Genomic DNA, 144,179 nt, shown 5'->3' on the forward strand with positions numbered 1-144,179 from the left:
CTATTCGCTATTTTCCTGTAGAACAATTTTGAATTAAACTTCCTTGGATAGCCTTCAGGTTTCTTCTTCATGGGAGGGTATTTTCAAACTGAAATCACGTACTTTTTGAAAGATTCAATTTTTAATGGATCTTTTTGACAAGCCAAAAATCTAGCATAAAATTTGTTACAGGAATCTCCAAGGCTGGATCTCAGTTGGAGAAGATGTCTCTAAATGGCTTTCCTACATGACCACTAATTCATGTTCAGAAGGAGTCAATGATATTACAGCTGGTTGCAACTGTAGATATTCTGACAAAGTGGTATACTTGCTTCTTTATTTACTAGTAATTGGACTAGGTGCTGAAATTTCAAAAACAAGCTCTCTTTCTTAGTCTTTGCCAGAGTCTATTCAGTGAAATAATTTTTATCATCAGATTTTTGTGAATTGATGAGTGGAGATACCATTATAGCAGTTCTTGTTTGGGAGATGGTTGTAAAGTTTGATACTCTGGCATGTATATAATTTTTGCTTTCCTAATTCACTTTCATTCCTTGCCTTTTTATAGAACCTAAAGGTATCCCTGAAATGCAATTAAATTGAAAGGTAGTGATGCTAACGGGTGAAACATTTACAAGATATTTCTGTCTTTGAAAAAAAAAAGAACCAGGCACTAGTATATTTGATGACTTCATAATTTATAACACATGCACTGCATAAGACAGATTAGCTCAGAGGCACACAATAATAGAGAAATAAGTGGAGGGAAAGAGGAGTCCTGTATTGCTTTTGTATGTGTATTGAGGTGAAATATTGATAGTTTCTGTGTTGAAGCTGTTTTTAATTGTATAATTGTGGTTGGGAAAAACCATAGGGGATGATTAGTCATGCATTTCAGCTTGATTAATTTTCATTTGCACCCTTAATAGCAAATTTAATTGCTTCCTTAATGTGTTTAATGTTGAATTTTTTGGTGCCTCTTTAATGATAATATTAACTTTTTACTTGTACATTGATGTTTAATGATAAAAACCCTATAACAAGAGTACTTTTGAAAGGTTACAGGGTTTTTAGCATTTTATATTAAGACTTCTTGAACCTACATGCTTTTCTAACATCATGAGTGCTTAACTGTAATGTTTTAGGCACCTCCTCTTGTAGTGACAGTTTACTTTTTAAAGATGTTAACATAATTAATTTTGAAAATTTTGATTTGGTTACTTTGTATTTAGGATACCAAGTTGGGGAGTCCTTCCAAATGTGATTCTGAAACTTCTAAGGATTATTTGTTATTTTAGAAGTGGATAATACATGTTCCTCTCAGAAGGATATTGATAAATGCTGCATTTTGTATAAGGTTGTTAAAAACAGTATCCTTCAGTGGTTATTTAAGTGATATCTAGAGGCTACAACTCCCTCTATGTTGTAATGAGTGTGACAGTCACATGGGTAACTCTGTTTGCCTTGTGTAAATGTGAGATTTCTTACATGCCAGGAATGTTACATTTGTCAGTGTGGAAAAGTGTAAGAAAAAAAAGTTAAAAGTGTCCAATCAAAGTCAGTCTATTAGTTTTATTCAAGCAAATACACCTTGCATTTGTGTTAAGGTCTCAACATTGTTCATTGTGTGGTTTGTTCATTCTCGTTATTCCATTTTACATTAATTAAATTAGTAAAATATTTAGTATTACTCCACAATGTATATCTTGAGCAAATTCCTTTTTATCTAATGGCATTAAATATAGCACCAATTTTAATTTAACTTTCATACACCACAGATTATATAGGTACTAGAAAACTTTGGCAGTATGATTACAATATATTGTTATTGCAGTTTTATATCTGCTAAATTGTATAACTTCGTTTACTTGCCCTATTGTTCAGTAAGTGTAAAAGGCTTCTTTGTTAAATAAAATGGCCTTTTCTACAACTAGAAGAATGTTTTAACAAGAGGGAGAATTAGTCATCAAGGGAAAATCATTGTTCAAAAAAAAGTTGTTGGCTTTAGGAGAAGTCTTCTGGATGTAGAATTTTTTACAATGCTGCAAAGGTCCATTCTATATATGTAAAAATGGCTGGTATGGGTAGAGAAAATTTGTATAGAGGAGCGAACAACGTTTTGACCTTCTTTGGTCATCATCAGGTTCACAAAGAAAGAAAGAGACATTAAGGTACGTAATTTGTTTTATAAGGTGTCAAAGTGTCGAAACAAAATTTACAACTTGTATATTCATCCACTCGTCCTCCATACATTATGAGAAACAGTCATAACTCACCATATTACATAGGCTCTGCAGTAACAACCAAGATTATAACAGCAAATCTAGCAGCATGTTCCACTTTTTGAAAATGTGGCTATCATACTTATCTTCTTCCTTACACTAAAGATAATCCACATGTTAAAACACCCAAATTCAGCTTTTCAGAGTTTATTTACTTTAAATTGTATCAGTAATTATAAAACCAATATCCTGAACAGTTTAAAACTACACATGCCTAACCTCACTTCAACAAACACACTTTTATTTCCATCAGTTAACAACACATTTCCCTTACACTTATGTTTCACCCATTCAACATGCAAATAATATACACATTATTGGACAACTTTCACATAATAATACAGGATGATATCATCAGTCACGTATTCCCCCCAAAAAACTTGTAGTTTCTTATAAACAAGAAACTAAAGTTAGGTAAGTGTGCAAAGTCAACTTCTGAACAACATACAATTATCATTTCATTTTTCAGTTGGTGCATACAACTGTCAGAAGAGCAGATGCAACACTTGACCTTATACTGATCATTGAACATCTGTTAGAGATCCTAAATCAGCATATTTTGTGAATAGTCATTTCAACTGTGAATCTAAGTGTTTAATTCATTGTATTATTTGTAACAAGTGTGACCAAATCTATGAAGGAGAAACCAGTCATGTTCATTGAATGAATGTGAGAGCAATTTGGTTAAATATCAAGATAAACACAGCTAATAATTTCCTTGAGTGCTTTAAAGTACTTGTCTTACAACATGCTCTTTCAAACACCAAAGAACCAAAATAAAAAAAAATAATTTCATATTGGGTTATTCGAGTCCTTTGGTTATTAAGAAATGGTTCAGCTTTTTATAAAATTTTTAAATAACCTTCATATATTACCTTAAAATGTTTAAGTTATTTCTTTCATTGCTACATAGTTATCTTTAATAATAATAATTTTAATACTCAACTTTATTACATTGTTTAATTTTCATAATTCTGTCTCAATTTGCACTCTGTTTTCGCCTAGTGCTTCACTTTAAAATGTTCTTGTTTCTGGTTTGAAAAAAAGAGATTTTGCTTGAAACGTCACCAAGGAAATAAATTACAGCAATAGTTTTTTAAGGTGATTTATTTTCAAAAGTCTAATGATCATATAGCAACCTAAGCATTTTGGACCTTACACGGAGAATAAAATCCCTAAATTGCTGATTTCCTCACTTTGACCATTGAAAGCTTAATGTTTGAATAGAATCTCAGCTTGCACCATTATACCTTTCATATAATTCATTTTAGAATACTACTTTTATGAATATTTTACAAAAAGTTAAACTTTTATAGCATTGACTAGCATAGTTAACAATGGTAAACTCATTTTAGTAATGACATTGGAAATATAATTTGGAAACATTAATTAGTTATGTTAGTTTAATTCAAGTTATTCTATGAATTTATTGTAACAGAGAATTTGTGAAAAGTACATTGGAAGCGTTTCAGTATTTTGAATCTTAATGTCAATGTCACATTCTTTACTTTAACTGTAAACTTCCTTGAGTTAGTACTTGCACACTCCACTCATTATTGAAATCCTCACTTAATATAAATAAATTGTAACTGGTCGTAATAGTAAAACTCCTGGTCTGCTTGTTACACTAGGTTATATAATGTATTCTAAATCTTTATAAATTTTGCATAGAATAAGGATAAAATTGATAGATAATTTGAGATCATGAAGCCTATTTTGCTTTATCATCTAATGATAAAATTATAGTTACTGCTAGAACTAGGTAGGCATTAGGCCTACTCGTTGGTTTTCAACATGGAATGCTCTGGGTAGCTGAAAAATAGCATATCCACTGGGAAGAGAAAGTTCATGTGATGTAACTCTTCACACATACAGAGGAAAACATTTAGAAGATTTTGTGTCACTTTAATACAGAAGTTTATGCCATCTCTCCATACTGAGAGTTAGCAAACTCTCTGATAATATGTAAAGATTATCATCATCAAAAGAAACCATAAAAAAAAATTAATAGTTGTGGCTTGTTCCTTTGTCTTCTAAACTTCACACAAGAATCCTTTGCTCTCTACTGTGAGAAGGTTCATAAGTCACTTTTTGAGACATACATTAATTTTGGGCACACTTGAAAACTCTAACACTCAGCATAAGTGCACCTTGTTTCCAAAGCTAACTTTTGTGATTATTGACCTACAAAGTTCAACATTGACTCAGCAGGTTTAATGACTCAAAGGGGCTTTGACATTTAAAAATGCAGTATGGTAGCCTCTATGAGGGACGTGATACTTTGACTAGATAAGTTACAATTTACTGTAAATGTGCATGCAGTAATCTTTTCCTTTTAACTTATAATTGCTGTAAAAAACACAACATTTAAATTGAAACAAATTTATTTTATCCAGTGTTGTTTCTAAACACCATTTTTTTCATCAAGCTTAGGCCTGAAAAAAAATGGTCTCTTAAAAGTCATTAAGCAAAATAATTTTGTTTCTATTTTGAATTTGTGTTTTTGCAGATATTTCATTTTATTGCATTTATATTCCAACATTGTATGAATTCCAGTTATTTTAAAAACGTTTCTTCTGCTTGACACCCATTTTGGAAATGGAAACAAAGTGTTCAAAAGAATGCTGAGAGCAGTGTAAATGTTGAGAGTACTGTCTGTCACTTTATATTCAGAAAAAACTTTAATACATCTTAAGGTGTAAAACGTTTTGATAGTTGCTGTGCATGAATCTCCATTATCAATAGCTTTGGAATTTTTATGTTGAAAAGCTGACTTCAGTTTCACACAGTGTTTCATCACCTGTTTTGACCTCTTATCTTGTAATCTGTGAATATTGTACAGGAAACAAAACATGGAGTTAAGTGATGCGTTTGCTAAACTCTTCTTCAACTGAGTGTATTTCAGTGGCAGGGAATGAAAAGTAGAAACTTACTTGAAATTGGGTCCTAAAATAACTCATCTTATGTCTCGTATGTAAACTGCTTCTTCTTTCTTTAAATGCTTAATAGCTTGGGTTTAATGTTTGTTGGCATCTCTAACACTTCAACGAGTTTACAATCATTTATCAGTGCCTCTTTCAACTCTTTGTAATTCCTGCAGTTCCAAGACACTTCTTGGTTTGTTGTTGGTGTTTGGTAGCAGAATGTATGTCTCAGTCCTTTGCCTGAAGTTATTTACTAGTGAGGTTGATCTCGGGAAAAGCTATTATACCACAAAGTGAAACAAGTTTGATTTTACAAAAGCCATTTCCAAGAAATTTTGTATTGGTATTTGCAGTATTGCCAAATTCACCTATGAAGGTATCGTTAAAAATTTCAATTAGTGCATCATAGTTATTGCCAAGCTTATAGTGAAGAGGTTTCAAAGCACAAGTTTAACTTTGCCATGTTATTTAATGCAATGGATTTTACAGTTAGAATAGGCACGTGGCAGTTAAGAACTTCCTAAGAGCATGTTGAACCAGAAAAATATACATAAATGCATTACACATACTTGGGTAATGTGCTCACCACTAACAAGAGACTAATGGAGTTACACTGAAGAGGATTCAAACTAAGAAGTGCCTAATCTAGTCAATGATGTCCTGGTCTGTGGTTGCATGTTGCATGAGAATCTGAAAATGCTATTGAAATTTGCATTCATGTTCAGTTATATTGTGAGTAAAGAAAGAATCTCCATGGGTTCTACTGAAATAGCAACTGTGTGAAATGGGGCTGAACCTGTTTTGAAACATAAGTCTGCAGTTTCCTTGGGTTTGCATTATATTACCAGTGGTTTGTGGCTAAGTTCTCCAAGACTGTCTTACCATTATCTGCTCTTACTAAGGTAAAGGTACACTTGGAGTGAGGAATGTGTAAGCAAAAATTTCAATACCTGAAATGTGCTTTTGTACAAGTTCTGGTGTTGGTATATTCAAGAAAAGATTGGGAAATTTGTGTTAGACACCAGTACCAGTGATACTTGAAAAGGAGCAATGTAATTTCATATTTGTAAGACAAAGCAGAACATGTAATCACGTTTTAATCATATGCTCATGAATTGTAAATAAAATTTAACACACCTTTAGTGCTAGTTGTGTGGTAGAAAGTCCTTGTTACAGTGGATAATGCATTGCAGATATGATTATTGGTTTTTAAAAAACATAAAGGGATAGCAGCTTGCTGAATAATGGTGTGGTAAACACAATCTTCCATGTCCATAACAAGAAAACATAGAATTGCCTCTTTAGATGATATGACTCTGTCCATGCACTGAATTTCAATATCCTGAACACAGCGTGGGTGTTAAAATAATTTCTATTATAACAATGACAAGCTATGTAGTAAGAGGTTCCAATAATGAAATGGTTAATACTTTGGGAGGTCTAGGAAAAGTAAATGAAAGATCTGAATCAATAATGGATAATGCTTGCCTGGCTCATACAGAGGAATGCAGCATGGATGCTATTAACCTACAACATCTGTACAAGTAGTTGCAAATGCAAGAAGGTAGGCTATATGATTTTTATCAACCACCAAGCAGTGGCTCTCAGCTTGTTACAGTTAGCAGTTCCCAAAGCTTGGAAGCACATGATTCTCTGGACTTTTCATAATACAAGTTACACAGTTGTGCTAGATATAAGAAATGTACATTTTCTTTAATATTAAACTGCACAATTATGCTAGAATAATGAACTATACAATTGTATTACTACATGAACTACAAAGCTATGATGAAAACACAACTGCCCACTTGTGTTAAAAGAAGCACATATAGAAACGTATTAGATGAAAGACACATAGATCTGAAAAGGTAAAACTACTAAAAGACGGACCTATACCATTGTGGTAGAAGACAGAATACTTAAACTGTTGTGCTGGATGACATAATTACAAATTTATTCTAAAAGAAAGACTAAAAGAGTTGTGCGACAAGAAAGGACTACATACTTATGCTAAAAACATTATACAGTTATGGTAAGAAACATTACACATTTGTGCTTCAAGATTGAATGAAATCTAGCAGAACTTTGCAGTCCTGTGTCTTCTACCACAGTTGTATAATTCAGTCTTCTTGTATAATTGTGCATTATATTTTTCAGGGAAACTACACATTTCTGCTGTATAGTAGAACTGTAAACTCCTGTTTTCTACTTAACATTTGTCTTGTTGTAGCACATCTGTCTTTTAGTATCTTATACAGCTTCTAGGAGAAATATATGCTATTTCTTCTACCAGAATTGTGCAACTCAGTCTTATAGCACAACTCTGCACTTCAGCCTTTTAATACAACTGTATATTTCAGTCATGCAATAAAACTATAGCTTTTTTTTTTTTTACCAGTTATGTTTTCTAGGATAAATGTAAAGTTCAATCTCTTAGGGAACAAAATATGCACTCCTGTCACTACCACATCTGGGTATTACTGTGTAGTTCTGTCTTACAGAATAAACGTATAGTTCACGCTTTATACAAAAATATGTAGTTCTGTATTCCAGGAAAACTGTGCTGTTCTTTTAGTAGCACAACTCTAGAGTTACATCTTTTAGCACAAACATGTAATTTGATAATTTTCCAGGACTGTATAGTTTCATGTTCCAGCACACCACATTGTCTACAAGAACAACTGGGTACACAATATATTTACCAACACAACTGTGTAGTTTTATCTTGTAGCCTGACAGCGTATTCTCTTGTCTACCTTAAATGTATGTCTAATGCCATTTTTTAGCACAAATGTGTACATCTCTCTTCTATTACAACTGGGTTGATCTGTTTTCCACTAAAACAGAGTAGTTTTATATAACAACATAAAAGTGTAATTCAGGTCTTTGATTCATCTCTTATATCACAGTTGTACAGTTCAGCTTTCTGGCACTAATGTGCAGTTTAGTCTTCAAGGAAAAATATATGATAATTTCTTCTGGCAAATCTGTGTAGTTTTTAAATGGTGCAGTTTGACTTCTATCACAATTTTCTAGTCTTCCAACGAAAATGCAGAGTTAAGTCTTCTCTGATGGTTTTGAAGAAAAGTTAGACAAAACTGTTTGATGCAATAAATTTTTTGACTATTGTGTGTAACCAACCATTAACGTCTTCCATACCACTATATAGTAATATAATCTTAACATGTATGACTATCACAAAACACAGAAGTTTAAACTTATAACTATATGATGGCTAATTATTACAACACTGACATTCATAAAACACAAAGTTTTAATGTTTAACCACAAATTATCTTGATATTTTCAGGAACAGTGAGTAACAATACTGGAATTTAGAATAAAAAGATTAAAAAAATCTATTATAATCTTTCTTTTTTTTATTTTTAAATATAAATATATAATGAATAATGTTATTATCATACTGAATAATTTTCTCATCATATTATGTTTGCAGGATATATGTAAGTTTTACATAGAAACATATGTCAGTTAATTCTTAGTTACCTTGCTGAAATACCTTCATACTAGACCATATAATCATTAACATATTTATACTGCTACAGATTAGTATACCTTTTATAACTTCAAAAACAGTGCACGTGTAATTTTGGTTTATGCAGTTACGATAACAAATATTACAAATTTATTTTTCAATTAACTAATACAATGGGAAGTGGATTACATGAGAAAAGAAATATTTTATTTTACATCAGATTTTTGGTTTTATAAAAAATTGTAGGCATTAAGCATGAATATACCAAAGAATACAAAAATGCCACTGTGGTGTAGGATATGTTGATCTAGAAGTCAGATACAATGTACATACTAGATTCCTAGGTGTTATACATTATGCTACTTTTAGGAAGTCAATATAAGCAACAAGATTTTTTTCCTTTTATCTTTTTCCTTTAAAAAAAGGAAACTCAAATGAGCTTGTATATGTCGGTAAATAATCTCTTAGCCAAAACATGTACAAATTATGGAAGTTTCAGTATTTACCATCATTTCAAAGTTACTGAAGTTTCTATTTATTAAATGTTAAACTATATAACCTGTAAAATATTTAAGGTTTTTCTTCCAATTACATGCAAGTCAATATTCACAATACTTGCTGTTGCAAGTTCTAACATTTTTCTGACTGTGCCACTCAATACAGATCATGCATTTTGTTTTATAAAATGGGTCAGTAATGAAACTGTGTTCAGAAGAAGACAAATGTAGATGTATTTGATCACAAGGATGCAGGAACATCAATCACTGGTTGTGTGCAGTACCTCACTCCATTGAGCTGTGATAAAAAACAAAGAAATGTAGCCGAATATATATTTATATACACATATTTAAAGAGAATCTTAATATTGAAGAGTTAAGTAAAATAACACAAAATCAAAAGGAAGGACTGCATAAGAATTGATAATCCAAACCTCTGACTCATGTTAGTTTGTTGTAACCAAAAACCAAAATGAAACTAAAATGAAAAATATTGCACCAATTGAAATGATCCCAAGATACATACTATAATGTGTAATATAAGTTTAATATACCCTAGGTTTTGGAGGTTACTGCAGAAGTAGACCCCACATTGCGGTGGGGATACACTGTCTACCAGTTTTAATCTCCATTTGTCAGTCTCAGATAAAGAAATAAAATAAAATAATAGAAATAGAAATTAGGAGAGCGAGACATGGGTGTTCAAGCCCACAACGTCCCACATGCATTTCATATGTATATATATCTATATAGAACATTATTAAAACTACTGAAAAGTAACTCTAGAACACTAATCTGAGTGAAAATGTGCATTTAATAGGCCATTACATGTAATTCAACAGTACATACTTTTATGAACATTATAAGGCACAATATACAAATATATACTGAAAGTAAACACACATAGTATCTGAAGTTACTAATTAGTGAGTTCAAATTTTAATAAATTACATAATGAAAATGTCTGAGGCAAGCACCTTTTTTAACCTGAACATACACCAAAGGTGTCCATTTTAGGAGATTAAAAACAAAGTGTTCCATCCAGCCAAATGGTCTTCCCTTGAAAACAAAGTTGGAAATTTTTAGCTAAGAATTATTTTACACATGATTAAGAATGGCATAAAAACCTTTTTTAAACATCACACATATATGTGAAACAGATTTGTTTCTTGTATATTTGATATATATATATATCATGGAATAAACAGTCTCAGCACTATCATTTCCTTAATTGTTAATAAGTGTGACATCATTTCTGTAAAACAATAAAGTTGTTTTTTGAATTAAGCACAAAGCTACACAATGGGCTATCTGTGCTCTGCCCACCACAGGTATCGAAACCCTGATTTTAGCGTTGTAAGCCTGCAGACATACCTCTGAGCCACTGGGGGACAAAACAATAAAGAACTTACATGATATAAGCATTAAGAAGAATTCAGTAAAGAATTCATTATCAATCCTATAAAGTTATAACAGATAATGTATACATTAATAGCTACAAAATGTGTTGACGAAGTCCCATCTACCAAACAAAGTCCAAATGCTGATGTTAAACTGGTTAGCAAGCATGAAAACTCAATCTGCAGTCAGTTCTCATAATTCCTAAAGTAGAAATGAAATCACCTTAATATTTATACCATATACAAATCCCAACTTCCATGGAATTGGCTGTAGACAGTGAAAATTGATTTTCTATGATTTATCTATTTAATATCTATATCCATTTAATTTTTCACATATTTATGAATAAAAACACCACATACGTAATTTAAAGTTACTTAAAAATCCTTATAATTACTGAATAATTGAAACCAAAGACAAATTTCAGAATTATTTTTATGGATTGTTTTCAACTGACAAATAACAGACCTGTTGAGAAATTAGAAGTTGATAATTTGTTGAACAGATAAAAAGAAAAACAATTATACATTTATTGTTTTGCTTAGATTAGAAGAAACAAATCCTACTTCTTTCCACGTACTAGAAATAATTATAATTTTAAACCAACAGAAAACCTACATGAATTAAACAGCTAAGCCTATCTTTTTTAACATTTTGCCAATGTGGTACATTCAAAAAAATTGATTTTTTAGAGCAACAAGATTGGTCCATGGAATAACATAATCATTAAGTAACATATTTATTACAGAGCAATACTAAATTGTATGAGTCTAATTGAGACTATATGAAATAGAGGCTCAATACAAATGTACAGAAATACAGTAAACTTTACTGAACTACTAACAGTATGTGCATTTGTTTCAGCATGAAAGATAGTCACTGCTACGAGAGAACTAGATCTCAGCTGTCAACTTTTTTTCTAAGCTGTACTTACTGAACTCTTAATGCTTGAATTTTATTCCAGATTCTTAAAACATCACATTATATAGTTAAAGCACTAATTTTATGCTTTCCAAGAACAACTTTCTCCAGCCACATAAATGATCTTTTCAATTAGAAAACAGATGTTGTAACCTTAAGATATCACTTGACCTACCAATGGAGAAAATTGCTGTCTAATAAAATAAAGGGTAACTTTAAAGCTTTTTTATCCATAGCAGATTAGGTATTATCTTGAAGGAATGATACAGAACAACAACTAGCTAGAGTGACGGAAACTTTCTTGACCATGTGTTATGTAAAAATTACACATACACCTGAATAAATGACAGATTTTGAAAAAAAATCTGTTTTAATAAAAGAAGGTAGAAAATACATGGTATGCCTACATACACTTTTATTTCTCCCTTTCAGGATTGTATTCAAGCCAAAGTTAATTGTAAATTTTATAACTAAATTCATTTAAAAAATTCACACTGGCAAAGAATGATGCAACTTTCTCTCACTCCTGTAAATACTTATATACAACACAGTTCATTAACGAAGAATAAATTGCATAATTAAAACCCTATAACAACAATACTTGTAATTACTTCATACACAGGATTACAAGATAAAATGACAAAACATAATTTAACATTAAAATAAATAAATAAAGAAACCCTTTACATTAGTAATCAATAATTGTACATAGCCATCCTTCAATACAAAATAAGAACAAAGCCATTCATTAATTCTCGGACAAAGTGTGCATGTCATAAGGTTTTACAGTTATATTCAAAACTTAACTAAACAACTTTATTATCATCAATGTCTGTTAATGAAGTTATATAATATAAAACTATGCACTTTTGGAAAGTTTTTAATTCCAAAATGAAATATTTAACAAATTTTCAATCTAAATTTCTGTGTCATATATGACATTTTACTTTCTAATTTCCCTTTTTTGTTTTCTTTACTCTCTTTTACTTGTTTCAGGGTAAGTGTCCAATCAATTGGAAATACAGGCTGTAAATATTAGCAGACTAAGATATTGAAACAGATTTGTTACATCCATCAGTGATGTTCCTTTCACTTTATCATAGTTTTCAAAATATGTATCTATATCACAAACCCTAAATATAATGTTTATAACTAATAGTGATTTTCCAACCAATAGAATCTTATGATTATTTTTTTACATTGGATAGATCTAGGAAATACACCTCAGATGAGTTATGTGTAATTGTAATTGCTAAATTCCAAACACTTAACAGAATTTTCTAATCCTATTTAATGTCAGAAAACCAGTTAAATTGCAATAGTTTGAGAACCTTTTATTATAATGTCAAATATATTTTCTATGTTATAAAATCTATATTTGAAAGCTATATGAATTTGCAACTGAAGAAGTAATTCAGTGAAAAAACAGGAAGGTCAAACACAGTTACATTTTGCCCTTAAAAAGATTGTGCAGGTCATGCACTTAGCTTGGAGTGTTTACAATACTTGCCAACAAACTACCACTGCGAGTTATTACTGTTTGACAGGAAGGTTACTACAAATCAATACCAAGTCACTAATCACAGAATACAGATGAAGAAAAATTATAATTTCATGTACTGGAAGTGTATTTTTGATACGAACTTCCTCTTCTCACAAGATTAGTTTTATTGTTCATTGCTGCCCTCTATATGCAAACTTTTTTATTACACAAGCCACAAGCTTTCTGCACCCCCATATTGGAATCAAATGATTTTAATGTGTTCCACATGCAAATCATCATGTGTCACTTCTCCATTAAAAGGAGTACAGCACACTCTAGTGATGCATGTGACTCCCTCTATGCACATTTACTGAACTATCAATTCTAAGTTTGGCAGATAACGGGAAGCACCAGAAGTGAGTGGGGAGGGAGGTACCAATTGGAAATAAATTTTCAGTGTAGGAAAATTATGGCTTCCAATATGGTACATCTCTCCACTCACAATACTAGCTAAAATCCCACATTAATGAGGAGGAGGGACTAGTGCAAGGGAAGAACAGATGTACTTCCTGAAAGATACTTCTATAGTTGAAAGAGTCAGATCTGAAAAGGGGAACTGCACTGCTTCTGATCTCAGTATACTCTTTGACCATTTGTGGAATGTGTAAGAACACCACAGTCCTACTCTTGACTGAAGGGTTATAGTCCACTATTTTAGTAGTAACCATTCAGGAAGAAACCTCCATGATCTATCACCCCAAATGGCTTGAAAATGGAGAGTGGTAAGGACATCCATACTCCAGTTATAAGAAAGGGTTAAAAATGCATAGGAATGTCCAAAGCAACATCATCATTTGAGACAGTGCATCGTGAAGCCCTACTTTGAAAAGCAGACCATCCCAACTTATTCAATCAAACTGTGATAGGGATGGGCAGATGTCCCCTTTTGCTTTACCCACCAAGTTCATGGGTAGCATGGTCTGGGGGCAAGCTTATGGAGCAACATTATGAGGAAAGCTTCACAGTAAGAGAAACTCAATCTTCTTACTAAGAAGTGGTCAACAGCCAGGCGTGAAGATGGAGGATGTAAACCTGTAGCATGTAGAACCGGTGACTGGGATTGACAAAGAAGGGTGGGGGATAAGGGAAGAGGTACAGGAGGGAATAACTGGAATTGTTGTAAACAAAAAAATTTTGATAAGCCTCCTGTCGAGTTACCTGCACCTGTGTTTAAAATAAAGTGCCTGTTAAAGTTGAGACATCCCACATTATGACATTCATAGAATTCATGCTTTAAGAGTTGACAAAAAGGCAAATGTACAAGAAAAAAAGGGTACTATAATGAGGTAGTACTAAGATAATTCAAAACAAAATTGGGTAATTTATAACCACTTTACAAAGAAATTGCATCTCAAACTGAAATCAGGTCAAAAAAGAAACACATCCAAGCACAACACTGTCAAATGGGAAATGACAGTTCATTAGAAGCACACAGAAGGAGTCACAGACATCATGTTTAGGTACTGTGCCAATGAATAGGTAACACATGATGATTTAGATGAGAGACATGTTGGAATCACTTGATTACAATAGGGAGGAACAGAAGGCTTGTAATATGCATTAAAAAAGTTTGCATATAGGTGGCAGAATGAACAATAGTTAATTTTCTGAGAAGAAAGAAGTACCATATCACAACTACACACTTGTCTAGAATCAAAATGTACAACTTAGAAATACACAGATTACTCTATTTAAATGTTCCCCAAAGAACCTATTTTAGCTGACTTAACAGAATAAACAGAAAATGACTTTTTTCACTATATAAACATACACAGAAAAAAAAACAACAACAAATAGAAAAGAAACAGTGACTAAATTAATGGACTGACTAGTTAATGTAAATGTTGCCAGCCAAAAGAAAGAAATGTGAACGCTAAAAATTATAATAACAAATAAGTGGTTCGTAAATATAAAGTGTTTGAGACACAAGCATAAAGGTTTGCCGTTAAATAGAACATTAACAAAAATTGACACATTATGGAAAAAATAAAACACCAGTGAAATACAAGTTTCATAGGTGTATTTACATAAGTGATTCAGAAGTAAATGAAAAAAATTCTTTGTTATGAAAAGGGAAATAAAAGACAGAATGGTTAAATAGTATCTGAGAAGAATGTCAAGGATGTCTTACCAATTGTGTTCATAACTAAAGTCAGTTTTATTAGCAGTGCCATCCTTTCTATTTTTTAAAAAGTATTTAAAAACAGCTTTAAAGGAGTATTGATATTCTCTGGGCTTTTCCAAGTGCCTCTACTAAACAAATGTAGAAATAACAAGAAAGTTCTTGTCTTACATGCAAAATGTATTAAAAATAATTGGAAAAATATTCTGAAAACTTTAGGCAAAAGCAATAAACCTTACTTTTATATGACAAACAGGAATAACTAACAACTGATTAGGGGCATTCCTAATAAATATTGTTTTAGTTACAGAATGTTTGCTTTGTTTTATAAATTCCCAAAGAGTTTTAGAGGGAGATATAGTTTATAATTACATTCATAGTTTTGAAAAAATAACTCCTACCTTATAATCATATTCTATGATAGCTTCAGGGATATCCAACTGATCAGGTGAGATTAGGTTGTACAAAAACTCAATACCACGTAATGAATGAACCTTGTTCTTGACTGTAGAAGCAGCAAATGTTGTAAACCACCATGTCATCATCTTTAATAAGAACCCAGAGAAAAACCCCAATAAGACTAATCAAATGCTATAAACAGTTAAGAAATAGAATAAATGAAATGTGCTAAACCATAAAATTTTATTTTAAATGCCAAAATTAGTATTACATAAGTTATGGAAAACCTTTTGGGAAATCTGATAAAAAATGCTTTGCAAAGTCATTTGACAAAGTAGAGAATTTTGTTTGATAGTCAATATGGTTCCACTAAGGGAAAATCTTGCCTTAAAAATACTTTGACATTCTTTGTAAAGGTTACTTCTTATGTAGATGAGGGTAAGGCTGTAGATTTGGAGTATCTGGATTTTCAGAAAGCATGTAAGATAAAAGTCTTGCAAAGAAATTTATCTTTGTAGGTGTTAGGGATAAATTAACTAAACTGATAGAAGAGTAGCTTTATGGAAGAAAGCTGAGAGTTATTATAAATGGAATACCACAAGTATAATACCTCAGGGCTCAGTTTAGGGCATTTGTTCTATTTGATTTACATCAGTGATGTAAATGAAGGAATGGTCAATAAACTACTTAAACTTGCAGATGGTATTAAGTTCCTGGATATTGCTAGCTCTGAAGAGGATGCTGCTGCTTTACTAAAGGATTTGAATAACTTACTGAGTTAGGCAAATCAATGTATGGAGTTTATTATAATTTTAATTATAAGTACAATTTAGATGGAAATAATCTTATAGTGTCATGAAAGAAAAAGAAGGTGTAATGGTTGATCAGTCTCTTAAGGCATTCAAATCTAGTAACAGGCCAAATAAAATTTTAGGTTGTATCTACAGAAATACTGAATGTATATGTCTCTGGTTAGGCCAAATTTGGAGTATTGTGTTCACAGAAGGGCTACCAGAATGGTGCCCAAGGGGGAGAGGTTGTCATATGGGGAAAGGTTATGATCTTTGAAATTGTTTTCTCTTGAAAGAAAAGGGAGCTAGAGATGATCTGATTGAGGTGTTTGACATTGTAAAAAGAACTGATAGTGTACATGCATCATTTTTTTTCATACTTAATAGTGAAGTATGAATCATCTTCAGCTAAGACAGTTTTATTTTTCTAAAAGGGTGGTTCAGCCTCTGGAATGGGTTAACTTCAGATGTTGTACAGGTAATAAATTCATGTCAGTTCAAGAGAATGCTTGATAACTATATAAACAATATAAGCTGGTTTTAAGATTTCTTGTTAAAATTTATCTATTTAATGGTGTGGAGGAAGGGATGGTTGATGTGAACAACATTTTATTTTATGTTCTCACACATAATTATATACAGTATGATCTATAGCTAAACTCTAAAAGAAAATTTTGGGTAGCACAGCAAACTATTACAAAAACTTAATGTTAAACCAGTCTATTATAATATATAATTATATAAAGTGTGGTCTATAGTAAAATCACAACAGATGAAATGAAAACAAATGTTACAACAAAATTTCATGATTACATTACAAAGTGTTGATACACATTTTCCTACAAAGGTCTGGGTAATTCAGAGTTTTCTATGGTACAACAATTAATAATATCATATTACATCACATTATTTTACTAACATTACATGGAGTGTACTGTATATGTTATACTTCTATAGTTGTAAGACAATACAATAAACTTTATGTTATTGGAGTGTACTGTATATGTTATACTTCTATAGTTGTAACACAATACAATAAGCTTTATTTTATTGGAGTGTACTGTATATGTTTATACTTCTATAGTAGTAAGACAATACAATAAACTTTATGTTATTGTATTCAAACTGCATAAAGACTCAGAGGCTCTCACATAACTTTGTTCAAGAAATGTTTTGACAGCAATAGAAGAATTACTGGTATGAAAAATTTAAATTTAAAGAAAGGTAAAAATCACAAGTAGGTGAAATTTTACCCTTTTATCATACTTACCCTACTTCGAATAGTTGGGTGGATAATATAGAAAGCTCTAAGGTGTTTTTTGTATGTCTGGTCAAGTAAATCATATGCTTCCTTAAGAAGTGAAAAGGGCAGATGATGTTCTTTTGTCGTCAAGGAATTGAAATACAAAACAATGTAGTTCTGCTGTACCACTGAGTCTAGTTTGTTAATTAGGTATAGTAGTGCCTTAAAAAAAAAAGGTATATAGGTCAATTTGGTCAAAAAATCATGATATACTAGGATACTTTAAATTCAGTGTGAAAAGTTCTTGTGGAGCTACTTTTAACATAGTATACAAGTTACTGATATAACAAGGTATTTTGCACGTTTTACAAATGTAGTAGAAAAGTAGAGAACAATGATAAAGAACATTCTATAACCAGTTACTCAGACATACACATATACTTCTGTTCCCAATTATTGGTACTGTTATACTGTCAGCAATGCAAAGAACTAAAATAAACATGTAAATGAAATAAATGAATATATTTTCTGAACCCAAAAAATCTGAATACTTAATCCTTTCACTGTATTGTGCTATAGGGTCAATCACATGATATTTATTCATATTTGTGTTCTGATGTAGAACCTATGACACCTACTGACTAACCTTCTTTCCCAACATTCTATAAATCTTCAGTGGAAGTCTTAGGATAAGTCCAAATGCTTCTCTGACATTAACTTCTTAATCTCTATAGTTATGCACTGCTGTTAAGTCAAGATAAACTTAAGAAAACATGAAAAGAATCAACTATGATTTTACTTGTACTTTCAGTTATAGAAGAGATTTCCATCCCTGTCATTAAAAAAAATAATAAAATATATATATAAATAAATAAATCAAAGCAGGCCAGGAGTTCTCAAATAAAGTTGAGAATCAGACATTTGCATAGAAAGCGTGTTATAAAGTATTCAAAAGTTATTTATAGTACTCTGTTATCACTGTATATAAATAAACTTGGTATCATAATGTTGTTGAATAAAATCTTAATATAAGTGTTATATTCTTAATATTATAAGGAAATATTTTAAAATACCACCAATCTCCCCTAATACAAGAATTGTTATATTTGTTTTCTTTGTCTTCCTTTTTCTTTAATTTATTTACAACTCCTCTGACTACAGTTTATACAACGTTATTTATAACCAATGTAAAGCCAAAGTTTTAATATATCAAATGACACATTTTATTATATTGTTTTTTTGTACAGAGAATTGTGTATTTTGCTCCCTTTTCAAAAACTTTATTCTTATGGGAAATACACCAACCACCATATGTCTTTTTAACAGCTCTCATCATAAAGTATGAAAAAACAAAAATTATGTTAGTTATTGAACAATGTTTGCTTTTGGCTTGTTATTATACTGTGTTATTAGGTACATTATTTAACTAAATAAAAAGCAAGCTTAAGTTTCATCAATATTTGACAGGATGAAATGGATCAGGTGAGACATAGTTTTCTTGTTTTTCGTGTGTATTTTTTATTTATCTTTATAAAAGTAACTGAAATATAAAATTAGAAACTTATTAGATTAAATAAGGTTATATAATATAACAAAAAACAATAACTGTAATAAAAATCCTTCATGAAGTATGCTTTGTAAGCAGCTCATGTATTATGTTATTTAATAGTGTAATATAAGCTGCACATTTGCCATGTGATTTACAACTTGTGTACTGGGATATTTAGCTAGACATGTTTCAAAAAGTAACAAAACAATAAAACTAACTATTAATAGATGTATACAGTTACAAGCTTTAAGCTATTTATGATAAATAATTGTGGTTTCTTATTACAGCTTGCAGTCATTCTTAAAAGAAGACCAGCTTTACAGGTGGTTATGATAATTAATTTGCAACCTGAAGGTCACGGGTTTGAATATTCATCCCACTGAACATATTTGCTCTTTCAGCTATGGAGGCATTATAAGTTGACAGTCAATTCCACTATTCATTGGTAGAACAGTAGTCCAAGAGTTGGCAGTGGGTGGTGATGACTAGCTGCCTTCCCTCTAGTCTTTCACTGCTAAATTTGTGACGGCTACTGCAGATAACCCTCACGTAGTTTTGCACAAAATTTAACACAAACGAAATCAATCCAGAAAGGAGAAAAGGGTAACATAGATTTCTTTCCTAATTTTTGATAGTGTTTACGAAGTTGACCAAATCATCTGACCACATAAACAGTTATAGTATAGAGAATAACAGATAAAATATACAATTCTACTGAGAAAAAAAGCCTGACAATTATTTTTGAAGGTTTTAAGAATTATGCAACTAAAATTAAAAAATTTTCAGATAAAGAAAGGATTTTTTAATCTTAGCATGAAACTATGAATTCAAAGTATTCAACCTTACAACACCACATAGAAAGTTTTAGTAAATATATTTAATTAAGAATCCTGATGTTTTTGTCTACAAAAGGTTTCAATATATTTACTAGAAGCTTGTAAAACATCTGGAAGATATATTAAGTACTTTTAATATTTATTGAAAACTTGCAAGACTTCTGGAAGAAACATAAGACCTTTGCAAAAAAGTTATTAATCAAAGATAGAGCTGGAAAAACCATATTTTAAGCAAATATCCAGAAATGCTGCTAAAAGTTATGATATGCACAACATATTGCAACTAAATACTTTTTAACATAAAATCTAGTACTTTTTGTTTTCTGTATCTAATAAAAAATGGGATTAGAAATGACAAAAAATTAATCCAAAATAATTTTCTTTATAAATGCTTTTACATCAATAAATAACATAAAGCAAGATGTAAGTGAAAACAAGAATATACTATCACTTACCTTATCAAAATTTATTTCAGACAATTTAAATCGATGACCAATAAATGTTATTACTAGACGGCCAAACCTATCTTTTCCACTATGATAAAGACAGCGTATATTTTCTATTGACCTTAGGTCTTCTGTTTTGGACCGTCGAAGCATCCTTTCATATCTAAGCAAAAAAACAACAACAAACAGACAAAAGACTTAGTTTAATTATAAGGATCTTTTAAAAGACATTTCAAACCCAATAATACAGAGATATTAAAGTCTACAGAATTTTTTATATGGTGCTTAAAATTCAAATGTTAGCAAAGTTCTGATGTAAGAAAATTTTATAAGATAAATAATATGTGATTACTGATGCTTAATATGTAAGCTAGTTGTGAAGTACCAATAAGAAACTTCCTGTAACTGTTTCCAAAACAAACAACATACTTGTTTATTCTCTGGACTTCTGCAATCAGAACGTTAGAATATTCACTGCCTTTCTGAGAAGTTTTTCTTTCTTTATCTAAATCTCCACGCATTTTAGCAAAAGATGTCTTTCCAACATTTACAGAAGACTCCAACTGTTCTGCTGAGTCATAATTTTTCTCTAAATCTGGAACAAGACATAATTGTATATCAAAACATGTTTAAGAGGTATAAGAAAAAGGAGGAAAATTAATATTGCATTTGATGCTGTACGATAAAAGTGACACAGATACAACTAAGTAAATATATAAAATATGGAAATAAATGTTGACAATATGTAGTAACTTTACAAAATTAGATTATTAAATTGTTGCATATTATTCATATCATTAGCAAAACTACAAAATGAAAGCAATGCTTCCTCACTAACTGTAACAATGGCTAATTCTTTCCAATTTTTCAGGCCTGCAAATTTTGTATATACTTTCTCCCACATTCCTACCTAGTTAACACTGCATTTTGTTCTAAAGATGAATGAACACTTCAGAACATACTTACTTCAAACTGTATAGTACAGAAAAAGATGTTTAAACAACAACACTGTAACTTGGTTATATATGCCCAGCATGACCAGGAGGTTAGGGTGCGTGACTCATAGTCTGTGGATTGTGGATTTAAATCTCCATCTTATGAACATACTCATTCTTTCAGCCATGGGGGCATTATAATGTGACGATAAATCCTACTATTTATTGATACAAGAGTAGCTCAAGAGTTGGAGGTGAATGCTGATGACTGGCTGCTTAATTTAGCAGTGAAAGACTAGAGAGAAGGCAGCTAGCAGGTAGCACTTGTGTAACTTTTCACAAAGATCATGACAAACAATTAATTAATTAGAGAATACTATAAATAAAGACCCCTATGGTTTAGCCATTCCTGTGTTTGTGTTAAATTTTAAAAATCTCCATACCTACATTATTATTGAAAATTATATGCAAAAAGTGTAAGGTATTAAACAACACACAATGTTTTATATTTATTAATGATAACAATAATGTAAATATATGGATTTTTAATTAACAGCCAACTTTCAAACACAGAATAAAAGAAGGCAACCAGTCCTAAAATGCACTTATAGCTGAATATGCTAAGCATGTTGTTTGGTAGTACCACATTTCAAACCCTAGACCCTTAAAACCCCCCAATTTGATATACTAATCATCATGAATGCACAAATATTTATATAAAAAGGTTTTGATCTCTTTCTTGTTTGTGCAGTTTTATAATATAAATAGTGTCTCAACCACTACTGTTTGTGCTGTATCACAGTTGACTCAACAAATCATAGTGCTGGACAAAAGGATTTGTCAACACTGGATATAGATGTAGTGTGGTTGACACATTGTTACACATTATTCTTTACTTTCAGTCCTAAGTTATTTGAATTATACCATTAAATATAATAAGTTAGATATTACCACCATAAAAAATAACATAGACTGACAAAACATGATTATGTTAAAATTTACCAATAACTACTATAGGTATTGAGTTTTGGAGTGAAAAACACAGTTATCGTACATGGCACAAATAATGTTTAGCATAACAAAAATAAAGCAGCATCAACATTTATATTTTAAAATAAACTGTAAATTAAAACAGATATTTTGGGATGAACAATAAATTGACTTAAATAAATGTAAAATTAATTTCCAGTTGTATTTCAAGTTTGTGCCATTTAAAACTCCCATTCCTTGAATGATATTAAAAAGTCCAAATGCAGTGTAGATGAACAGCTGAGCCTCCAACTTGCCTTGTACATACTCTTTTGGTGATTTTTATAAATAACTGGACAAAGTCTACCCAGGAATACCTGGTTTCTTTGTACAGAAATGCTATTATAGAAACAAACTTTACTAAAAGTTAAAACTTATTGTTTTATAAAACAAGATCAGTAAGTGTTTCTTCATCCATCTGCTTTGCTATAAGAAAAATTACAAACTCACAAGACCTATCCATCTTTCCTACACATGTTCCAAATTCAATTACTCTCCAACCATTACCCTCCATTAGATAATTTTTCTTTGTACAGCAGAATACCAATTTATTTTTATGTAAAACATATTCAAATATTTCTAACTCCAAAATATTTTCTGTACACAGTTTTTGACAACTTTTAATTAACTTCTGTAATTCTGACTTGACAACACACTTTGTTCAACTCATGATGACATTTGTTTCTGTTATATGCAGAATAAACATTTATTCATCTAAAGGATTCTATAATGCAGTTACACAAACACTTTTGACAATTCTGAATTTTTATAACAAATGAGTTGAATTGGTTTGGTTTTTGAATCTCGTGCAAAGCTACAAGAGGGCTATCTATGCTAGCTGTCCCTAATTTAGCACTGTAAGATGAGAGGGAAGGTAGCTAGTCATAACCATCAACTGCCAACTCTTGAGTTACTCTTTTACCAATGAATAGTGGGACTGACCATCACATTATAATGCCCCAATGGTTTAAAGGACGAGCATGTTTGGGGTGATAAGGATTTGAACCTGTGACCCTCAGATTACGAGTCAAACACCCTAACCACCTGGCTCTGCCAGGCCAAATGACTGGAAGTTAATTCTGGGTATATATATATAACACATATAACAAAAATTACCAGCAAAAAGTTTTGATAAAGGTAACATTAGATTTTCATTTTTAGCATATTCTTTGTAAGTGACTGAATTGGCCAAAAAAAATGTCTATCATCTAAAAATACACAAGAAGATATAAATAATAAAATTTAAGATTTTCCTAAACTGAAATATATTTCCAATAATACTTACCTCTGGTAACAATATAGTTATTTCTCAATCTCCAGAGTTTCCACTCTTTGCTCATCTAAGCATTGAACATGCTTTTTCAGGTCTTTTATTCCCCACTTGAATGCTCTTGGCAAATTCTCTGCCAACATCAATGCACCCTCTATCTAGATATTGTAATCATTTTTTCTTGACAAAGGATTTGGCATGGGTTTCTATACACAGCAGTGTTGTGATTATTCATTGTTTGAATGTGGTTGGCACTTCTTTTGTTACATTTTTGTTTATATGTATAAATTAATTTAAAATAAACTTATAGACAGGTACAAATTCTTGAGTTAATGATTCTGCTATAGAGGCTAACTGGAATTCTTTTCCACCTCTGCTATCTGGTGTCTATAAACAGCCAGGAAATGGGTCATTCTCAGTTGAAGCTGTCCACAATACAATCCTTTGCAAGATAAAGATATATATGTGGACTGAGAGTGTTTCTCCTTTATGTTCTGTGATGACTCTTGCAAAGGATCCAAGACTGGTTGGAGAGTATTTAGCCTTGCTTTTTCTAGCTGTTTCTTTTAGTTGGTCAGCCTTAACAAAGATACTTTTTATCAGTCACCTTCAGCTCCTTTTCTACAGTTGATTCTACTCCATCCTCAATGGCAGAAAGGACAACAAGTAATTACTTGGTTCTTTCTCTTTGTGTTGTTGTTCATGCTGAGAGATTTGCTCTCAGTTATGTGATGGGATGGCTATACCTTGCCTTCCTTATTTATTGGAACAACAAGCTTTGGCTTATCATCACCAGGTGGATATATATTTAAATTCCCAACAGATGGAACCCCTTTTGGACTTGTGGGGTTTTAGACTGGAACCTGTGATCACTTTAAACAGATCACAGTTTTCTCGAATTTATCTTACTGTTACAACTGTCTTGAGGTATTTAATTTCTAACCATCTTTTTTCTGAAGCCTCTATTGTCAATGAAGATACATATGTTTTGAAATACACATTTCTAGCAGTACATACAGTAAAGTCAGTTCTGAGTTCCTTTAATAATGGAACAAAGTTTGTACTTATTCTTAGTAGGTCAGGAACTACTGCATCATCTTTTATAAGTAGGCATATGAGTTTAAATAGCCAAATAATATTACATTGAAATGGCATATTAGTTCAGATTCCTGAAGAGCTAAGAGTAAAGAACTGTACTACAATAAGATAAAACTTTAAAAAAACCCTAAAAACTACCTTTCATGTCAGAAAATGGCTTATCAACAATACGAATCTGTCTCTCAGGAAAGACAGGTTCTCCATTTTCTCCACCAACATCAACAGGTAAATAATACATAGCATACTCTTCTTCTACTTTAGAGCGTGGATAGTAGAGAGGCATCAATAGTTCATATATTCTTATGTCTACATTCTCTACAGCAAATACTATTACTTCGAGGTCTTTTCCAAACTTCTCCAAAAATCTTCGCACAGTTCCTATGAAATTAAAAATAACTGTTACATAAAACTATTCTCAACTGAAGGATTCTTCTTTTGCTTTTGAAATACATACAAAACAAAAGGGATGACATTATGCCATATAATGAGCTGGCATACAAATATAGCTCATTCATATATAACTATATCAAACATTAGAACTAATAGAAAGCACACTTTACCTTCTATGTGTTCATTAAACTTATTTCAAAATTACATAATGCTACTTAGAAAAATACAATTTATAAAAAACTGTTTCCACATGAATTTATGTAACTGGTAGCAACAGCCCCAGAGCAGAGTGATAAATGCCTGTTTGATACATTAAACTCCAGGTTATAGCTGTAGGTGGTTGAAATATATTTTTGATGGAACTAAACATTGTGATTTAAATATGTGCATGCCATATCCTACAAAAAACTACTTCTATATGTGTATTGTACTAAACTATGACATAACTGTAATAATGTTTGCAGCCCTCCACCAAAACGAAGGCAAAACCATCTCCATGTACGGTAATTCTTGTCAGCACTAACTCTTGTTCATAGGCTAATTAAGCAATTAGGGAAACAAGATGGACTAGAAGTGGGGAAGAAATGTTGGAAAATCATACAGAAAAACAAATATTTATCTGAAATATGTTTTCAAGTAAGGATAAAAGCTAGAATCCCACACTGAAAATGCAGCTCTTGTTTTGAAAAAGTGACAAAAAGCCCATGGGGTATGACTTCCAGGAGACCAAAGGTTGCCTAGTTGAGTAGTACCTGGAGAGAGACTGCATTCTTTCTTCTAAAGCATGTAATATTCTTTTCCCAGTATGTTGGTAATCATCCACTACTATATTCCACTTACATTACACAGAGATTTACAGAAATATACATCAGGTAAATTCAGTGCTAATGATAAAATGTTACAAAAGTGGGTAGAATATTAGAGTGTTAAGTGTGACTTGGGAAATCAGCCATATCCCTCTTGATGAAACCCACAAGATACATATTTTAATGATAGATGGAGAAAGGAGGATCACTTACTTACATCCTGAGGCAAGTACAAGTCCTATCCATTTTGACAAATCCACCAAGAACTGCTTTGGAAATACTGTACTGGAGTGTCCTTTACTACACTTCCAGAATATGAGAGACAGAAGAGCTGGCAAACCTAATAAATTAAAGTGGAAAGGGGCAATGTCTTGAGAGTAAGAGGTCTGCCATTGTGAAAATGGGCGATGGCAGTTTGCATGAAAAGATGCAGTCTTGATAAATGGGATTGGAATTATTGTACAATGAAGAAACACTGCCCTTCTGAGCAGCCCAGTTCTTTGGAAGAGTGTGTGTTTTGTTATAGCGAAGCCACAATGGACTATCTGCTGTGTTGATTGAGGAGAATCAAACCTCTGATTTTAATGCTGTAAATCCAAAGATTGGGAACTCTTTGGAAGAAAGAAGAAATTTGAAATAACATCAAGTTGTTTGTTTGTTTTTAATTTCGCATAAAGCCACACAAGAGCTATCTGAACTAGCCATTCCGAATTTGGCAGTGTAAGACTACAGAGAAGACAACTAGTTGTCACTACCCATTGTTTACTCTTGGGCTACTCTTTTACCAACAAATAGTGGAATTGAACATCACATTATAATGCCCCCATGGCTGAAAGGACAAAAACGTTTGGTGTGAAGGGAATTCAAACTCGTGACCCTCAAATTAACATCAAGTTGTCCCTAGATAAAGAATACTACAGGTATTCAATGTGTGAATGTCTCATTAATGATAACATAAGCAAGGAAAAGAAGAAAATATGAATTAAGAGAAAATGATACAAGAACAGAGGCCAATGACCTAATGCAGCATATAACAACCAAAAGAACTACACACTGGTTATGATAGAAAAAAGAAAACCTCAGCAATACTGACACAGGTCATATGTCAGAGGTCATGTCATCACAGTTATTGACCCACATTGAAAATGTTATCGAACTACTATTTTATGAATGTATGTTAATAAGTCTGGCATCAAATTGTAAATCATATCTAAAAGTTTGGTTATATACATTCATTCATTTTTTAATTTAAAAGTAGATATTAGAAAAAAAATCTTAAATATCAATTTTTGTGCATCATATAGTATACTGACTGCAGCAGCAATCTCGTATGTTTATGTCCAAATACAAAGTCTACAGTTTCTAATTTTCTTTTTATTGGTTTCTAGCTTTCTAAGAATGTATCTTGTAGGGAATATTTCATGAAGATTACATCATGTTAGATCAGAAGAAGATTAACAAATCCATTTTTCTTTTTGGTGAGTTATATGTAGCAATTTCTTTGCTGCATCAATATATAAAGTAATGTTGTGTTCATAATTTGATTATTTATCATTTGATACAGACCAAACTATACTGATATATACGATTATATTGATACTTAACTATTCATAATATGTATTTATTAATATATTGGTATTATTCTGCAAAATTATTTTGTTACATTGTACACCTTGCAAACATTTGAAATATTTAAAAAATAATCTTTAGTAAGTTGTTTGATATCCCGATCATCAGACAAAGCAAATACAAGTTAACTGTTTAGAATATGTTAAAAAGATTATAACCACTAAAACCACTAAACATGGAAATGTGTGGGACATTCCAAACCTTCCTCAATTCTACTAGGTGCAACTTGAAATATGACAACTTTTCACATATTTTTTGTACTACTGTTTTCAGGTAGCATACATGTATTAAATACATAAGGTTTACATTAAACATGTCATTTCCACATATTATAGCAATATTTAGATTGCATAGATTTGAATGATGAACATGCAAATTCATTATAAAATAAACATAAAAAAAAAAACAGTCAATATTCCTCAACCATCAGAAATTCCCCTCTCTAGCTTTGACAACACAAAAAATTTTAACCAGTTTCGTGGACCACTAGAGAATAAACGGTTACATTTGAAGTTACTACCTATAATACAAAAATGTCCTGTCATCATGTATAGAGTGTTTATTCTAAATCAACAAATTATTCAATGGTTAAGACTAGTTCAGGGGTTAACCCCTGTGATTAATTAGGTGTGATAGGTGCAATTATTGGGAACTCTGGACTACTATGCACTTTTAAGGTAGTAGTGAAAATTTTCAATTTATATGTAGAGTTTGCAAGTTGGAGACTATCCTAACTAAAGTTGAGGAAATAGATAAAAAAAAATTATAAACTGTGGGAAATGACAGCAGGACTTCAAGAGGAGCTTAAGGTTTTACATGCAAGAGAAGTGTCAGTTAAGATTAACAATGACATTCAGGAAGTTAGAAGAGGTAGTAATAGGGTTTAAAGTTGTGAACTTAATTTTAAAGATCCTATTCTATTAAGTAACAGATTTCAGCCATTGGCTTATGTAGATGAGGAACTACTGGAGGGAGGGAAAGCTAAAGGAATAGAACAAGATATGGATAATAAACTTAAAGAGGTTAAAGGTGATTCCTTGACATGGCACATGGATAGAATAGTCTGAGGGGTAAATAGGGAGAAAAAAGTTTTATTATGTTACCCTGGGGCATAGGTAGAAGACATAACTGACAGAACAAAAGATATAATGATGTAGTGATTGTTGTGCATGCAGGGGCTAACAATATAGGGAAGAACAAATTAGAGGAGTTAATTAATGAGTACAAGGGATTGATAAAAGCATCTGAAAATAAAGGTTATAAAATTCATTACGTAAGAGATACTCAAAATAATTAATTGTGGAAATGAAATCTTGCATATGTCACTAGGGCTAAATGCGAAGCTGAAATGAATTGTAAGGATAAGCAATTGTGGGATTAGTTCAGTAGAAGGAGGGAACTCTAGGTTTGGAATGGACGATTTACACGTAAGTAGGAAAGTGTCTAGGATGTTTGCAAGGGCTGTTAGCTCAGCTGTAAGAGAAGTTTTAAACTAGGACTAAATTAGTGGTTAGGGCACAGATAAACTCAATAAAAAAAACTGAGGAAATCAGTGTAAAAGTACTTGTAAGAATAGGCTTAATTTTTACTACTGTAATGATAGAAGTACAAGAAATAGATGATTTTAGGGCTCTGGTAGGAACAGAAGATTTTGATATAATGGGAATAATTGAACCATGTTCAAACATAGATGATTTTGGTGACATAAATTTATTTGAAGTACACATTTATAAGTTATTTAATAAGAACAGAGTAATAAAGAGAGGAAAAGAAGTGGCCCTACATTTCAAGAGTCAGTTACATCCTGTTGAAGTTGAAAATATTACGAATAATAGCAAGGAGATTAAATCCATTTAAGTTTCTGTTAGTGGATATCAAAGGAAAAAGCTCTTAGTAGGAATTTGTTACAGACAACCAGATGAAAACTGATGAAATTAGAAAGAAATTTTACAATGAGATTAACGTTTCAGATGTTAATGAAGTCATAATTATAGGTGATTTTAATTTCAGATATATTGATTGGGAAATGTTAGACTCAAACAATAACAGAGAAAGGTTTCTAGAAATTGTTCAAGATGGATTTACTCCTGATGGCAAGTGGCACTTTGTACCAGTGGTGTAGTGCTTAAAAAAGAGAAATGTCAGAACACAAAATCTACTACATTACCATGTAATGTGAGATTCATTCAAAATGATAGCAGTACAATTTTCAGGCTAAAAAAAGTACAGGTATGCCTTGCCCACAAGTTCCTATCCCTCTACACCTCTATTTTGCATGCTACAGTTGTTTTGTAAAAAAGTACACATAATATAAAGGCCAGTGTAAGATAAATCTTCAAGCAGTGTTCCAGACACTATTAAAGCATTGAAACCCTGTCATATGCAAAAAGCTACAAAACCACAAAGTCCTGTTTATGAAACACAGGAGAGTAATAAGAATTATTTATCACAAATCTTCAAACATCTGAACTTCATAATGTCACATAGTTAATGGCTAGGTGTAGAAAGTACCACATGACTGAAGAGCACACAGAAGTCAGTGTTAAAAAGCTTCAAAGCATCCCTTTATGGTTGGATTACAGCTCTATGATATCTGAAGTAAAACTTGCCAGTACAAAAACCTACTCTCATCACTGCTCCATTGCATAAACAGAGCAAACTCTGTTTCATACGCAAACAAGCACAGAATAATTATGCTGTTGTTCGTAACCCTAGAAAAAAACTGTTACTACCTTAGATATACAACTGTATGAGAAGGAAAAGCAGCTTGAAATGTCAAGGGACGATTATAAAAACAACTGAATTGTTAGAGCTTGAGAACTGTATACATTTACAGCAAGGTTTAAGTGCACTGGGTACTTCGTTAACTCAATTGGTACTGATTACAACTAGGTTGAAGTAGACATCTGTGGGCTTAAGGTAAATTTAGAAGGCAGACATATTATAAGAGGTGTGATTATCCATATGTTTACTCTTCATATACTATAATGAGAAGTTGACCATACATATTTGGAGGATAACTTGTGAAGAAGATCTGTGATGCAATGAACAGCGATGATTTTAGCAAATGTGATTGATTTGTGTACAAAAATAAAGTCAGAAGAATTGTTGGAAAAGTTAAGTACAGACTGTACTTGATGTATAGCTTATATAAGACAATGGTTTTGTGTGTGCTGTTGTTTAGTAGAACCACAAGGGATGCTTCATAGAACCTTTATTTTGCAAGTTTGAAACATATGTGCAAGCACATTTTCTTTCCCACAACAAGTTCTACAACTTAATAATGGTTACCCTTTGTTTTACAGAAATAAAGAGCCTGAAAAGAACTAATACTATCATTATTAAGGAATTTAATGAAGGGAAAGTCATTGTGAACAAACCAAATGTTACATTCTATACTATAAGAGCAGACCATAGAATTTAATATTTAAACAGATGTATGAAAATTCTTGGTGGCCACCTGTGGCATTACATTGAATCCTGAAGCCTGTACAAGGTTTGTTTTTACTGCTCCAGTACTGACTCATTTTTCAGAAGACATCCTTGAATTTGTTGGAATTCCTGTGCAAGAGAAAATATCATGAAATGTTGTCATCTATTGTGAAAAGGCAAAAAAGGCTAGTATTACAAAGTTGAAAAATGTTATCTGACATCACAACAACCCATTTTAGAGGAACAAGTCTGTGATGAATGTCATCATGAAAACAGTGAAGATGGATGATGTTACTGTGAATCTTCTCAGGAGAGATGAAGCTGGACAGAAGAATAGCTGTTGCTTGTTTCTGAATGAATTACATCAAATCTTGTAAATGTTTGGCCTCCTATTAAAAACTTCAATGTCTGGAAAAATGGTAAGAAAGCAGTAAAAACAAATAAAATCACAAGTCATAAGTCTGAAGGAGAAACATGGATTACTTCTTAGATTCATACTTGCTATGAGATCTCATCCAGGTGTTGACTTCAACAGAACTACTGGGACCTATGAATCCTCTTCCCTTTCATGTTTTATGTTTGCTGTTGATGATAATTTTTGCCCAGCCTAGACAAGAGCAAATTATTTCAGGAATTGAAAGCTTTGGCCTCCCAGACAATTAACATATGTTTTTACAATCACACGTAGTAATCTCAACAGAGAAAAGATGTGCTGATTAATGGCATGGTACTGGTAGAAAAAATAGGAAAGTCAAGTACAGTAAAAACTTGTTCTGAATTTACTGATTACTTCTTGTCAAGATTGGACAGTCAAATGCAAGGTTTTTATAAGAGTTTACACTACATTTGATCATTACTATGTAGACATGTCTCTCAAAAGTGTGACCAGGAAAAGAACAGAGAAGCATGAACAAGTAGCTTATGTTGTGGACAACAGATTAAACATGTTTCAACACCAAGATTTTTGTTTTATACATTAACAAAAGATAGACAAATTCTACACTTGGATACAAAAGATATCCTTCATTTTGAGAAGTCAGTGACGAATGTTCCTGAGATCTTCAGAGATGTTATATCAAATCACCCACAGTTCTAGCTTCTCAGTACCAGCAATTTGAGTTCCTCATTCACATGAAACTATGGAATTAGTATACTGACATTATAAACATCTCAGCAACAAAGAGGAAAACATTTTACCTTGTCCAAATGTTTAAAATGATATGTATTCCTGTTTTCACCATAAAATTCTCAAAGAAGCTTGTATATGCATAACTAACCCTGGAACACATGTATTATAGAATTAAACTAACCATTATCAAACATATTTTTTACATATGTAACACTATAAAGGAAGTTTAATGACAATCATTAAATAAACTGTATACATTTCTAAAATTTAAAATGAAAATTAGTTTATATATACATAAAAACAATGTATAAAACTTACATTAACACTTTCTCGACAGGCTCTGTATAATATACGAGTATATAACAAGTATATATAATTTATAAGTTTTAATTCAGTATTTGTATCTTAGTAAAGATTGCAAGTCTTAAGTAAACAGGAAATAAGATTTTTTAACTAAGCATTTGTTTGTGAAAAAACCAAGTATATATAAAACCTCTTAAGTACCTTTTAAATGTTTGTTTGGGTAAAACCTTATATATTGACTGTTATTTTCTCTACCCCAACTATATGGGGTCTGACAATTCTACTGATCTCATAATCAACATAAAAAAATTAGGAAATAAATAGAAATTATGCTTTTTTTCATTCCAGAATTATTACAATTTATAACATGAAAACATAAATGTTTAGTCAAAATAGCTGAAATTTCATAACATTATACATTTGTATAATATATTTTATTTTTATTATATTGGCCTTTCAGTTATATCTGGCTAACATTACAGAAGATGCACTTATGTTATTATATTCAATAATATAAAACTAACCTTTGGTCTTTACAAAGTGACCTGTCTTGGTTGTGCTTTTTGGAGTAGTATTTGGTAAAATACAGTCACATTTCAATTATTATACATTATTAGTATTCACAAATACATTCTTAAACTTATTTTTCTTAAAATATAGAACAATAAATGAATAAGTGTAGCAAACAATTATACCTTCTAATTAAGACATACTGTTGCACTCATTTACTGTTTGCTATAGTTGCTTAGCCTTTTCAAATTTCACACGTGAAGGATGTGAAACAACATATTTTTAGGTTTTATGTATATAGTTGAAACAACCAAAAAATACTAAATAACTATATTGATACCACAGAATTCCACTACAATTTATCATGTTTATTAACTAAGCTGTATTTTATTTTAAAAAATATGTAATTTCAAGCAGACTAAAGACACAGGCTACCTGGTTGAAATTTTGGTTTAAAAGAATAAGATGAATTCCTAGCATTTAAAATGGCTGATAAAGTGACTAGAAGGGCATTCTGAGCTTCTGATTGGTTATTCACATGACATACGTTGAAGTAATTGTATATAACTGACTGTTTCCAAAAGTTGAAAGCGGTGAGCAGGGCAACTGTGTTTGATTCAGAACATAAGCCATATCTCAACAAAGAGAAAAGCTATGACTTTTGTATATTATGTTCTAGCTTTTCAGTACCAGTAATTTGAATTCCTTATTCATGTGAAACTATGGAATTAGTATATTGACATTACAAACATGTCATCTGAACCAGTGCTGCATTCAACATGCAATGTAACACACAAAAATCAATATTTAGGTGTGTTCTTTTAATATGTATTCTTAAATTAAGAAATTAACAAAAATATAATACTAAAATTTAAATTATGATCTACAGTTTGATATCAAACTTACTGACATAATTTCAATAAAAGTATGAATGCCAGTCAACAAATACAATGGCATGGTCTTTGACCAACGACCCACCGTAATAAGATTAAATAAAAGTTGGTTTAAAATTGACTGCTATGGAATTTGATGCTGGACTTATTCTGATACATGATGCTGGTCTGATATTTATACTGTTGTCAGGTCAACAATGGGCTTACATTGGTGTTTTATTTGGGAATTATACAACAACTGAAATGAAGGATAGTATTTCAAACATCTACCCTGGTTAAACACAGCCTGGGCCTAATGCAGACTGGCAAAATAACCCAACTGGATTTGAAGAATGAGTGTGTTTTTCAAAAACAATTCAGTGACAGGAAGTTAAATTTATGGCTGCATAGGGATGACAGAAAGTTGGGAATAAAAGTCAAGTGTGGTGGGAGGCAATTACCCCAGCACCAAGTGCCAGCAAAGAGGACACCATTTCCTGAAGATAATGAAGTAGTAGAGAACAGGGAAAGAGGGCAGTGAGAAAGAAGAGGTGGAGCATGAAAGAGGAGAGAAAAGCAAAGAAAAAGGACATGCAAAATCCCATGGTACCTGGAGGAAGAGGAAGACAGAAGTGTAAAGTAGGAGAGAAGGGCACAAAGAAGCCCAGGATCAGCTCCAGAGAAGAGTCACCTTCCAAGAGATGTGATGTACAGAAAGGGAATAATGAACAGAAGCAATAAAAAATAAAAAGAGAGAGAAAGAGAAGAAGGGACCCCTAGTCACATCTTGGATTAATAACAGGCAAAGGACCAATAAGTCAGAAAAGAAAGGAAACAATAGAAGATTAAGGGTAAGCAGCCTAAACTCTGGATTCTAAGGTGTTAAGAACATTCCCAAAGACCAGATCTGTAAGTTTAAGGGCAAGACAAAGATCTCAGATACAAGAAGGAATGCAGACACCTGACTGAAGAAATCCCAAAAACAAAGAAACTAGGAGAAGAAGAAATGGAAACCATTGGTGTCCTCACCAGAGCTATTGGGTTTATAAAGAGCTTCAGGGCAGAGAAGTAAAGTAGTAGTATAATACTAGACAAAAATGAACAGATAACTGGAAAAGAAAGACAATGAAAGAGAAAAAGGAGAACCTCAAACAAAAAAGAAATGATATGTGAATGAAGAAATAGAGAAGGATGAAGACCTCACAACAAAAGAGTTATAAAGGTGAGTAGGACAAGAAAGATGTGGGACATAAGGAACACACAAAGTAAACCAACTGATGGGACACCGTGATATACTAGTAAAAAAGAAGATATTATCTACCTTAATTATGAACACAGCAAACAGAAAAAGAGGAAATATCTGTTCCTTACCAGGAAGTAAATAGCTAAAAACAATACCAGAGGAGGAACAGCTGGCTAAAATCATCCATAAGTAAGAAATACTACACAGAAGATAAAGAAACAGAACAACTAGAAAATTAAACTGAAAAGGAATAAACATAAGGGAACCAGTCACTTGACACATGAAAGTGGCAATTTCATCAGTGAATGTTTTGGTACATTATGGTCCATCACAACCCCCAAAAATTGTAGAAGTTAAGCTTTCCATGATGTGGAATATACTTCTCCACAGAGTGAAATTCAAGACTTGTTGCATGTAAAAGTATACTTTACTGAGTAAGCTAAAGGGAAAACAACAGAATGTTAGGTCCATAAACAGATAAATTGCCTTCAGTCACCACTGAGTCACTTCATGTCTGAAACAAAATGTTTCCCTCTACTTATTTTTTTTTTTTACATGGCATACATTATTGAAAGAAACCAAAGCTAGAAAAAATGAAGCTGCAATTAAATGGATGGAATGAAGTGGAACAAGAACAAAAACTATGAAGCACAAAAGAAAAAGAAATCAGACAATTAGGCTGACAATAAACAAAAAACATAGGAAGGAATGAGCTAATGATAATGTGCTACTAATAACAGGGACTACTGCACATGGAAGTTGTGTCACCTTCGTATTGGTTTAGGTCTACAGAATTATGAAAATTTGTCACAAGCTGGCACAATACATGTAGACACGTGTATATGTCAGAATTGTTCAAGGCTTGTGGCACATACAAGATATTCTATAACAGTTGCACATGAAGTAATAGCTATTAAAGAAAGTGTTATGATATCTCATAGATAAACACATTACTTGGAAAGAAAAGTAAATGATTCAATGGATATGAATATTGATAATTTTTTCCAAACTTATGGCAATTCCTTTTAATAGTAACTGCTTACAATTTGTAATGTATTAAAGTATCAACCAAATCAAATATATGCTTGCATGTCTACAGTTTACTAGAGCATATAGGGATACGAAAGCTGGTGAGCTGGTTCTTTAACTTGTTATAATTTATATTATAAACTTGCAATTTCAAAAATGGTTAAATTATTACCACATATTTTAATAGTTTTGCATCAAGCAGGTTTTAAATGCAGTCTAAACAGCAATCAAGTATTAAAAAACCAAAATAAAACATAAAAATGCTAAATATAGGAAGGTGGCAAATTTACATTAAAAACTACAGGTTTATTCTTTAATGCATTCTTTGTTACAAAGGAGCAAACATCCTTTGCCAGTATATACAGGACACAAGTTATTAACAACTGTACATTAAAATGTTCCTCAGAATGGGGCTCCTTGGTATTTTAACACCAATAGCTCAGTATTTTTAAGAGAAATGGTTCATAGAACATTCAGGTTACCAAACATGGCAAGTGCTACAGCATGCTGCCTCATGAATTAATTCTGAACCAAACATGAATGTGCAGATGGTTCCTTTCCACATGTATTGTACACACTGACACAAATATTTTTTAAAAGTTATCATATAATTTAACTAAGTGCTGTGTAAATAATGTTATTTACTAAGAGCTTTTACTGTTACATTTACACAAAAAGAGCAATAATAAAGACTTGGAAACACCTCTAATAGAGAGGTCACCCAACTGATGCCCTATGGAAACATTATGAAAAAATCCTTTCTGTAATTCATATTACTCATAATAAGGCAAGTATAAAACAAGGTTCATCAAATCTAGGAGTTTATATAAACAATATTCATGAAACATACAATCTGTCAATATATACCACTCCTACATTTCTTAAATGATACTGGTAGTTTCTTTACAAACTTAAATGGATACAACAAACAATTAACACAACTAAACATGCTATAGAAAATATAACTCTTAATCTAAGAATACAAGTAGAAGAGATACTAACTTAATGCAATGTGTGCACCTTCATATGGAGGATAACCTCTTCTGATACAGTTGATAACACACATTCCCACTGATGTCAGAGAATACTCCCTAAAAAATTAAATATATATTTACGTATTTACATTTATATTATAACCATAATTTTTTAAGCCAAAACAAAACACATTAAAATTAAACAAAATGCACTGCATTATTAAAAAAAGATCCTAGGGTATAAGCTACAATGTGGGATTATAAAAATAACCTAGGTATTAGAGGTGACTGAAGAAGTAGGACCCACATTGCAGTGGGGATACACCGTTTATCAGTCTTAACCTACAATTCACGAGTCTCAATATATATGTATTTATACATACACACACACACACACATGTACACAAACATATCAATACAAATGTGAAAAACAAGCATCATAGGAATTAGTTTCATTTAGATTTAGTTTATGGAGTTTAAATACAAGTGTGGAAAATAAGAACCAGAAGAACAAATTTGATTTAGATTAAACTACAAGGAAGTTTAAATATAAGTACAGAAATCAAGAAGAACAAGAAATAATTTGATTTAGATTTAGTTACTATGTAAGGTAGTTTAAATACAAGGGAAGAGAACAAGAACCACTGAAATATAGTTAAAATGTGTTATTGCTGAATATTACTTGATACTATTATTGACTTTGTAGTTGTTTAAGTACAGAATATTATTATTTTGAAATTAGGTTTTATCTTCTGGTTCTTTTTCCTGATTTCTTTATCAATTCCCGACCAGGCACATATTTATTAACCGTTTTTTTTTGTAAGTGATAAGCTTTGTACTCTAATTTTTGAAAGTTTCACTTTGGATTTATGTGTTTTATAAAGTTTGTGTATGATTTCTGAACTAAATAAATAAAAAACAAAATATTTCTGTTAAACTAACATAAAGACAAAGAATCCTACAGTCAAGAAAGGTGCTGAAACATAAAAGAAACACCGAAGTTATAAGCTCTAGTAGTAAACCTGACTTAGCATAGCAAACACAGGCTACTTACCTCTAGCCATATTAGTTCAAAATGTGAATTAAGACACAAGGCAGCACATTGTGTGGCCAAAACAAGATAATACAGTGTGTTGTGAACAGGAATGACAGTTTAAATATTTTTTATCTTTTGTATCTGGGACTGTGGTAACCCAAACTATCACATATTATCAGTGGATTTGCTCTTACTTCCCATATCAAATTTCAAGGCAATCGATTAATAAATACCTGAGGTATAACAACTCCAATTTTGATTGAGTTCATTCCTCCTTTCTTTGAACCAAAAGTACAGAAATTTTATTTGATAGAAAAATTTAGGTAGCTTTCATGTTCTTTATTCAAATTTGGTACACTGATAGATCTTTTCAACCTACAATTAGGAGTTTCATTTGGTGTAAATATAAGCCATACATGCAACGTTATTTCTCAAATTTGATGAAAATTTTTAAGCACATCTATGGAAAAAGCCACTAATAATAACACTTGTAGCTTGAATATTTACTTTTCTGAGAATAGAACAGATACTGACTATTGTTTTTAGGCTTACAAGATAAGGCAAGGAAAGTAATGCTGTGATTATTTTAAAGTTAATATGTTTTCCTTACAGTAAAAGTGGGCTGTTTTTAGTTTTTGTCATTTGGATTAAAGAAAACTGAATTAGAGTAATAAAACAAAAAGATAAAAGGAAATGCAGATACATAAGTATTGGTTAGACCTACCAAACTAGATTAGCAGTTTCTAACTCAAGTTTTTAAAAGAATCATACTGACTGTCAACTTTTCTACATAAACTGTATTAAATTATATTAACAAAAGAGTGTTTCGCATCATGTGATATAAGCCTAAAGCTTAAGCAATTAGCATAAATAATGATGCTTGATATAGGGGTAACGACAAGAAACTGTTAATCTAAATTCCATGGCATTACTATAAAGAAAGATACTAATATTGCTTTAGGGAGGAAAACATTACTACCACGTTTTAAAAAAGTCTGGTTAGATCTGTAAAGTAAAGGTCTGGGTTTCTCATAATTATGAAAATAAAGGTCTGTTCCAAATAACAAGGTTGTGATCCTAAAGCTAATGTGGGTTACTAATAATGCCACTTTCTTACTTGCTGTGGTTTGTTAATGTGTATTGACAAAAAAAATAACGATATGTAATCAAAAACACCTTAGTTTGAAGAAAAAAAAATTGAGCATGCAACTTCAAGGAATGAAATTAAAATAGGCAGCCAAACTGGTAGCTGTTGAACAAAAAATGTAGCCTGGGTAAGTAATGAATGGATTCTTATTAATACTGTAGCTGAAGCTGCTAGTTTGGCCATCAAGTTTTATTTAATTCTGCTAAATTACATACTCAATCCTTTTTAGCTCCACTTTTTTTCTACACTCAAGGTGTTTTTGATTATACAGAGCACAGCAGGAGTGAAAAGAAGACTGTTCTACACAGAGTTTAGTTGAGTCGAAGTGAGTGAGTGACTTTTGATCTAAAAAGCAGGTACACAGACTTACAGCTTGAACATTTACTTTCCTGAGAATAGAATAGATACTGACCATTGTGTTTAGGGTCAGCAGATAAGGCTAGAAAAGTAATGCTCTGATTATTTTAAAGTTAATAATCCTGGATTCATTGCCAACTACATGCTGCATATTGTACTAAATACAAGTCTGTTTGGGTATCAAATAAACCTGTGGTTTTCTTCAGTGATGTCGAGAAAACCCACTTGTAGAGAAATATATATGTAAAAACAGCTCGTTTGGGTTGATAAAATATTTTACGATGAGGAGCGAACAACGTTTCGACCTTCTTTGGTCATCGTGAACCTGACGATGGTTGTGGCACTTAGGTTCATCGTGAACCTGACGATGACCAAAGAAGGTCGAAACGTTGTTCGCTCCTCATTGTAAAATATTTCATCAACCAAAACGAGCTGTTTTTACATATATATTTCTGTGGTTTTCTTGTTAAACCACCATTGAAGTATCTTAACTATTTATGAAGCCTCTAATTCAAGAGTTATAACTTGTAAATTATATAGAACTTACTTTACAAGTTGTAAAACTTTGAAGTAACATGAAAACAATGCACTTTCTGCAGCAGTCTGGTATTTAACATTAAACTTTGGACCAACAGTATGGATTACATATCGAGCAGGAAGGTTGTATCCCTTAGTCAACTTGGCATCTCCTGTCCTACAGCCTAAATGACAAAAAATAAAGACAGCAATGGAATGTGCTAGTCAATATATATGGTCAAATACAGCAAACACTGAAAATTAACATATTCCTCATTTAAAAATTTATCCATTGGAAACACATTTCATTTTCAAGAAGGGAAATTTTAGCTTCCAAGATGATCCCTCATCTTCACACAGAGAATGACTAGAATATCACAGTGCAATGGTGGTGGGACCAGTGCAAATATTAAACCTTGAGGAACGTCTTTCAAACAGTCCCCAAAGGGGCACACCCATGGGAGACCTCATCTCGTCTCGACCAGGGTACCCAGCTAACGCATGATGTTTCTACAATACTGCTGAATAGCTGTGCATTAGTAAAACCCACAATGTATTGCATTATATATGGTGACAATGTTGTGGCACTGTTAGACATTAATGGTGAATATATATATAAAACAAGCAATTTATAAAAAATCAAACAGCAGTTTACATGTTTTGAAATATTGAACATTATTTGAAGTATCTTTTTGCATGGTTTATGCTTTTGAAAATTTATAAAGTAGGAAAATGTTTTTACAATGTTGTATGCACAACTTTTATTGAAAAACAAATTGTAGTCTAAATAATATGTTTACATTTTCTACTATGAAAGCATTTGTTATTTCAAGTATTTTATGAATAAAATACATAATTTATTTTTGATTTAACTGTTAATAATTATAATTATATTTAGATATGAGATGTTACTGGGTTGTCAACCTGTCAGTGTTCTTGGCATAAAAATGACCAGAATTGTGCATATATTATCTTAACAAATACATAACACCACCTTACAGCAAAACTACAGACATAGAAAGATATCAAATGTTTTATATGCTAATTAAAATATAAAATTTGATCATTAAATTTTATGGTTACATTGATGACAGTTTTTCCTAAACTTAAATGATATAAACTATGAAACCAAATGTTATAAAAAGCACCAGTTCTATCAGCTGAAAGTGATACTCAAAACTTCAATGGCCTCACTTCTAACTGCTTAACGGTACTTGTACAGACAAATGAAGGCATTTCACTTGATATATTACAAAAAAGAATTTAACAAAAATACTTGTATTACAGTTGTTTTTATATTTCTTAATTTTTCACAGTTTCAATTCCTAACTTTAAAGTTTTACTCAATTACTCACTGTTTTTCAGATTGTTCTCCTCCAACCTTTGTTGTAAATTTAAAACATCAGCTCAGTTTAAATAAGAGGGTATATTCATAAATTTTCTCATCTTAAGGTTACTGATATATATTTTTGAAAACAGTAATTTTACATGCATAGACCTACAAAATTATTTTGTGGTGTTTTGATTTGGGAGTATTTGTGGAATTTTCAAATCAATTTACTTAATTTTGTGCATGGTATTATACTAGTACTATAACTTATAGATATACTCACAGAGTATAATACAAACAGTGTAAAGTAAAACATTTGAATAAAGTTTTTAAGTGACTTCTAAATTCTATATAATCACTGAATCATATATTGTGATTAAATATGAAACAAATAGGATGAAACTGGTAAATTATCATGACAGCACTGCCAACATGTGTTTTAACAATACATTTCATATGAAGATAATATATTGACTGTAATCTGTAAAAAAAAAGCACAACTTCCCTTGCACCCCACAGACAGGCTTTGATCTCAGCCCACCAACAATCACAGTCCATAATTCAGTAAGCATTCATTTCACAAGCAGTAATTACATTTAAAATTTTATATTTCTGTCAACAGTGTGAAGGTTTAATACTTTCAAATATTATTTAACAAATTATCAAATACATATTTTCATGAACAGACTTTCATATCTGTGTGCTGATGATGTCAGAGCACATCCTGGATGATCAACAGCAACAGATAGCCTTGCTTTTCCAAATGGCAAGTGAAGGAAGAAATGGAGGTGATGGCAACTGTATGCTAGAGGATGTGCTTCAAAAGCCATTTAATTCAGTACATAAGCCATATCTGAGCTTCATTAATTTCCATCTTTATTTTATAAGGTTCATAAGAATTGATTTAACTACTGACCATAACTTTCACCGTTAAAAGAAGTTGTTAACTGTTACATATTTTGTATTATAAAGCAAGCATTTATTCTCACCTTTAATATTTGTATACAAATCTTGTTTAAGTTGGGGACCAGCTCTTTGTAATATTCTCTCACTTAAAGGATTTTTATCAGTGAATGTCTCGTTTGTTGAATTCACAATAGCCTGAACATTTAGACATGATAAATCTCCTTCCCTAAAAGACAGCAAATACAGCATACATGGGTAAGGATAAAGAAATACATGAATCAAATAAGTGTTTAATGAAAAAAATTTAAAAACTGTATACAGTGTGTTACATACATATTTGTGCAGTAGGTGTATATACAGAAGTTTATAACGTTGCTCACATACACATATAACACGTGTATACGCATCCCTTGATACACATTTATAAAAATATTTTCAAGCTATAGTTGTTACTGGCCTATCATCAGTCCATTGTTAGCTTTCCTCACAAGTCACAATTCTTCAAAAGAATACACACACATACACAGCAGGAGAAGGACAATATTCACATTTCACACATAAAACCTCTTTTTAGTTGTAGGTTTTTTATTTGAATGCATAAATTTCATAAAATACAAAGACAGTGCTGTGTATATAAAGTACTTAAAACAGTGACCAACCCAGACTACTTATGTATGAAGTCAGGTATATAAAGTTTTGAGTGGATCTGATGGCCATATACAGGGTGTCTCAAAGTTAAACTTGCTCCACAACCCATGATAACTAACAAATACCCACAATATAAAAGACACTCAGGTGGATGGTTTGATCAAAAATGACACACTAATTGATTTATTTAGTGACATTTTCAAAACTTGGGTGTCAATGGCAAGTACTGAAACTCTTTAAGGCTGTTTCCAAGTCCCCACTCAACAGGGTAATAAAATTAACACTTTAAGTGCTTATAAACAAATGTTAATATTCATACAAAACTATAACAAAACAATTCTGAGATGGGTTCTGAGAGATGAAAGATCCATTCCCCAAATACTTTTTTTTCAAATAGTGAGGTCATCCACACTTCCTTACTTCTAGTTTCATTTTTTCATAGTTTAATGAAGTTTAAAAAGTTTCACATGCATGAAACACATACTATTTTTGTCATAGATACATATGGCTTATTTCATTAAAATGGAGGTACAAAAGATGATTTTGAATTGCAGCATTCCCTTTAGTGTCATACCCATTTTAAAAGCAAACTATCTAACCTCACTAAACACTACGAGTGGTGGAGAGCTCCATATTAGCACTAAATGCAATCTAACTGAAATGGTGAATATTTACATCCTGCAGTCATAAAAAAAAATATTGTAATTTTCATGTACATTTATCAGCAGATAGGATAAAACACTGTGATAATTAGGTGTGTGTGTGTGTATATATATCTTACCTCAGTGCTTCCATTCATGTCAGTACAAATTTGTAACACCTCTAACAAAATTCCTTATAATTGTTTTTATAACTACATTAATAACTTTTTTCTTCAGTTAAACTTGCAAAGACATTTCAACAAAAGTTATCATAATTACAATTAAGATTTTTGAAATCAATTATTTTGATAATAATTAATTAATTGTTTATGGATGTTAAATACTCATGAGCCACACATAATGCATAAGGACCTTTCAGAAACTATTCTATTTATCCTTTTCATTTGCAGATAGGAAGAAAAATTATTCAGTTTCTAGCCAATGATGAAGAATGTAAAAGAAAACAGCACATAAAAGCAAATACCATAAATGAGAAATAAAGTAACAAGCAGAGAGGTCCAGAATCAGTAAAGTTATGGAGAAAAAAGAAACAATCTAGAAACAGTGCAATCAGTATCACTATGAAGCTCATTATCAGAACCTAAACCAGCATCCTTCCATTCACCATATTACAGTCTGGTTAAAACCAGCATCCTTCCATTCACCATCTGCCACATTACAGTCTGGATAAAGCTAGCATCCTTCCATTCACCATTTTCCACATCACAATCTGGACAAAACCAGTATCCTTCTATTTATCATCTGCCACATCACAATCTGGATAAAACCAGCATCATTCCATTCATCCTCTGCCACATCACAGTCTGGGTAAAAGCAGCATCCATCCATTCATCATCTGCCACACCACAATCTAGCAGTAAAAAACACATTTTTTTCTTATAGCCCAAATAATATGTTGTTGCTATTCAGCTAGCCTGGTCACTTGGTTTGCCATTCATGGTGAGAACCCAACAAGAATAAAAGCCTCAAGACAGTGCCTTGCTAAAAGTCATGAAGAAGGTCATTGCCTACTACAATTGGGGTATATATCATGACATGCTCCAGAAAAGACAGACTTGATGAAAAAAAAAAAACACGCACAGAAATGTAAGAAGGTGAAGCATATTATATTCTGGCCAAAAAGAAGCACCTTTGAAACTATCATAATTTGACTACCTAAGGCTAAAGCACATACTCTTAAATGAATGAAATTTCACATTCCATCTGTTTATGTATGTACCATGAGAATACAAAGTTGTTCACAAACATGACAAAACAAATTCAACCTATAAAGATTTCATAAAATCATGTCATTTTAGTGTAGAAAATGAAAACTATACATTGAATAAATGTTAACCCTGTAGCAATGGTAAACTAAAGAAGATATTTTCTTTGAATGACAGGGAAACAGTGGTGCAAGAAGGACACACTGTTGACAAAGAAAAAATAAAATTGGTCAAACATGGTTTAGATTTTTACAATATAAATGTAAAGAATATTGGCACATTCATTCATCATCATTTTTCAAGAGGAACCAAGATTCCATGTTTAAAGAAGATAAACCTGAATGGTAACAAAACTGTCATTCAGAAAACTCAATCTTAATAACTTTCTTGTTACCAGGTTAGTGGTAAGATGAAATTCAAAGAACCGACTATCACCACATACACGAGTGTTTAACCCTTTTGCTACAACTATTCCTTTGGTCAGGAGTAAAATGGCACATCATCACGTTTATAAATTTACATTCAAAATTTTATTGATCTATTTTATGAATGTATGCCAATAAATTTGACATCACATAATACATAGATTATAATTCAAATTTCAGTATTATAAATTAGCTGATTTCTTAATTTAAAAGTAATTATTAAAACAAAACTCCTAAATGTAAATTTTTGTGTCACATAGTATATTAAATGCATCCTTGTTTCAAATTAGATGTTTGTGATGTCCAAGTACAAAGTCTATAGCTTCTTATGAATTAGAAACTCAAAGTGCTAATATTGATTTAGCACTAATGAAAGTCACAAGATTAGGATAACCAACAAAATAGAATCAAGGGTCTGTTCATTATTCATGTGATATATAACACTGAGTAGAAGTCCTAAACTCATGTCAACTGAAGCTGCCTCAGATAGCTTATTCTCTTACTTCAGGTTCTAAATGCTTTTTTTTTAACAGTTTATTCAGCAACATTTAGAAATTTGTTCTGATATCATTGATATTGAGAGAATATGTTCACACCCAAAATAAAATTTCATTATGCTTAAAAAGTGTTATTTGCCAATTTATTATAATAACAGTAAGTTCTCATGTATCCTCTGATGCGAGACCACATTATAAACAATAAAAAGGTAGCAGTGATAGATGTACAATAAGAATGTAAACATGCAACCTGAATTCTACTCATAAAGTCTATTTAATATTCATATTTACAGTCACTGATAACTAACCCTTATCAAAACTAAAAAGCCTCTAACCCCCTCACTACAGTCAAGTCAAAGTATGTATATCACAACCATTTAAGTTATCCTCAAAATTTAATTACTTTATTATCATCATACACAAATAAACTTTGCAATAAAACACAGTTAACAAGCCAGATTTTAATGCAAGTTTTAAGTTCTTAATTTTATAAGGAAATATCTGAAAAAATGCTCCAATCTACTCTTGTACAAGAATTGTGATATTTACTCTCTAGGTTTTCCTCCAAGAAGTCCATACATAATTATAGTATATACATTTATGGAGCCATTAGCTTGAAATTCACACCAACTTGCCACACCCACACATCACATCCTCTCTTTCACAAATTACCAATATTTCTGACATATTATGTTGTTTTTTGTATGGAGCATTGTCTATTTTGCCTACAGTTTAAAACTTTCTCTCATGGTATTCACTTCACGAAGTTTAGCTGAAGCTTTAAAGGCTCTTATTGCACAGTTAAAAAACTAAGTAAATTAATGACAATCAAAGAAAATAATTTGCTTTGTGCATGTTATTATTCTATATTCTCAGGTGCATTATTTAATTTAATAAAAAAATTATTTTGTGTAGTATTATCATTAGTATAAAAAATTAGGATAAATTTCATAACCAGTCAACCAACAAGCAAAAGATCAGAACCAGTATATTTCTTATTTTTTACTTCGTCATGTGTATCCTTTATTATTATAAAAGTAACTAAAATATATAAATCTGAAATTTAGTTTGTTACATAAGGTTAGATTAGGTAACATTTTCATGATGTATTCTCATCAGAATCTCACAAGAAGCCCATGCCTTGTGTAATTTGACAAGGTAATGTGAGATACACATCCTCCAAGTGATTAATAACTTGTTTGGCAGCCCTGTCAGTTACACATGGTTCAAAGGATAATAAAACAATAAAAGTTAAGTAAAATAGATGTCCACTGTGACAAGAGTTAAGCTGTTTGGGATAAAGAAATGTTATATCCTGTTACAATTCAAAGCCATTCTAGAGTGAAAACAATGGTAATTTTGATTTATTTCGTATTTTGTTTCTAGTCATACTGGCCTAGCATTAGGATAGTAGAAATAAGAGATGAAAGTTTTATTGAAAAAATTTATTTAGGAGATTTCACAGGTTACAAAAGAGAAATATGACAATCTTCAGATGAAGAAAAGTACTTCTGACTCAAATATGAAAAAATCCCTTTGTATTTGAGCCAATCAATGCTTTGACTCCATGCATTCGTGAAGAAATTTTGAAAATACTTCATTAAAAATGTTGATTTTTTGTCAAAAGATTTGAAATGCTTACTGAAATACCTTGCAAAATTTCATGCAGATACAAAGAACATATCAGAAATTATAGTATTAAAACTATAAAGGTCAATTTAGAGTCATGAACTTGGCCAATTCGATTGAGCTCAGAGCTAGAGTTAAATACATTCTAAAGGACAATAAAATTAAGTATAAACAGATGTATAATGTTATTAACCTTGTTATATAGAATAAATAATTACAATTTCATGTTTCAATTTGCAGTCATAGAAAGAAAAATGGGCAATTTCATTTCATTTTTTGTGTACGATGGTTATGAGGTTAATCAAGTTGACCAAATGGGTATAAAGTTAGGGCAGAGAAAATAACAGATAGAATACACAGTTTTACAGAAAACAATACCTTACATTTATTAAGGCTTCTGAGGTTATTTGAATGAAATTTGAAAATTTTCAGTGGAAGAAAAGTGTGTTTAAACTTAACACAAAAACAACTTTGTACTCAGAGCAGTCAACACTTTGATTTCATACATTCATGAATAAATTTTTAATAAAAAATACTTGATTTAAAAAAATCAAATATTTTGCATACAAAAGACTTGTAATATTTACCAAAAGCTTGCCAAACTTCATGAAGATACACAAAACATATTAAAAGTTACAGTAAAGAACCTCTGATGGTCGCCTTGGGGTCATGAACTTCATTGGGTTGGATTAGCCAGTAGAAATAATTTTAAAAATAGCAAGATAACAAGCAGTTGGATTAGTTTTAATAACATATTTGTTTATGTTTTATTTACATATTCAAAAATGACCGATAATCCTCCTTCTATTTCTGTATCTAAATAAAAGGTAACCCAATAAACATTTTACTTATTTACACTTATTCACTATGTTTAGGTGATTTTTATCACAGCCATGTGTGATACCTCTTCCATGGAATTCTACTGTAACTACTGCTACAGCAAAGAAACTATACTGGTAGTACTTTGTCACTATATGTTTATGAATACACTGGCAACCACCACTTTTGAAACTTTTTTTTTTTAAAGTATATATACAACTTATTTTGTCAATAGATAATGAAAGAATGAAAAACAAACCTATTGGTAAAAGGTAATGTTTTACTGATATAATAATATAATACAAACTTCTCAGAACAGCATAGCAATATATTTGCAAGTGATTATAGAAATACAGCTAACAACTATAGAGCCTTCGATACATTCAGTGGTAGCACTTAAATAACAAGTAACAAAAATATATGATGAAAGTAATAATAACAAATGAGTTAATAAGCTCGTATGAAGTAGTACATCTTTAATATTAGAAGACATTTTGTCCCTTATTAGTTGTTCAATTTTATTATTGTTTTGTTACCTAACTTTAGTAGCATCAATTTCTTGAAACTGTTATCCATTAAACATCTCTTTATGACTTTAAAATAACTTTCCTTGTTTAAAAAAGCACTCTACAAGTGCTCTAGATGGAATGGGCATATTAAAGTAAATTAAGAATTTTAAAAGCTGGTGATAGGAACATGCATGATTGTATATCTTTAGAAGGAGACAGTTCTGCACTTAGAAAACATAGTTGATGATTGCTAATTTGGGACAAATTACTTGCAGATTTTGCCTGTTATTTAAAGCACACAACAAACTCTTCTTCTTAGTCTCCTCTGATGCTCAAAAATGAAGAAAAATCACTTACTGAACCTTCATCACCACTGCTTTCCATCTTCTCTGAAATATTTTAATCATAATTTTTTTATATTTTCTTTCCTATCATTCAGGTTAATCCAAATCAGTTTAATAAATGGGTGAAAATCAGCTGTGAGAATGTGATCCTCGTTGGCAAAGGCAGCTTCAAAAGCACTTCTTAATTCCTGAAATTAAAGCATTAACATGTGGCTTGCAAGTCTGAAGTGGTTTACCATAAGGATCTTTAACTTTGGTCAAATATACAACGTCTGTAATAGTCTCATACAGACCTTAGTTTCACTTTAAAGTAAATCAAATGTGGGCTACAGGTGGTATATGATGATTATGTATTCTTTGATTAACTTTCTATAGGCTAGTGAAGGATGTGTTTCTTCCAATGCTGCCCTTAACTGGTCAAGTTGCCAACAATATTTATCAGTGTTAATAGTCTGATTGTCTGACAATCCTACTGCACAGATATTACCTTATTTGAGCACAAGCTAGCTTTGGAAATGCATAGTGGTAAATTGCCTTGTCTTGTCCAATGCCTTCTTTACTGAACATTGTTATTAACAATTCACTTTTCATCACCTGTTACTAACCTCTTTTTTAAAAAAAGAAAAGGTTCAATCTCATTATGTGTCAATAAGTGATCGCAGGCCCAACTTCTACCGAGTAAATTTTTTCAGTCAGTTTGTGTGGTATCCAAATATTGTATCTGTTCACCATTCTTAACTTATTAAAATGTAGTGAAACTGCCTTACAAGAAATTTTCAACACGTCAGCAGTTTCTCGTGTTGTTATCGATCATCGTCAGGTTAGGAGCAAGTTCATTTTTTTTTGCAAATAACACTCTGAAACATTAAGTGTCAGAACATGTACTGATTCATCTGTTTCAAATGGTATTTAAGTAAGAATACACATCCCAATGCTATCTATTTAATCTGAATGCACTTTTCACATGACTAAATATATCAACTTCCACCACATAGTGCATGGAACAACAAATGTTCACCCACTTTTTGTTGTATAAGGTCAGCTATCATATTGCTGAGGCTCCATTCTTTTCAAAGAACATGGGCCTTCGCAAATGCTGATCATGAGACTTTTTAAATGTATCACTGTTCAAAGAATTTTAAACATCACTAGTTAGTACCAAATCAAGTGTATGTGTGCTGCATGCCAAAGATGCTTGGGGAGAAAGCAAACCTCATTAGACTCTGTCTTGCTATTACAGATATCAGAAATGTTGTAAAAGATACCTCATTTTTTGGTTTCTCATCACCTGACTTGAGTGTGTCTTACTCTGCATTGGAATAACCTGCACCATTACTTACATGTTCAGCCATTTATTCAGTGGAGAAGATCCTGCAAAAACAAACAGTAAAATATATATATAAAGATGTATATATGATGTGTTGCAAGTCTTAGCAGAACTATCTTGATATGGTATTGCAATATTGGCATGGTATGATAATTATAATAATTTCATATACAGTACTTCTCTAGCCATTATTAGCCACTCAAAGTGCCTATTGCTGACCAGTCTCTAAATTAGTCTAAAGCCAGAGATATGACTTCAAAAGACTTTTTAAAAACATGACAGACTTTGCTCACTGCAGCTCAATATGGAGAAATTGTACCAAAGTTTAGGAACACAAATAGAAAAATGCATTATCACCAAAACATGAAAAAGACAAAGAGAAACAGTACTGGTATTAACCCTATCTCCACAAGTATCTTTTTCTGTGCACGTCACAAGGTTTTCGGTGAGTTACATTCAAAATTTAATTAAACTATTTTCTTTTCATATATACCAATAAAGAAAAAAAGCTAATAATTCATTTCTTAATAGTATAAAAGTTGAAAGTTCTTTCTTTTACAATGCAATCTTTAAAAAAATCTATAATTTCCCATAGTGTGAGAATTTTGACATTTGCTCTCTTGACACCCCCTCTTTCTAATTTATTTGCAACCCATCTAACAAGTATGAAAGTTAATGTAAATTGCTTATTATAATATCATTATCACTAAGGCAAAGCATATCTTTCATAGCTTTCAATTATAACCATGAAATAGACAACCAAACCCCTCCTGCAATGCCCACCTGTCACATCCTATCCTTCAGAAATTGCCAGTAGTTCTCTGTTTGATACTCAATACGGTATTATTTAAAACCAACAGAAAGTCAAGGTTTTTCATCTATCAAATTACATATGTTGTTGTTTTATGTAAAATAATCTGTGAACTTCACTTTCAGTTCAAACTTGATTCCACAAGACATACATTGATGAGATTATATGAAGTTTTAATGGTCTTGTCAGGTAGTTAGAAAGTCAGAAAAACTGTAATAGTTATGAGACACTGTCTGCTTTTAGCACATTATTATTTTGTGTTCTTAGGTGCATTATTTAATTAAATAAAAATTAATTAGTGCAGTACTACTATTAGTATAAAAACAATGGGTTAAATGTCATAGACAATCAGTACCCAGAAAGATAGAAAGATCCATATCAGAATTTGTTCTTGCTTTACATGCATGCTCTTTATTTATTATTATAAAAGTAATACAGAAATAGACAACCAATAGACAGAAATGTAAAGGCAGGAATTTTTTTTTATATCAGCTAAGGTTGGATTAGGTGAAATAAATAATAATTAACACAAGCAAAGGAGAATGGGTTGAGTGTTGACACATAGATTACACACACAAGATTCCAAAGTCTTTGACACATGATAAAAAACATACCAAAAAAAAGCACAGAAATCCTGAGAAGAAAGAGGCTGCAAATGTACCCAGAACAAGGTCACATTGAGACCCATACAAAATCCCAACTACAGTGAAAGTAAAACAAGAACTGAAAATGATAGATGAGCCAACATGAAGGTTACATAGAATCAGAAAAACTGGTAACTAGATAAAGGATAATATACCTAAAAAATCACAAAGAAAATTCCAATATTATTCCTAGCCAATACTGTAGTAAAACACCTATCAAATTGTCAACTAACACAAATAGGTTCAGCTTGTTTAGGATGATTAGTGAGCCAAGTTCAGAAGACAACTGACCCTTACAACAATCAATCTCACGATGTATAATAGCAAAGAAATCCAATGATGGATCTTCCCAACCTGCAGCCTGCAAAAATAGTGATACAAGTCTAGAGGTATGACACCCAAAGTCATACATGAACCTCAGAATTCATTGTAGAAACAAGGAAATCAGATAAGTATTTGATGTAAAACACACAACTGAGAGAGAAAGAGAAGAAAAGAAATTCAAATTAAATATTTTATTTTTCCAGAACTACATACTTTAAGGAATGATCATTAAAAAAATTTCATTCACTATTTTTATTTTTGTAATGAATTAGGATGAGAATGATATCACCTTTTCTCTGAGAGCATAGTTGGGGAATGATAGGTTTAAGCTATGCTTTATGTGATAGACTGGTAAATTCTATTCCACTTGAAAAAAGTTACATAGACAGACATACAAACTAGAGGTAAAAATTATGAAACAAAATACATTCACCTAAGGAACAGCTACCAGAAAGATTACATTCCTTCAGATATAGTTTCATATCCTCTTGAATTCTTTATTTATTTAATCCATGCAATATGTTCACTTTCATTGATTATAACAAAAAACATATGGAGGGACCCATGAATTCGTGATCATGAAAACCAAACTAAAAGATGAAATTTCTCAAGCAAAGTTAAATTCTTCCAGAAAGCAGAAATGTAATATTTCGATCCCTGTAAACTCATGCAGATGTATCTTTATTTAACTCTCTCGATACAGGCATCATTTGTCTGTGCCTCTCACAATGTTTTAACAAGTTATATGTTATCATGGCATATGAATAGATATAGTAAAAAAATAGTTAATAGTCCATATTTTAGTAATATATTATTAAGTTCTTAAATTTATAAACTTACAAAAAAATACTTAAATTGAATCCTGAATTTCCTCTGGTATGAAATTTTTATCTAGACATCCTAGACATCTAGACATTTTAGCATAGAAAATTGATCCACTCCCCAAAAGGTGGTAAAGTGAATACAGAAGATGTTCTGTAACCTTGTAAACTTCTTGTGTAGCTGCAGAATGTGTGGAATGAAAGTCAGCTTATGGTCAAATATAAGCCCCAAGAAATTGCCTTCAGGACCACAGGGAGCACAACTTCAACTCGGGATTAGGATTAATACCTGTTGGTGTCAAAAGTGCATGCAAACAGTTTTAGTGAGAGAAATTGTAACACCATTTGCTGTAGTCCACTTCAGTAAAAGATTGAGGGCAGTCTTTAACTGTCACTCAATAAACCTTATGCTCAATGACTGACACAAAATGTGGAAGTCATCGAGATAAGAGTCCATCTGCAACTGTAGAATGGAATTGTCCAGTAATTACATTAATCTTTATAATAAAAATGTGACACTCAAGACACAATCCTGAGGGACTCCAAGTTCCTGCAGGTAAGAATGGAAAAGTGTTAAACCCACACAAACTTGTAACTGCTGGTCCATTAAAACATTTTTGATAAAAATGGGCAAATGGCCATGCAACCCATATGAGTGGAGGTCTTGCAAAATGTCATACCTTCACATAGTATCATAAGCCTTCTCAAAGTAAAAAAAACAAAAACAAGATGTTGTCGCTTGACAAAGGCTTCCCTGATTGGCATTTCAAGTCAAATCAGGTGGTCTACAGTGGAGCACTGTCATAAAAACCTACACTGGGTGGGCGAGAATAGGTTGTTTGATTCAAGGAACCAAACAAGATGAACATTAATAACCCTATCTAAGATCTTACAAAGACAGCTTGTCAAAGCAATTAGATGGTAGTTTGTAGAAATCTTGGGATCCTTCCCAGGCTTAGGAAAATGGAGGACAGTAGTCTGGTTCCGAGTACCAAGAAAAACATTCTCTTGCTAGGTCCATTTAAAATCAACCAGAAGAATATCAAGGAATGCAGGAAAGCAATGGCGCAGCATCTTGTAGTGAATGTAATCAGATCTGACTGATGTGCTGCTAGACTGATGAAGAGCAAGTTTGAGTTCCATCAGTGTGAAGAAGCAGTAATAGATATAGAGACAATCAGCCCGAAAGGAAAGAGGCAATCGTTCTGTCCAAATCTTGATAGCTAAGAAGGTGGGGGATGAAGCAGAAGTGTTAGATGCACGAGAAAAGCTTTCACTGAGAGTATTGGCATCAGCAACTTCCTGGCTATCTGAGAGCAAGATTGAAAGGGGGCAGAGTATGCTTCCTACTGACTTTCCAAATCTTGTCCAATATGACTTTGGAACTGGTGGTAGAAAAGATACTAGTTGTGTACTTAATTCAAGATTCATTCTTGCTTTGATATCTTATCTAATGTGCACGTGCCCGCTGAAAAGCAATGAAGTTTAAAAGTGTGGGATACCTATGAAAGGTATCCCAGGCCTGTTATTCAGCCTTCCGTGTCATGTGGCAAGCAGGATTCCACCACAAATAAGGATACCATGCAAAAAATTCTAAGGTTCAAGGAATACACTGAACAACTGCTTGGACAATAAAGTTAATCACTGCTGCCAAACAGTTATCTATTGATGGCTTACAGATGATAGCAGGATCAAGTTCTGTGAGCAGTGAAAGAGTGCCAGTTGGTCTGGTCTAGCTTCCATCAAGGCACATGGATCTTGTGGCACTGACCACAGCCAGTCTCTCTCAAAATTATAGGAAAATGATCACTGCCTCATGGGTCACCAACCTTCCATAAAAAGTAAGAGAAAAGTAAATGGGAGCAGACAGAGATCAACAGCACTAAAACACTGACTAGGTGCATGAAAATAAGTGTAAGAACTAGTGCTGAGGAGAGAAAGGTTGCGATCTGAGAGCATGTGGTCTAAGGAACGGCCCTTCTGATCAATATCACCACCATTCCAGAATGGATTATGTCCATTAAAATCCCTCAGGATTAAAAAAAGGAGACGGTAACTGTTTAATGAGGACATCATGGTCTGACTGATCACAGGTCTCTTCAGGAGATAGGTAGAGAGAACAAACAGTTATGGTATGACTCAAGGAAAAAGGGGTGGTTACAACCACCAAGGGTGCATAAAGTGGCAAAGTCAGGGCAGGCACATGTTGAATGACCATTAGTGCCACCACTCCATGCACTCGTCCATCACATAACCTGCCATTTCTGTACAATGAAAACTACTGAAAGTTGACTACATCAGCAGGTTTCAGAAATGTTTCCTGTAAGGAGAGAGACACAGGATAAGAATCAATTAAATCCTTAAATGTTAAATATATTCAAATAAAAACCTAGACAATTCCATTTTATTAAAATGGCCATTTTTATTTAGGTGAAGGAGAATTGGATTGAAAGCCCTTCTGTTTTCAACCTCCATGGATTCTGCCCTGGGTTGAATAGGTGGGTTTCTTGTCTGTTGATGAAGATTCCAGCAATTAAGAGAGTGAACAAATAATTGTTCTGGATCTCGAGGCCAGAGAAGTAAATAGACCCAAGGAAATGCCCAAACTTGGAGCCCAAGGAAGTGGACCTGGGGAGCCACCAGAAGAAGTGGTGAGGACAGAGATGGGAAGAGACGTGGACTCTTCAACTCTTTTGACCATGGAGGGCAAAAGGCTCTTCAGATGCTTTGCACAAGACTTTGCTGGAGACACAGAAAGGTCTGTCTGCACTCTCACTGTAGAAGTGGGGAACAATAACTTCTAAGCCTCTGGGTAGGAAATAGTTTAGTTTTCAAACATTGCACCTCTTTCTCCTCCATCCACTTAGAATACAAAAATGAGAGTAAGAGAGGTGTGAACTACTACAGTTAATGCAGTGTGGTTACAGTTCACACTTGTAGGTGTCGTGGTCTTTGCCACCACAAGGAGCATATGTTAAAGATCCATGACATAATGTCTTTGAGTGATTGAACTGCTGACACTAGAAACATCTGAGAGAGTTGGAAATGTATGGCTGTACCTTACAGTTCAGATAACCTGCCTTGACTGAGGCAAGTGAATATGGTGATGACAAATGTCAAAATCAGAACATTAGTAGGTAGCATAATCCAGCTTTGCAAGTGCAGATTTAACAAACTGCAGAAACTTGTTGAAGGAAAAAACCAATGAGGATCTCTGACTTGGAAATGTTCTTTAAGCTCCTCTCAACAATAACTCCTCTTGAGGAATTCAGGGTAGCATTTGGAGTAACTTCAATGGGTATATCCCCAACACTCCTTGAATTAAAACACATTTAGTGTCTCCAGAGCATAACATTCCTATTGACTTGAGTGAGCCAGCAAACCCCTCTAATCTCTTTTGAATAATAAAAAAAAAAAACGGAGACAGCTGCCCTGAGAATTTCTCAATGAATGCAAAATGAAAAATCTAGGTACAGAAATGGACTATGATGATGATGAGTGTTGAAAAGCCATCCAATCATGGCCATTAACTAATTATCATTTTTTTCTCATTTATTTATTTTTCTTCATGAATAGGGGTATCCATAACAAAGTAAGAAAGAACATTTCAATCTCCACTGTCCCCACCCACCATATCATTAATTTTGCAAGTTAGGGTTTTGGCTGTAAGGAGTTACAATGGTTGCAATTAAACAATTCTGAAATAAGGCATTTCTTCAATGACCAGATCAGTTGCAATTGCATTTATTCTAAATTGACTAAACTTCTTGTTACTATCAACAATTAAGGCTCTAAGAGTTGGGTTTTTCTACTTCTGACCATTTTTCTACCTTTTCTCTTCTAAGTCCTTAAGTTTATGAGAATGTTTGTAACTTATGTGTTTATTTAATTTAAAAAAATCTTATTGGCACTGTAAATATTCTTCTTGAACAAATACATACAAGTTCACAACAACTGCATCACCTAATATGTTTGAATGTTTTTCGTAAGCAAAATGCAGTGTAAATACAATTTAGTACTCAAAATTATATAACAGAATTATACCTATTATAAAATATATAATATTTATTATATTAATAATAATAATAATAATAATAATATATATATATATATCATAAATCAAGATATATAATAATACATGTGGCTGGGATCTCCTTACTAATTATCTGACATGAAATATAAATCAGCTGGTTCATACAAATATCTTGTATTATCAATTGAAACATATTAACTAAGAAACATTTCTGTTAGAACTGTCAGGCTCAGGAATTTGTTAAACATCTGCCAGTACTTCTAAACTAAATGTTTACATATATACAAATTGATATCAAACTAAGTTGAATGTATAAATAGTAAATATAACAATACTATAAACAAATACACAGAATGATATATATTACATAGCATTACATCACAGAAAGCCAGCAAGCCCTCACTGCAAATCAAATCAGTTGGATATGCCAGGTAGCATAAGCAAGCCTTAAATCCCAAACCATAGGCACACACAGAAAACTGTATAATTATACAGTTATACAAAGTATAATTTTGTAAAATATATAAATTATTAAATTTATATTTCCTATTAGAAATGTAATGAGTACTTTGCATAGATGAAAAATGAAGAGGTGCTATCCGAGTAAATTTTGAAATGTAGTGTTGAACCACTAGTTGTTCTTAGATACATAGTAGCACTGTGCACAACTCCAGTTTCTTAGAGTTCTAATTAACCCACTCTACTTGGTCCTGTATGAACAAGAATTTGTCAGAATGCAGAATATTTGAGCCTGCCCCTACACTTACTAAATACACACTGCAAAATGCCCCATACACAAAACAAGCATAAGTACTTTGCTTTAAACTTTATACCATAATGAACTAAACAGCATACAGTTTGACACAGCCATTTACAATCAACTTCTAACAAGTTTCATCAATGACAATAAATTGCACTAAAATAAAGTCATGTGGAAGTACCACACGATTAATCCTTTCACCTTGGGTAGGTCAACGTGTGCATGTCACAGTTTTTGATAGTTACATTCAGGTAAAGCATAACGTAGAAAGCTATTAATGAGCATTAAACCAATTACAAGTAAACCTCACTCATATTTACTGTGCTTGCATTTCTTGTGTATGAGACTTATTACAACTGCTCAGGGGCTCCATGGTAAGAACCACTGCAGCTTGATGATAAATACATGTACAGTACCTTGGAGAAGTGTTAGTAGAAAGTCAAAAATTAGATTTGAGGCTTCTTTCAAAAAACAATGGAAGGTAAATCATGGGCAAAATATCAAAATTTTATTAATCTTCATACACAGTACAATATGAATTCAGTAGAAGTGCTTTAGTTCAGCAAACAGTTAATACTTTATATGCCACCCTTTTGCTTTAATAACTGCAGACAGTCTTTCAGGCATTGTAGCAACATATGTAATCATAGTGTCCTTTGGGATTTACTGCCAGATGTCTATAATAAACTTTTATAAAGTTTCTTTGGAAGTAACTTTTGATTTTTCAAGTTTTTGATATATCTAATCTCAGATCCACTCAATCGGGTTGAGATCAGGGCACCGAGGGGGGGGGGTGTTACTCCATTGGAACAACTCCATAAGCTTCTATCCTAGCTAAGTAATTTCAACACAGGTTGGCGAGTGTTTGGAGTTATCTTCTGGGTAGGTAGAATATTTTGTCAGTAACATGCAAACTAGTGGGTATACAATGATAAATCAATATTTGATGATACTTGCACTGGTCCATTATTCCATATATTTTGCAAATAGCTCCTGTTGCCCCAGCAGAAAAACACTCCTAAACCATTATATTGCCTTCCCCATGCTTGACAGGAGGTGTTATGCATCGAGGTGAGTATATTTCACCTTTCTACCATCGAACATACTATCTACCCTTTGAACCAAATATTTCAAACCAGAACTCGTCCGTTCATAACACCCTTTTCCAATCATAAACAATCCAATTCTTGTATATTTTTTATCAACATTCAGTCTCTTGACAATATTTGGGTATCAAAGTAAAGGTTTCTTTAACTGTTACCCGACTAAATATTCCATTATCATCAAGCATTTTTGATACTGTAGATATGGACACTTTTCTGTCATTTGATATGTGGTCATTTATCTCATGCTTGAGATCAGTGGCAGTCTTCCTTCTGCCCTGAAGGCTATATAAACAAAGATACTTAACACCAGTAATGTTGAGTTAGGTGTTCTGCCTCTTCCTTTCCTATTTACATATTTATCTGTCTCAGTCTCACAGTCTAGGGTGTACATAAAGGTATTTGGGGAGTACTTCAATTCTGCAGCAATTTGTTAGAAAGTCTAACCAGCATCACATGTAGCTTTTAGGTGAATGCTCAACTCTACTGACAATTCTTTATGCTTTTTAAGATGTGGCATAACAAAACTTAACATATAATGTTAAGCACTGTTTTTTTTTTATTTTATCAAGGTTTATTTGTAAAGTTCTATTAAACTAATTTCTTTCTAACATATGCTGATACCATATGCTAGATCCCTGACAACTTCTTTCTATATAGTAAGACACTGCACGACAGTTATCTCAGACCCTAACTTTGATCAGTATGTTCATTCAAGCAGAATCCTTATGACATGTCCTTGGTACAAGTATACAGGAATTCTAAATAATAAGTATTCTCACCTAGGCTCATTTACATTATTTAATTGCATGGAAGAATTAGCCACGTAAAGTGGAAAGAATGACGAAATACTTTTTTGTCTTACCACTTTTCCACAGTACTGTATTACTAATTATTTAATGATCTCACTTGCAGTGACAAAATTTCCTAGCCTATTAGATCTCATCTTATAGGATGTTTCTTTCAATTAAAACAAATTAAAATTTTTCAGAATTTTCATTATGTTTACATTTTTTGTTCAATTCTAGCCTATAGATTTACAGAAACATCTGTGATTTACGACATGAAAATTACTTTCATAACTTTATTCCTAATGTTGCTAGCAAAGGTTTTATACAGCCACACTACTCTTAAGATAATGTTCTTCTTTCTTTCAGGTTGGCTTATAATTTCTTTTGTTTGGAAAGGAGGAGGGGCATTCTTGGTCATCTTAAAATGTGCATGGAACGTTTTTTTGCACTTCACTTTGTTGATCAGCCTAAAAATTTAATTTAATAGATAGACCTTAAAATAATTAGAACACATTAAAATATTCTTCTTTTCTTGATTTTTTAAAGAAATGCAATACACCCATACCATTCCAGGGTGAAAGCAGTGTGGATTTTTACAGAAGTCCATAGTCACACCTGGTGGAAGCTGTTAATGAAGTGTTTGAAAAGTTAATCAACTGCTTCATGATTAATCATTTACTGGTGGATGAAAGCATCTATATGTAGGTCAATAAGTAGCTTGGTGTGTATGCCAAACTCATTAAACTGCAAATTATAAATGGTGGATATCAATTGTGTTCATATTAAAGGAGGAGGACAAAGTAAATTGTGGTTGTTAAAAAGTATCTTGTGGAATCCAAAAGAATAGAACTGACCATGGCCACATGCCTTTCCTTTGGTGGTGGCCAGTGTGATTCTAAGTTGTCGGAATAGATACGAGATATACTTAAGCATGTATCCTGGCCAAGTCACAGCTTGGCACTTACAGTTTCAAGTGCAAGTGATGCCATTACAGAGTTTAGAGAGTATTACACTAAACTTTAACAAATATATCACTTTTGTCCCAACTCTCCTGTCAGGTACAACACCTTAAGGGCTCTGCAAGAAGTGGACTGGAAGAGAAGATAAATAACTTGTCAAGATCACCCTCAAACAACCAATCTACTTTCACTTATTGTCTCTCCATAGTGCACTAAAAGACAATTCATTAGTTGCTGCACTTGAGCAAGATTCCATGCAAGCAGGCAGTCCTGAGGCAATAGGCTTGATCAAGACAGTTAAGACTGCAAAATTTCTATTTGGTACCAATTTTTTTTTATGGATTCTTTGGCTTTCCTCACAAAGTTGAGTGCTTAATTTCAGAAAGATAATCTGGATGTGTCCTATTTTCTTCGATACATTAAAAGCATTACTGTATCTCAGGATCAGTTTAATACTGAGGCAGGTTCTCATCTGCAGAGGGCTCTCAATGCTTTAGAAATTGATGAGAAGAATAAAGTATGTAAAGTTAGAGGCAGAACAGAAGGAAGTTTTAAGCAGGAGTCTCAGGAGTATTTGACTCAGACTGGAGCTAACCTTTGTTAAAGGTTTAATGATACATCCATATGTCTCCTCAGTGCCATGGATAGGGTTTTAAATCATCAAATTTTTAAAGCTCAAAGATCTACTTTACAGAGTTAAGGGCAGAAAGAAGTTGAATTTTTGTATAGTTCCTTTGATGTTAAAGCAAAGACAACATCTCAAGAGGGTGAAGATGTAAAAGTGCTGCTACTTTTAAATGATGTGATCAAATGAAAGGTAAACACTTTTAATTGAAAGTGTTCATTAAATCTTCTCTCAAGACTTTGTAAGCAACATGTGAGGCAGTGCCTGAAATGATGAATGTCCTTCCAGATCTTGTTGTAATAGCATATCTGCTTCTCACTTCTCTTGTCACATCACTGTCCTGTGAAGGAGGATTTTCTCTTCAAAACAGAACAGTTAATAAGTTCGAAGCCTGCTTGCAATCATATAATGTAAGCAAAGTAATGCAAATTGTGAACATTGGGTTCAGTAATAGCAGTAGCTTTAATGATGAAAAAACTGTCAAAGAATTCAGTGAAATGAAGAAATGGTAAAATGTTGGTTGGTTGGTTGATTTGATGTTTTATGGCAAAAAGCAGCTAGTCTATCTGCACCAAAAATCCAGTAAAAAGTTAAAATGAAAGTAAATTTAGTAAAATTCATAAAAAAAATTAAGGTAAAACAACATAAGTAGCATAAAACCAATGTTTACATCTAGTCTACAATGTTAAGAGAAAAATCACAGTAATACAAGCTGTAAAGGACTTTCTGTAGCATAATTGTTATTATCATAACTTGCCGTCGCTCACCTGAAGTTGGCCTTTCCAGTCCTGGTTCCAAGTTATTTGATGTTATGGCCATTTTCAAAAAAAGTTATAAAAGTTTTAAAAGACTTGTAGCAAAATTTTAATAATAACTCGCCAGGATGACTAGTTCAGGATGGGTAGTTCAACCAGCAGCATCAGTCACCTAAAGTTGGCCTTTCTAGTTCTGGTTTTGAGTTATTTCAGGTTATGGCCATTTTCTAATTTCAAATCGAACTAGACAAACTTTGATTCTTAAAAGGGAATCACGTGAAATTAAGTCTAATGTATAAAAATTGTAAAAGGATATGGTGTTTTGTTTGAAGAATAGTAAACCTTTTCATTTTCCTAAATACATTATACTGGTGCAAAGTTAAACATTATCCCACAAAAACAACAAATTGTTGTTTATTACATGAAATGTTTTTAATTTTCTTGTGTGATACACATATTTTAGAAACAAATGACATCAAACAAGTAGTTTTAATTACAAAGTATTCAATGGCTTTCTTTATTTTCTGCTTGAAAATAATTTGTGAAACATTAAAGTTTACTAAATGATATACAAGAAAGATTCTTACAATAATTTGTTTACAACATGCTAGTTGGACCAAAACAAATCATAAATGAAAAGAGGAAATCAAGTAGTCACTTTCAAGTAATACCTTAAAAACAGAAGATATTTTCATGTTTGTTGGAAAAACTGTTCACTTTATCCTCTTGCACATTATCCTACTTTAGCACTTGACGAGAATAAGCAATATGTTATGTACATTACTAATATTTTTTAACTGGGTATGAAAGTGCACTTAACTTCTTTAACACTGATTAAGGAACCATAAAGGTGTAAATTGTAAACATTTTTTATCACTCAACATTAACATACTTCCATTTGCAAAAGGTAAACATGTAGTGTACATAGTAAACAAAGTTTTTCACTGCCACTAAAGTTTTTTTTTTTCGTTTTAAGTATAACAAATGCTACCTATAGGACTATTGAAAACACAGAAAGTTGAGAGTCCAAGAGCATTCACTGTGGGACTCTAGTGGCAATCCTACATCTCTATTTGCTAGACTTATAGAAGTTTGAAAGAACCTCGTAAAAGCTCTTTACTAATTTAGCTTAGGAAAACAAAACATATTTTTGGTTTATTTACACATTCTGCATGCAGAATACTCACCACAAAATCACTTTGTTATTAATATAATCACTACAGGGAAATGGGCTGGTCCGATGAATTTTTTCCTGATTCCCAAAACTGTTAGCATCATGCAGGTTTCTGGGTCTACTTTGGCTCCAAGGCTTTAAAGAGCTTACATCAACAATATCAGCCAGTATCCCTAATGGATCCATGACCTGAAATAAATACTTGTTTGATGTATTTATCACATGAAGAAGCTTGAACACAAATATACAAGTACAGTTTTAAAGATAACAATATAAACTGCAAAGAAAATAGTAGAATGTACTTATATTATAGGATTGCACTCCTCCTATTTTATGACAGTTAATGTTTTCCTAAACTAAACTGAAAATGTATTTCTAGTGGATTGATACTCTGCTCAGAAAAAGCTTTCAACTTATACTGCCTTATATTGGAGCAAAGTTTTGCTTACCACTAGCCTCAATGCTCTCACAGATACTAACATGGGAAATGTACATACTAATGTGCAGCAATCCTCCATCTATTGTCCAAGTGCTCTCTCTAATCTTGCAGCTGTTAACTACTTTGAAATTGATCAGATCATGCAAACCACACTAAAAGTGGGAAGAATAGGTGGGAAATGCAAGGAAAGGTAAGTATCTATCAGAAATAAACTTTTAGTTTAGGAAAATGTTAACTTCTAAGACCATATATTACCTGCTCTCACAAAAAAACTAGGATCCCACATTGAATAGGTGAAAGGCTGTGAGAAAATGATTTCCTTTTAGGAAGCCCCCCCCCAACAACAAAACCAATGGGGTGTGAGAAGGAACTAAAAACAACACACCTATGATAGACCACTGCCAGAAGAGCAGAAATATAAGGAGGGACCCCAATAAAAGTTGTAGAAATAATAGGGCCCCTCAGTGTAGAGTGGCTCAGGTGTGACAGACCATAAAGTGGAGTTCCACCTCAAACAAAACCTGGTAGCATCTGAAACTGTACATCAGTTCTGTGGTAGAAAGAGGATCTTTTGTCTATCACCTCAAGAATGGGTAGCAGCAAGGAAGAGGAATTTTCTATGCAGGACTAGAGCCCAGAACTGGCTCCAAAGAAAAAATTCACCACTGAGAGCACTTAAGTCCTGCTCTGCAGGAAGGGCAACAAGAAGAAGAAGTACTGGAAAGAGGAACATAAGGGCCTGTCTGATGTGCCAGGTGAGGAAGGAGAGCAAACTGATGGTCTAATGAGTCAGGAAATAATACAAGAATGCTGGCTAGTAGAATCAGTTCAGAATTTCAAAAAGTCAAGAACATTCCCAAGGACCTAGTCTGTGAGAAAAGGGGCAAGACAAAGGTCACAGAAGGATGAGGAAGGGAGACAGACATTCAACAAGAAATTAACCCATTCTTGAAGAATACAAAATCAGAGAAACCAGATGAAAAGAGAGAAAGGAAATAAACTATAAGCTAATGTGGCAAACAAAGTAAAATGGATATCCCCAACAAAACTTTCAAGGTTGCAATGAAGAGCCTCAATGAAAGGAGAACAGTGAAGATATTAAAAAATAGTATGGGAAAGACAAAGATGAGCAGATTCCTGGAAAGAAAAGAGAGGATAAAATGAAGAGCTATCAAGCTAACATAAAGAAGTAAAAAAAATTTTAAAAAAAATTGATGTTCAATAAATTTTAAAGGGTTGTGATCTGAGACCAATACTAGAAAAGTGACAAATATAAAAAGAATATGAAAGGTGTGGGACAACGTAGAGTTCAGACATATAGAAGTCCATGAAGTAAATCAACCAGTAAATCATTATGATATACAGGTATAGAGGTGGAATATCATGTACCTGATCTGTGAGCATTGCAAATAGAAGAGTAAAAACTACCTATTTCTCACTGAGGAGGAGTAGAACTAGAAGTAAAGGCTGGTGATGAAAGAGCTGGCAAAAATTATTTACAGGAGAAGTAGACAATGGAACAGAATGTGAAACAACCACCTGATGGATGATAGAGGGAAATCATGTATTAAAAACATTAGCAGGCAACATATTGTTACATCATAGTTAATCACAGCTCTACAAGATGATGATCATAAAAGTTATAACACTGAAAGTATCAATCATGGACTGAAATTCAAGACTTGTCACGTGTAAATATATGATTAATTAAGTGAGCTGAAGAGGAAACACCTGAATGACAGCTACATAAACAAATAACATGCCTCTAGTTATCATTGGAGAAAATGCCTGGAAAGGAATGCTTGGGCCTTAGAATTTTTTTTTTTTTTAATTGTAACAGATTTACCATTATATGTTTATTTTAACAGCTACCTTTGTTTTAGTATAGTTTTCTTTCTTGCATGTGGCATATATTGTTGGCTATGTATTGTGCCTGTACTCTAAGTTTGTAGACGTTTCTTGAAAAGAACAATCAACAATACTTGTTTTATGAAAGCTCGTTAGAACATTGTTGAAATTGCTACAAGCTTGCATGATTCATATAAAAAGTAGATAGTCAAGAGACAAACGAGTATTATTATTATTGGTCAGCTACAGTTGGTGTGCTATGTGCCTAGAAAGCTATGATTGTGATTAATGCTTATTAATTGGCAAACTATAGAATATAACCAGGAACATTTATAGATTTCAAATATTACAAATCATTCAACTTCAGTGAAGAGTAATCTCAAATGAAGGAGTAAGCTGCAGTTTTGACAGTTCATTCCAAAGCTACAACATTCCCTCACATAAAAATTTAGAGATGGAGTGTCAGATTGGAGGACATATCATCTACACCAACAGAACACCACCACACTCTCAAATGAATGGATTCATTTTGTATCATATATATGACTATTACATTAAAGAGGATGCCTCCAGGGTTCATCACCCTAGCAGCTAGGAACTGAAAAGTGGTAAGGACTTTACTCCAATAGAAAAAAAAGTGAAAAGGAAATGCAGTGGAGAGTCCACAGAAATGTCAACAGTGGTGAAAGTACAGTGGGTGACCACAAACACTGTTTTGAAAAGAAAACCACACCTGACTTATTCAATCTAAGGGAAGGCACGAGATGGGCAGTTATCCCTTTCTGCTTTACCCATGAGATCTGTGGGTGAGTATGATCTGGAATGGGTATATTAATAAGTTGATATTGCAAGAAAAACTTACATGCAAACTTGAGGAACACCCACATTAACAGTGAGCATTTAGTGGATATGAAATTTATAAACATTAAGTCATCATGCCCTGATTGTGTGAATTTGAATCAATGAAAGATATCTGGCTAGGTACCACTTGCCACAGAGTGGGATCTGTACAGTAAAAAAGGGGAAAGCTACCAAAAAAATAAGATGTATCCGTACAAAAATAACTTATCCAGTCACAGTCTCACTGAAGTCTGCAAAATGGCCACAGGTGGAAAACCATAACCCTCCTACAATGAATAAATAGTAATCCATTGCAGATAGTGAGAGATGAATATATGTAGTGTGGTCCAATGCCCAACTGAAGAATTTCTTCCAAGGGATGTCGGAGATGTAATGTCAGGGGAAAAGTAAGGTGCCTAACCTCATGAGAAGAAACCAAAAACAAATGACAGGAAGAAGGAGACACAGAAGTACAAGCCAAACCTGGTTAGTAAGGGTAAAAGGAGAAAGACCATGAATATAAGATAACTGCCACAGAATTAAGAGATGAGCAGGCACCATATAAGAAGCCATGCAGGCAATATAATGAAAAAGAACATTAAATGAAACAGTAGTATATCAGACCAAAAATATAGGGATGAAATGAAAAAAAAAAACTGGCAAGAAAGAGATATCCTGAGGACCTGCCCATGTTTTGGGAAAGATTTATCCAGATATAGGAGAACACATGTCAAATACTGATAAGTAAATCAGAATGATGATGTCCACAGGCCAATAGTAGAAAGAAACAAGTCTTATTACATAAGTGAAAGATCAAACTCAAAGACAAAGGTTCAGACAAGGGCAAAGCAGGGCACCAAATAACTATGCTGATGTTACTATCCTGAAGAAATGTGTGCTGAGAAGGATAATGAATCTGGAAATAATGCAACAATAGGGAAAGGATAGGGAAATAAATGTTTACAATACTGAGAAAAAAACATACAGTATAGGAGAAAGCAGCCTGATAATTCATAATTAAGAAGACCAAAGATTTCTGATCAAAAAGCTAAGTGAGGTAATTCATAAGATAAGGAACAGTGGGTCAAGCAGAAAAAACTCCTGACTCAAAGACCAATGACTGAAAACATTCAACCGGTGTTGATAATATCCATATAGGAAAGGCATACGAAACAAGCCAGAAATGAAGCAACTCCCAAGGACAATCTGGATCTCCTCTCCAAGGCCTGTATAAAAACTACCAGGCATAGAAGGGATAGGAGAAGAGGTAATGGTGGAGCAGATTGGAGCTGGAGCAATTATGAAAAACATTGCTGCACCAGCTAAAAGAGTGCAATTAGAAGGACTTGATATAGTGGCATGGACAATCAAAATCACCCTAGGAAAAAGAGGGGTGGGAGAATACACATAAAAGTGTTTTCTAATCCAATATTGACTGAATTCATCAACAGCCAGCTTAAAACGATGAGGAACCAGAGCACAAAACAGAGGCAACTTGGTACTGAGAAATGTAGCAAACACATTTAGGTGAGAAGTATCTCAATGGAAAAAGAGAAGATCGAGAGACCACTACATGAAATAAATGTTGTTGGGATGGGAAAGATGATCAGCAACCAGACTGAAAGCACTTCAGTATGGCATGCAAGGATATGAATACCAAATTGATACAAAGCCTGCAGAGGGAAAGGCATGCTAGCACCATCAACCACCTGGGAGACAAAACGCTCTGCATGAATCCTAATATGATTGGAATGGGGGAACACAAAAACTAAGAAAAGGGGGAGATATCATATAACAAAAAAGGAAAGGGATTATAAGAAATAAATTGGGGAAATAGATAAAACAGAACACACCTGAGAAACCATATTTATAAAAGCAGTACGAGGCTTAACCAATTCTGTAGTAGGGGCATAGAAAGACATGGCAAAATCAGGTAAAAAAAAAGGGGCTGTCATGTTCCTAATAGGTTTGGGATGTCTAGGAGGAATGTGAGCAACACCAGGAAAAGCAGGCTGTCTCCTTTTGAGATCAATATCAGTGAAGATGAGAGCCAATAATTCCATACCCTCACCTGTGGCCTGTGCAAGTGTGTTGGTAGAACTTACTACCTCTGAAGTGGCAACCTGTACTTCAGAATTCATCGTTACCAATGAATGATCAAAGTGTTAGAACAAAATAAATGAAAATTGGACAAATAAGTTATCTTGAAGTTGGGACTTTTGTAAAATTAAAATGAACAATTTCACTTTTGAAAAATAAAGTATTAAGTTTAAAGATTGAAGAGTACAATAAAAACCTTGAAAAACAGTACTGCCAAATGAAAAGTTGTTGTTCAATACAACTGGATAGAGGGAGTTGCATGTGTCAAGAAGGTATGTCACACTCCTATTGGTGGAGGGTTGCTGTGTGATGCTTTACATAGAAGATGCAGCTGAACCATGTTGATCATATCGTACATAGGAGCTCAAGGCAAGTGGCACACAAACAACTTGTTTGCACATACAAGGCAGCACTGAATGAGAGGAGCTATTTGTGTAAGAAGAGGTAATGTCCCATATCAGAAATCTTTCTTTAATAATCTTTCAACAGTTTTTGAAGAGGTTACTCCTTATACAGATGATGCTCTGAATTTAGTTTTGGTGTGTACGGATTTTCAAAATGCATTTGACAATACGGCATATAAAAGACTAGCTAAAGTTATCTGTGTAAATAAGGGGGATAGGCTGGGTCACTAGATAAAAAAACTGGCTGGATGGAAGAAAGCAGATGATTGTTATAAATGGAGTTCAGTCAAGCTGGGTTTGTGTCACAAATGGGGTATCTTAGGGATCAGCTTAGCACTTTCTTCTTTTTAACTGACATCAATGACAAAGATAAAGGAATGGCCAGTGCCTTATTTAAATTCACTTACAATATTCAAGTTTCTGGTATCGCTGGCTGTGAGGGATGCTTTTCTTCACAAAAGGATTTGGATTATTTGATGAGGTGGGTGAATAAATGGCAGATGACTTTCAATTATAATAAATGCAAGGTTATACATGAGAGATATTATAATTCTAATTATGTGTAAAAGTTTGATATGAATAACCTTAGCAATGTCATGGAAGATAAATATCTTGGTGTTCTAGCCTATCAGCCTATTAACACTTTTGCAAATGGATCATGGGTCAAAGGCCATGTCATGGAAAATAAATATCTTGGTGTTCTAACCTATCAGCCTATTAACTCTTTTGCAAATGGATCATGGGTCAAAGGCCATGTCATCGCATTTGTTGACTTGCATTCAAAATTTAATTGAACCACTATTTTATATCAGTAAGTTTGGAATTAAATTGTAGATAAATATTTAATCTTTAATATTATGTAAAAGTTAATTTTTTAATTTAAAAGTAGATATTAAAATAACACATTTAAATATAGATTTTAATGAGTCATGTTCAATGCAGCACTGTTTAAAATTAAATGTTTGGTTTGTGATGTCAAAATACTAAGTCTATAGTTTTGTACAAATTGGGAACTCAAATTACTAATACTGACAAGCTATAATATAAAATAAGAACCTCATATCTTTTTATTTTACTGATATATGGCTTATGTACTGAACCAAACACCTTAGCCCCATTCAACACTTTCTTTTTTTGAAATGGCACATGACATATGAATAACCAATCAACAGCTTAGAATGTCCCCAGAGTAGCTTTTTCAGCAATTTTAATATGTAAAAAGGCTACCACATTCTTTAGATCCAAGTTTTCAAGGAGCTAGGTTGTGTTTTTAGTCTGCACTGAGTTTTTGGTTATACAACTGTATAAAAACAAAACAAAACAACAACCTCCAAGTGGAAAATTTTAAAAGACTTAGCAACCTGTGTCCAGCAGTAATTAGATTCAAAGGTTGTAGCAAAAAGAGATAATTGTTTGCTTTACTTCTTTATTTATTGTTCTACATTTTAAGAAATAAGTTTAATAATTTATTTCTATATTGTAATAATCTATACACATATATATAATGTATAATAATTGAAATGTGACTGTATATTACAATATACTAGTCTACTAAAACACAGTCAAAGCAGGGAAGAATAAAAGTCAGTTTCATATTACTGAATATGTAACATGAATGCACACTCACCTCGCTAATGCAAGTTATGTAATGTTAGCTAGGCATGATTGGAAGGTCAATATAATAAAAATATATGTATCAATATATAGCATTATAAGATTTAAGCTACTTAGACCAAACATTCATATTTTTGCATTATAATGTGTAGTCATTGTAGCACAAAATAAGCATAATTTATATTTATTTCCTAACTTTTTAGAATGGTTACAATGTTGGTCAAGTGACAGACTCCATATAGTTAGTGTATAAAATAACATAATATATAGTCTAACTCAAAATAAACATCTGAAATATATATAAGAGATCTTAGGATTTATGTAACTAATATTTGAGATTTTCAGGATGAAGAACAGTTTTCTTAATCATAGCATGAAATCACTTTGCACTCAGACTAGTAACAAAACAAACTTTATTTTCACAAACAATTCTTTAGTAAAAATATTTCATTACAAATCTGATTTTTTTGTATACAAAATACTTGTAATCTATACTAAAAGTCTACCAAATTCTGTGAAGATACACATAATGTACCAAAAGTTATAGTGTAAATGTGAAGACTAATTTGTGTATATTATATTAAGCCCATGGTGAAAGGGTTGAGCCATCCAAACAAAGTGCTTTTGCCAGGAGAAGGGCAAATGGGATTGCAGGTTATATTTATTATCTACACATATATTGAATACAAGTCTAAAGAGGTTATGGTGTCATTGCACAGATCACACTGGTTGAGCCACAATTGAAATACTGTGTTAGTTTTGGATTTTTTACTCTTTAAAAGGGCACTGAATTGTGAAAAAGGGTTCAGAGGAGGGTAACTAGAATGATACCTTAATTTCCTTTGATCAAAATTGGTAATAGTGTAATTTATAGTGACATCTGTAACATATTTACATGTTACTGTTTAAGTTAATAACAATAATAGTTCTATGGTATATCTAAAACTAATATTTATAAAAGTACATAGTAATTAGGTAAATAACAGCTGTAATGTCTATGTACAAATATAACAATGTTAAAAGAAAGAAGACACTATATTAAACATAATATGTAGTACCTATAAAAAATTAACACTAAAAAACATAGAGCTGCCTACAGGCAGTAATAACTAATGTTAAACCTTCTGAAAAGTTGAAAACAAAACACAATAAGCCTATGGAAAGTTCAATGAAAATAACAAAAAGGTTACAATAATCTTTAATACTGCAAGGAAATCAATTATCAATAGGTAGTGTAGCTATACTAATGATATATTGTCATACTATAAAAAGAATTGTTTTATATCTAATATTAACTAATACTAATAACAAGAGTTTAAGTTAAAAATGAGAGTTAAGAACAATGGTGGTCAATATACTGAAGCAGTTTACCATTATTAGTATAATCTAGAGTCTAGACAATATCCTAAAGAATTAAAGTATATATGCAATATTTTAAAAATATTCTGAAATGTGTAAAAACTTATCAATACATATCCTTCAAATATGCAATGATAAACCTTGATTGTGAAAAACTGAGAATTCTATTCACAAACTCTTGTATTTGTATTCTTTTCTCACGATAAAATGTGATTAATAAGCCTTAAAATAACAACTATTCTAAATTACATCATAGTAATAGTAGTGTCACACCTCTGAACATTTTACATTCCAATAACTTATAGTTCATGTCCTTTTACATAAATAAACAAAAACTACATGGCAATAACATTATACGTGAGGCCTAACTGTCGATTTGTAAATTGCAGTAAACTTGTATACAAAACACATTTTTTATGCTAAAATAAACTTTTAGAAACATTATAAAAAGTCATAAAGCTCACCCTGTGGTAACGAATAATGTCCGTTTCTTAAGAGTTAGGTGACTCCTAACAAAGAATGGTAGAAGTAATTCACGTACGAATGGTAGAAATACAAGAAATTGTAGAACAGTGGTTCATAATCAACATCCAGGTGAGTCCGACTCAGAAGGGGGTAAATAGATTTGCTTCATGATCCTTAAAATATCAATATTTAATGACGCTGAAACTGTGAAAATAAAGATAAGTTTGTGGTAATTCGGTAGGTAAAATGTGTACAAAACTGTACTACATTCTAAAATTTGTACAACTTCTATCTTAAGTCCTACCTTTAAAGTTTATTGGTGCTTTGTAACGTAGACTCACGCTAGACTTAGACTGATGACAGCCGTTAATATGTTACATTTTGATTCACTCACACACATACATGTACATTTAATACTGTAAATGAATGATCGTGTTTCATTCTCACTGTTAAGAGTCAAAACGTTGTACACTTATAAACCTGTTATTTCAGAAATACCTGTTTCAAACGTCCATACTGTTACATCATAGTTCAAAAACGTAATTTGTAAATTAGAGGAATTATTGACAGGAATGCAAACATTATTACTTAATACATATTGAAAACAGTAAAACAGTAAAAAAACACACAATTCATTTTCAAATGTGTTGTTACTGTTGTCTAACAAGAAAGTTTAGTTGTAGTTTTTTTATATTTTAATAGATAGTTTCAAATACACTTTAACCTTTTTTTTTTTTCATTAATAATCCACCCTCATCAATCTTTCAAGACTTATTATCATAATCACTGTACGTCTCTGGATAAGAGAAATATTAATTAAGGGTAATTACTTAAGATACATACACAGAAAATTAGCATTAACAAAAAAATAAAATTGTTACCAAACATGTTGACAATAAGATAAACTCCAATAAACTGAAAATAATTAAAAATCAAACAAAATAATCATTCTAAATCTTTGCATTGTATGTCACCACGTACTCATCACTCAACAAATGCTCAGAGTCCCAAAAAATACTATAGAAATCTGACAGTTTGTCTTGTACCGAAACCGGAAGAAATCGAAATAAATTGAGCTTTGAAGGTTTTCACAAAATAAACATGAACCACTCGATAAACCTTTTTACGGGCAGAGTAAATCACGATTAATTCACAAGCGTAATATGCTTTTTACTGCCATCTCTCCTATTCAACTTGTTATAATTCATTACGCAAACAAAACTGTTTTTTTTTAGTCAAAATAAGCAAGAAAAAGATGAAACAAAACTATTTTCGTCTTCTTTTTTGTTTATACAATTTGCTCATTGTACATAGGATATATATGCTTATTAATTTTCATCTTAATTGAAAAATAAAACAATGTTTTGCTTAATCTTTATTATCACGCACGGCTAGAACAAACTTTCAAATTTTATTTATCAGCTTTACTATATTTGTTTCTAAGGTCACGTGAAATTTCCCAGAAAATTAACATTTTAGTACGTACAGTTAGTGCAAATATTTAATTATTCATAAGTATGATTGTTAAGAGCTAAGTTCAGTGTGCACACTTTTGCAAAGTTTGATCCTCAAAATACTGAAATCTACTTTAAAATAGCTTGGGTAAGAGTAGTAACTTCAAAAAATAAACATGCAAAATGCAATGTAACGGCTTGGCATGGTTTGGTCGTTAGGGCGCTCAACTCACAATCTCTGGGTCACGGGATGGAAACCTAACGCCAAACACGCCCGCGGCTGAAAGTGTAACTCAAGTTCAGCGATGAGTGCTGCCAATTGGTTGCCTTCAATGTGTTTTGCAGTTCAAAATTAGAAACAGATTAATAACCTTACCATAAACAAATAAGCACCATCGAACATTGGAATAAGTGCTTCCAACCGATCATCATTTTATATTTCTCACACATTTTACAATATATATATATATTCCTAGCGCTGGCGGCGTAAATCAATGAATTCACTTTGCATCAACTTAGCTAAGGCACTTAACAGTCTTCGAAAACATGCCATACCATTGATTATTTATACTTTGAGGTTCGGGACTCAAATTTAACCTCATGTGACGTTTTAGCTAGATGCCGCTACTCCATTTTAATCTTCGTCATGCATTTATCTACAAAAATATTTTCTTTCTCTTTAAACATAGTTATGTTATATGGTAGAAATAAAATATTAAACTGGCCACAAATCTGGTTATTTGTACTTTGTATATAATGGCTTATATACATTATAAACAATAATGAGTCTTCTTTCTAGTCTGGAACTGAATCTTTTATCGACGTTAACGAGAGGTCTGGCATGGCCAGGTGGGTTAAAGCGTTCGACTCGTAATCTGAGGGCCGCGGGTTCAAATCCCAGTCGCACCAAACATGCTCGCCCCTTTCAGCCGTGGGGGCGTTATAATGTGACGGTCAATCCCATTATTCGTTAGTAAAAGAGTAGCCGAAGAGTTGGCGGTGGGTGATAATGACTAGACTGCCTTCCCTCTAGTCTTACACTGCTAAGTTAGGGACAGCTAGCACAGATAGCTCTCGAGTAGCTTAGTGCGAAATTCAAAAACAATCGACGTTCACGGAGAGCGAATTAATTAACTAGCTAGCTTCACAGGCACATGTAAGTTTTTCACCGACGTAAATATCAAATGCCTTCGTATAAATATTGCCCCCCCAGTGGCACAGCGGTGTGTCTGAGAACTCATACCGCCAAAAACCGAGTTTCGATACCTATGGTAGGCAGAGCACAGATAGCCCATTGTGTAGCTTTGTGCTTAATTCTAACCAAACAAACAAACAATCGTACAAATACTAATGTTCGAAGTTAATTCACTGAAGTTTGTAACGTTCGAAATCTATAAACGTTCCTGCTCAAATTTCTCTAGTTTCCAATAAATAAGCGTTAATCGCTATAATAGTTTCCGAGGTTTATTGTATACTGACTGTAGCAGGCCAAATGTTTTCTAAAACTCTCTCTCCACGTCGATTTATAAACTTTAGGCGACATTCTCAAAATTTCACTCAGTAACAGTATTCGAAGTGCTTTCGTAAAACATATGTTATTGATTCTTACACTCGAGAATCTTTTACAAATTTGGAGAACAGGCGGAACTTGTGCAATACACATTTAACAATATAAGTTACAAACATTTCTAAATATGTATTAATTTGAAATAAACATAAATTTTAAAATAATATGAAATCTGTTACAATACTGACCCCAAAAATTTAAGTGCTGCGTGGGTCACTGAGGTTGAATTATGACATTATATTTGCTTATCTCTTTAGGACATACTTTATTTTAATACCTGCTAGTTACATTTCTTATATTTTTTTATTGGTTCAGCTTGGATTGTTTGCTATAATAGCACATGATAATTGAAGGTTGTCGCCAGCTTCCTTAATTTTATGCTAACGATTGATCATTTATTTGCTGTTCTGAACCATGATAATCTTAGAATCTATTTTTCGTTTTGATCCATAAAATTCCACCTATCATAAATAATGCATAACCAAACCAGTAGACAACTTTTGACAGTACAAGTAGCTATTTAAAAAATTTAGAGATAATAAAAGCTTAACAGTTATAACACTGTAAAGCAAGGTTAGGCTTTTTTGTACATAAAGACATTATTTGTACTGCTCAAAACTTGAAATAATTTAGTGTTTATTCTGGAATGAATGGCAATCATGTTGAACAGGAACAAAAGGTATGGCTACACTTAAGTGAAGATAGGGCTATGCAGAACAGATATTTTAATTACGATTATGGTATGGCCTGCCAGGAAGTATTATATAAAACAATAATAATAAGATAAAATTTGAGAAACAGTGACCTGCCATCGTATTTATTGTGATCCTTAACTGGTAACATCCACTTAGAGCTTGGTTGTTCATTGCTTAAAGAATTTCATTTGCATCTGATACTTCTTAGGTTTTTTTTTACTGGCCAGCTGACTTCAGTTCTCAAGGTGTATTTAGAATTAGGTGATTCATCCTGTTAGCCAGATTTTATGAGACTAGTAGATACTCTGAAGTGACTTGTTCTGCTAGACTGACTTCAATCTGATCTCTCTATCTCTCCATGTTTCAAAAATCTCTAGTCGTCTTTTTTTTCAGATCATGGCATATTTCACTGCGGTATGGATCTCTTTACGTTTTTGTAGTTGTCCAAACTGCTAAATGGAAATTGGTAACTTTATTATATCGACAAAAGGACATTTAAATGTTTGCTTATAATAATCACAGCTATTCCCCTCTTCTATATCCTCTACAATATTATATAATGTAAAAATAACTCTCTGATCCTTAATTTCGGGAAATTTCCATTTCATTCCTCATTGTATTATGTCCTTAAATTTTCCAGTTTTTTTTGACGTCCATGTTTGTTATTTTGACATTTTACCATGGCTATTTTGACACTATATCTTTGTTATTTTGATATTCCACCTCTGTTATTTTTGGTCTTCTACCTTTACGATTTTGACACCAAACTTTTGCTATTTTAACAAACCCCTTGTTATTTTGACATTTTGTTATATTTTTAAGAACCATATTGCTTTGATATTGAAAAACCTATTTTATGTCATTCTTTTAACTGAAACACTGTATTAGTTTCTGTGAATAAGACGTTTAGACAACTAAATAGGCATTTCAACAACTCGTTGGTCTTGGATATTCTGACGTTTTCACAGTGCTAAAGAATACAAGACTGAACACCGAATTAAATTCTTTTGTGGAAAATTAACGCATTAAGTAAGATGGTATCAGGTAAGTGCTTTATTTCCCTCGTGAATCAAGAATAACGTAGTTTAAAAGAGTGCTATTCATTCTTGAAATTTATTTTCTATGCACAAATTTGCAGTAAAACATTAAACTATGCACTATCGTGAGAAAAATACTGGACCAGTGTCATTATTCCTCAAGATGCAAAAATATTCGTTTGTTGCATTACACGAACATATTTCCAGGTTTCAAGGAAGGTTTGGAAACACTCACTGTATATGGATTCAAAGTTCGACAGTTTTGAGGGTACTCACAATAAAAATTTCCACAGTGTTTTCTGGGATTCCATGCAAACTTTGGACATATTTTCAACATTGTTACAATTCGAGTTCAAATATATCATTTCTATTTTGTAATGTATGACAATAGGTGTGCGAGTTGTATTTTGATACACACTAAACAAAACCAAATTGTTATTGAGATATTTTTTCGTTTATTTTATTATCCTTGATAGTTGTTATGGGCAAGTGTGTAAAAAATAAGCTTGAAACTCCAATCATTATTATCTTTTGGTATGGTATTTTTCTTTAGTTCTTTAAAATTAAATAGTCTTAGTGGTGTTTTAACACAAAATTATTTTTGTATTTGCAAATGGTTATCGTTTAAACAAGAATGATATCAAAATTAAAAATTTAATCTACCACACCATTACGTACTATATTTTACAAATTAAAGCTTAGTAGAAGGATTTTAATTCGAAAATAAAAATAAAATAGCTATTACTAAAATTATTCTGAAACTAGACCATTTTTAATTCAATAATAAAAATAAAATAGCAATTACCAAAATTATTCTGAAACTAGACCATTTTTGTTTTTGCCTAATGAAAGATGATGCCGTTAAGTCTGTTGGTCAATAACAATCGGCTTCTGATTTGTTTGGTTTGAATTTCGAGTATCGGTACACGAGGACTATCTGCGTTCGGCTTGTGATAAACTAAGAAACATTAGTAAAAAAAATTAGAAGCTTGTTGTTCCGTTTCTTTTACATTTAATAAGCAGAAAGATAAACACTTCAATATTCAACAGAAAATACACTAATACACTGTTAGTGCACTTGGTTTAAAACTGGCCTCAAATAGATGCCCTACATTACAGATACTGTATATCTCCTTTATATGCATCACAATTAATATAAAAGGTAAATAAAACACTTTCAAGCTTTATAATTATTTACTGGGTATAATAAACCCCTCGCTTGTACAGCGGTAAGTCTACGTAAAAACGGCTGGTATGAATTGAGAAAATTTAATGTGGAGGAGCGAACTACGTTTCGACCTTCTTTGGCCATCGTCAGGTTCATCAAGAAAGAAAGAGGTAACTGACGGATAGCTGACCGCATGTTTGAAGAGGGTTGTGCAATTGAGTGTAGGAATGTAGAGGGCGTGCTTAGATGTTTGATTATATTTATTATCATAGGTATAAAGGTTATTTTTTGTATTGGTTTATTTTGGGCTTGAGTTTTCGTATAAGTAAGGCTTCTTTAAGGTTTCGTTGTATAAGTTCGTAAATCTCTGGTTTAATACAGCATGCCAGTTGATGGTCTAGGTTCATTTTTTGTTTCTGTAAATCATATAGTTCTTTGTATTTCGTGTAAAACATGGATTTGAGTAGTTTTTTCTGTAAATTTTGGATAATGTTTGTGCATTGAGTAAAATTTTTTGATAGTTTTACCTTTACAAAGTTAGGGGTTAGTTGTTCCTTTCTACATTGTTGAACCCTCTACAAGTGGGTTTTCTCGTCATCACTGATTACTATTTCATCACGACGATTGTACAAGAAGTGTCAGTCTTTGTGTTTTCTTTATGTATTTGTACTTATCTATGCAAACATTATGTCTGAACTAACATACCTTACACCACTATTAACAGTACACGCTCATATGATCGTAAAGAAACTAAGAAACTTAAACCAAAGAATTATCGATAGAAGAAATGACATCTATTTCATTCAACAAGTAGAAATGAACAACTAACCCCTAACTTTGTAAAGGTAAAACTATCAAAAAATTTTAATCAATGCACTAACATTACCCAAAATTTACAGAAAACACTATTTAAAGCCATGTTGAACACGAAATACATAGAACTACATGACTTACAGAAACAAAAAATGAACCTGCATTAAACCAGACATTTACGGAGTTATACAACGAAACATAAACCAAATCAACACTAGGAATGACATGGACAAAAAGATCTGCCACAACAAAAAAACTAGAAAAACTACGATGCAAACAACAGAATAGACACCAGCATGACAAACCGTTGACTGACCTCATAATTAACAGATCCGACCGGCAATTAAACACAGACGAAAAACATCTACTCAACTGCAAGGACCAAACTTCGCAATAGTACCTAGGTACATTTCAACCTTAGAAATTAAAACATGTTTAGAAGACCTAGCCAGGAGACTTGTGATACTTTCACAAAAAACAAAAACAAGAAAACAACCAACAGAAAAAAGACAACTTCGACAATTTTATTAACATCCAATAGCCAAACTTCCCAGAAAAAATTAAAAATTAATATTTTCCAGAAACACATGAAAACAACATCTTAAACGATTTTTTCAAAGAATTTTCTCATAAAACCATCAGCACACTTTAAGAAAACAGAAAACTAAAAAATAATCTTACAAAAAGAGACATTAATTCCATTAAAAACCTAAAACAAGACAAAAACATTAAAATTCTTATAGCAGATAAAGGAAACGTTATAGTCATAATGAACACGAATGAATACATCCAAAAAATGAAGAACATCCTATCAGACACAAACAAATTTAAACCAATACACACAACTACAACAAAGACACACGAAAGGCAACTAAACAAAATACTACTAAAGATGAAAAAACCCAACATAATTTCAAAAACACTTTATTCCTACCTATGCAAGACCAACTCACGCATACCACAAATATACGACATCCCCAAGCCTCATAAACCAGATTGTCCATTACGACCAATAATGTCCACATATGAATCGTTTAATTGCAATCTTGGTAAATACGTAGCATGGGTATTCTCCAAATATGTGACATCAGCCAGCTCATTCATCAACGACTCTTTAAATTTCAAGTCTAACTTTAATCAACTTATCATAAAGCCTTAATGGCCAGTTTCGATGTTATATCCCTCTTTACAGAAGCCCAACCGCTGAAGCCTGCAAGATAGCCTTAGAACTCCACATCTGACACCCCAACCCATCAATAGACATTCCCAGCAACCAATTAGCAACCCTCATAGAATTTACCACGGTGAAGACAAACTTCATGTTCAACAACCACAACTATCTACAAACAAACGGCCTAATCATGGGCAACCCAGTATCACCAGTTCTAGCCAATATATTTATGACACAAGTTGAAACACAAGCAATTAACACAGCATTACATCCACCACTATAGTGGTACAGATATGTAGACGAAACGATTGCGGGATTCACATCTGCAGAACACACACTTAATTTTTTCAATCACATTAACTCTATACTTCCCAAAATTAACTTCACATGTGAACAGGAAGAAAGCAATCAAATGTCATTTCTTAACCTCAAAATTACAAGAACCGATACACAATTTAAAACAGGAATCCACCGAAAAATCACCCATACTGGACTATACATTTTTTGGGACTCGACACATGAAACAAAACAAAAACCCAACATATTAAGAAACCAAATAAACACAGCCATAAAACTATGCTCACCAGATAAAATTAATAATGAATTAGACAAAATAAAACAATACTTCATCAACATCAACAAGTTTCTTCCACAAACTGTAGAAAACATTATACGCATAAACTTAGACAAAAAGCAAAATCAACTAACAAAAGTAAATACACCCCACAATTTAAAAAAATCACGAAACCATATACGGCTGCATACCATATATTCCCGAAATCAGCAGAAATATAACCAACATTTGGCAAAAACTAGTAACAAAATATGACATTCCAGTTAATACCAAATTTATTCAAAAACCAGGCACAAAACTAAGGTCTATACTATGTAAAATATCCACACTAACATTAGTTATAAAATACTATGTGATAACTGCCACGACTTCTATATTAGAAAAACAAGTAGAAAAATGGAAACCAGATTCAAAGAACACAAAAAGTCATCTTCACACGTTTTCGAACACTGCAAATCAAATAAACACAACATAACCACAAAAAACACCCAAATACTAAATAAAGAAACAAATATAAATGCAAAATTAAAGAAGCCTTGCTTATAAAACAACTCAAGCCCAAAATAATCTAATACAAACGAACACATTTATACCTATATCAATAAATATAATCCAACATCTAAGCACTCCCTCTACGTTCCTACACTCAATTACACAATCCCCTTCAAACATGTTGTCAGCTAACGGTCAGCTATCTCTTTTTTTCTTTGTGAACCTGACGATGACTAAAGAAGGTTGAAACGTAGTTCGCTCCTCCACATTAAATTTTCTCAATCCATACCAGCCGTTTTACATATATATTTTTCTCTACAAGTGGGTTTTCTCGACATCACTGTAAGTCTACGGATTTACAACTCTAAAATCAGGAGTTCGATTCCCCTCGGTAGGTTCAGCAGATAGACCACTGTGGCTTTGCTATAAAACACACACACACACCCATATCGGATATAAACTGAGAGTCCACTGGATGAAAACGTAAATTTAATGTTCATGTTGAGTAAATATATTTAATAATTTAAATCCTAATTTTAATGCTAGATTTGAGTCAGAGATTAAAGAAATTTCGGATCAGCAAGGATTACAAAGGAATTGTGCTGGAGAATCAGTAATCGTACAAGCTGGTGCTGACAATGTTAGTTTTAGTGGGCGTGGCTTGCGACAGTGTGATTGTCACTGTGTTGCGGGCAGTGGAATTAGCGGAAGGTTAGTGTGATACTGGGCGCTGTAGAGTTTGGTTGCGTTGCGCATGTTGGAGCTTATTGTTTCTTTTCGCTTTAATTTTTCAGAAGTCTCTGTGAAAATTTTGTAAAGGAAGATGGCGTCATCAAATTGTAAGAAGTGAAAGTATGAAGTGGGAGGAAGATTTTGCATTCACCTTTAAAGGAGGTAAACCTTTGTGTCTTATCTGCAATGTGTTACTCAGTCATTACAAAGCCAGTAACTTGAAACGCCACTATGAATCAAATCACAAAAACATTTTGTCTGATTATCCATCTAAATCAGAATTACGGAAAAACAAGTTAACTGTGTTAAAATCATCACAAAATCGCCAGCAGACACTGTTGACAATGTTCAGTAAGGAAGTTGATACATCGACTGAAGCTAGTTTTCTTATATCATAGAATATTGCTTGTGCTAAACACTCATATTCTGATGGTGAATTTGTTGAAAAGAATATAGCTGAAGTTGTTGCAGTGTTAGATCCGAATAGTACAAAACTTCAGCGACTAACAGCACAAACACCAGCTTCACGCCACACTACAGAAAAACGTATTTCCCAGGTCAGTGCTGATGTTGCAGGCAAAATGCAAAATTATTTAAAGAATTCCCTTGCATTCAGCTTAGTCCTTGACGAATATATAGATATTCAACGCAATCCACAACTGGCGGTATTTGTTCGTTATGTTTCCTCTGATATAACTCTGAAAGAGATGATGTTGGACTTAATGGCACTAAAAGAAACAGCTCCTGGTGTTCATATTAAAATCGCGCTTTACCGAACCTTAAAAATACTGATATCCCACTGGATAAACTCATCAGTGTTACAACAGATGGAGCACTTGCAATGGTGGGGGAAAATGCAGGATTAATTGCACCTATGAAAAGTGATCCAGCTTTCCAGTTTCTCACTGTTCATTGCATTGTTCATCGCAAACACCTGGCAGTTGCATGCTTCAAGTATGAAGATGTTATGAAATTTGTTCTTTTTATTATTAATTTCATGCGCTTAAATGGGAAGATCCACCGACAATTCAAAAATTTTATTCAAGAACTGGAGCTTGAAGGTAAACCCAATATCTCTTTCTACTGTATTGTGAGATGGCTGTCAATCAGCAATGTCTTAAATAGGTTTGTGGATTTGTTGGAGCCTATTATTACTTTTCTTGAAGAAAAGAAAACATTCTATTCTTAACTGGGAAATGATGAATGGATGCAACATTCATTGTTCCTTGCTGATATAATGAATTACCTACAAACTCTCAACTTGGCAATCCAAGAGAAGGATAAGATTGTTTCTGATCTTACTCAGACAACTTTCAGCTTTCAGAATAAAATAAAAGTTTTTCAAAGAGACATATTGTTAAGAAACTTCAGTTACTTTCCCAATCTCAAAAGGAGAATAAATACAGTCCCTGATATTGAAATAAAAAACTACAAACTGGAAGAATACAAAGATAAGTTACAAGGACTGCTTGATAATTTTCTAGATAGGTTTGTGGATATGCGGGAGTTGAAGCTCTGCTTCGTCTTTCTTGTAAATCCATTCATGGTTGATATGATCAATAATGGTTGTCCAATTCTGGAGCCTCTGGTTACAGAATCATCTGCTGTGGAAATGGAACTAATAGAACTACAGGAGGACCTGGGTCTAAAGATGATCCGTAAATCCCATTCTACAATTGAGTTCTGAAAGCAAGTTCCAGAAATATATTATCCTGAACTGAAGAAAACCAGTGTGCGACTCATCTCAATTTCAGTACAACATACTGTTGTGAATCACTGTACTCTGTGGTGAAGTTTGTGAAGTCGAAGCATCGTGCAATCCTTACAAATCAACACATGACGGAGCTAATTTGTACAGCCTTGACAACATATCAACCGAAATTTCAACGACTCATAACCAAGATGGAAACTCATAAAACCTCTACTAGCAGTAAATAGCCTGATAATTGTATCAATGTCTGTTTGTGTCAGAAAAATATTATGATAAGACTGAAATTTTGTAAGGTTGTATCTGATCAAAATATCCCTAATTTTATTGTTTTACATATTTTTCTCCATGTTTTGAACTGATATTTAATAAGACAAATAAATATTATTAAAAATATCTGTTTTTACCTCTTTTTATTATCGACAGTCTCATTTAATGTTAATGAAATGCAGATTTGCATATTTTTCTTAGATGTTTCCGTAGTTCATTACCATATTAAATACGCTCAGTATAGTTAAAACAACAATCAACCAGGATTTTGAAAACATTTGGTATATATATATGTGTACTTTGTGATTATTGAAACTAATACAAATTAGCAGTTTAAAAACTACATATATCAATACATATTATTACATACATGTATGTTTTAATACTTATATAAAATTTATGTAACACAATGTGCATGTAACAATAAAAATGTGTGTGTAATATTTGTTCATATTTTGTGGTTCTCAAACATCTGAAGTTTATCGTACGTGGCACTTATGTTAAGCAAGTTTGGCCACCCCTGCTATATGAGATGAATTCCACTCTATTAAAGCGCAAGATAACTCATTTGCAATGATCCTTAGAAAATTTATACTGCACTAGCAACATATAGAGCAATTTATGGTTGATTTTGAGTCGCTTCACTCTGTAAATAAATAACAGGCTTATACACATTTGAAGAAACTCTGAAACTATGTTCACCCTATTTCCAAACTTGAACATGTTTAATATGTTTCAGAAATGCCACAAATGATAGAACCACATCATACAATTCTTTGCGCTACCAGTGTTGATGCGTTTGGTACTAACTTTAGTCTAATGAATGATAGTATCCATCCTCACTGTGTGAAGCTGGTTGACACATTCCTTGAAGAAGAAGAAACTGGCAGAATTCATAAGTCTTCATAGTCACTAGACTTCACTAGACTATATTTCGAGCGTACATGGAATACTCTTGGAGATTTCATTGATACCAGGCGCTAGAGATTTCCTGAAAGCAGTTCTTTCAGAAGAATGGTTGAAGATAATTCAGGAATATATAAATACACTGATTTTAAACATAAATCATTGGTGCCAGGCTTCTGTGCTATTTGTAGTGACCATAGTCCATGATGAAGTGAAAAGTCGTGAGTTGTAAAACCATATCTATCAAATGTTACCTTACGAGCTTAGGATCAATGTTCAGTTATTTGCACTTCAGCTATATGATTGATCACTAGACGCCCGATTCAATACAAGTTAACTGAAGGATTTCAGTGATATTACTTTATAACAGTATTTTTGTTTCACACAACTACAACAGTTAACTGAAATAGCCAGTTTATATTGTTTATAACAGTAGCTTTACTTTGTCACAACTATAAATATTAACTGAGGAACTACCACTGCTAAAAACTGGATTTCGATACCCATGGTGGGTAGAGCACAGATAGGCCATTGTGTCCTTTGTACTTAATTTCAAATAAACAAACAAGTTATGTATTATAATTATTTCTACTGAGTATTAACCTTTTGAGTTATTGTAAGGTATTATGATACTAAGTCTAAGATCTATATTTACGAGATTTCGACTTATAGTTATAAGTAACTGGCTGATCTTCAGCGTTCCATCAGTTTATTTCTTTGAATTTATGCTGGAGAATTGTTTTTCCCCAGTTTTTTGTGCTACGTGCACGTTCACTTCATCTTAGATGTTCCATTTAAAACTCAAACTGTATCACCTTCTTTAACTGGATGCAGTTAACCAAATCCGCACACGCAGTAAACATAAAAATAAACATTAGTGGTAATGACAAGATGTGTTAAATATGAAACCCTTTAAACAAGACAATTTTGAAAGGGGGCCATTCTTTAGGAATAACGTCATGCAGCCCAACATGGTTAATCCGTAAGTGTTTTGAATAGCTTTCAATATATTGTAATATCTCATATCTGGTACAATACGATCGGAAACAAAGATGTCGGATATAATCAGATTAGAGATATTTTATTTAAAGAAACGCTCAAGAAAAAATACAATGAACATTGATAAAGTAAAATAAAGGTAGGATATGAGGACTGATTAAGAAACAAAATGTTAAACAGATAGAATTATAAGCGATAAACGTTAACGTTTTTCATCATACTATAATGGAACTCTTGCTTGCATGATATTGAAAAACTTTTTTATTACGCAATGTGCAACCCCCAACTTTGCGAAATTTCTATCCTGTCTACATGAAGATTTGAAATAGAGGGAACAGTTTTCTCGTTTAACCCATATTTCTCGTCGGCCCGGCATGACCAGGTGGTTAAGGCACTCCAATCATAATCTGAAGGTCGCAAGTTCGAATCCCCGTTACACCAAACATGCTCTCCCTTTCAGTTGTGGGCCATTATAATGTGTTGGTCAATTCTACTATTCGTTGGTAAAAGAGTAGCCCAAGAGTTGGTGGTGGGTGGTGATGACTAGTTGCCTTCCATTTAGTCTTATACTGCTAAATTAGGGACGGCTAGCGCAGATAACCTTCGTGTAACTTTGCGCGAAATTGAAAACAAACCAAACCGTTTCTCTTTACAGTATTATTGTTCTCCATTCTCAAAGTGCAGATATGACGTCATGAATACGTCTCACGAGGATCTAATGCACTAGCACCATCTATAAAAATATAATAGTACTGTATGTTGTATTTTCATGTAAACACTTCGCAGGGTGTGGATATACGAGTGTTTTTGCGGGATTTGTTTTACCTCTACTTCACCCCTTTTGATGGATCTTCACCAAGTTTGACATGAAAGTTTGTTGGGTCCCTGAGGAGATACATACAAAGTTACTGTTTCACATTTTGCGTCTTGATGTTTTTACTGGCGTTTTTCTTTGAAATTATATATATATAAAGGAAACAGCTTTTCATGTCCTTTCATTAATCATAAATTTAAATAACTTCAGTCCAGGGTACGGGTACTCCAGCTAGTAAATTAATAATAAGTATTAAAAAAAAAGATAAGAGATAAAAATAAAAAGATTCACGAACACACATACAAAGTTTTATTTTTCCTACAAAAACTAACCAATGGTTAGAGATCACTTATTCCAAGGTCTAGATTTATTCTACAGGGTGGCCCGTAAGTCCCTATCCATCCATATATCTTATGTATCTATTGTATCTGTGTGCTGTCCCTCATTCTCGCTGCATAATATTATGCGACGCCATGTTCTGTGAGACATTTTCCTCAACATAGCAGGGGTTATTGTTCCAAATGCCGCTGTAACAGCTGCCTTCAACTCATCATTAGTATTATTGAATATAACATAATAACATATGGATGGGTAGGGACTTACGGGCCACCCTTTAGGTTGAACAGTATTTAGATTAGCAATCCAATTGACTTTTATTATCATTCTGTCAACATTAGTTTTAAAATCGGTTTCAAGGTCGATGAGAGTCCCATCACTGATAGAATGGCTTGGTTGTTTAAAATGTTGGACAACACGGAGTTCTTTTTCGGTGTTAATAGAGGACTTATGGTTGTTGGAACGATCTCTAAGAGTTGTTTGGGTACGTCTTACTTCCTGGAGATTGCATTTTTTACACTGTACGGAGTGTATAGTGAATAGTGCTGTGTATTGCGCTCGTAATCTCGTTAAAAATTTTAAAGTGCTTTTGGTCATATTTGTCGGGAAAATACTCGATAGTTTTCATGGACAAGTAGAATAGAAAACGAGCTTTATTAAATGGATGACAACCATTATTTGGTGGCGGATTATTTACTTCTGCGTAAACAAAAACATGTTGCTCTTTATTTAAATTATTTATCTATTTAACTTTTTTATTTAATTATTTAAATTCATGATATTGTAAACGTTTTTGATTAATAATTCTGTAAGCAAACCTTTTGTTTTATAACATGAAAAATAAGAACGTATTTCTCATATTTATAGTGTATGCGTAACTTGTGTCGTTTTTTCATACGAAAATATTTCTTTATTATGCTGCGTACTGTTGTCTGAGTCACACCAACCTTCATGTTTGCAGTTTCTCTCTTGTTACAAAACGACATACTTTGCTTAGCAAAGCTGGGATATAACCTGCCGCAAGTCTCTTTTTGGATGATCGTAGTATTCCAAGCTGATCCATGTTTCTTTATTTTCCAAATCCATTAAGTGAAAAATATATTTCCATCTTTTAGTTTCTAAGTTTCTGATCTGAACACATCTTTACGATCTGAGTGTATGAATATTTTGTGTTTTTTGAAAGGGGTGTTGCATATCTTGTTTATTTTTTGAATTTTCGCCCAAAACTACACGAGGGCTATCTGCGCTTGCCGTCCCTATATTAGCAGTGTAAGACTAGAGGGAAGGTAGCTAGTCATCACCATCCACCGCCAACTCTTGGGCTTCTCTTTTACCAACGAATATTGGGATTGGCCGTCACATTATAATGCCTCCAAGGCTGAGAGGGCGAGCATGTTTGGTGCGACGGGGATTTGAACCCTCAGATTACGAGTCGAACGCCTCAACTCACCTGACCATGCCGGGCGTTGCATATCTTCTTCAAAGTTTTAAGTCGTATCACACTACCTGCTAAATGTTAAATAATGTCAAAATGTGGTTCTAATAAATATTGTTCCATTGTAACTTTACGTCAGCCGTTTTTGTTACTTGAATTTCTAATTTGAATACTCAAACGTACGCAATTCTTTACAGTTTGGATCCTTTTATTATCTATGTTTAACATAGTCAGGTGCACATAATAATTTCATAAATAATATATAGATTAGGCAATCTTAAAATTTAATTTGTTTCTACATCTCTTAGTGGTACTGAGATATTTACAAACCTTTGAGCTACCTTTTTTATCACGAAAACTATTCAAGTTCCCATTGCGTTATTTTGTAATCAACATAGCATGAGCGGTTATTAAAAAAACACCTACTACTGTGCTGTCAAAACATGATAAAATCTGGCGACCAAAAGGCGGCTGGTTTATCAAGCACTTCTTTTGTTACTACACACCTATCAGTCGCAAAACAATTATCACTCAAACAACATCTTCTGGGGCAATAAAAACTGATTTTCTTGGTAAACTGAGGGATGAGTATTTTTGCACAGTAATAAATGTCACAATATTATAGAAACAACTACACAAGTAAAACACTTTACTATCGTATATGGTTCTTGATTTATATTCAAATTTTTGCTTATATATCCAGTCTCTTAATTCACACTTATATATCACATTCAAGTTTATCAATGACGCAAGATTTAGATTATTAAAAAATAAAACCTTACTCAAACTACAAAAACCCCATTTCTTTAATAAAAACAAAAAAGAAATATCAGTAAATTACGTGTTCGAAACGATATTAAGAAAATTAATAATCACGAATCCAGACAGTGTGATAGGTAGAAAAACACATGAACTTTGTATATTTATTGCATTAACTAAGGTGCATGAACTTGTTTTCTTTATATGCGATAAGCAACCTTACTTTCGAAGCCTCCCGCTTGTACAGCGGTATGTCTACGGATTTACAACACTAAAATCAGCGGTTCAATTTCCCTGGGTGGCCTAAGGAGATAGGCCGATGTGGCTTTGCTATAAGAAAACACACAGCTTTGAAGTTTGAAAATTTCCTGTAACGTTTAATAAGTGTCACTCCATTATGTCCGTTTATTGAAAATGTGGAGGAAGAACCATTAACAAGCACAAAAGTAACGACATCTTTATTATGTTTTAGTGCGGGTTTGTTTGGTTGTTTTGAATTTCGCGCAAAGCTACACGAGGGTTAGCTGTGCTAGCCATCTTTAATTTAGCTGTGTGAGACTCGTTGGGAAAGCAGATTGTCGTCATCGCCCACCACAAACTCGTGGATACTTTTTTTTTTTTATCAACGAATAGTGGGATTGACCGTAACACTATAATGCGCCTACAGCTGAAAGATGTAACATGTTTGATGTAACAGGGATTCGAGCCCGCAACCCTCAGACTAGGCCATGTTGGGACTCTTAATGTACGAACTGTCATATTTTTACATAAATAAAATAGCACATCCAGAAAAAAATTAAATTTCACACGCTTTGTAACATAATACTTCTTTATGTACATTAACCCTCATTCATCTAATCAAAATAGTGAAGTCGACTCAATTTTGACGTAATAATTGGTATAAGCTTCAAATTTGTCCAATATAAATAAAGCTAAAGTAAAAGTGGTTAATAATAAACTTGAAAAAATCAGACGAAGTAAATTTAATATGGGCAGTAGCAAAAAAGAAATTTTAATGTTTAAAACATTATTGAACTTCACACACACAAACCGTATCACATTAAATCTACTTTGGCATCAGGGCTAGAGTGAAAAATGGTGTTTACTCGAGTTCTTTAATAATTACACCGGGGTTTACATAAGCATAAATGAAGAAATGGATCACATGGTAAGACAACAACGTTTTAACAAGCAAAATTATTACGGAAAATACATTTGAATAAGTGTGATGGCCGTTCAGAATGTAATACAAGAGTGATGATATTTGAGACCACTAAACTGAACTTTTGTTTAAAATGTTGTTTTTCTGAATTTAGAGAGTCTGTTAAAGCATAAGTGCATGAATATATTCATGGAATTTGTTTCTGAGTGTTTCACATAGCTACAGTAAGATTTCATACCTCCTAAATAAATTAGAATAAACCTAGTATACATGTATATCACCTGTTACATGTGAAACCTAGGTGTTAGAGGTAAGTAACCAGCTACGTCACTATATAAACACATGATATCCACCTGTTTTCCATTTAATCTAGTCACGTGATACATCAGACATCGCGGCGACATAAGTACAAATCGCCAACTTGTTCCAAATAAAACGTTCGATTTATAATCACCATTTCTTGTCAGCTAGTAGAACTTTCAGTGCATGTTATCAAAACTCTTTGTGGAATTATCTTGTAGTTTGTCCATAGGTTAAACTTTTGAACTGCTTAGAACAAATAATGTTTGCGCAAGGAAATGGCTTCCTTAAACTACAGACAACGGATCGAGTAACATCTGTGTATATACAGCAAAACCTTTCACAAACATAGCATTGGGATCTGAAATAAGTGGTGGTTTATTGCATAAGAATACGATTTATTCTTACAAGTAATTTATCTCTTAAAATGGGATCAATGATGTAAGAAAGTATTCAAATAACTTGAAGACTAGATTTTTCGCATCGTTAGTGAGATTAACAAAACATTTGGTAATGAGCAATCAACGAACATTTTTACATTTGACACAAAACAAGATACTTGGAGAAAGTTTATTATCACAATTCATAGAAATAAATAAAATGCTCTTTTTAAAAGGAAGAACAGGTTTATATATATATCTCATTTCTAGCTTTAATTCACGAAATGAATATTTTCAATGAAAACTCTTGCAAACTAGTGTATAGTTTTACTTATTTACTTCCGGGACTTTAAATATAATTTATTACCTGAAACAAATATTGCCTCAGGACAACGACAATTTGGACCGAAAATTAAAATTTATAACATGCAAAATAGCTTATAATCAAAACTTCTGTACCTATTAACATTTAAAACAAATGCTATTTGGGCAGCATTTATTATCTTTTGACATGTGTAAGTTCTTTTATTTAGACAATTTTATTGTATAGCATGCCATCTACAGTTCTACTCTTTCTATAGCAGTTACTAAAATCTTTACCACATTTTTTTTTTGGGGGAGGTGAGAGCTTTGTATTTTTCTATCATTCGTAGGCATTGATGTTTGGGCTGTCCTATGACTGTACAGCTCAGCATCTGAAAGTTGTGTTGTTTGAGTAAAAAATTGTAAAAACTTAGTGTCTAAAAACTGTTTGGTTACATGACTCTTCAAGTGCAGTTTAGCGTCTGAATGCTGTGTTGTTTGGGTTATAGTTATCATAAACTTCGTCTTCTGTCAACTGTATGATCGTGTAGCTCTTCTCTAAAAATGGACTGTGGAATTTGTGTTGTTGGGTAAAAATTGCAATAAACACCAGCGTCTTGAAAGTGTGTAGCTTTTCTTGTACGGTTTAGCATTTGAATGTTGTGTTGTTTGGGTAATAATTATTATAAACTTCAGCGTTTGGAAACTGATTGCGTGGCTCTTCTTTTACAGTTTAACATGTGAATGCTGTGATGTTTCTGTAACAATTGTCATAAACTGCGTAGTTTGGAAACTGTGTGGTTGTGTAGTCTCTTGTTGTACAGTATAACATCTGGAAGTTGTGTTATTTAGGTAAAAGTTGTAATGAACTTCAGCTTACTGAAACTGTGTGGTTGTGTAGTCTCTTGTTGTACAGTATAACATCTGGAAGTTGTGTTATTTAGGTAAAAGTTGTAATGAACTTCAGCTTATTGAAACTGTGTGGTTGTGTAGTCTCTTGTTGTACAGTATAACATCTGGAAGTTGTGTTATTTAGGTAAAAGTTGTAATGAACTTCAGCTTATTGAAACTGTGTGGTTGTGTAGTCTCTTGTTGTACAGTATAACATCTGGAAGTTGTGCTGTTTGGGTAAAAGTTGTGATAAATCTCAGCACCTGGACACTGTGTGGTTGTGTAGCTTTTTTTTCTGCAGTTTAACACCTGAAAGGTATGTGGTTTGGGTAAATGTTGATTTAAACTTCAATGTTTTGTTGTGTTGTATAGCATCTGGAAGTTGTGTTCTATGTGTAAAAGATGACATCAAGATTTATTTTGAGGAGAGTAAAGCAGAAATTGTTACAGACTCTCACATGATTTTAAATTAACTTAGAAAGTTAGATTCAATAAGTCTGGACGTTTTGATCCCTCATAGAGGTAGTAGTAGTTCATGTGGGTAGTAATCCTCAGTTCTCCTTTGGAGGTAGTAGTAGTTCATGTGGGTAGTAATCTTCAGTTCTCCTTTGGAGGTAGTAGTAGTTCATGTGGGTAGTAATCTTCAGTTCTCCTTTGGAGGTAGTAGTAGTTCATGTGGGTAGTAATCTTCAGTTCTCCTTTGGAGATAGTAGTAGTTCATGTGGGTAGTAATCTTCAGTTCTCCTTTGGAGATAGTAGTAGTTCATGTGGGTAGTAATCTTCAGTTCTCCTTTGGAGGTAGTAGTAGTTCATGTGGGTAGTAATCCTCAGTTCTCCTTTGCTTCATAGTTTGGTTGAAGTCTCCAATCATCACAAGAACAGGTATGAAGTCTAGTCAGTCAGGTTATGATGCTTCTGTTTGTCATTGTCATAAGAGTGAGGATACAATGATTTCCTAAAGTTGGACTCTGAAAGCAAAGAATAAAAAGATGTCACTTAATACTTTTGTTTCCTTGCATAAGAGGCATTGTGAGTCTGAATTTATGTGAAAAAATTATCTCATTTGTGTCAGAGGGTTTTGTGTCCATTAGTAAGGATAATTGTAATTTCATGTACATTAAAATCCTTTGGCATTGCCTTCTTCTAGCGAGGCAAACACTAATGAATGTATTTTAGCCCAGGGCACTGAAGGTAGCTTTGGGAATGTAGCTCTGAATAAAGTGTATTTACAGTGTTAGACCGACTTTGCAGGTTAAAGATGTATCATTGTTGATAGATAATTATCTGCCAGGTAGTCAGATAACTACTGATTTTTGTATAGTTTCAAAGCCAAGCCCTTGTGGCGATAGTAAATTTTTTGAGGCACGAATGTCAAATTTATTTCCAGTTTGTTCAATGACTTGAACAATAGCCAAAAAAGGCATCAGTATATGCTAAAAATTCAGCAAGGAATAAGGCTATGTTACAGGACAACTGTATTGATTTGTCAGATACCTTTATATCCGATACTGAGAACATGAATCACCCTTCTGTTATTAGTGACTTTTTCAGAGATAAAGTTTGCAATGGGTCTGACAGTCAAAGTAGTATTAAGGTTGAGTTGTCTTGGAACGACTTCACTCCACTTTGAAGATACTGAATAAAACCTACTGTCATGAGAACAAGAACGAATGAGAGAAGGACATTCCTTTATTGTTGTTTGCTGCTCATAATGTCAGTACAGTAATCCTTTGGTTTCAGTCCCTTGAGTTAGTATTCGTATCATGAAAGGCCCTCTGCAGTTGATTAAGGAAAGATGATTGAGTGAAGACGCAGAGAGGCTGAATTTGCTGGATTATGTTTCCAAATTTAAAGTACAACTCAGTATGGCATGTGAACTGGCTTAGAAAAACCTTAAGTTAGCACAGGGTAAAATGAAAACTTAGTATGATTAAAATACAAAGGAACAGTCTTTTAAGACAGTTGATAAAGTCTGTGCATTACTACCAATCAAAGAACATCCTTTATAAGCCAAGTTTCATGGCCTGTATCAGGTGTTAAAGAATGTGAATGGTCTTGATTATGTATTAATCGAAAATGTGCACAGTTGTGCCATATTAAAATGCTGAAGCCATATTATGATTGTAATGAGCCATTTGCTGTCGTAAGTCTCAACGATGTAGATTAAACCACTAATGATAAACAAAAGTATGTTAGTGTCACCTAAAATGATACTGAAGATGAAATGTTGTAAACATTAAATTTAATAACTCTGAAATCTTCGCCAATCTTAATACAAAATTGGGACACTTAGGTTTAAGAAAGAACAGTTGTCAAATGTAAATGGCCGTTCCTGATGTTCCAAATAAAACAACTATGTTATTTCATGATGCTGATATTACTGATGACAAGCCCATAGAGCAACATCCATTTATAGTCACACATAAAAAAGCGCAACAAATGAAAAATGAAATTGAGTAAATGCTGAAATTTGACATCATAGACCTGAATCAAAGTAACTAGATTTCACCTTGTGTTCTTGCACTCAAACTCAATGATTGTGCTAGATTTTGCAATGAATTTAGAAAAGTCAGTTCTGTAAACAAAAGTGTTTCGTTTCCAATCTCCAGGAGTGATAACTGCATTGATAAGATTGGTAAATCCAAGTATATAAGCAAATATGATTTATTAAAGGGGTATTGGTACAATCCTTTGACTGAAAAGGTACGGGACATCTTTGCATTTGTCACCACACATGGGTCTTAATAATACAAAGTAATGCCTATTGAAATTAAAATTGTACTGGCTACATTTACCCATTTATTGAATCAGTGTATTAGGGGTTTGGAAAATGTTGAAGCTTACATTGATATTTTAATTGTATGTAGTAACACATGGGATGAGCACCCTTAGAAACTTGACAAAATCTTTGAGATACTTATTCAGAAAACAATTGACTGTAAGCCTAGCAAAATGTGAGTTTGAACAGGCAAAGTAGTGTATTTGGATTGGCCAAGGTAATATGCCACGTATATATGCTAAACTTAAAGAGCTATTCTATATTTTCTAACCCTTAAACTGTGAAATCACTTGAAATATATTTTGGCATCACCAGTTATTATAGGAAATTTTGTGAGAACTTCTCTAAGATTGCAGTTCATCTCACTAATTTTAATAAGAAAAAGAAAAGTTTGACTCGAATTCCAAGTGTGAAGTGGCATCCAATAAACTTAAGGCCTTGTTAGGAAACACTCCAGCACTAAGGGTACAATGTTTCTGTAAACAGCTCACACTGACTCTTGATGTCATCAATCTTGTAATGGTAGTCATTCTGTTGCAAGATGATGATGATACTGAACATATGACTTGTTTTCTTTCTAGAATATTTAAGAACTACTCCACTATTGAAAAAGAGCTGTTTGCCTTGATTTTAGCCTTGCAACACTTGATGTTTATGTTCATTCTTCTGTAGAGCTTGTAACTGTGTATGTAGACAATAATACATTGAGGTTTTGAAGTAAAACAGGGCACAGAAGTCAGACTTTTAAATTGGAATTTAGTGTTGCAGGAGAACAACTTGGATATGAAACATATTAAGCGAAATATAATGTAATTGCTGATACTCTGTCTAGAGACATGTAAGGGTTCAATGTTTTTATGTTAAATAATATGTACTAGAAATACTTGCAGAAGTAAGTCTGTTACTTGCTTTGTTGAATTGAAGTATTTATACCAAGTCGTAATGTTATTATTATTATATCAGTATAATATAAAAATAAAATATTTATGAAGGTGCTATGTTTTTGATATAGAAAATTTGTCATTGTATGTTAAATTTTCTTTTTTAGGAGATAGGGATTACGTGTTTTTGGCTTCCTTAACCACTTCTAACTTAGTAACGTTACATGCATATACGATTTACTTTTTTAACACCATTTCAACTTAGTCATGGTATTTGTTTCATTCCTGTGATTGGCTAATCACTCTTTAGCAATTTCTAACTGAGGTGCCCCTAGTGGCACAACAGTATATCTGTAGACTTACACCATTATAAACCGGGTTTCGATACCTGTGGTGGGCAGAGCACAGATAGCCCATTATGTAGCTTTGTGCTTAAATCTAAACAAACAAAGAAAACTCAAAGTGAGGCACATACTGTGCCTATGTATAAGTGGGTTAGAAATTCAAAGCGGTTTGGCTGGGGTAAGAGGATCTTGTCAGATATTGTTTCGGTGTTTGTTTTACGCGTAAGTTTTGACTATTAAATGTTAATTAAACGCCATTTGATACCTGCGTTATTAGCACCTGGCCACCATTACGAACGTCGGTGAATTTCATACGTAACAGGTGATTGCATGGTTTAACACCTGTGATATGTGATAGTTCAGGAAAGGATGCTCTCCCCTTGAGGGATATGAAAGAAAGCTCTTGTAAGTCAGTGTTTCAGTAAAAAATGATACATATAGTTTTTAAATTCAATATATTATTCTCAGCAATTAGAATCATGCACAACTTGTAAAAGACAGTTGTAGTCTAGTAAATTTATAATTTAGAATACGATGAAGCTGATTTCTAGGTACAAACTATAAGGATGTCAATATATTTGTTATTAAGCACAAAGGCACAAAATTAGTTGTACATGAGTTACTCACCATGGGATCTAAAGTTGATGTTTAGTGTAATAAATTCATAGATTAATTGCTGAACCACTGTGAGTTAATAACGACAAACTTGAAGTTCACATCAAGGTACCGATTATGTTTGAAAATCCCTACATGTGATTAATGTTTGATTAAAAATATTTTTCTCGACAACTGTATTTTTTTTTGTAATTAGATATTCTATCCAATACCTGAGGCATCCAATGGAAATGAAATATATAAAATTTAGAAATCAAGAAGGATGTTTTGTTTGTTTTTTTTGAATTTCGCGCAAAACTACTCGAGGGATATCTGCGCTAGGCATCCCTAATTTTGCAGTGTAAGACTAGAGGGAGGGAAGCCATTCATCACCGCCCATCGCAACTTTTGGGCTACTCTTCTACCAACGAATAATGGGATTGACCGTCACATTATAACGCCTCCACGGCTCAAAGGGCGAGCATGTTTAGTGCGACCAGGATTCGAAACCGCGACCCTCAGATTACGAGTCGAACGCTTTAACCCCCATGGCCATGCCGGGCCGATCAAGAAAGAAAAAAGCCTTATGAACAGAAACAATTTGTAGCGACTGATAATAAGTACAGATCACGAGATTGGTTAAAACGTATAATGTCATGGAACGGAATCATATCAGTGTTATATTCAGAATCTGATTACACTTATTCAAATAACGTGGCAAGGTGGTTAGGGCGCTTGACTCGCAATATGATGATTGCGGGTTTGAATCCCTGTCATACCAAACATGTTTGCTCTTTGAGCTGTGGATACGTTATAATGTTACGGTCTATCCCACTATTCATTGGTAAAAGAGTAGCCCACCAATAGTTGGCGGTTGGTTGTGATAACTAGCTACCTTCCTTCTAGTCTTACACTGCTAAATTATGGACGGCTAACGTAGATAGCCCTTGTGTAGCTTTGCGCAATAAAAAACAAACAATGAGCAAACAAAAATTTTTAATATCTTAATGTTTGAAATTGAAACTCATTGAGAATACTGCGTATGTTTCTTTACTCACAATATGATATATGATTGTTCATATTTTTAATACTTGCATGTTTAATGATTCGAGTCAAAAGTGTTAAATTGTCTACATAATGTTTTAACAGTAGGTTTCTAAAAATAGCTTTATTTACGCATCTGGCGCAACTGTTGTGACGTCGTATCTCAATATTGTATCACTTATTTGCCATAAATACATTTATTAACTATTTTAGTCACATTAAATTTAATTAAACATCTGCGAATTTCAAGTTAGAGGTCGTTTAAAAATTATATATCTGACCGATCTTTTCCGGTCACATAACTCTACACAGGAGACCTTTATGGAGAACAGTTAGCAGCAGATGAGTAAAAAATACTCTGCTGACAAAATTGTAAATTTGGACTAGAAATTTTTAAAGGAATAAATATGATAACTAGAAAAACACAAAACCAGCAGCACAGAGTGATGATTTTAAATATAAAACTATTTATTTTTAGCATACACTTATCACACTATTGTACTAAATCTCTTGGATACAAGCCTGCAACGAATTAATAACTTTGTCATTTCTATTTTGGCTGCGGTGGTTATGGTATTCATAGAAGCTCATTGGGGTTGTAAATGTGTGTGTGTTTTTATATAACAAAGCCACATTGGGCTATTTGCTGAGTCTACCGAGAGAAAATCGAACCCCTAATTGTAGCGTTGTAAATCCGTAGACTTACCGCTGTACTAACGGGGGACAGGTTGTAAATGTAAAAATATCTTGTAGAGAATCGAGTCCTGTATTTTTTGTTTGTTTGTAAGTCCAGAGACTTGCCGCTGATCGACTTTGGAAAGATAATTATATTGATCAAGAGAAAGAAGCAATCTATAACCTGATGAAGCCATTTCTGTAAAACAGTGAACAGAGCTAACAATCATGTTCCTAAATCAAGGTTTGGATTGTTTTGAATTTCGCGCAAAGCTACACGAGGGCTATCTGCACTAGCCGTCCTTAATTTAGCAGTGTATGACAAGGAGAAAGGCAACTAATCATTACCACCTCTTGGGCTACTCTTTTACCAACGAATAGTGGAATTGACCGTCGCATGTTTGGTGTGATGGAGATTCGAACTCGCGACCATTAAATAAAGAAAAACCTAAGTAGTCTGCAACAGAAATCTTATTTGACAACATGAATATTAAAGCTGCGCCACGTTTTTTCTTAAAAGCATTGTGTGGATATACGTATAACACTCTTCAGTGTCGATGCTTTTGATAATAGGCTTTTCGTTTGCAAAATTCACTTGAGTGGAAAATAACTGTTTTACTGCCGGTGAAAGGTACTATAGACTTTTGAGTGTTATATACGACTCATACGAACGTAAACAAATTAATGTAGTTTCAGAGCATGTTAGAACTTTTACACAGGAAACTCTTATCGGATGAACAGGGAAGGTTCACCTATTGATGGTTGCAGAATAAACCGGATGTATTGTTAATTGCGCCACCTGTCAAAAACTCGTATCCTACTTCTGGTATAGCCTCACACGTTAGCGTCAAAAATGAACTTGTTCGAGCCCAGATTTCCAGGTCTGCTGTTTTGAAGTGGTTGTAGTACAACACACTTTAAGTAACGCGTTTCTTTTTTTCTGAAATGTAGCATATTAAGATTGTTTTCAGTAAGGTATTAATGATATTTCAACAATGTATCACCAAACTACAGTAAATTTAGAACCAATATTACATTCCTTATCATACTATACCTTCGTGACATTAGTGACCCACTAATTAACCAAACTAATAGAAATAAGACCATTATTGTATTACACTTGAGATTGTTTATTTGTTTTTGGAATTTCGCACAAAGCTACACGAGGGCTATCTGCGCTACCGTCCCTAATTTAGCAAAGTAAGACTAAGGGGAAGGCAGCTAGTCATTATCATCCACCACCAATTCTTGGGCTACTCTTTTACCAACGAATAGTGGGATTAAATGTCACATTATAAAGCCACCATGACTGAAATGGCGAGCATGTGTTGTGTGGTGTGACAGGGATTAGAACCCGTGACCCCCAGATTGCGAGCTGAGCGCCCTAACCACCTGGTTATGTCGGGCCATAACATTTTAGAAGGACGTTCATAATGTTGTTCAGTGCTATTTTCTCAATTCGTGCAAATTTAGTTGTGGGAGGACTCTTACAGAATTTTATTCGGTGTTATTTCCCATGTCACTGTATATTTTCTCTTGGTTACACGTTTTGATCGGCGCCATTCATTATGAACTATCTCAGTTTAAAAGAGTTCGACTGTGTTTTTTCGATTTTTTTCATAAGTGATCCACGACAGCAAGGTGAGTGTGAACATATTAACAGGGTTAGAACGTACACTTGTGTGTAACTCAAAAATCAACATATCTGTAATCGTATGAACAACTCATGTATTCTTCTTTGAGTGTTAGCTGGTTGTCGAGCCTTTATTACAAAACCAGCTTGTCTTCAGATCATAGTCATTTGATGTGACCGTCGAAACACTACGTATCGATTATGGAAATTGTAAACACAAAATTCAAGTATAAATTCATCCAGCCTCGTTAGGGGAAGATTGTGGACAAGGTATAAGAAACATGGCTGTTATAGATGAACTATACGAAGTACTGATTTTTTCTGCACAACACAGTTATTAAGATTTGCTAGTACACTGTAACATGAGCTTCAAAACAACAGTTATTCATAAGTCACGTTTCTTGACTTTTGATCAGTTATAAGAACTCATAAGAAACATGACTTAAGAATACGGATTGAAGTAAATAAAACCACCATATTTCTGTGGCTAATCGTATAGTAGTGTAAGATTGGCTGGAATTTATCTTAGTAACCAACATCGTTATTGAATGATTGACCTCAGTCGGGCTGAGTATACCTTTAATGTCTTTACTATTTAGAAATGGAGATGTGTCGAGAAAGCCTGAGTTAGATGATACGTTTAGTGCTACGTACCTGTTTCAATGAATGTCCATTTATGGTACATGTAAGAATGTGTTAATACGAATGTGTACATTTATCTTATTCTCCTTCCGAGGACTAGATTTACTGTTCAACAATCTATTGGTTTAGTAATGGACCCAATCTCTGGGAATGATTATAAACCATAGACAGAGAAGCAAAAAATTTCCGATTTTTTGGAATATTCTCCCAGTGTCTCAAAAGATATTTTCTGGATGACTAAATGTCTCTTGGTTTTAACTTTTGTCAGGAAATAATGATTTGTAAAAACTGAGGATGCCAATTGTCACAGAACATTACAACATAGTTTGTAATGGCTCAGAATAGTCGCTTTTTCGGAAGTTGATTATAATGCAGTAGACAATATGATGCCCTCATTATAATGCTTAATGCAATCTTGCAGAAAAAGATGGCAGACCTTTCTTACTACAGAATGGATATAATGCTTGTTCCAATTAAGTACTTATACCACATTTTATTTATCGTAGGAATCTTGTAGCAATGACAGACCAAACTGAAGTTTCACAATGGAAGTTCTTATCCATTCTAGACATTCACTGGAACCAGGAAGTAAAGAGAGTAAAACCAGAAATTTTAGCAAAATAATAGCGTTCCGTTTTAAAAAGTCACCGGAATCTTGCAGAACGTACAATCTGCAGTATCTGAAGTTGAAGCCAATATATTTCACACTGAAAACTCAGTCACTTTATACACGTGGAATTTTACATCAAACACATTCCAACACGGTGACTATATCACATTCTAAATACTCATAGTAACACTGCAACAAATGGAGATTCAACAATTAGTTTGATACATTTTAAATATTTACTGGAATCTTGCAGCAAATACAGCAAGTTAGTCACACCATATTCGAACTAGTCAGTGGACTCTAGAAGCAAAAACAAAATTCAACGTGAAATTTCAGCAGGATAATCTTATACCGGCATAAATACTCCATGGCACTTTACAGCAAATAGTTTCCACCTGAAGTTTCAGCTGAGTAGTTCCACTTACAGGAGGACAGTTCCATTTAAAGAGTCAGCAAGGTGGTAGAATCAAATCCTAAATATTCAATGCAACCTGGCAACTAATACCGTAGAATCTCTAGGTGTTTACATCCTGTTTTAAATACATAATGGAACCTATAGGAAGATTTATTTGTTTGTTTTTGAATTTCGCACAAAGCTACACGAGTACTATCTGCACTAGCCGTCCCTAATTTAGCAGTGTAAAACTAGAGGAAAAGCAGCTAGTCATCACCACCCCAGCGCTAACTCTTTTGGCTGCTCTTTTACCAACGAATAGTGGGATTGAGCGTAACATTATAACGACCCCACGGCTAAAAGAACGAGGATCTTTGGTGCGACCGGGGTTCAAACCCGCGACCTTCGGATTATAAGTCTAACGCCTTAACACACTTAGCCTATAGGAAGGACAATTGAACATGAGTTTGAGCAAGGTTATATACCACGTTGAAAATGTATATTGAAGCAAATAAATGTTTACCTGAAGTTTTAAGAAGATATTAATATCTTGTTCTAAATAGCCATTGGAACGTTGCACCAGTAACAAACCGTAATTGAAGATCCAGCATAGCAGCTATATATATATTGTAAATAATCATTCGAATTTCTGAGCAAATACCTTTCAATCTCAAGCTTCGGCACTATACTTTATAAACACTTATGGATTTTTGCAGGAAGCTCAGTTTAACTTGAAGATTCAGCTTCAACAAAACTGTTTTAGTCCATTCTAAATATTAGCTGGAACCTCGTAGAAAAGAATATTTAACCAGAAGCTCGAGAGAGATATTGAAATTCAAATCTAAATATTCACTAGAATCTTGCACCAAACATACTCTGACCTGAAGTTCTCACTGTAACATTTCATCAAGTAAAATCCTATCTGAAGTTTAAGCAAGACAGTATTAGCTAACACTACAATATTCACTGTAACTTTGCAACTAAGACAATCCAGACTGAAATCTAAGCAAGGTAGTAATATGCCATAATAAATATTCACAGGGATGTAAAGAGACCAACTAAAGTTTTTCTAAAGATATTAATATGCAATCCTAACTATTAGCTGAAAGAATGCAGGAAAGACAGTCCCAGTTCACACTAAAGTTCACTGATCTAGTATGTAGAGCTTTAAGTACACAATGAAACTTTGCACCAAAGATGTTCATTTCTGAACTTTAAACAAAGTTAGTAATATCTCATTTCAAACACTCACTGTAATTTTGCAAGAAACACACTCCAACTTGGAGATTCAGGAAGGTTGTGTTATTCCATTCTAAATACTAACGGAACCTGTAGCAAATTATTTCTAAGCTCATAGGTCAACTAGATATTCACATATCAATCTAAATATTCACTAGAACTATGTAGTAAAAATAGTCTAACTGAAATTCAGGAAGACAGTTATATCTCATTCTAAATATTAGCTAGAGTCTTACAGCAAAGAAACTCTGACATGAAGTTTCATAAAAGTAGATAAATACGTTTCAAATAACACTGAATCATCTCAATAAATAACATGCGACATAAAGATTCAGGAAGGGAGTTGTATTTCATTTTAATCTATCATGTTAACCTTGCAGGGACACAGTGTAATTTGAAGGTTCCACAAAATGGGTTTAGTCCATTCTAAATGTTAACTAGAGTCTTACTTTTATTAAGGTGGTTATATCCTATTTAAAACGCTAAATGGAACTTGCAAGATAAACGCTCTAACTTGTAATTTCAGTAAGGTGGTTGTATCTAGTTCTGAATATTAAATAGAACATTTCAGGAAAGACAAATGAACGTGAATTTTTTAAACATGTAATATACTACATTCTGAATTCTCAGCAAATCTGAAAAGCAGACATTCAAACCTCTAGATTCTGTAAGATAGTTACATTACATTTAAATATTAACTAGAGCTTTGCAGCAAAGATAGTCCAACATGAAGATTCAATAAGGTATTTATATTCCACTCAAAACATTGAAAGATGGTCAATTATGAAGTTTCATTAGTGTAAGTAAACATATCCCACTCCAAATACTCACTGAAATATTGCTATAAAACATCCAAACCTGACGTTTCACATTGCATTTTATATATTCACAATAGAACCTTGCACTAAATACGGTCCAACCTCAAGATTAAGAAAGATAGTAATATTTCATTCTATATACTCGCTGAAATCTCACAGGAAAACACATCACTCTGAAGTTAATTCCCTTAGAAGTATTCAACGGAACGTCGCAGCGCAGACACTCCAAACTAAAGTTTCAACATAGTTATATCATACTATATGTACTCCTTGGAACCTCGCAGCAAAGACATTCCAATCCAAAGTTTCAGCAAGATAGCTAAGTTGCATTTTCAATATTCACTAAAACCTGGCAGCAAATACATTTGAATCTGAAGTTTGTCAAAAGAAGCAATATAGCGCTAAAGAGTTTTTTTGACTTTGCAAAAGAGTCAGTCCAGGCTAAAAATTCAGCAAGATACTTATATTACATTCTAAATACCAGTGAAACATTACAGGAAAGAGTCCATTTTGAATTTTCAACAAAGTAGACATTTCGTATTCTAAATACTCTCTCAAATGTTGCAGCACAGACAATTCACTTTGAAATTTAAGAAAGATAAACCCAACCCTAAAGATTCACTAGAACCTTGCAGCAAAAACAGTGGAAATCGAAGTTTCAGCAAGTCAGCAATATGTTTTTCACTGGATATTTGTGGGTCTCATTGTATTAATACTATTGGTACACGAACATTCATCGGAAACATTGTCTTAGACTAATGAGATTGTTGAAGAGATAGAACTCATATGAGTGGTTATTTATATTATTTGAATAATTAAGCAGAATATGAAGGTAGTGGATGAAACTATTGAAAGTTTTTTTTTCAGAAAAGCTATAGTTAATATAATATAATTATAATTATATGGAAAAGTATTTCGTTGGATTCTTTAGATGAATATATGGCTGATCAGATGAGGTTATTTTGCTTTTATTGCACTTTCACTTTACATTTTAGGTGTGTACGTATTTGATCAGAGGTAACTATATATACTCTTCAAAAAAAGAAACGCAAAAGGCAAAATATGAGACAAATTGTTAACAAGTTTATTCCGGGTAGTTCTGTATGACATGTGTGAAACTTTGCACATTTACTGCTGAACATCCAAAGTCTGCAAAGGCGAAGTCCACGCTCACTAGGTAAAGTTTAACGTCACCCAACGTCAATAACGAGTATGCCCCCCCGTGAGCATCAATAACTGCTTGGCATCTCCTGCCCATGGAAGCGATGAGATGACGAATCACATCCTGTGGAATGGCTGTCCACTCAGCCTGCAAAGCTGCTGCAAGCTGAGGTAGAGTCCGCAGTTGAGGTTGTCGCCGTCGCAGACGTCGGTCCAACTCGTCCCAAAGATGTTCGATGGGGTTTAAATCTGGTGATCTGGAGGGCCAGGGAAGAACGTTGATGTTGTGGTGTCTCAAGAAGACAGTGGTGAGTCGGGCTGTGTGAGGACGGGCGTTGTCATGTTGAAAAACGTCGTTGACGTTCACCATGATGGGTTGCACATGGGGCCTAAGAATCTCGTAGACGGTTGCGTACGGTCTGATCGGAAATCCTACGCAGTCCTGGTATGGTTGAGGCAGTAGACGTCGCAGTGGTGGTCCTATCCCGAAGGTGACGTAACCGGATGTTGCGATCTTGTGCGGGCGTGGTCACACGAGGTCTGCCATATCGTGGACGGTCACGAGTTGATCCATGTTGTTGGTGACGATTCCATAGCCTTGTGATGGTGCTTGGGTGGATATTCACAACTCTGGTAACATCTGATCGAGATTCGCCTGCTTCCAATCGACCAATGGCGTTGTTGCTTTGTGCTTCAGTCAGTCTTGGCGTAACTGTATTGCGTGTCGGTGGCTTAACACTGAGCTATGGAAACCGAGAACCCGTCACTTATATAGGGTTTTTTGCACATGTTGCACTTGCAGAACATGCAAATCTCTCAAACAAATTTATTGGACACGCATGCGTTTTGGCGAAAAATCCGATGTTTTCCTCCGTTTTCAAAGTGCACAACTTTTATTGTCATTTTGGTCTGACAATCAGTGCCTTAACACGTGTAACATCACATACTCTGAGCTTGTAACGTTATTACATATATTTCTCTTTAAATTAAGAAAAATATCCCTTTTGCATTTCTTGTTTTGAAGAGTATATTTTTCACTGAGTGCACATTGGACACTTAATTCATCGTTTGGCTGGGTATTATAATTAGGTGTATCTGTTTAGCACACATTGAACATTGATTTAGTTGTGTATTTACTTACAGTTATGTATCTGTTTTGCTTGAACCATTCATTTAGTAGATTTTATTTGTATAGTATAGGTGAATACGTAGTTAATAGAATGTATCAATCTTCCAGAAGCGACACGTTGCAGCGTAAATCCAAACTGTAGGCGAATACTTATATTATGTTGCTTACACTGCGCTGCAAGGTTTAAGTTACTACGCTTGTTGCACGGGTTATAGCTTCAATTCACATATCATGATATTATGTTATGTTATGCTATTTCAAGTTAATGGAATGTAGGCATTTGTCGGTGAATGTACCTCGTTCTATAACAAGTGAGCAGAACAACTAAGAAGTACAGGACAGAGAACTTTATATAATATATTACAATCTCAGTAATAACTCTGATTTATGTAGGAAAGTTTAACTTTATAGCATAAAATAAAACATTCTAATAAAATATCACGTTAACTGCAAATTATTTGTCTATTGGATATTCAAAATTAAACCTATTTTTGTCTCCTCAGGTCACTTTCGAAGAAGCTTTTCATCCATTGCTATAACTTATCAGTTAGATTGGACCACGAGAGACAAAATATTATCTGAAACACTATTTATAAATGCAGCATAATACTTTACAAGTTATTCTAAGCCTAACTGTTACTGATGCTTTACCAGCTTTCACTTATTTACACCACAACGTTCAAAGTAAAATTTGCATACCAAGTGTATTTCGGTACGGCTCAGCATTTTTAGGCGTATATCAACCAATGCCCTTTAGATCGATTGAAGACGAATCATTGTCTTTAACAATTTATATCTTGTATGTTTTATAAAATAAAATAGCTGATTGTCCAAGCAACGTTTCACAACGTGAAATAAATCAGTACTGTTACCTAATAACATTTGATAACTCATTTTATAAGTTTCAGAATATTGCATGGGTTGGCTAGTTTAGGATATTGGCAAAAGGCTTCTTAGAGATTCTCTGTCTCTACTTTGAATTGGTAGCTTACAGGGAAGGCAGCTAACCACATTGCTAACTTGTGGACTCTTATTATAACGAACTCACGGCTTCAAATTGTCGAGCACGATCTTTTATTTCAAAAACTAGATGCGAGCTATGGACCATTCATAACTGGGGGACAAATTAACGAATTTTCCTCGCACTCTACCCATTGTCGGAGCTAAACATCTTAAACTAACTACATTCAACCAAAGTTTAGCGGTTCGATGAACAAAAATTACAACTGAAAAGAGAAACAAAACAAAAGGACTTTCAGTAATCTGACATTTCAAACATGACCATCCATCTTTTGTGATATCTGAATGTTAACTGCTTAATTTGATATCTCACGCATTCATTTCTATCAAACTATTTATCGTAATTCACAAGTTACATTAGCTTTCGTTTACTTCGTTTTTAAATCAATTCAATCATATCTCTTTGATTTTTTTCAACATATACTCGTATTATTTGAGCCAAGTAGCTTTATCATTTAGTTTAGATATTTCTTCCCCATTTAACCAATGTTATAACAACTTGTTATAACCAAAGTTATAGCCACTTCTTTTAAACAATTTACATTATTTCCTAGCTTACCGACTTCTTCTTTCATTCAACATAATTTAAACAAGCTCTGTGCAATTTCCGAGGCGAATCAAAATTAGTTCACGGCTCAAGAGTAATTTAGCCTAATTAAATAAATCATCAAAGTTCTGTCTCATGTAGAAAGTTGACATGACGTAGTCGTTGACATATCGAAAGGTCCAATTTTTACGTCACGATGTTGCTTTCAAAAAGTCTTTCTGTATTTTCAGGTGTGAGTACCTTATAAGAGCGACAATCTACCGCATTATTTAGTTCAATGCTGGACAAAGCCCTTAAGGAGGCTTTGCAGCTGACTGAAAATCTCATCTTCTGATAAAGGAAACCCTAGTCCAATACAACGACCCATGGTTCGACCATGAGTGCTGTACTGTTCGAGTAAAATTACGAATACTTGGAACATTTATGCTTCTACAAATATGTATCATATACTATAAGGGTTTCTGTTTTTCTTCGTTTTGTTCAGTTTAGAAATGTTTAACTTAGTAAACTCTAATTATGGTAAACAAATCATTTCTCGCAAATAAATATCAAATATTAAAATTTCTACTGACTGGTTGTTTGGATAATGAGAGACAATCACCATATATCTATGCATTTAACATATAAAACAGCAAATTTATTTTAGAATACATATGAACAAATATACTATTATGTATATGAGCTATGCCTAAAATATCCAAAACAGTCTTAGTTTAAACCAGCAGCCACATTTATCAGCTTTGTCTAATAAAAACTAATTTTGTTTTAGGATCATATTGCATTTACAAATTCTGTACGATATGGCCTCAACATAGCTATTTACGCATTAATTATCGAATCCTCCCCAAACATTTGCCGTTTACATTATAAGCTTCAGGTTACGCCAATATCAGTATTATATAAGTGTACTTTGTTCTTGTAATGCGAGTCGAACAGGCTCGACAATTAATTTTTGTTGCATTAGTTGATTAAGAACTCGACGTATTACTTTCTTCCTTGATATGCTAATAAACTTTCACACCATAGGCTTTAAGACACATATCTAGGTGTGTAAGATTGGGTTAAAGAGTGCGAACTTTCGATTGGTAGGCCGAGCTTCCTGGAACGCCCATTTATAGCACGTGGGTTTGGGTTCTTAACTTAGGTGGTAACTAACAGTGCAGACAGAACAATTGTTACACCAGTGTGTGTGTTCGATGTCTGGTTTAATAAGATATACAAGTACTGTGTAAACCTGGTAATCAGCTGTGACTGAGGTTAGATTCTTTTAAATCTCCGCAATTTTGTTCTGTAGATGATTGTAGTGCAGTCGTAGAAGTTCAGATTCGGACAAAGGTCAGTGATGACCCTCAAGAGGCCAACTGAATCTACTGCTTCTCTCTTGAGCACAAAAGCTCGTGCTTTCTCGGTCGATGCGCTACTTGGTCCATCGCCGCCTAAAAAAGTCCAGCACAATCGACTTGACAATATAAGATCGTCATCTCCTAATCTGTTGATCTGTATGTTCGACGACAATCTGCCAGTGAGACACCAAATAGCCACCGGAAACTCTTGTAAAACTAAGATTAGTGGTAAGATTTGTGCAAAGTGAAAATAATTGTAAGGTTTTGGCAATAAAGATTTGAACTAAGAGTAGAGGTAAGATTCTGACAAATAAAGACTCACATTGAGAATATTAGTAAGAACTGGTCAAATAAAGAATTTGACTAAGAACTGGGGTAACACTTGACCGAATAAAGACTTAAATTGAGAGCAGCAGTAAACGTAAGCTAATAAAGACCCAAACTGAGAATAGCGGCAAAAACAACAAACTAAAACTAACAATAACGTTAAAACTTGAGCCAAACTCCATCTAAGAATTGCTGTGCATTTTGAGCCAATAAAGACTCCAGCTAAGAAAGAATAGCTGTATCTTTTGAGCCGATAAGAACTAAAACTGATAATATTTTTAAAACTCGAGCCAATAAAGGCTTAAGCTGAGATTTTCAGTAAGATTTAGTTTTTTTTTTTTCGAATTTCGCACAAAGCTACTCGAGGGCTATCTGTGCTAGCCGTCCCTAATTTAGCAGTGTAAGACTAGAGGAAAGGCAGCTAGTCATCACCACCCACCGCCAACTCTTGGGTTACTCTTTTACCAACGAATAGTGGGATTGACCGTCACATTATACACCCCCACGGCTGGGAGGGCGAGCATGTTTAGCGCGACGCGGGCGCGAACCCGCGACCCTCGGATTACGAGTCGCACGCCTTACGCGCTTGGCCATGCCAATTAAATTAAATGCAATTAAATGCCTTCTTTATTTTCTGAATGAGACGTACGAAAATATGTTGAAAGCCAAATTTTTATTAAGGTATTATTAGAAAATAAAGATACGGAAGTATGGTCATTTAATCGACCCGTAATTATTGCAGCAACTTGGAATGATGATTTTCGGTGAGTGCTGTTAAACTGAATCACCTGTTTTAGTTATTAAAATGTCTATAGCGCACGACGTGAAAAAAAAGTTAAAGAATTTCACATTTCACGTTGAAGCAGCTTGTCGTGCGTCGCTACTCTAAATGTTTGCACCCAAACTTCTGAATAACTAAAACTCTAAATAGCCCAATTTTGATAAGAATGTGATTGTATTCATTGATGTTAAAAGATCGGTTAATCTTCTGCCCCCAGTGGTACAGCGGCATGTTTACGGACTTACAATGCTAGAAACCCTGTTTCAAGACCTGTTGTGGGAAGAGCACAGCTAACCTTATATATAGCTCTGTGCTTAACTTGAAACAAGCATAGTTAATTCAAATTTTGAAATATACATATTGAAAAGCAAATCATTTCAATTTTCTGATTTGTCTGTCTGGTTCAAAATGAAACTGATTTGTAGTTTCTGCATTTTGTTGATTTAATTATTTCAATTGGTGGAAGTTGTGAACTTCACTTTTGTCTATATTATAGTTAGCCCAATATTTCAATTGTTCTATAACGTATTTTTCCCTTTCTTTTTGACCTAAGTTATCCTGTTATATAAGTTTTGTAGCAATGGAAGTAATCTTGGATGAAATGTTCAAACGCTCTAAGCTTGGTAGACTGCTATAAGGGTTTATATATATTTGCGGCTTCATGAAACAAAAATAAGTAAAACAAATATCTTCATTACTTGACAGAAAAACGCGAACATTGCCGACTTTGACATGAAATGGTTAAAATGACCACCTACGAAGCGTAGGGACGCCTATTTATTCGCCGATTCAAGCTTTCGTTTGATGATCATTATAAGCCTGTAACTAGATAATGACAGCCTTAGTTTCAACAGAAGAAATCGTATGATTAAGATAGGGTACGAACGAAAGGGTTGCTAAAGATTTCATTTCTGTCAACATAACAGATAAAAAGATCGAGATAATTTAAGATAATTATACAAAAACCAAGAAAACCAGACGATTACTTAATAAACTCTATGTAGCTTAAAGATGATAAAATTGGGCAAATGTCATTAGGACTCGGCATGTGACAACACTTCTAATATGATGTCTGACAATGTTTTCAGTGAATAAAATATATTGATGGTGTCTAAAGCTCAAAAGTTAAAATGGTTTAAAATATTACTTTAAAGTTTTCTAAAGTTCGAAGGTTAAGTTGGTTAAGAAATCTGCGTAGACAATATTTGAAAGTTTAAAGATTAAATGGTGTAAAAAGGTTCGCATCATTTAATATATATGAGAAAGCTGACCAACAACAAAAAACTTGTTTACTTGTTTGTTTGTTGATTACAATAGTAACATGTGTGCGTGGGAAGATTTTTTAAACTATACTAAACTATGGAGAAGTAGAGAAGAACGAAAAAAGTCACCACGTGCGTAAGGGATGGGTTGCTGAATGCATAGGAACCGATATTTGGGGAATAGACCTTTCATCCTTCAGCGCAATGTCCACGTGTTTTGTGTGTAGATTTCATTATATGTTTATATGTACTAAGACTATTGGCACCATCACTCTGTTGAGTTTTAATACTTGCTCTCGGTACGTACTTTTTGAAATCTGATATATCTTACTTGATAAGTTGATCAATTTTTCGTTTTCAATCAGAGCATTCGACTTAAAAGTTCCTTTGTAGTAGAAGGTTTGATGTGTATCACGTGTTATGTAATAGATTTAACTAAACAGAAGGTTTGGTGTATACCATATGTTGTGTAATAGATTTAACCACTTAGGTTTAATCTTACAGTCAATGAACACAGGTTCTTTTAGAATTCTACTCACCTACTTTCATACGTAACCAGTCTAGGCAAATAGCTATTAATTTACAAGCTGTAGACCCAAGATGTCTATGAATGCCATATTTTGTTCAGGTGACATGAAGTTCGGTAAGACATTGACCTGAAATAAAGCAGTGAGATATTAGTATAATTTTATTAATCATTGAGAGATGAACGACTCTATACACTGTAAATGAGGACTGGTTTTTAGTTATTTTTCTGTCTTATGGATATGTCTTCTAGTTGCATCCCACGTCAATGGAAAACAACGGTAACATTTAACAACTCATTTGCAAATTGGTACCTTCAGTACTTTATTGCTTATTCATTGTAATTTATTAACTCATTCCAAAACAATCACATAACTATCTCCTAAGAAATAAGATCTCATATCATACCTCCAAACTACGATGAGAGAAATAGCTTTGTAAGTCTGTAAACTTCCTGCTGTTCTACATGGGTGAAGGGGGAATTTACGCGTAAAAATTAACCTAAAAGGCTTAATATTGAAGGAAAGCCTTGGGATCTCAGAAACTACATCGGTTCCCAGAGTATCTGTTACTTTTCCTTCCTGACTCCGAGCCTGGAAAGCCTTTTTGTTGAAAGTGAAAATCCCCTCTCACAAATAATGTGTAGTGAAAAACTGAAGTAAATTCCCCTACGAATCAACAAGCGACCTTATTTCTATGAGTAAATATATGTATATATGTATTACGATAAAGAGCAAATATTTATTAAACAAAAAAGTTTTGCTTACAAAAGCCTACTTATAACCTTTTATTTTAAGTTTCTGAAATTTTCAAACAATTTCACGTTAGAAGCGGATGAAGATTGTCATCAGCCATTTTCACCAAAGGAAAATAATTTACTAATTTCACGAGAACACTCGATGTCGTTGCTCAGTAGCAACGAGACCCAAGATGTTGGTAGAAATAAGCAAGGGGCGGAAGCAGACATCCAGGTTAAGTTATGTCAAAAAGAATTATGGAATCAGTTTCACAGTCTTGGAAACGAAATGATTATTACGAAAGCTGGAAGGTAAGGAAAAATAATTCTAAGGATTTTTATAATATTGTTTTCATTCTGACATGTGCTTCCTGGGCACACACACACACACATACATAACTTTAAAGACAATAAGGGACTTATTCGTCCATTTAGGCCGTCCCATCCCTAAACAAAATATTAACGAAGCTTCCCTTTAAACTCCCTCAAGTAAATTGCATCCACCATCTGCAGTGAATCCATTCCAAAGGTCAACCACCATGTTAGAAAAAAATAAAAATTTCAGTTGAAGATGACTCCTACCTACTCTGGCCTATTTTTTGTCCTACCATTCTTACAATTAAGTATGAAAAAAATAATGCACCAATAGTTCATTTCCCTAAGCAATCTTAAACACCTCAATCAGAACCTCTCTGACTTTTCCTTTCTCAAGAGAAAACAATTTCAGAGGTCTTAAGCAGTTCTCGTATGCCAACTCTTCCACCCCAGGTATTACCGTTGTAGCCTTCCTCCAACCTTTCAAAAATTCAGTGTCTTTCCTCAATATTTTAATACTTCGAATGTGACCTAACCTATGTAATTCAATTATAAACTATTTTTTCTTTAATTTAATAATTTCATTGATTCGTCCTGAAATCATTTTTTGCCCTAACTAGTAATAGTACGTTATCTAAATTATGTTGTTCCATAATACTCTAAAGGTTATTCTCATCAAAATTATACTCATTATTCAAATTATGAATCCCACGTGCATTACCTTGCATGTATTATAATTAAAGTTTATTTGTTATCTATTCGCCCGGGGTTTACATTTGTAAAGTATCCTTTATTCTCGCAGTCAGCAACAAACAAAACCATGATATTACCAGCAGATTCAAATAATTTAGTGACCACTATTTCATCCACGTCGTTAATGCAAATACAAAAGAACAAACGCCTTAATACTGAGCCCTGAGAACTTGAGACATTAACCTAGTTTAACTGAATTCCATTTGTAGCAATCCTCTGCTTTCTTCCGCCTAGTCTGTTTCCTATTGGTCCTGAGCATACAATAAACTTAATGATTTTCATACGTGATCTGACCAACATGAAACCCTTACTATTAATAACATTAGTTGACTTCCAATCTTCCACTACCAGCCCAATAATAAAACCTTACTATTAATAACATTAGTCAACTTCGAATCTTCCGCTAATTGCCCATTATTAAATCCTGACTATTAATAACATTAGTCAACATCAAAGCTTCCACTGTGTGTGTATGTGTTTTTCTTATAGTAAAGCCACAACAAGCTATCTGCTGAGCCCACCGAGAGGAATCGAACCCCTGAGTTTAGCATTGTAAATCCGTAGACTTACCGCTGTACTATTGGGGGGCCCAAGCTTCCACTACCAGCCCACTATTAAATCGCTACTATTATTATTTACATTTTCAGTTGATCATTTTTCATACATAGTTTTGGATTTCTTCATGTCACACAGAACAGTTTTTCTTGATCTTCTGTTATCTCTGATCATAGCAGTAAGTTCCTAAATTTATAGTGTAACTCTTTCATTTTATCTTCATACTCTTTGTGAATGAATCTGGTTGTTTTACTTGCAGTCTATCTTGAATATTTAAAAACATACTTTTAAAAGTTATCCACATTTGATCAACTGTTAAGTTTCGGATTATTTATCCTTATTAGTGAAATTAAAATCTTTTTCTGTGTTGCTATGTGTTAGTGAAGTTGAAATCTCGACCTGCGTGTTTTTATCGGATTTCTTCTCAAGTCAGACTAAATACCTTTCTAAAAATTGCGTGATATCATGTTTTGTTTCCTGTTTTAGAACGTATAAGAAAAAACAGAGAAAATTCTTATACAATTTACAATAATGGAAACGTACTTATCGACAGTGCGTTTTTGGGGCCTTCAGATCGTTTGTACCCAATCAGTAAAACATATTTCGTAATTCTATCCTGCCTTATTAATCCGGCCATGCCTTCAATTTCCATTTTAGTTGAGTGGAGTGAACACCAGTATATGGTAAAGTTATTAACACTGGCAGTCTAGAGATGTCAACATTTAATTACGAAGGAGCAGAAAGTTGTTTTATTATTTTCTGAAAATTAAATAATATAACGTTCTGGAAAACGATTCACTTTGAAAATTAGTGCTAAGTTATTTAGTTCTTGTTGAAAAAGTTCAGACATGTTGTAGACACGGTATACAAAGTACTTTATTAGATTACTTTGAATAACGTCTGTATACTAATTTATGATATACTCCAATGTCAAACGTTTCAATTGTGTTGTTCTTTTCTCTTTTTCGTTTTAAATGCAACAAATACGTCATCTACATAAGAGTTATAATTATAAACCAATGGTTTAAACTGAGAAGGGCAGACATTTAGCCATTTTTCTACATAAACACACAAATACGTTAGCCATGATAACCTGTGCTAACTCTTATCTGTTTGTTCATAAAATTATCCGATAAATTTAAAACAAATACTTAACTTCGAATACGAGTTGTATCCAAACTGTTTAATCCGTTTATTAATTTTCTTCAAATAATAATTCCAAACATTCTCAACATTCTCATCTAGGTTATCTTTAAATACTTCATCATTAAAACTCATATTAACTATTTGCGTTCAAAATTCACTTATGTTGTAGGATGTATTTAACTGTGTATTTATATATATGCATTCTTCATAAATAGAGACCCAGGAAAATGTTTGATAAAAGTTCATTTTTTTCTAATCAAAGAATGACATTTAGCTACATTTACATATTACCCTTTAGAACTTTGTACTGCTTGTCTCATTATAAATACATATCAAACTTAATACCTGTAGCAGTACAGTAGTTATTTTAAAGAAATGGTTATTTTCAAACAACAACAATACCTTTTTTAAATACAGGAGGATGTTTCCGGCCTTGAAGGTCAATGTTACGGGCTTGGATCCAGATGGCTACTATTTGATTTGGGTAGAAATCGCTTCTGTGGATAACAATCGATACAGATACGTGTATCCTAGGTAGATAAGTCCTTCATATCTTCACAGTTGTATCACATGTTAAGAATACCAGCAAGATGAAGGATCCTAATATTTAAGGACTACATAAAAACCAAGGACTATGTTCCAGTATTTATTCATATACATTTCTGATGAACAGTTTCCTAAATTTCAGTATTCTAAATATATCAACTCTATGATAAATTCTTAAGAACTAAACTATTTTATTTTTGCTTGGTTTTATAATATATTGTATTTTAAACACAATAACCTATTTGTTTTTATATTGAAGTATTGATGATTTTATATAATATGTTTGTACAGGTTCACTAGTGAGCTAAAGTTGTTTTGTTTTTTTTCCTTTTACATTTAGAATTTAAAGTACACCACTGTGTATCCATTTTAGAACTTAGAAAGTTTTCTACGTTTCCTGGATGAAACTATTTCATTGTATATCTATAACAAGACGTAGAAAATCTTGTAAAAAATGTGATAACAACGATGGAAACATTTAGCTCATAAAATTATTTTATAAACTATTCATATTTTACAAAATAGTGTGTATCCTATAATTTATAATAATAATGAAAAAAGAGATTATACGCTGAAATAAATGCTTATCCGTCTTCAAACGACCATAGTAAAAAAGATTATTTTCAACGTTTATCATCTTGAAACAAAGTATTTATATAATGTGTAAATCACAAAATTTTCTGTCTTTCCGTGTTAACAGCTCCCAGTGGATGATTGCAGGAGCTGGTGATGTACCTTTACCTACCAATCGCTACCTACATCCTGACATTCCTGCTAAAGGCCATCACTTAATGGCGCAAATTGTGAACTTCGACAAGCTCAAGTTGACCAATAGTAAACAGTCAACTGAAAAGGGCCAAGTAGGTTATCTCAGAGTTTTAATTAGTCAAGCTTAATTCTTCAGTATTATCCGAAATTATAGTTACACGGTTGCTTAACAGAACCACAAACACTGAGCCACAGATAAGTAGTTTTATTCAGAAGAGATATGCTACTCAGTCTTAATTAAGTTATTTTTATACAATAATTAGTGGCTTGTGACCCTCATCTAATACGTGGTCGGACATTTCGTCTGGACTGAGTGTGGTATAAACTTTACAATATTCCAAAGGTCGATTGTGGTAAATTAAAGTCTGCTACGAGTTATCTGTTGTTACCAGATAATTAATATGATGTTCCATGAATGCTTTTTCCAAATGTGACGCGTTGATTGTGTCGTGTTCATCGCGACCATGCTGTCTGAATTGTCCTCGAAGACAGTGGTAAATGTATGGACTTACAAAACTCTGAAATCCGGTGCTAGATTTCCCGCGGTGAACACAGTAAATATCTCAACGTGGCTTTGCTTTCAAACAAACAAACTGGCTGAATCAATCTCGGATAATAAAAGCACTATAGATTGTTGCATTAATGTCTCTCAGGGTGGAAATATAGCCATAATCCGTAATGCATTATTTAAGTTAACTGTAGACGTTACACCCACCTGTGTGTAGGAATCAAATGATTGAACCTTTGTGATAATTATGTTTTCTACACCATTAGCTCTATTTCCAGTAGTTTGAAGTTTCTTGGTATAGCAAAGCAAAGTTCATTCTGCCTGCACAGAAAACGTTGTGACGTGTTTATTACTCACGTAACACTTTTGGTCATTCATTTTTCACACTTTGTTGAAGCTGTTCTTTCTTCTTCGCATCCGAGACAAGCAGCTGCCGGCTGTCATATGTTATCTTTTTATATTACGTAGTTATAAATTATCAAATTCAACACATAACAGAAATATTTATTCTTACCTTTCTCTTGTAGAATAACCCTGACCTCACGTGGAGAGATCCTTGTTCTTACTGCTGTCTTGTTTAATAACCATGACATTACAGAAAGAGATTCTTGTTCTTACCGTTGTCTTGTAGAATAACCATGACATCACGGAGAGAGATTCTTGTTCTTACCGTTGTCTTATAGAATAACCATGACATCACGGAGAGAGATCCTTGTTTTTACCGTTGTTTTGCTGGAATAACCATGACATCACGGAGAAAAATCCTTCTTCTTACCGTTGTCTTGTAGAATAACCATGACATCACGGAGAGAGATCCTTGTTTTTACCGTTGTCTTGCTGAATAACCATGACATTACGGAGAGAGATCCTTGTTTTTACCGTTGTCTTGCTGAATAACCATGACATCATGGAGAGAGATCCATGTTTTTACCGTTGTCTTGCTGAATAACCCTGACATTACAGAGAGAGATCCTTGTTTTTACCGTTGTCTTGCTGAATAACCATGACATCACGGAGAGAGATCCTTGTTCTTACCGTTGTCTTGCTGAATAACCATGACATCACTACACGTTTATAAATCAGTCAACTGACGAACATGATCTAACTTTTTTGCACATGAAAATAAACTAAATGTTCTAGAAGTGTGTTTAAAAGGTGAAGCATTCTAATCTAGACACCTAAGTAATTTAATTCGTGATGATGAAAAACCCACTTGAAGTAAAATTGTATTTCAAGATGGCTGGTATGGGTATTCTTAGATCGAAACGCTCTTCTCTGCTTTATTATAATAAAAGTTTTAATACTCACACCAACCGTATGAGTATTAAATACTCATAGATACATTTCGACACCAAAGATTTAATTTTTCATTTTATTTTTAACCAAAGAGATCAGTACAGTGTATTAAGTGTGCACAAGGTATATTTAGTGCTGTTATGATAATATAAATCTACCTTTTTTCAGATTGCTCTTCACTCAATGCACAAGTACCAACCACTGATCTACATACAGAAAGTGGAAACTCCATTTACTGTTCCAGATCAAGCTGTTGATACAAAATTAGCATTTCAGTTCTCCTTCCCAGAAACTGTATTTATTACAGTGACAGCTTACCAGAACCAGGAGGTAGATTAAAATATTTAGAGTTACTTTAAGCAAAGCAACATTAATATATCCAATAAGAAGATTAACTAAACAAGTAAGAAAAGAATACCATATTGGAGTCAGCTACTTTAAAATGAAATAAAAATCTACTATTATCGAGGTCCGGCATAGCCAAGCGTGTTAAGGCGAGCGACTCGTAATCTGAGGGTCGCGGGTTCACATCCCCTTCGCGCCAAATATGCTTGCCCTTTCAGCCGTGGGGGCGTTATTATGTGACGGTCAATCCCACTATTCGTTGGTAAAAGAGTAGCCCAAGAGTTGGCGGTGGGTGGTGATGACTAGCTGTCTTCCCTCTAGTCTTACACTGCTAAATTAGGGACGGTTAGCACAGATAGCCCTCGAGTAGCTTTGTGCGAAATTCGAAAACAAAAAACAATACTATTATCGAAATAAAGTAAAAGTAAAATGGATAATATATAAAAATGATAACCAATAAGTTCAATATGTAAGATTAGTAGACGAAAAATAACTGTGGTCAATGTAAGAAAACAACCTGAAGAAATAGGTAAGATAGAGTATGGAATCCAATAGGTACAACATGCAAGGTTAACAGTCAAAAATATACCGTGACTAGGATGAACAACAACGAAATAGAGGGAGAAGTAAAAAATAACATCTTAGCGCAAGATTAGTAGAGGATTTTTTTTGTAACCAATGAGACTACCATTCAAAAGAAATATTAAGGTGTGGAATTAACATTTGTATCAGAACCAACGTTTAAAGCTAGTGTAATATTACAATATATGTAGCTTGCAGGAATACATTTTGTATCAAGGAAGAGTGAAAGATTTCAGATATTATTCTAGTCGTATTAAGTTTAATTTGTTGTGTTTTATTAGCTTTGGCGTCAATAATCTTACGTATTAACGGTTTATTTATTGAAAAGCTAGTAATTTATATGTATTTAATCCATTAAATGAGCACGAAACTCTCTTATTACTAAAATGTTACTGCTTCATTTCTTTGGTTGTAATTTATTATTATTTACTTCTCACTAATAATTTAACGTACTTTAGGTATTTGAATAATATGCGAAATACTGTCAAGTCACATTAAATTAGGCCTACGTTATTTGTTTGCTTCGCTCTTTCAAATCGCACTGAACTGTATACGTATCAAAATTTGTCTGTTGCAGTCCAAAAAACTGATTAGACGTCTACGTCATCTTTACTTCATAAATTTTATGTTTTTTGCTAAACAAAAAAAGAAACAGCTAAATAAAAGTTACCAATTACTTAGTGGACGATTACTTCTGTCATTTGTACTACAGTTTCTCGGCATCATGTATACTACGTGATTAAAAATGAGAAATTTGTAACTAATTGAAACACCGCTTTACATTCAAGCTTAATTTGAGTTGTATAAATATTATGTAGATCCATGGTGTTTTTGAACGTCAGGTTAATTTTGGATATTTCGCTTCTCTTTGTATTATCAGGTTGAAGTATAAAACCTTTATGACATTATTTGTTTTGGGAGTGTTTTTCTTTTAAAATGATATTTCTGACCTTATTTGAAAATTGTTTGTGTATTTTGAAGATAAATTATAAAAATAAAATTAAAACATTACACTATTTTTTTCAGATTACCAAACTTAAGATTGCATCTAATCCATTTGCCAAAGGATTCCGTGATCCAGTAAAAAATTCGTAAGTTGGTGATAGCCCTTAAATTTTTCAATTTCCATTTTATGTGTGTGTTTTCTTATAGCAAACCCACATCGGATTGTTTGCTGAGCCCAACGAGGGGAATTGAACCGCTGATTTTAGCGTTGTAAATCCGAAGACATACCGCTATAATAGCGAGGAGTTCCATTTTACGTAGAATGTTACCAAGTTGTGACATAAAATATTTGTCGTTTTACGTATTATACATGTACATATATATATATTTCTGTTTTACACAAGTTTTCGTTGAATGTGAATCACAATGCAAGTGGAGGAGTATTTGCTAATATTGATGCTACAAAAAAGCAGTAATTGCTTAAACAAATTTATTCACAATAAAACATTTCTGTTTGCTATTTTCACCATGCAAAAAAATATACTTTCATCTCAGTATCTATCAAAATTGTTGTTATAACCGCTACGTACATAGGTTTAATATCAGTTGGGTTGCTTCTGGTGGCCATGTCTTCTGATGTTTTAGTTTGATTATCGGCCACAATTTCAGCCATTATCTCGTCTACAGCGTTCTATCTACCAGTTCTGTCACACTTGAAGTGAGGGTAATGATATAATACAATTCCTATTTTAATCATTCATTATTATTTAATATGGTTTAATCATTTCAAAGTTATTATTATTTCTAACACTTTATAAAAATAAGCTCGTATTCAGTGTTTACGAACCACATTATACATTAAGTCATTCAAGTTGATTTCTGTAAATGAAATCAACGAATCTTTTCTTGTACTGTTGGTTATTAACTAAGGTATAAATGTGGTGGGCTATATCAGAAGAGTTTAGTTTTTATTTATTGATAAAATCATTAAATATGTCGATAAAGAAAAGTTAAAATTATTCAAATTTTCATTAAAAGAGCTATGAGAGAAAGAAATGGTAGCGTTTTTAGTTTTGGAAGGTGAGCTGCTAACGATCATATTTACTAATCTCTCACTCAGAGATAACCACAAGAACAATACACATGGAATCTCCAGATGACATCAGAACGGCGCCAGGCTTGAGGGCTAATCAAGAGCCATGTCTGGTCCGGGCCAGCAAAGTTACACTTCTTATCGTTGTATGCACATGTCGAAGAAAAAAGATCGGTGTGAATAACAGCTGTAGTTGAACGTTTTAAGCCTGATAACATTTTAATCACGCGTCACTTTATAACTCGTCAGATAGAGGAAGTCGTCATTTTATTAAACTAGGCTGGTCTGTGTACTGATTTCTTGATTAATTTCGCTGTATCACTCTCAATAAGAAAAACCTGCTTAAGTAATTTTCAGTGACCAGAAAATAAACAATTTAAAGTGATTCACGTTGCGATTAGTATTCCCAAATTATGCTGTATGATAAAATTAGAGAAATCTTATAAGAATCAAACTTTCACATTACAAAAACCTAACTTATAAATAACAAAGATCCTGTTACTTTTTCTACATACTTCTATAAAATATTGAAAACAAACTACTTCACACAAATAAAGTGTGTCAAAACTATAAATAGATAAGCAAGTTGAACAATACGTCAATTAAACCGAAATTTGTAAACCTACTGTTTACTTTTATGATATTAAATTTTCAGATATCTTTAAGACTTTATTTACCTATAACAACAGGCTTTAAACCAGCACAGTAAACTTGACATTTTCGTGGTTGCCCCACCTGTGTCCTCAATGATTGCTTAGCCAGAACAACTTGAAAGCTGACTTTGTCAGATTATTGGTTAAACTTTCTACTAGTGATCACTTTGTAATACTTTTGTGAGATATGTGGAAATTATACAGTAATACTTTGAGTCACCTCTTTTTCCGTTCTTATAGTACAGCAAAAACTCAGTTTTAATACATTAAATATTGTTCGTTATAGTAGAATTCTAATAGTTTTAATTTTCAGTGTTCTGAACAGGTAAAAATAGTGCAGGAAGGCAGAGTTGTTATATCAGTTTATGTGCATTGTATTTACACAGAGAAGGATGCGATGAAATAGCTCGTCGTCACATGGGAAACCTGACATCTTTCAGTAAAAGCGTTGTGACAACAGAAGGAAACATAATTAGTAAGTATTTGTCTTATTTGTCTCTATTGATTATTTTAAGCTCTTTTTTAATTATTGTTTATAAAACAGTGGCCTAGGAAGCGTAAGGGCCTGGAACTCTCACTTTTCAACAGTGGCGGATTTAAGGGTGTGTGGGTCCAAGAGCTAATAATTTTCGTGGGCCTTACATCCCATGTAATTTTACATATAATACAATTATCAATGAACACCAAACATGCTTACCCTTTCAGCCATAGGGACGTTATAAAGTGACTGTCAATCCCACTATTTGTTAGTAAAAGAGTATCCCAACAGTTGGCGGTGGGTGGTGATGACTAGCTGGATACTCTAGTCTTACACTGCTAAACTAGGGACTGTAAGCGCAAATAGTCCTCTTGTATCTTTGCGCGAACGTCAAAAACAAACAAACCAGAAATACTACTTTTATAAAAATGTTAAAGTATTTGTTTCTAGTTTATAATAATTATATCTATCTGGTTGTTTTTTTAGATAATTAAACTAATGGTCAGAAACGTTACTTTCATGTGTTGTTTGACTTACTACTTCTTTTTTTATACAAATTGGTGGGTTTAATAATGCGATATAACTTATATTCGTTTGACGAACTCTGTTGAAATTTTCAGGGACGCCATTTATGGCACCTTGTGCCTACTCTTCAGTGCTCTTTCCTTCAACTTATCGTTATCATCAACAACCATTAAACCCTTTCTATGTGCCTTTAAATGTGTATCCATTTGGAACACCCGTTCCTTCGCCCCTTTCTACGGTCACGTCATTAGATAATGGGAATTCCTATGCCTTTTCGCCTTTCAGGAATTTATCCTTTTCATATTCATCATATTCTCATATACCCACTGAAAAAATCCCAATCGTTAGTACAAATTCAACATCTCGAGATGAAGTAAAAGACGAAACAAAGCCAACAGCAAGGGTTGCCCCAAGCTTTCTACAGTTTCCAAGTTTTACATGCACTGATTGAAAGACACTCAACTGTAACCACAAACTCAGCATCTTGAAGTGAAGTGAAAGACGAAACAAAGCTAACAGCCTTAATATTTCTAGAGTTTCCAAGTTTTACATGTACCGATTGAAAGACACTCAATTGTAACCACAAACTCAGCATCTTGAAGTGAATTGAAGGACGAAACAAAGCCAACAGCCCCAATATTTCTAGTTTCCAAGTTTTACATGTACCGATTGAATGACACTCAATTTTAACCACATACTCAGCATCTTGAAGTGAAGTGAAGGACAAAACAAAGCCAACAGCCCCAATATTTCTAGTTCCAAGTTTTACATGTACCGATTGAAAGACACTCAATTGTAACCACAAACTCAGCATCTTGAAGTGAAGTGAAGGACGAAACAAAGCCAACAGCCCCAATATTTCTAGTTTCCAAGTTTTACATGTACCGATTGAATGACACTCAATTTTAACCACATACTCAGCAACTTGAAGTGAAGTGAAGGACAAAACAAAGCCAACAGCTCAAATATTTCTATAGTTTCCAAGTTTCACATGTACAGATTGAAAGACACTCAATTGCAACCACAAACTCAGCATCTTGAAGTGAAGTGAAGGACGAAACAAAGCCAACAGCCCCAATATTTCTAGGGTTTCCAAGTTTTACATATACCGATTGAAAGACACTCAATTGTAACCACAAATTCAGCATCTTCAAGTGAATTGAAGGACGGAACTAAGCCAACAGCCCCAATATTTCTAGAGTTTCCAAGTTTTACATGTACCGATTGAAAGACACTCAATTGTAACCACAAACTCAGCATCTTGAAGTGAATTGAAGGACGAAACAAAGCCAACAGCCCCAATATTTCTAGAGTTTCTAAGTTTTACATGTACCGATTGAAAGACACTCAATTGCAACCACAAACTTAGCATCTTGAAGTGAAGTGAAGGACGAAACAAGGCCAACAGCCCCAATATTTCTAGAGTTTCCAAGTTTTACATATACCGATTGAAAGACACTGATTTGTAACCACAAATTCAGCATCTTGAAGTGAAGTGAATGATGAAAGAAAGCCAACAGCCCCAATATTTCTAGAGTTTCTAAGTTTTACATGTACCGATTGAAAGACACTCAATTGCAACCACAAACTCAGCATCTTGAAGTGAAGTGAAGGACGAAACAAAGCCAACAGCCCCAATATTTCTAGAGTTTCCAAGTTTTACATATACCGATTGAAAGACACTGATTTGTAACCACAAATTCAGCATCTTGAAGTGAAGTGAGGACGAAACAAAGCCAACAGCTTCAATATTTCTAGTTTCCAGGTTTTACATGTACCGATTGAAAGACACTCAATTGTAACCACAAACTCAGCATCTTGAAGTGATGTGAAGGACGAAACAATGCCAACAGCCCCAATATTTCTAGTTTCCAAGTTTTACATGTACCGATTGAAAGACACTCAATTGTAACCACAAACTCAGCATCTTGAAGTGAAGTGAAGGACGAAAGAAAGCCAACAGCCCCAATATTTTTAGAGTTTCCAAGTTTTACATGTACCGATTGAAAGACACTCAATTGTAACCACAAATTCAGCATCTTGAAGTGAATTGAAGGACGGAACAAAGCCAACAGCCCCAATATTTCTAGAGTTTCCAAGTTTTACATGTACCGATTGAAAGACACTCAATTGTAACCACACACTCAGCATCTTGAAGTGGAGTGAGGACGAAACAAAGCCAACAGCCCCAATATTTCTAGAGTTTCCAAGTTTTACATGTACCGATTGTAAGACACTCAATTGTAACCACAAATTCAGCATCTTGAAGTGAAGTGAGGACGAAACAAAGCCAACAGCCCCAATATTTCTAGTTTCCAAGTTTTACATGTACTGATTGAAAGACACTCAATTGTAACCACAAATTCAGCATTTTGAAGTGAAGTGAAGGACGAAAGAAAGCCAACAGCCCCAATATTTCTAGTTTCCAAGTTTTACATGTACCGATTGAAAGACACTCAATTGTAACCACAAATTCAGCATCTTGAAGTGAAGTGAGGACGAAACAAAGCCAACAGCCCTAATATTTCTAGTTTCCAAGTTTTACATGTACTGATTGAAAGACACTCAATTGTAACCACAAATTCAGCATTTTGAAGTGAAGTGAAGGACGAAAGAAAGCCAACAGCCCCAATATTTCTAGAGTTTCCAAGTTTTACATGTACCGATTGTAAGACACTCAATTGTAACCACAAATTCAGCATCTTGAAGTGAAGTGAGGATGAAACAAAGCCAACAGCCCCAATATTTCTAGTTTCCAAGTTTTACATGTACCGATTGAAAGACATTCAATTGTAACCACAAACTCAGCATCTTGAAGTGATGTGAAGGACGAAACAATTCCAACAGCCCCAATATTTCTAGTTCCAAGTTTTACATGTACCGATTGAAAGACACTCAATTGTAACCACAAATTCAGCATCTTGAAGTGAAGTGAGGACGAAACAAAGCCAACAGCCCCAATATTTCTAGAGTTTCCAAGTTTTACATGTACCGATTGAAAGACATTCAATTTTAACAACAAACTCAGCATTTCAAAATGAAGTGAAATACGAAAGAAAGACAAAGATTTTGAGATTTCCAAGTTTTACGTAGAAGAAAGCTATATTTCCTCACGGAAGTGTCTTTATATATCAACTCTTACTAAGTTTCTATGAGTTAGCTCCTATATCTTTTCTTTAAGATTCGTTTTGAGATGTTTAATACTCTAGTTATTGCCCTATGAAACATGTACTTGAATCAGTGTACTTTGTGTTCATATTCTCGTCTCTAATTCGTAACTTAAGAAAATTGACTAATGCCTTCCCAGAATGTCCACTGTTTGTAGCTAATGTTGTTTTTTATTTTCTACTTGGCATATTGCTATATTCACCCAATATGATTTGAAGGTGTATACAGACTTATTCTGTAAATCGAATGATAGATATTATATAGGACACAAACAAATAAAATGAGCATAAATTAATTCCAGCAATTTTAATTAGAAATGTGCTATTTTTTTTCAAAGCAATTAGAAAGATTTTGGTTTTATACCTCCTGCATTTGTCTATACCTTCTTAAGTAATTTCTTTGAAGTAAAAAAATGAGAAAAAATCCAAAGAAAAATTTAAATAACATAATGAATATCACACCTTAATCTGTCTGATTGATTATCTTTTATTTTAAAAATTAGCAAATCAAAACTCTGTTTACTGTAACATTAAAATAAAAAGTGAGGGAAACATTAAATAATTCAAAATTTGTCATAAATATGAACTGAAAAATGGTCAATAAATCTTCAGTTTCAAATATTTTAAAAAAGTAACAGCCATTTTTTAAGACTGTTTTTTTTTTGGTTTTTAACCATGGCCTGAAACCTAAGCTTAAAAATTATGTATTTTAAAATATTTTTTTTACTGATGTCGTTAAATTAATCTATTCTTTTCGACAAGTTGCTACACAATGTTTGAAATGCGAAACCGTTTTTTTCAATTGTTCAATTCCCGCCACATCAAATATGCTCGCCGTAAGGGCGTTAAAACGTGACTGTCAATCCCACTATTCGTTAGTAAAAGAGTAGCCCAAGAGTTGGCAGTGGGTGGTGATGACTAGCTGCCTTCCCTCTAGTCTTACACTGCTAAATTACGGACGGCTAGCGCAGACAGCCCTCGAGTAGCTTTGTGCGAAATTCCAAAACAAACAAACAAACTTTAATTTTGGATTAAATTTTGTACGCCTTCTTGTACAACTAAAGAACAGAAAAACAAAACAATTATGGCTTATATTTTTAAAGCTTCTGTTGTATATTATATACCATAATTACTTCAAATTTAAGACGCATCCCACTTTTAAATAGGGCTTTTCAGGAAAAAAAGGATTATAATTAGAAAGGAGTAAATATGTTTTAAAATAGTTTCTAAACGAATAAAAAATGTTAATAGTGCATTTAAAATGAAATATAATAATATATATATCTATGGAATACGCAGGAAATTAAGATTTTTTATTGCAATAATGTTTCTTCCTGCTTTCTTTATTTAATCAGAATGTTACTCTGATGTTTCTTCTGACTCAAGGTTATATTCTGAAGTTGAAGCATCTTCATCACTTGATTCACTGTTGTCCCAAAGAATGTCATCTTGCGTTCCATCTTCCGCATCATGAAAATCTGACGACAATTTTTCACTAATTGTTGTCCTTCGACGTAATGATAAATTTTCCCTTTTTATAAAATTTTCACACCAGCCACAAATGGCCTTGAAAGAAATACCACTATTTCCTGTACATTATTTTGTGTTTAACATTAAGACTTCTCTCGTTACAGGCAGTTTTTTATTTCGTAACTTTCTGAGGTACGTTAAAACGGCAGCATCAATTTTAGGACGTCTTCCTTTTCTTGGGCTAGTAAATTATTTTGTACTTTTTTTAGGAGAATACAACTTGGTTTTCACATCACGCTAAAGATTTGCCTCGCTCACTGTATACTTTTTACTGGCTGCACGATTCCCAATCTGTTCGGCGCACAAAATATTTTTTCTTTAAATTGCGGAATCGTACGTAAAACGCTTTTCTATGGGTAAAAATGCAATAAAAACACTACAAAATAGCGTCTTAACAACAGAAAAGTCAGACACAGACTGATGACGGTGATATCCAACAAGAGGTGATGATATCGGCAAATTTGACGTTTTGTACGTGTTTTATTAGTCTTTCTAAGCTAAGTTACTTTTAAAATATAGACCAATCTGATTGTTAATGCAGGATGTTTTGGAGAATCTTTGTTATTCGAGGAAAGTGACGTTTTCGAGACTTTCGAAGAGTGTAAAATAACATCTCGAATTTAAGCCGCAACTTTATTTTCAGTTCGGAAAAATGTGAAAAAAGGTGCGTCTTAAATTCGAAGTAATACAGTATATGTATAAGTATATATATATATACATATATATTAATAAATCTTATTTCTAATTATTACAACACGAAATGAAAATTACTTGGAACACGAAAATTTTAAAATAAAATAAAAACTTAAATTCATAATGTTTGACCTTTAAATTTTGAACATAGGACATGAGCAGTGTGCCATATTAAAAACATACATTCTGTAATCCATATACAGCAAACAGAAAAAACAAACAACCTTTAATGTATTCCTCTAGATGAGGTCTTTTATGGAAGATGGTGAGCGCAAATGTATAAGATTTTTAGTGGAAACTGCACACTTCGACGTTTGAGACATTTCCCAAAATTAACAGCTGCTATCATTAAAGTTTTTTATAGTTTAATATTTTTACAGTTATTAGGTACTTTAGAATTAAATCAGATATTTAATATAATAATGTATACATTTCACATTACGTCTTGTGGTTATTACTTTACAGTTATAATTATTAAAATAATCTGTTATAATAGCGAATTTGAGAATTTTGCCTTTGTCCGAACATACCAAAACTTTTTAATAATTATTATTACAAGTCACACGGGCCTGGCATTACCAGATGGTTAAGGCACTCAACTCGTAATTCGAGGGTCACGGTTTCTAATCACCGTCACACCAAACATGTTCGCCCTTTCAGCCGTGGAGCGTTATAAAGTAACAGTCAATCTCACTATTCGTTGGTAAAAGAGTTGCCCAAGAGTTGGCGGTGAGTGGTGATGACTAACTGCCTTCCCTCTAGTCTTACACTACTAAATTAGGGACGGCTCGGTGCAGTGGGCTAACAACCTACTCACTTAAATACTTGTTGAAGAATCCGCAAGCGATTGCGGCCCTATGTTCCTTGATGGAATCTAATGGTGATAACTAACTAACTAACTCTTAAAAGTACTAAAGAAACGAAATTATGTAAACTAGATATTAAAACATATGATCTTTGTTCTATCAAAAATAGTCTTGAAGACAATCCTAACCTAATGGTTACTATTCCTACTGAGTTATTACTGTTTCACACAGAAAAGTCGGCCTTCAACAAAAACTTAGTTTCGTTTCAACAAAAAAGTCTGATGTATTCACCCTTAAAGAAATTTTACCGTAGGTTAATACTACAGGCTCATTTTTCAAAATCAACTCTTTCTACAAACACACCTTTCAGTCCTTAAATAAATCTTTTATGTGAAAAAACTCATCACAACGTCAGCGACAACCAACCTCCACCTATACCAAGTAACTGCCTTTGACGGTATTAGCGATAATTTAACTTCTAATGCGATGATTACAATATATCAGGATCAACATTACCAATATACCAGTTCATCTCATAATAAAGATTTCCGTTGTGATTTAAAAAATATAAGAAAACGCTTTCAGAGTAGACATCGCCCATTGAAATATTCATTAGCTTAGAATATTTTGTACAATAATGTCGTAATAATATAGATAAATTGGATTTTCTAAGTAAACTTAAACACAATATCCTTATATTTGATTTGCACAAAACTTTACCAACACTTTATAAGCGAAAGACATAGTTATTAAAGTGGCGCTATAGTAGTACAGTGCAAAGATCTATACCTTGCTGAGGCTGAAAAACAACATTCTGATATTAAGTTTCACTGTCCTTTAACTAGTGATCCGACTACATTGTTTAACTTGAATATTGATAAAACAAACACCAGTAACGGTTTGCTTTCTACAGGTAACTTGCCATCGGATGCAACTAACCTAAATCTTAGTAATCCCAGAACCCTGAAATTTTACCTCCTCCCTAAGATTTATAATTCAGAAAACCCTGGTAGGGGAATTATTTTTGCGTGTAAGTGCCCCATCGAATTAATTTCGTCTTTTCTTGCTGACGTCCTTAAGCCTATCTATCGTCTCGCTTCTTTCTAATTACATAAAAGACACGACACATGAATTCCGAACATTCAACTATTTTCAATTCTCTTGTTATGAATAGGGTATATTTACCATTGGCATACAAACACTTTACACATCAATTTTCCATAACAATGGTATAAAAGTCCTGAAACATTAATTGGATCTGTGTTATTTATTAAATACCTCCACGTGTGGCCTCTTAAGTCTTGCGGAACTTGTATTCATCCTGAACAGATTCTCTTTAAATGATAAATTTTACCAACAAATAAAAGGTATTGCCATGGGTACTAAAATGGATCCCTCTTATGCTTTATTGTTTGTTGGTTACACAGAGAATAAGATATTTTTCATTTATAAGAAACACTTCCTACTCTTGACAGACGTTATTTTGATGACATTGTTGGTGCTACCAGCACACCCTTGTGTGACTTAAATCATTTGTTTACACTTCGTTTTCTCCTTCCACTCAGAGCTTACCTTCACATGGAGTTTCCTCCCAGAGAGTAAACTTTTTTAACATTCTCATTTTCACCTGACCCATCAGTACGTCATAAACCCACTGATTCCAATTATTATCTTCGCTATGAGTCTTCCCATCCAGTCATACATTTTATTCACTTCCATATTTTCATTTCTTAAGGCTTCGCAGTGAACAAATCGATTGCAAGTCGAAATCTGATGATATAAAACATTTCTTTATCATTAGCTTGTATTCCAAGTGTTTGATAGAAAAAGCCGTAAAATGCGCCTATTCTGTAACCTGACAATACACTCTAAAACCACAATCTAAGACTGCAAATCTTTGATACCACTTATTTTCACTTACTATCCTAATACACATGAAGCTACCCAGACCATCAAACAAAAGTTCAACATTTAAAAAAAATCCTCCACATTTCAGTTATAGACACGATAAAAATATAAAAAGAATAAAAACAATAAATTTCAGTCAAGAGTGACATCTAGAAATCTACCACTAACGTGAATCCAGATAGAACTTGTTGTCACAAAAAGAAATGCGTCACCTCCCAATATGTTAACACCACAACATCCATACACGGCCCAAATAGAAAATTTCAAATATAAGAGTCATTCACTTGCATTTCAACAAACATGACATATTGCTTATGGCCTCCTTGTGGCACAGCGATACGTCTACGGACTTACAGCGCTAAAAACCGTGTTTCGATATCCGTAGTGGGCAAGCACAGATAGCCCATTGTATAGCTTTCTGCTTAATCACAAATAAATGATCGATATTGTGTATGTTGTAGAAAGCGCAACATGCTATACGTTGGTCAAATGGGTCGCCACTTATGGGATTGATCACATGATCATCTCTCTTTCTTAAGAAGAGTCCCCCGCTGGGACAGCAGTCAGTCTTTGGAATTACAACACTAAAATCAGGGGTTCGATTCCCCTCGATGGACTCAGCAGATAGCCCGATGTGGCTTTGCTATAAAAAAACACACACATACATAAGAAAAATATAGACACTACAAAACACACAGGTACACACTTCAATAATCATTCGTACAGAATGTCCACCTGTATTTGGACTTACATTTGCTATATCTACTCTAACATAAAGAGAATGCCAGAAAAACCGTTTGATTTTTAAATGAGACACTGTTGATCCCTTTGGAATGAGTGAAAAGTTCTCTTCTCTTTAATTCTATTATTTCCATTTTCCCTACCTACACGTTTTTTATACTTTCTCACACCTATACTTAATGTCTACAACAGTTTCGTTCAAGGTTCGCACCCCTCCTCTAGCCTGTTACCTTTAGTCACCTTTATATTCGAATTTTTCTTTTCATTGTCCTTTTTCACTCTTACTAAGTTCACATACTTTTTATTGTTGTTTTCCTTTGTACAGTATCATCCGATTTATGTGTGCATTCATTTTCTTACGTTTTTACCTATATTTTTGTCCTGAATATTCTTTTTTGACTTTATTTATTGCGATATATTGTATTTATGCAATTTTTATACTTTTAACAAATATACACATTACTTCCGTTTTCTCATTTGTAGCTTAGGAACACTTTATTTTTGTCTTTCAAAATTTGTAGTGCATACTGGAAGAACTTACACATTTTTATAAAAGTTAAGAAAAAGAACTGTAAATAAAAACATATACTTTTCTATTTATCTGGAATGTTTGTTTGTTTTTGAATTTCGCACAAAGCTACTCGAGGGCTATCTGTGCTAGCCGTCCCTAATTTAGCAGTGTAAGACTAGAGGGAAGGCAGCTAGTCATCACCACCCACCGCCAACTCTTGGGCTACTCTTTACCAACGAATAGTGGGATTGACCGTCACATTATACACCCCCACGGCTGGGAGGGCGAGCATGTTTAGCGCGACGCGGGCGCGAACCCGCGACCCTCGGATTACGAGTCGCACGCCTTACGCGCTAGGCCATGCCGGGCCTATCTGGAATGTAAAGGTTCTTTTCATTAAACTTTTAAAAACATGTTCTCGAGCCACGTGCTACTTGTTCTTTCAACCGAATGGTTAATTAATGGTTTCATTGAAGTTGGTAACAGTATGATGTTTTATTAATCAAATTATTTTAGTTTGTGAAGTTTGAAATTCTAGTTTGTATTTTGTTATTTCTCGCTTACAAAACTCTTTTATAACATCATAGTTTATTTTCGACTTCGCTGCGACAGCGATTCCTCGCAGACAGTCTTCACAAGTTCGAAATGCTTTTGACTGACTTATACACAAGCAACCTTATAAAGAAGGGATTTTGCCCCTTGGAAAGAAAACGGTAGAAGTATGCTACAGGTTTGTGTTTATGAATTTATTATAATTTAGATGAATTAAATTCACATTTACTTCTCCGAGTTCATAAATTTAAGATACCCAAAAGTAAAATTCTTTTTTTTGTTTTGTTTTTTTACAAATTCTACTTGTATAATATTCAACCACAATGTTATTTTGGAACCGTGTGTTTTGTGTTTTTCTTATAACAAAGCCACATCGAGGTAACTGCTCAGCCCACCCAGGGAAATCGAACCGCTGATTTTAGTGCTGTAAATCCGGAGACATACTGCTGTACAAGCGGGGAGCTGTTGGAACTCATAACTGCTTGTAAAAAAAGCAAAAAAAAAGCGCCTCCCTTATTTCCACGTCCTTCCCATCATCCTCGGGAGTGTGAAAAATAAATGATTTAAAATATTAATACACAAAATCCATGGTCATGCGACTACTAGATTAGATGTTTAAAAATGATCACGTCATATACTTACTTTCTGATATTCTAACCCTTTATTCTTATTTAAGATGAAATTATCTTTACGGCGCTTCATTATTTTTATTTTTAGCCGTTATTTTATTTGGTTGAGCCAGAATAACACTTTTTATTCCCACTGGATGACGTGCAAGTAGATGTGTGTGTTCAGCTAGTGTACAGTTTTGATTTTATTTCTCTTATGTTCATTTACTCTAAATTTTAAATTTCCTCTAGTTTATTGACCACCATATTCACATTCACTTTTATAAATACCTGTTTTCTCCGTTAAATTAATTTCAAAACCTCAGTTGTATTTAATATTTGGTTTATTTTATTCAAGGGTTTTTAAAAGAGAATAAAAATTTTGTTTTGATTTTTAAATTTACGAAAAAATTGACAATTTAGACTTTGGAAATTAGGTAGAAACGACATTTATTCTATTAAATGTTGATTTTAGTTTACGTTTTTGATCATCGTTTGTTATTTTGTTAAATTTTGTCAAAGTTGCATCAACAGTACGAGGCGAGAAACCTCTGTCAGATGTTACATATTTTATAAATAACAGCTCATTTTTAATTATTCTGGATAAGAACGTAGCTTTCAAGATCTATAACAATAAGAATAAAAAGCTGACATTTCTTGCGACTTCGCATGATATGATTCTTGGTGTGGCGGTATGATACCAGAAAAAGGTTTGACGGACCGCAGTTTTTAGCACATTTTTTTTTTGTTTTTCTTAACTAGTACGTCCAAAACCGGTAAACTGTTATTTCCTTTAACTTTATAAATAAATTGTATAAAAGTTCAAGACTATTCAAGTAATGAGCAAAAACTAGTAAGTTTTTTTTTTTTTACTATGTCGCCACACCACAATAATGTAATCGACCTACCTAACCTATATTTCTGGTTTGCTTTTGATACACCGTCTGCTGTTGTTAGTTGGCTTTTACACAACACACACACACACGTTACACACCCTAATAACTATTATTAATTTACTTCTTATCCGTATGGTACTTTTGATGTACTTCTAACTGTTACTAATTTACATCAGGCCTAAAAGACACTTTTGTACCACTGATAAGATATTTTTGTAAGCTTCTTACGCATTTTCACTTTATGCATAGATAATTAATATACTTTAACTCTTTCACACATATGATTATAATGTACTGATAATTGTTATCGTTGTATTCTTGCCCAAAAGAAACTTTAACTACTGATAAATGTTATTAGTTGGCTTTTTGCTCAAAATGCACTTTTGGAATACTGATGTTTATTAGTTGGCTTCTTACACATATAACACTTTTGATACACTTATAACTGTTGGATGTACACACTTGACATGCGACATAACATTACGCAACTATTACTTCAAAATAAATACATTATAATTATGAAATATAATATGCTAAAACTACGACTGGGAAAAAGTACATTTTAATATGCTCAGTTACCACATAAGTATCAGTACATTTTAGATATGCTAGATAATATACATAAGTATCACTTAGGAACAGATACGTTATAAGATGTGGTAGATAATATGCTAAATATATCACTTGTCTATAAATGGATTCCGGTTATGCAAGATGCTATACCACATCTACCATTTGGGAGTAAATACATTCAAGATAATGTCCCCCACTTTCGCGTCACATCACTAGAAGGCACCACATATGTGGGAGGGAGAGAGGAAGTAGAGACGATGACAAAGATCCACAGTGTCATCATAGGGGCGTTGCTAGATCGCCTGACAGGCATCCATGATGTCAGAGATGATGACATACACCTCATGTGTCAACGTATCTCAACATTAATATAATGAATACAGTCGATATAAATCACTAATTCATTAGTTATTTGCATTTCTTAACCATATACATTTGAATTGTTCTCAGAAAGGTGTTGTTTTGAATTAAGCCTAAAGCTACACAATGGCCTACCTGTGATTACCAAAAAGGACGCTTAATACTAATTTATTAGTTATTTATTTATTACATTTTCTGATCATTAATGTGTGAAACATCCAGAAAAAGACGCCTGTTCAAGTATCATACCAATAACTAAAATTTGATGTTTCATTAGTTTGACTTTGTGATATTCATATAATTTGACAAAATAATTGCTTTTTAATGTGTCTCAAGATCAATTCCCTAAGTAAAAGTATTATTTAACTATAAAACTATCATGACAGTGTCTTAAACAAGTCACCTTTTACCATACATTCATTTTAATGAAACAAATAATTTATAATTATCTATCAGGAAAGAATTTTATCATATATACTGCTTGTGTAAATATCAAATGAATTAACATACAGGTTTGTTAATAAACTCTGTAGTAAATCAATTTATTACATAATAAATGTGGTTAATCACTATTATAGAATAACAAATAACAACACTTACCATGTTTTTATAAATCTTTGAGGTCTGAACTTTCTTCTAAATTAGAGATGTAAGCCAAATTACCTGTTCAAAACAATATTTTGAAATACAATATGCGAAGCATTCGTGTTCTTTTTAACTGACGCAATTAACACTGAAAGCACCCTGAACATTTAAGTAAGTCTTCCTAAAAATAAAGCATTTTCTCTAGTTTGGCGTTATATATAATATAAAGATATATTTGTCAATATCAGATATTTCATTCTTCACATGCCATACTTTTATCCTACACGTGTTTTATAAGTGTGGACACTTTTTCTTGCCAAATCATTACGTCATTAGTGTCTAGACATAATTGTGTTAAAAACCTTTATTTTAAAGACATTTTTACTGTGTGTGTAAAATTTTACTAGATCTCCTGTAATCTATTATTTAAATGAAGTCACAAGTTATGTTTTTGTTTTCAATTATATATATATTTTATATTTATCTATATTACATGTATTTCACAAAGGTGGGCGTTGTTACTGAGATATGAACACAAATTTCAACTCACACTTAATTGCTTACACTTGACAGATGTTTTTATATTTCCATAGAACAGTATGCATTATATAGACATTCTTTTAATTTTCATCTGTGGCTCATGGAGACATTTCACTCTGACTTACTATTACATTGTCTATTATCTCATCTCAGATTATCATTACAATCAAAACTGTATGCTCACTATACAGTAGATCTGTCAACGAAACTAATATTCAAGCCATGCTATATGTGCTACGATTTTCTTAGATTATGTTGGAACATGTAACATTGTTGCTGATGGAAGACAACACCTATCGTCCAGTACGCGAATTCCTGAGTCGGTTGGAAATATCGCATCTATCAAGTCATCCTATAAATAATGTCCGAAAATTTAATACAGAAAGTGCAACATCATGTCTGTCTTTGTAGAAGGCTTTAATGACTAAAATATATAGTAGGACATATATAAAAATGTACAGGAAAATAAAAAAAACTAACCCAACTCCACATTTTCAGATGATTAACCAAATAAACCCTTATGAAGATGGATGTGCCTGAGGAGCACATTAGGCATATAATGCTTTATGAGTTTAAAAAAAGCAATAGTGCAGCAAGAACTACACAAAATATTCAAGGTGTTTATGGTGTAGAGTCTTTTAATGAAAGAAAATGTTGAAGGTGGTTTTAGAAGTTCAGATCAGGTGACTACAGCTTAAGTGATGCTCCATGTTCAGATCGTCCTGTATAATTTAACGATGACTTGCTGCGGGCTACACTTGATGAAGATTGTGCTATAACAGTTGAAGAACTAGCACAGAAGTTTAATTCAAACCATTCAACAGTTCACCGTCATCTACAACAGCTTGGAAAGGTGTAAAAACTTGGAATACGGGTCTCCCATGATTTGACAGAAGGGTAAAAGTGAACATTTGTACTTCCCTGCACTTTCGTGAACGTAATTCACTTTTTTTTTTAATATGTTAGTGACTGGCGATGAAAAATGGATATTTTATAAAAATGACAGGCACCACAGACAATGGCTCAATGCTGGTAAAGTGGATGAAGCACAGCCCAAAGTGGACCTCAACCCGAGGAAAGTCTTGTTAAGCGTTTGGTGGGATATTGTTGGTGTGGTCTACTTTGCGTTGTTGCTACTCAAGGCAACGATTACATCAGACTTCTACTGTCAACAGTTAGAGCGCCTGAATGTTGCACTGAAGGAAAATAAACTTGTGTTGATAAATCGTAAAGGTGTTGTGATACACCAAGATAATGCACGGCCCCATATAGCAAAGTTCACATCTCCAATGTTTGAAGAGCTAGACTAGGAAAAACTTCCACATCCTCCTTATTCTCCAGACCTTGTCCCATCTGATTATCATTTACTCCGAAGTTTGAAGAGCTATCTTGATGGAAAAGAGATCTCAACACATCAAGATATCAAACTATCCTCTCAACATTCTTTTCCTCCAAACCACAAGAATGTTATAAAAGTGGCATTAAGAAGGTTGTGATCGTTATAGGAAGTAATTAATTATAATGCAACATACATTATTTATTAAATAACATTAAAATCATTTGAACTCCTTTCTTTCTTTTTTCTGAATCTAAAATCGGACATTACTAAAGGGATAACTTCATAATTAAATATTTTCATACATGATGTAACGTTAATAACTGATATTGTTTTTTGAGTGATAATTTGATACATTTCCAGCTGAATATATCTTACCACTACCACTTAAGAGCAATTACGTTATAGATATGCTAAGTAATATACAATATTTCACAATTGGGAATAAATACATTCTAGATATGTAAATAATATCCGATATCTAACATTAGGAATAAATATATTCTAGATTTCTTAGGTAATATACCATATATAACACTTAAGAAGAATAGATAAATTCTAGGTATCATAAGTTAGTGGTGCAAAAGTCCGGTCCGCGACGAGTCGCCGAGTAGCCCGCGATGTCCAACGGGAAAGTCAAACATAGAGAGTTCGCGCCTGCGCGAAGATTAAGCGCTATAGAAGAATATTCATTAGATTAGATACTGGATGGTTCCATATTTGTGTCGAGCAATAAAGAAAATTTAATAAGCAAATCTCGTTAATGCATAGGCATTTAATCATTGGTGCAATGACGTAGTATTTCCGTAATTACGAAATCTCACGCGTTCCAATTGTTCTTCGAGATTTACTTACGAGCCCTATTTTGATATTATTTCTTAACAAAAATGGCAGCTAATCGTAAAAGAAAAGTTGACGACGAAAACCGGCAGTTTCATGATGATTGGACCGCGCAATACTGTTTTGTTTAACAACAGAAGAACATGATTTGTCTGCTGTGTCATTCGACAGTAGCAGTGGAGAAGGTATCCAATAGATAAAGGGTCATTATGAGTCGAAGCATAAATATTTTCACAACGTTGTCGGTGATGAACGAACAGCTCAAATTGAATCTCTGCGGCGGTCGCTGAATCACCAGCAGAACGTTTTCTCAAAGCAGTCAGCAGATTTAGGTGCAGCATGTGAGGTCAGTTACGATATTTCGTTAATGATAGCGAAATCTGGTCAACCATTCACTGATGGTGATTTTGTCAAGCAATGTATGATTACTGCATCGGAAAAGTTGTGTCCAGAAGTAGTTCGCAAGCTACAGACGGTGGCTTTGAATCGTATGACAGTTCAATGAAGAATTTCACACGTCTCAGCAGACGTGTCAAGACAGCTTACAAATAAAGCAGCCAACTTTGTCTACTTTTCTTTGGCAGCAGACGAGTCGACTGACATCAGTTCAACAGCACAGCTACTAGTTTTTGTTCGTGATGTGTCGTCATCGTTTGATATCACAGAGGAACTAATCGGCATGGGTTTCATGAAGGGTCAGATAACTGGGTCTGCTCTATTTGAGGAAACAGTACGACTGTGTAGTAGTGTTTCATTGGATTTTACGAAAATGGTAAGTGTGACAACTGATAGAGCACCAGCCATGACTGGAGAAAGTAGCGGGCTGGTAGCACTGATGATGAAGCATCGAGGAAAGCAGAACAGACAGTTGGTGAAGTTGCACTGTAGTATTCACCAACAGAACCTGTGCAGTAAAGAACTTCAGGCACTGATGGCATTAGTGACGAAAACCATTAATTTCATCAAATCATGAGGGCTCAAGCACCGTCAGTTTCGAAGTCTTCTTGAAGAAATTGATTCAGACTATGGTGACCTTGTGTATCACTGTGAAGTACGCTGGCTGAGTCGAGGGAAGATACTCAGAAGATTCTGGGAGTTGATTGATGAGGTGATAGAATTCCTCAGAAGCAAGAACAAAGACACAGAAGTGATTTCCATGACAGATCCAGCATGGCAAGCTGATTTGACCTTTCTGGTCGACATGACACAACACTTGAATGATCTGAATTTGAAGTTACAAAGCAAAAATCAACTTGTCTGTCAGCTTGCAAATCACGTCTCAGCTTTCAGGACAAAGTTGTAGTTGTTCTGGCAGCAAGCAGCATCAGGCAACTTCGTGCACTTTCCCACTTTTCAGTCACAGCTATAGAAGAATCAGGACATTGACACACAAGTTTATGTTGGAAAGCTAGATACCTTGATTGATCCTTCAACTCACGGTTTCATGACTTTGATTAATGCAGATTGTTGATGAAACATTTTGCTGATCCGTTCAGTGTGTCAGTGGATGACTTGTAAGCAGAATATCAGCTCGAACTTACTGATCTCCAGGCATCTGATGAACTGCGTGCTAGTTACCGAGAAAACAGTTTCCTTGACTTCTACAAAACGTTGCCTGATACATTTGCTAATCTGAAAGAGAACGCACGTGTCCACACCAACATGTTTGGCAGCACGTACTGCTGCGAACAGGCTTTCTCGCATATGAAACTGAACAAAAACAACACTCGCAATCAGCTGACTGATGATCACCTGGAAGAAGTCTTGTGTCTTTCAACGTAAAACATCAAGCCGGACATTTCTAAGCTCGTAGATGACATGTAGCACCATCCATCGCACTGACTTTGTGATAGTTGACGTATCATAATATCTCTTAGAATAATGTGCAAACTCTTTAATGTAATCGTTATTTGTGTGATATTAAATGTGATGTCTATCTTGTGTGAAACAACTGTGGGACGATTTTAATCTGCACTTTTTTGTGGCCTCAACAGTTACGAGAAGTCTTTTTGTGGTCCCTGACTCAAAAAGTTTGTGCACCACTGTCCTCAGTAATATACAATATCTAACACTCGGGAATGAATACATTATAGATATCTTAAGCAATATAAATTATTCAACACTTGAGAATAAATGTATTCTTGATATGATAGATAATATACGTTATCTAACACTTGGGAATAAATATATTGCAGATATGCTAAGATATTACATAATATACCATATCTAACACCCGAAAATAAATTTAGATATGCTAAGTAATATACAGTATTTAACACTTGAGAATAAATATATTTTAAATATGTTAAGTAACATATAATGTATGAAACATGGGAATAAATATATTCTAGATATATTATGATATTACTTAATATACAATATCTAACAACTTGAAAGTAAATAAATTTTAGATATGCTAAGTAATATACAATATTTAACACTTTGGAATAAATATATTTTAGATATCTTACATAATATACAATATTTAATAGTTGGGAATAAATAAATTCTAGATATGATATTCTAAGTAGTATAAAGTACATAACACTCGGGAATAAATACATTATACATGTCCTAAGTAATGCACAATATTTAACTCTTGGGAATAAATATATTCTGGATATACTAAGTAATATACAATATTTATTACTTAACATATTTGTGTGTATTTATTCCCAACTGTTAAATATTCTGCCTTACATAGAATATCTAGAATTTATTTATTCTCGAGTGTTACATTTTGTATATTACTTAGGTTATTTAGAATTTATTTATTTCTGAAGGTTAGATATTGTATGTTACTTAACATATCTAGAGTACATTTATGCCAAGGTGTTAAATATTGTATATTACTTAGCATATTTAGAATTTATACATCCACACGTGTTAGATATTATATATTAGTTAAGAAATCCAGAATATGTATATTCTCAAGTGTTAAATATTTTATATTACCTAGGATATTTGCAGTGTGTTTATTCGCGAGTGTTAGATATTGTATGTGAAGTAATATCCTAGCATATCGACGATATATTCATTCAAAAGTGTTAGATCACGTTTATTATCTATTGTATCAGGAATTTATTCATTCACAAATGTTAGATATTGGGAATTACTTAGCATATCAAGAATCTATTCGTGTTAGATGTTGTATATTACATATCTAGAATATGTTTATACAAAAGTGTTAAATATTGTATCTAATTTAGTATATGTAGAATATATTTATTCATAGGTATTGAACAGTGTATATTACTTACGGTAACTATAATGTATTTATTCCCCAGTGTTAGACAGTGTATATTAGTTAGCATATATAAAATATATTTATTACCAGGTGTTAAATATTATATATTTCTTATCATATTCAGAATGTATTTATTCCTAAGTGTAAGATATTGTATATGACTGAGCATATCTTGAATATATTTATTCCCATGTGTTAGATATTCTATATTACTTAGCATATGTAGAAGGTAATTATTCCCGAGTGTTAGATATTGTATATCAAGTAATATCCTGGTATATCTAGAATATATTTTTCCAAGTGTTAGATAAAGTATGTTATCTGTCATATCAGGAATTTATTCATTAGCAGTTGTTAAGTATTCTCTATTACTTAGCATATGACGAATTTATTCATTCCCATGTGATAGATATGGTATATTACTTAGCAAATCTAGAATATTATTTATTCTCAAGTGTTACATATCGTATATTACGTAGGATATCTAGAATGTATTTATTCCTAACTGTTAGAAAACGAATATTATCTACCATTTCTAGAATTATTTATTCCCAGCTGTTAATTGTGCACTACTTAGCTGTAATGTGTTTATTCCCAAGTGTTAAATATTGTATATTATGTAGGATATCTAGAATGTATTTATTCACGACTATTAGATGTTGTATATTACTTTGGTTATCTACAGTTTATTTATTCCCAAGTTTTAGATACTGTATATCACTTAACATATCTAGTGTGTATTTATTCCCAGCTGTTAAATATTCTTTCTTGCATAGAATATCTGAAATATATTTATTCCCAAGTGTTTGATAACGTATATTATTTATCATGACTAGAATTATTTATTCTTATGTGTTTGATGTTGTATATTACTTACCATATCCAGGAGTTATTTGCTCCGAAGTTTCAAATATTGTATATTACCTAGCATATCTATAATGTAATTTTTTCAAGGTTTAAAAGTTATATATTGCTTAGGATATCTAGAATGCATTTATTCCCAAGTGTTAGATATTGTATAGTACTTGCCATATCTAAAATATATTTATTCCCACGTGTTAAATATTGTATATTACTTAACAAATTTAGAATGTATGTGTTCCCAAGGGTTAAATATTATATATTACTTATGCTATCTGTAGTGTACTTATTCCCGAGTGCTAGGTATTTTATGTCAAGTTATAACCTAGAACATCTACCATATATTTATTCCCAAATGTTAGATAACGTATATTATCTATCATATCAGGAATTTCTTTATTCACAGGTTGTTAGATTTTGGATATTACTCACCAAATCAAGAATTTATTCATTCCGAAGTGATAGATATTGTATATTACTTAACGAGTCTAGAATACATTTATTCTCAAGTGTTAAATATTATATATTACTTGGGATATCTAAAACGTATATATTCCCAAATGTTAGATATCGTATATTAGTTACCATATTTAGAATGTATTTAATGTCAGGTGTTGAATATTGTATATTACTCAGGATAACTAGAATGTATTTATTCCCGAGAATTAGCTATTGTATATCACTTGTCAGGTCTAGAATATGTTTATTCCGAAGTGTTAAATTTTGCATAATATATATGCAGAATATATTTATTGCAAGGTGTTAATATTTTGTATTACTTAGGATATCTAGAATTTATTTATTCCTAAGTGTTTGAATGATTCTTGTTAACAAGAAAAGTAGCCAAATACAACTTAAAATGGCATCTTTATACTCATGTATACAGTTAAATTGAGGTATACAGGTAATAAAAGAAGTATTCTACGTAGATTGTTAGTTAGGTCAATATGGCCCCCCGCTAGTACAGCGGTATGTCTCCGGATTTACAACGCTAAAATCAGGGATTCGATTCCCCTCGGTGGGCTGAGCAGATAGCCTTTGTGGCTTTGCTAAAAGAAAAACACACAAACACAGGTCAATATGTCTATAATCGCTTGAATTAATTATGAATCAAGCGTTATAAATAGTAATTTCCATAATTGTACATTGAAAGAATATTAATA

The 144,179-nt window shown here is 33.2% G+C and overlaps 2 protein-coding genes across 10 annotated transcripts; one reads left to right on the forward strand and one right to left on the reverse strand.

The window, feature by feature from the left end:
• Positions 1 to 8,441: 8,441 nt before the first annotated feature.
• Positions 8,442 to 73,527, reverse strand: LOC143257576 (protein GDAP2 homolog). 5 transcript variants are annotated; one of them, XM_076516460.1, is made up of 12 exons: positions 73,186 to 73,527; positions 72,304 to 72,508; positions 63,249 to 63,424; positions 42,454 to 42,596; positions 40,166 to 40,319; positions 37,107 to 37,195; positions 24,900 to 25,139; positions 20,859 to 21,024; positions 20,439 to 20,592; positions 17,626 to 17,820; positions 15,567 to 15,710; positions 8,442 to 9,476 (listed from the first exon to the last, which is right to left on the reverse strand). In XM_076516460.1, exons 3-12 carry the CDS (start codon positions 63,419 to 63,421, stop codon positions 9,420 to 9,422), a joined length of 1,515 nt encoding a protein of 504 aa, XP_076372575.1. In that variant the 5' UTR covers positions 63,422 to 63,424; positions 72,304 to 72,508; positions 73,186 to 73,527; the 3' UTR covers positions 8,442 to 9,419. The 5 variants fall into 5 exon arrangements, with proteins under 5 accessions (XP_076372575.1, XP_076372579.1, XP_076372576.1 ...); XM_076516464.1 differs by having other exon boundaries at positions 73,286 to 73,490; XM_076516461.1 differs by lacking the exon at positions 73,186 to 73,527 and adding an exon at positions 72,803 to 72,936.
• Positions 73,528 to 108,936: 35,409 nt separating this feature from the next.
• On the forward strand, positions 108,937 to 133,358 carry LOC143257577 (T-box transcription factor TBX15-like). Of its 5 annotated transcripts, none has more exons than XM_076516470.1 (8): positions 108,937 to 109,351; positions 112,847 to 113,066; positions 115,941 to 116,057; positions 116,770 to 116,929; positions 118,810 to 118,971; positions 120,595 to 120,659; positions 122,646 to 122,734; positions 133,206 to 133,358. In XM_076516470.1, the coding sequence occupies exons 1-8, from the start codon at positions 109,123 to 109,125 to the stop codon at positions 133,271 to 133,273; spliced, it is 1,110 nt and encodes a 369-aa protein (XP_076372585.1). In that variant the 5' UTR covers positions 108,937 to 109,122; the 3' UTR covers positions 133,274 to 133,358. The 5 variants fall into 5 exon arrangements, with proteins under 5 accessions (XP_076372585.1, XP_076372583.1, XP_076372584.1 ...); XM_076516468.1 differs by lacking the exon at positions 133,206 to 133,358 and adding an exon at positions 127,785 to 129,056; XM_076516469.1 differs by lacking the exon at positions 133,206 to 133,358 and adding an exon at positions 127,816 to 129,056.
• Positions 133,359 to 144,179: the final 10,821 nt, after the last annotated feature.

Source organism: Tachypleus tridentatus, chromosome 7, assembly GCF_004210375.1.
Source record: "Tachypleus tridentatus isolate NWPU-2018 chromosome 7, ASM421037v1, whole genome shotgun sequence".
NCBI classification, from domain to species: Eukaryota; Metazoa; Arthropoda; class Merostomata; order Xiphosura; family Limulidae; genus Tachypleus; species Tachypleus tridentatus.

Excerpts from the sequence above, each read along its gene's own strand:
- LOC143257576 (XM_076516460.1), bottom strand. The coding sequence starts at position 63,421 with ATGGATCCATTAGGGATACTGGCTGATATTGTTGATGTAAGCTCTTTA. Across the intron at positions 37,196-40,165 it reads AAAGTTTTACAACTTGTAAA|GGAGTATTCTCTGACATCAG; the intron begins GTAAGTTCTATA and ends TTAATTTTTTAG. Across the intron at positions 20,593-20,858 it reads GAAGTCCAGAGAATAAACAA|ATATGAAAGGATGCTTCGAC; the intron begins GTATGTTGTTTG and ends TTTTTTGCTTAG.
- LOC143257577 (XM_076516465.1), top strand. The coding sequence starts at position 109,123 with ATGACCCTCAAGAGGCCAACTGAATCTACTGCTTCTCTCTTGAGCACA. Across the intron at positions 109,352-112,846 it reads TTGTAAAACTAAGATTAGTG|AAGCGGATGAAGATTGTCAT; the intron begins GTAAGATTTGTG and ends ATTTCACGTTAG. Across the intron at positions 122,735-123,357 it reads AACAGAAGGAAACATAATTA|GGACGCCATTTATGGCACCT; the intron begins GTAAGTATTTGT and ends TGAAATTTTCAG.